This window comes from Amblyomma mixtum, chromosome 3 (assembly GCF_055824585.1).
Source record: "Amblyomma mixtum isolate Tamu chromosome 3, ASM5582458v1, whole genome shotgun sequence".
Classification (NCBI taxonomy): domain Eukaryota; kingdom Metazoa; phylum Arthropoda; class Arachnida; order Ixodida; family Ixodidae; genus Amblyomma; species Amblyomma mixtum.
In genome coordinates this window covers 78,896,514-79,040,345 of record NC_143014.1, presented here as the reverse complement: position 1 = coordinate 79,040,345, position 143,832 = coordinate 78,896,514, and the positions used below count along the sequence as shown (strand labels likewise).

General features: G+C 50.9%; 3 protein-coding genes across 4 annotated transcripts in view; 1 reads left to right on the top strand and 2 right to left on the bottom strand.

Moving 5' to 3' along the window:
- The window catches only part of LOC149350724 (uncharacterized), a 7,003-nt gene extending 2,564 nt beyond the window's left edge, over nucleotides 1-4,439 (bottom strand). The window contains exon 1 of the mRNA XM_089575560.1: nucleotides 3,118-4,439. Coding sequence (XP_089431686.1) covers nucleotides 3,118-4,404 — 1,287 coding nt within the window. The 5' untranslated portion in view covers nucleotides 4,405-4,439. The remainder of the gene's footprint in view (nucleotides 1-3,117) is intronic.
- A 3,854-nt stretch (nucleotides 4,440-8,293) lies between these two features.
- Nucleotides 8,294-13,609, top strand: LOC149350723 (uncharacterized). Its single transcript, XM_089579834.1, has 6 exons — nucleotides 8,294-8,806; nucleotides 8,888-9,027; nucleotides 9,145-9,247; nucleotides 10,061-10,137; nucleotides 11,667-11,886; nucleotides 13,471-13,609. Exons 1-6 carry the CDS (start codon nucleotides 8,617-8,619, stop codon nucleotides 13,554-13,556), a joined length of 816 nt encoding a protein of 271 aa, XP_089435960.1. The 5' UTR covers nucleotides 8,294-8,616; the 3' UTR covers nucleotides 13,557-13,609.
- Nucleotides 13,610-36,565: 22,956 nt separating this feature from the next.
- Nucleotides 36,566-116,356, bottom strand: twz (BTB/POZ domain-containing protein twz). 2 transcript variants are annotated; one of them, XM_089576924.1, is made up of 4 exons: nucleotides 116,138-116,356; nucleotides 69,336-69,422; nucleotides 54,338-54,502; nucleotides 36,566-37,577 (listed from the first exon to the last, which is right to left on the bottom strand). In XM_089576924.1, the coding sequence occupies exons 1-4, from the start codon at nucleotides 116,212-116,214 to the stop codon at nucleotides 36,842-36,844; spliced, it is 1,065 nt and encodes a 354-aa protein (XP_089433050.1). In that variant the 5' UTR covers nucleotides 116,215-116,356; the 3' UTR covers nucleotides 36,566-36,841. The 2 variants fall into 2 exon arrangements, with proteins under 2 accessions (XP_089433050.1, XP_089433051.1); XM_089576925.1 differs by lacking the exons at nucleotides 69,336-69,422; nucleotides 116,138-116,356 and adding an exon at nucleotides 55,741-56,032.
- Between the last annotated feature and the right edge of the window lie 27,476 nt (nucleotides 116,357-143,832).

Sequence of the window (143,832 nt, the reverse complement as noted above, 5' to 3'; positions counted from 1 at the left end):
ATTAGCCTTTATATCGCGTTTTTATGCCTGGCATGATTGCGGTCCGATTCAAAACGACTCCACAGTTTTCACACTCAACACAGTGTACGGCTGCTAGATGGCTTCCGCGTCACTTATTCTCTATACCTTTTTCGAGCTAACTTATTGGATCGCTATGCAGCATTCCGTCTCACCGATACAGAAGTAGCCGCGTGACGTCGAAATGCTATTTAGTACACCAACGCTACACCAAACTTCTTCTGATGCTTTCTACGACAATATTTTAGTGCACTACTTCACGAGCTCTGTAACCGCCCAGCGAGTTTGCGTGAAGCTTGACCTTGACGGCGATTGACCTGGCCCATGCAGAAATGAAATGAATATAAATAAATATTGCCGACAGTTGGTGTTGAACCAGCGGTGGCGCGCGGATAGATTCATGAGCATTGCTGGCCATTGCACGAGCGCCCTAAAGACATGCTTTGGCATGTATACTCGGTTTATAACTGTACGCTAAAAACCTTACTACTTTATTTTCTTCCTCATTCACTCGTTTGCTCACCTCCACCTATTTAAACCGGACCAAAGCGAAACCTCACGCCAGCTTCGCTCGTAGCCTTTACCAAGCTTTGTGGGACTTAGTGCACGTACTGGATGAACGCTAGGTGTTTTCTTTCTGACTGTTTGGTCAACATTGGTGCGCTTGTTCTTTTGGATTTGGCAAGCAAGCTTGTGGACTACGCTACGTTTAACAAAATCGGTATCCTGCCACGCGTATGCTCTTCACCTGTTCGTGGAGGCGGGTTTTGGTTAGCACACATAACCTCTGCAAAACGGCTTTTAATTACGCGTGCTTTTACGATCCCGCTCTTGACAATTCTTCGATTATGCACCTTAAAGTGCAAAATCAAGGATCTTCAGGGACGTAGAGTGTACACTCAATACGCATGCATGATCGTTAGCAACTACGACTTTTAAATTTCAAACCGTGAGATTTAGTGGCAAGCTCTTTAGTCAAATGCAAATCATTAAGTCTGGTATATACAGAGCACATCGAAATGAAAAAAAAACCAAAACAGGACACGCCATGAACTTTACTGAAGAATGAGCAACATTAGTTTATTAATAAATTCACAAGTCAAAAGACGTCCATCTCTTTCATCGAATCAAACTCATGGTGACGCCAGTTGAAATTTCTGTGAATGCGTGATCATTTCAAATAACGCGTGTGAGCCGATCATTGATGTAGTCGCCAGTGCATGGAGCAAGTAGCATTAAGAGCAAGAAAGCGAATGATGACATTTTTTTTTTTGCTCGGCGAGTTTTTTTCTATTCTAAATGAACACGAGGAAACATTATAGCGTTGTGTTGCTTCATTCAGTTAAGACTGCCTACATGTGGTAATGAGAAAACTCTACTGTCCCACATGTGCACATGACCGTACGCGCGCGCATGACGCCGTAACGCTGTACGGCGAACGGTAAAACACAATTTTAAACGTAAATTGTGGACACCTCAAGTGGACACCTCAAAATAACCGCGCCTTAGAGTTACAGCATTTATATATCTCCAACTTGACTAGAACATGTAAGGTATGTATGCAATAAGAAATCATATGGCACCCCCCGGAACGCTGCACGGTCATCGTACGATTGTGCGTCACAATCTTGGTAGGAATGTAACCGAGAAAACTGGTGCCGCATTGTGAACGGCCAGGGAGTGTATAGACAACCGACATGTATATGATTTCCTGAAATGGTGGTACTCGGCTTGCTGTACGTGTGCGTCATACGGCAGCTCGGTGTCGCAAGAGTGCGCAAAAGCGGAGACCACTGCTCCGGCAGAAGAAACGGCTGTGGAGTCGCACCGCGGCGCTGCTATCTAGCACCGCGACACCGCGTGCTCGCTGAGACCCGCGCTGCAAGATCTGTCGAAGCACGTGACAATATATATATATATATATATATATATATATATATATATATATATATATATATATATATATATATATATATATATATATATGTGTGTGTGTGTGTGTGTGTATAAAGCGTTAAGTTACATAAACAAACTTTCGAAAACCAAAATTTATTTATTTGAATGCAAATCGCTCTTCCCAAACTTAAAAAGCGCGGAAAGAAAAAAAGCAATCGAACATTTATACAACTGAAAAAAATACAGAAATTGAAAATTGCATCAATGCACACATTAAAATTCACTAATACCCTGATTACTTCAATGTTCACACTGCATGTGTAGGCTGGTATGTACAGATGTTACAGCACATTAGACATTTTCAAAACGATACAGAAGAAGAAACGAAAAAAAGAAAATTGTCATATATCCTTCGCAAATCAAGAAGATAGCATTATTACACTCCAGATGGTCTCCGTCAGATACACAGTTTAAGGCGTTTTACACCTTGCACTCACAAGATATCAGCAGTTGCAACTCAGACATATTTAAGTAAAACATACAACAAAGAGCACTACGCACATATGCTATATGAATAATTTTTTCTCTGCAAGGAGTCCTTATGAGGGAACTGAAAAATATACATCTACTTTCGCACTTTGAACCATCCAAGCTGTATTCAGAAGAAAGTTAACCTCTAGGTTTTTGGAGGAAAAAATGTAATGAAATTAAAAATAGCATAGTCGCATGCATGCATTTTCACAATACGTCGAGGGCAACATAAATCAAGGGCTGTATATCAGCAAAAACATCAGTGCTCATTATTATTGTGAACAGTAATGATGTTTGCCATTAAACAGGCATTTGGAGGTATGCCTGCTTTCTTAACATGAAACCAATGTGTATATTACCGATAAATTACCCGCGTATATCGGGTCAGCAGGGGAGCACCATCGGCCCTCAAAAGTGCGATTATCTGGGAAGTTCCACCAAATGACGCTCATTCAAGTGTTATTAATTGGATTCTAAAACGTAAGCCTCATGAACTGCTGACAAAATGGTCTTCTGAGGAACGCACTGCACCATGCACTTCTTTACATCTAATGCACGGACAAGACAATGTTCATTTGTTTCTTCAACACTCACACACTGAATTGAATTGCACCCAAGTACACACTCTAAAAAGAGGCTTAGTACACGAAGTTTTTTTATTTTGAACAGTACGTGATTGTTGGTAGTCAAAGGCTCATCAATGAATGCAACAATCTCTATTACCCGCCCGTATGTACTTCCATTAGCCAGAACATAAGAGTTCTTCCTTCGAGATTTGTCTGCGGAACTTACGCAGTACGTGAAAGCGCCAACAGAGGCTTTCTTGAACTTTGTTCCACCTGCATCGACATTCCCTTTTCCATAGAGCACCACCTTGCCATTATGGCAGCAGTTCTTCCTTAAATTATAGCCTTTAATCAAAGAACGCACAAAAACACTGACATCGTCATGTTTTGATTGTATCGCAGGCAAAACTTGTGGAAGGCTTTGAAGGATGCAGAATTTCTCAACAATTTGGGAGTGCGCATACCGCGTTCCATTCACAAAGCGCACCAGTCTACCATTCATTGATTCGAAAGGGAAAGCCGAGAAGCCCCACAGGGGTCCCCACTGCTTTACATGATCCACCATGTGTAAAAGAATGTGGGCATTGTACGACATGTATTGCTTTCCATACAAATCTTGGTACTCAGACAAGAATGCCACCATTTGTTTTTTCACATGTTCCATTTTGTCCATTGGAATCGAAGACTGCAAGCAAAAATGAATTATTTTAACAAACTTTATCCAATTCTTATAATATTTTCGCGGAAGGAACTCTCTTAAAACAACGGGAGAATAGAACAAGAGCCAATCTCTCCATTCCGATGCTTTCCAAAATTTGAATTCTGACAATGGTCGCGGAAGTCTACTCATTTCCCAAATCGGAGTGATCTGCCTTAGCCTGTCGTTTATCTGAGGTAGATGACGACGAAGAGAGTACTCGGAACGTGTTTTGTGAGTTATCCACATAGATGTCGTGGTTCTAACGAAGCCGTTGCACACAGCATGCATGTAATCCACGACAAAAAAACTGGGGAAGCTGAAGTATGCTAGAAAAAAAAGGATACTAGCCCCTTTTATGCCTCGACGAGGCTGCCCCGTCCTCTCGGCATCTGCAGCATGCTTAACAAAGCTATCCTGCGTCCTCAGCTTTGCCGCAGGCTCTTGATACGGGTACACCCTAGTGTGCCCTTTTCCTTTTTGCACCACTTCACCACTGTGCTCACACCATGCACATCCATACGCTCCATTAAACTGCCGCATGTTCATTAACATGCATCGTGCAACGCTGTCAACAGAGCACGGGCCTGGAAAGACGCGACACGTGTTAGCAACCCCATTCTCATTTGTCCAGGTAATGCCTTCTGAAGAAAGGGTGTTCATAGTTTTCGTGAACGGCTTCAAAAACGTATTCATGTTCGGTTTTCGTGTTCCGAACCACAAACCAGAAAGAATTAGATTTTGAAGCCTGTCTTTATATGGTAACTCATTAACTTGCAGCAACAAAGGCCACATACACTCCCCTGAGGATTCAAACAAAGGAACGCCATCTGTGTTCCATGTCACAGATACATCGTTCTCAGTTAGAGGCAAGCTTCTGTAAAATAGACTCTTTGTAATGTCGTCTACATCGTAGGAAGCCGGTGGACGGCGCTTGAGCAATTTTTTACTTAAGAGCAACTCCTTGATTTGTGATGCAATATCGAGAGTGTAAAAAAAAAATCCAGTTCGCAAAAGAAGTGGGACACTATGAGTAAGAGCACACTGCTGACATAGAACATCAGTATCTTCACACGGGAGTGTGAGAAGGTACTCGAAACACTCAGGACAATACACGTGTGTAGTGCGTTTGCACTCATACAACGATGAAAACTTCTTGAAAAACAAGTACTTCGTCTTCGGAATACTTGTATTTCGTGGCATGTGGGCATCAATCACATTAAGGAGGCTTTCTGTGGCTTCCTTCGAAGAATGATGTCTCAAGCTGTGGGCCATGACCATGACGAGGCTCTGGGCTTTAGAAAGTTTGGCCTCAGGATACAGCAGCTGCCCCTATATAAAACGATATTGAAGGAGACTTAATAAGTAAAAAGGCGGCTAGCGCTGCTAATAGACAGCCGGAGCACTGCCTGACGAAGAAAATCTGCACAAAATATTTAAATTGAAGCGCCAGCGGAAACTGCGCGCTAAAATACTACATTATAGTTGTGTTACGAAAAATAGAGGATTGATATTTTCATATCGCTCAGGCTAGCACGAGCACTTTAAAGGTACAAGTGGGGTACTCACCATATCGCCAGGCTCTGAGCTATCGACCTCTGCGTCTCTGTCGTCGTCATCAGAGGATGAGTCTAAGCTTTCTTCGGACGAGAAGATTTCCACGGTCTCGCTGTGAGGTGGCAAAACATCGATGCCACTGTCCTGTGAATTGGTTGCTCCTTCTTCCTCTCTCTGCTGGGTTTCTTTCCTGTGGTGCAATGACGGCGTGTCCGCAGCATTCTCCCCTTCGCTATTGCTGTCAAAGTCGTTCTGCTCTGGCGCCGAATCAAAATTACTCAGTTTTCGCCCAGCATTCTTTCGTAGTGACCGCTTTGTACGAGCGGGAACCTTGCAGGCGCTGTCATAGAGATATTGTTGATATTTTTTCGGCCTTAACATTTCTCCACCTGGCAGCAGCTGTTCAGTGCTGTCAAGTTCACGACTCGTGCAGACTGAACGCACACTCGCCACCAGCTGAAATATATTGAGTATGTCACGTGACAAAGGCGAGGAGGTAGTGCCTACCGCAGCAAGTCTCGTCATCTCGGTACATGGAATTTTCCCCATGTGGTTCTCGCTTCTGGGGAGTCACCGCAACGAGAAATCTAAAGCCGTTAGCGCGCACTCAGTTTTGTAGCAGACGACACTGCGAGTCTATGACGGCACAGCCTGGTTCAAAATGGCCGTCCCTTCAAGTGGCTTCGAATTACTATTCCTAGCTAAAATTTGCTCGTAGAGCCCTACTTCTGTTTTAAATGCGCATAATAAGGTCGTGGCTAGTAGCTTTAATTATTTTTCACGGCGATCCACCCCACGAGCCACATGGCGAGGTAGCACCCCGCTGACATCCTAAATGCTTTCAGGGTGTTAGCTCAAGCCATGTTGTAATCACCGAATTTGGGATCTGAGGCGTTTTTCAATCGGCGATCAGAAGCACGTTTTCCTGCTACACGAGCCGAAAGGCGTACTTCAGCGAGCGATTTTGACTCAAATTCTGAGCTCTAATTGGCCGAGACGGATTTGTGCTGGATTAGGCGTCTGCTACGGATCGCCTGAGCTGGAAATACTGAAGTTGTCGCTCAGTTTTCATCGCATGTCTCTTCTTGTATCTCGTTGCCCCACGCCGTGCACCTCTTACAAGGAGCGTTTATTCCGTCTTTTATTTTTTTTCATCTTTCATTATGTGCCATAAAACCTAGCAACATATCTTCCATCTTTTTCCTTATCTCTGGTTTTTTTTTTCGATGCTTTCGCTCCATCCCTGCCAGACCGACCCAGTCCTCTCCTCCTGCGTGGTTACCGCGACCATCCTACCTCTTCCTTCCTTTTCCTTCCCCCTTTCCCCCTTGAAGCGCATCATTCTGCGCTTCTTCAGCTCTTGCTTTTCTTGCTATCGCTGCCAGCTTTCGGCGTTCAGTTTCTTCCTGGTATGCATACAGGCGGTGCGCATATAGTTTGTACTGGACTGGCTGCGAACGCGGACCCGCTGAAGAACCGGGCGCGTCCCATCGACGCCGCCGAAATCCATGCGAGAAGCTTCCGTTCGGAGACGGTACGTTTTCGAAGCTCAAGTCTACTACCGCTCCTAGAGCCCCAACCCCCCTGCGCGGGAGGATCGATGTGACGATTCCCCAAGTCAGCGGACGCGAAGTACGCCGCAGGCGCCGTCTCCGCGGCACCCAGCTGCACGGGGAAGAAGGGAAAGGGAAATAAACGCTCCCTAGGAGAGGAGCCAGTTTGACTCCCGCCAGCAACGTGTACTGTCGCTTTACGGGCGCCCCTTCCCGCGCCCTCCTCAGGGCACGTCGGTGACCCGTTTCGGCATCGAACGGAGCAGCGGAACGCGTCGTGCAGACAATTAAGGGGAAGCTCAAGAAGGCAGCGCCTGGAGATTTCCAAACAAACATCGACAGGATCCTGCTTTCCTACAGAACAACGCCGCACGCGTTTACTGGGTCCCCTCCCGCTGAGCTCCTTATGGGCAGGCAACTGCAAACGCCCATTCAACGAGTGCACCCCGGCCTAAGGGCGCATGTGGACTTCAAGCAATTGAAGCAAAAGATGCGCTGCGACAACAACGCACGCAAAAGCTCTTTGCCTTCGTCCGGCGAGCCGGTCTTTGTTCGAAACTTCCGACCAGGCCCAGCTTGGATTGCCGGAACGGTTCGCCATCCCACAAGTTCTTCGTCGCTTCAAATACAGCTCGAAGACGGAACGCTGTGAAACAGACACGCGGACCATGTGCGACCGCGAAGGACCCCCGGCGTTCTCTCCGACGACGAGGAGCCTCTTCCTGCACTGGCAGCGACAACGGACACGGAACAGCTGTGCCCACCTCGCTGCTCATTAAGCACCGAGCCGTCTACAACAGCCTCGGCGCGGCAACAGCAGTCAAGTGCGGCCCCTTTGCACCCCCAGCTTCGTCGGTCTTCCCGGGTCCGGAAGCCTGTTATCTACTATGGCCTATAGAGGCGTAAACAAGCGCCGCTCGACACCAGTGCCGTGCAGCAGGCTTCATAACAAAGGGAGGAGTGTGACGATTCTCCAAGTCAGCGGACGCGAACTACACCGCAGGCGCCGTCTCAGCGGCGCCCAGCCGCTCGGGGAAGAAGGGAAAGGGAAATAAACGCTCCCTCGCTTTCCAAGGAGAGGAGCCAGTTTGACTCCCGCCAGCAACGTGTACTGTCGCTTTACGGGCGCCCCTTCCCGCGCCCTCCTCAGGGCACGTCGGTGACCCGTTTCGGCATTCGCTTCCATGCTCGCCCCTTTACAATACTATAACAATCGATAAGCCCCCCCCCCCCCCCCAATATCTCTTCCAAGAAACAGGAAAAATCACACTCTTCCTCGGCGGGACCGAACAGATGATAGCACTGCTCTTACAGCGGACAGCTTGAGAAGCTCACTCGCCTTCCAACCACCTCTTTTGAAATGAAAAAATAAAAAAAGCTCACTCTGCGCTCCCAGAACCGGTACTGCAGTGGTGGTGGTAGTGGTTTATTTTTAAAAGAAAATAGAAAAAAAGCTGAAGCAAAAGAGTGTTTCCGGCCGCGGCAATTGCTATCTAAGGGCAAGAGAAAGGGAGAGGATAGTGAGGAGAAGTATAGAGGGGAGCGACAGCAAGAAAGGACAGGGGAGAGCTTTGCACACTATTTACAAAATACAAAACTAGTAAAGTTCCCTGCATAGTTCTTGACATGGGACTGCGCATCACCCCCTCCCCACTTACGCACGCAGACACGGTACGTCACCATCGTCACGTGATTTTGTCTAACATTCTAAAAGTCCGCCGCATTTTCACGAGCCACTCTTCGGAAGGTAGAGTGAGAACGGTTTGGTTGCAATCCAGCTACCCTCGTTGTCCCCAAAATGACACATGTTCTAGTAAAATGGAACGAAGAGAAAAAATGGGACGTTTATGCGGTACGTGCCATAGACGCTGAGGCGGGTATGGCGCTTTTAACAAAGGAAAGCGCCATAGATGAGCTACGAGGAACAACAGTCATGGTGGAATGGGAAGCCGGCCAGCCACCAGCGCCGGCAACCCTTCTGGATTTCGGTAAGTGTCATCATTTACTTTTCGGCCACATTTATGAACGCCAGTACTCTGTCATGATTTGGTGCGTCGCATGAAATGCAGGCACGATGCGCGCAATGGAGCGCCAACGTACGAGACTCGTCCGGGAGTCTGAAGTAGGTGCCGTCCCGGACAACACAGAGACGCCACCAACAACAAGAGAGCCGCCGCCAACAACAGAGCCGCCACCGAAGAGGCAAAAAGTATGTGTGGTTCCCCGTTCTCCCATCTCCGGCTGCTGAGTAAAAAGAATTGCTGGCATTGCTTTTGAATTTCTTAATTCATTGATCTTCTAATCGTACTACATCGTATCGATGCAGGCATCAGCTGACTGCAGTTGTGGCGCGGCAGAGCGCATACCAAACCTGGAGCAGCAGATTGAATTGTTGGAAGAAAGGCTTGCCTCCGCTGAGAATAACTACAGTAAGTCACTTCACATGTCTTTTCTTTGTAAGCTTTTCTGCTGTGCCTTGAAATTTTGTGGCTTGTGGTTTTGTGTGTAGCTAACCAGAGTTCAAAATAAATTTAGAGCACAATGACATTTTAGAGATTTATTTTAGACGGCTAGCATATTTAAGCTTACTCTCTTCCCACCCTAGAGGATGCAGTGCCTACATCACTGCCGGCAACATCACCGAATGAACAATTTTTTTAGCAGCCTAGGAAACACTGTAGGGATCTCGTACATTCCGCGCATTCCTTTCCAACATGATTGCTGCCGTGATTTGCAGTAGCACTGATCAAGTGGCATAAACGTCTACTGTTGAGTACTTTATCGAAATCGTCTTCATTGGGCTGTAATAAATCTTGTGTGTTTAAGGCGCAAGCTAGTAATCCGCCGCAGCCTTTAGCCATTTCATGTCACCCTCTTTATAAGATTTCAATTTTGTACATGTTGGGTACACTTTTGACCATGAAGTATTTTGTATTGGCAATTTTCACACCGTGGGCGTGCCCCTGTGGATACAATATGGCGACGATGCAATAATCGAACTTCTTAACCAAGCAGTCTCTTCTTGTAGAATAAAGGAAATATGAGTCAAAAATCGCTGGTTGGCTTTTTAAACCATTTTGGTTGCATTTATTTACTTTTTCTTGCTTGTATTCATTGACCAGAAAACATTTTAGAACTCTGCAACTTATCGTGATCTAATGTGCGCTGCGTATTGAATGGCTTTATAGGCTGATTTATCAGACCTCCCAAAACATGTTTTATGATCGTTTCTCTTTTTGCAGAATCATACAAGATGGTCAAAAAACTAGAAAAAATTCTGACGCAAAGAAGTGAGCCAGATACTGTTGCGGTCCCAAAGGTAAATGGTTAATTTTTTTCTCGCATTGTGGATTCAAGTTTATTGGAATATGTATCGCAACATTTTTTGAGATAATTTCATACTGCTTTGAAGTTAGAAGGGCCTACTTTACATGCTGTGTACTGGGAAACTGCAATCCTTGTGGACGAACGAACCAGCAGTGGGAGTTTTAGTGAGTAGTAAATTTAATGGCATATGATACCTCGGGGTTTACCTAACAAAGCGACGTTTCCTATTAGGGACGTCGTAGTGGAGTACTCGGAATTAATTTCGACTACCGCTAGTCGGATAGACCTTAAAACGAACAGCAGTTCTTAACACTCGGCCACGGTGCACGGCATCTTGTATTCCAAAACTGGCCAATCACAACAGTAAAATAAATAAATGTTTTAATGTTTTAGTGAATTAAAAAAGCAAGGTATCAAAATCTTAGAGCACGCAATTTGTTTATTGTAATTACCTTCTTGCTTAAGTAAAAAAGAGCATTAAAGGGCTATAGACACCTAATTTTGGTGGCATGTTTTCTTCTTTGTAATGATGCGTACAACAGCCGAATGATGGCTGTGACGTCAAAGTGTGGTTAGAGGTCACCTGAGACTTGGAAAAACTGCGATATAATCACTGTTTCGTCACTTTAATTTACTACAGTACTGAAGCTAACCTTCTTCGAGCCTTGAAGACAACGTATGGAGAAGCACCGATTAAATTTTATCTTTTCATGCCTCACGTGACCTGTAACTTCTCTTTGAGGTCACAGCCATCGTTCAGCTGTTGAAACCGATACCGAAACAGCACGAGAAAGAAATTCGATTGCAAATTATTTATCGGTTGTGTTAGGATACCACGCGGTAATCCATGTATAATAATGCTTTACGCCTCATTACCAAGAAAAAACATCCACCAAAAGTCAGGTGTCTACATTCCTTTCTTTTTTGTCGTAGACAAATTTTGTGCGGCGGTCCTCAATCTGGTCGGAGCTCCACTGCGACTTAAGTTGTATCCTCTATCAAAACGCGGCCACCGCGGCCAGAACCCGACCCGAAGTCCTCGGGCTGACCAGTACGCGGGTTCGATCCCGACCGCGCTTCGATGAAAGCGAAGCCCAAGGCCCCACTGTTCTGTGCGGTGTCGTGCACGTTAAAGAATCCTATGTTAGTGAAATTTCGGAAACCTCCTCTACAACGTCTCTCATAGCGTGAAACGTCGAGAATTTCAGCAACGGCTGGCGACCTGCAAGTAATAAGCTACAGGTAGCGTGACTTCCGATACTGCCCACGCTGGGTTGTTGCCGTGTGCGTACAACATGGCTGCTCTGTCTCACTGGTGTTCTTGGTTACTCTCCTTAGTTTTTCTGTCATGAGAAGGAAGCACACATTTGCTCGTACCTCCACCTTGTTGAGCAAAGAAGAACCTTTAATGGTCGCTCTAAATAACGACCTAGCTGAAGGAGTAAGGTTCACATTTGATGTCCCTTTTTGCAAGTATGCTAACTTGCTTATCAAGGTATTGTTTGAAACTTTATTTCGCAGGTGGAAATCGGCAACGGGATTTGCGTGGACCAAACGGTCATCGACCGTTTGCTGGCTCACTGCCGAGGCCAACCCTGCAAGTTCGCCCGCCACCTCCTGCGTAGTGTATTCACAGTGGATGAACTCCGTGGCAAGTCGCTCACTGGCAAAGGCAGCAATGCCAACAAAGACGCAGAAAAAAAAGAAGCTCTTGATTCGGACCGAGTTGGCGCCATTATCGGTATGTCTGTGCATTTCATCATTTCAGCCTCGACTCGCGGCAGGAGCATTGCAAAGGAGTCTCAGAGTTTACTCTTACATAACGAAAATATGTATTTGGGCATTTTACTTACTTACCTCTTAAAGAAATCAATTTAAAGATTGTGAGTAAATGATACTCTAAGATTTCTTTGTATACAGAAGGTTCTCCAAAGCACGTGAAATGTTACAACCTGCAGCATATCGTGCTGTATTTAGTGATAACCGGAACGTCAGAAAATCTCTACTGTGGAGCATGCAATACGAAGACAATTAATTCTTTCCTTCTGGAAGGCTGGGAAAAGTCTTCAGGGAAGGATCCATATCGATCCACAAAAAGTACGCACAATTCGTTTTAGAAAGTTTAATTACGTTGAGAAAAAAGGTTTCAAGGAGAAAACAGGACCCTAAACAACGTTTTGTCCTTCTGAGATAAATTCAAATGTCATCTCTTTGATGCCGTGATTATAACGTGCAGTGAAATGCACTGTGACCAAATTCAGAATACTTAAAGGTGCAAGGGAAGAGCAATCTGAACTCGTCTTTTTGCCGCGGGAACTCGATATACACGTTCCGAGCATTCTTAGAAACTTCGGTTTATTGCCCTGCGTGGCCGATTTTCCTAATTAAATCGAATTAACGTCCGGCTCCCGCCTTTTTTTTTTAATTCTTCCGGTACGGTGGGCGGAGTCGGCCAACGCGGGGAGTGCCTTTCACCCAGTCCCGTGGCGGCTTGCCGCTCTGCCATCGGCGGAGTAATACGTAGTAATCCGTAGAAGCAAACAGCCCACTCGTATTTTTATTTCCGCGGGCTTATTTTGCGGCCATATCATCTGCGAATGAAACTATTTGTTCACGGAAACCTAAAAACAAAATAAAGCGAAAGCAAAGCCTCCACGGAGCTGGCTGAAAGGCACTCCACGCGTTGGTCGACTCCGCCCACCGTACGGGGAGAATTCAAAAAATAAAGGCGGGAGCCGCACGTCAATTCGATTTAATTAGGGGAATCGGCCGCACAGGGCAATAAGTCGAAGTTTCTAAGTATGCTCGGAACGTGTAGATTGAGTTCCCGCGGCAAAAAGACGAGTTCAGATTCCTCTTCACTGCACCTTTAATTTTTTTCTTGGAACGTACGGCTACGCTTCGAGCAATGCATGTTCTCTTACCCTCGCCGAACTAAGACTGTGGATGCACAGGTGCCAGAGATATTCCCTCCTCTATAGCAGCAGTGAGCATCTTAGCACTAAAGCTCTTATGAAGATGGGTCGATGCAGGTACTTAATATCCTATGCGGTTCTGCACTCGTCCTCCTCCAAGCGCTTTTTTATCAAATTAGGTTTTTATGTTTCCCTTGTGTTCCTCTTAAATGGATGAAATGGTAATGACGGGTAAAATGCGCATTTTGCTGCTTCCACTCTTTTTTTACGATTACCTCGTTCCATAAATGTTGCTTATGTTCTTGAACCACAATCAGAGTCCGATGCAAGGACCTGATCCCTTGAAATTGAATTCAGAGCATGCGCATGCTACAGGTGCTCTACACTTTGTTTTTCTTTTGTTTTTTTAGGCTACACATGCTCCAAATTTCCTGGGGTGGCGGTACAACAGATAAGGACAAGCCTTTCATCAATGGTGTCCAGGGAAATAAAATGACAAGGCAATTGATTGATGTAACCATTTTGAAATAAATTAATACTTAAAAGCTATACCTGATCAGTGTACTTGTTGCCAGCAGCATTCATCTATTCTTTGGGTGTTTACCACCGTTATGCGCTTCTTGCATGATAAAATCATATGGTGACAATGTTTCTAAAATTATTTCTGTCATCGCTAATCTCATCAAAAGTCAGACATTACATCCGCATTACAACATTTGACATCACATCCGCATCACAAAATCGGACATCACATCCAGATCAAAAACTCAGACATCACGTCCACATCAGGAAATCAGGCATCGCACCACATCACAAAATCTGACATCGCATCCACATCACAAAATCGGACATCACGTCCACATCAAGAAATCAGGCATCGAACCACATCAAAAAATCTGACATCACATCCACATCACAAAATCTGACATCACATCCACCTCAGGAAATCGGAAATCACATCCACATCAAGAAATCAAGCATCAAATCCACATCACAAAGTCAGACATCACATCCACACCACGAAATCGGACATCACATTCACATCACAAACTCCATAACATCCACATCACAAAATCGGCATCAAATTACCTTGAAACTTCCCACAAAACATCATCACCAGAAATCCCTTAAAAGGATTCATCATATCCTCATCAGATAATTAGTCATCACGCGCACATCAGACAATCGGCGGCAAATTTTCTGGAAACATTCCACAAAACATCATCACAAGTCTTCACCATAAATCCATCACAGGATACATCATATCCTCATCACACATTAATTCAACACATGCACATTAGACAATCGGCGGCGAATTTTCTGGAGGGCCTCGACAAGGGCTCCACACAAACATCATCACGAACACCACAGAATGTACGTTGTGTGTGATGCGATTGAGCAACAAAAATTCTGCAGAAGCACCATAAATTTTTTTGTAAGGGAAAGGAGCAGGAAAATATCTCCGCGAAATCATTCATCGGCTGGCCTCAACATTCCCGGAAACCGATGCGTTTGGGTTTTACCCGATTCCATATTTATTTTTTCTGGTGGGTGTTTATCTGTGTCTTTCGGTTAAAATCGGAGAGTACACGGCCTACTAATAGCTCATGTCACTTTGGGTCGTTAAAACCCATACACAGTATACCATATACCATTTTTTTTGTTGTTCTAGAAATATATTCTCAAAATAAGACGGCCCGCGACATCTTTTTTCGACATCGTGAGCCGGCTTGAATATAGTGTCTTTAGATTCGCCAGTTTCTGTAACTCGCCCTGCCTGCGATACAAACGTTGCTTGAAGGTCTACGAGGCACAATGGGCGCTGGCGTAGAGAGGGAGAGAGAAAGAGAGAGAGAGACGAAGGCCCTGCCTGCTTGTTGACTTTGAAGCCTAATCACGCATGGGCGCGCCCATGCGCAACGCTCGGGATCGAAACCGGGTGTCTCCTGCGGCATGCACATCAGCAACACTAAGGTGGGATTGGTCGACCAGTATTCCAAGGGCAATTACATGTGACTTGTTTTGGTTGTACAAAGAGACTTCTCTTGAACATTTGCCTGGTTTTTCCGTTTTTTCACCGCGCAGTTGAAAACAGCCGCACTCTAAAAAAAAAGGTAGTTGAGGTTACTACATTTTGGGGTAGCAACAACTGTCACATATATGACTACCTAGGTAGTAACTGTACGTAGTAACTGCAAGGTAGCGACATTTACTGCCTCTGGAGAGAAAACACCTTAAGAAAAAATGTAATGACTTTTGACATTTGGATCTTATGCCTTTCTCATGACTTTCTAGTGATTTTCCTAATGAATTCCTAATGGCTTTCAAAAACGAATTGGCCACCGTGGCTCTAGTGTGTTCTTAATGTATGCTTTTCTGATGATTTTTTCTTGACTCTCTCGTGTCCTACCTGCCGTTGCAAAACCTCATTCAAATATGGGGATCAGTAATGCGAAATAAGAGCCAAAATAAAAAAAGTGGAGCAGAAACGAAAAAAAAAGAAAAAATTGCCTGCTTTCACGAGGATTCGAACCACGGACCTTAGACTCCCTATCCCTTACATTAACTACTCAACTACTCAACTTATGTGGCGTGATATGTGCAGCCACAGTTGTTTCTTGTTCTTTCCATTGCGTGTAAATGTAGCAGCAGCATCTACATGCTCGCACGGGACAACAACGTTGTTGAGAAGGACCTTTCAGGCCTGTTGGGAGTGCCAACGTATTCTGAGCCTTGACATATACAGCGCATTGGCCGTATCAAACCGCTTGGGAAACTACAAGTCTCAGAGCGACAGCTGTCCGTTTTACTGTCTTAGTGCTCCTAATCCTTGGTACAGACCACAGCGTTGTGCAAAACTGCACTCCGGGGCACATATTACTGGAATAATGAGCTAGGTAGCTTCAAAACCTGCGAGCATACACATCTTTCTAATCCAGCTAAACGTTTGAATGTTGTAAACACACATGATGAGGTGGCTGAAGATCGAGAGACTGCGCTGTCTTCTTTTTTTATCTTGTACACTGGTACATCGCATGCTTGTCACTTGTTTTTTTTCTTGTTGCGTTCCTTCCTGCACTGTTCGGAGTTATATTGAAAACAGCGTGCGCTTACGCTTTCAACGTGACGCACTATATATGGAGCCTACGACTGAGCCAGCCTTTGATATTACGTTATTCGTTGCTGTATCAGTGTCTTGAGAGCCTATATTTTGCACTCTGCAGACAAAAAAAAAGTTCTTCCTTTCACCCTTGCTGGTAGCACGTTTTTTGGTCACTCGTATTAACGCCACCGCGCGATACGTTCATCGCATTGAATGATGATCACAGGTAACGACCACTAATTTGGACTCTAAAGAGCAAAAGCGGACGGGCTTTCGTATACCCCAAAAAAAGAAAAAAAATATAAACAACTTTTTATTACTATATTTGTACAACAATTTTTGTGCACTTTGAAAAACCAATGGCGAACGATAAGATGTTATGCCATATCTTATGCTTTGAATGCTGATGGTTACGTGAACAATATTCATATGTAATTCATATCTATTTAAGATTTACATGTGAATATTGCTCACGTAATCATTAACTTATATAATTCATATATATTTATGCGGCGGTCGAATTTCGATCGAGAAAAAATTCTAGCGGCCCGCGTACTGTACTGTGCGATGTCAGTGCACGTTAAGAGCCCCGGGTGGTCGTAATTTCCGGAGCCCTCCACTACGGCGTCCCTCATAGCCTGAGTCACTTTGGGACATTAAACCCCCATAAAACACACAAACAAAACAGATATATTTGTGACGACCCCACATAATGCGCAGGTCCACACGGGACGGAGAGGCAAGAAGACACCGTATGGCTCAGTTTAAACAAAATGATGTAATCAATAATTATACATGGTACATCAGAGGCTGGGGTGTCCGAGCTTACGTGGCGACGCCGTCATGGGGGCGATGGAGGGGCTCCGGAGTTGCGATCCGTCGGTTGCTGGCAGAAGCTGCGCGCCGTCCGGCTTCGGCGCTGAAGGACCCTTTTTGGTGTCCGATCTCGTCCTGAGCGTGCGTTTCGTCCGCACTCCCCAGCTATATCTGCTCCCGACCTCCCTCGTTGGAATGTCGTTTGTCTCCCGCCGGCAGCTTTCTTCTCTTGTCGGGTTGTCAGCCTCTCCTGTGTCCTTGTACGGCCAGGCAGCCTAATTGGGCTGGCTTTACCTCCCGCCGGCGCCTTTGTACCATTGTACCCCTTCAGTGGCTTGCCGCCGCTGGGGGCTCCGTCAACGCGGCGCCGCCGAACGCGGACCGTACCCCTTCAGTGGCTTTGCCGCCGCTGGGGGCTTCGTCTAGGCGGCGCCGCCGAACGCGGACCGTTTAAGGGGAGACAAGGGAGTAGGACGGTTGAGCACAGAGAAGATTCCGCCGAAGATATGGGCCCTGGTAGCTCACGCACGGAACGTCACACTCGCTCACCCTCCAGAAGAATGTTCTCCGAACATTTGAGTCCAGGCAGCTCCCCTTCTTTTTCTGAATCGCCTCGCACATTCCGTCGGACAAAACACTTTTCGCTGCACACAACACCACTGCACTGCACCATATGCCGCAGCTGTCATAACTGGCGTCTCCAGGGGCAGCACTGATCTTCTTTCACAGACAAACATGAAACTCAGCACCCAAGCCTCTCCTTGCTAGTCCAAACTGGACGAAATAAATTTACCACAGTTACAAAGGAGCTCCCACTTCCAGCACAATCACGGCACAGACAAAAAATATATAGATAACGAAAGGAAGTCGGGCATGTTCTGCATCCTGTGTAAAAGTGTTACTTAATGACAGAAAGGCTTAACTAGCAACTCCGATATTTTAACACATAAGCACATAGCAATGTTATGAGCTGCAGCATTACACAGTCTTAACCAGTCCCCAACTCCGCTCTGTTTACGCCATTAGTCCGACTTAGCTTTCCGATTTCGAAGCGGATATCGGCGTTCATGAGTCGTACCAAGTAATTCTGTGACCCCTTGTCTGCTTTGAGACTCGCGAGGGCTCGTGGCAGGAGCCTCTCTTGGCGTTATCTGCGCGGCAACCTCGCGCGCTCCTTCCTCCAGCAATGCATGAAGTAAATCCGGTGGCATTCCTGCCGTAACCTCTGGCGCTTGCGAACAAATGCAGGAGAGGGCGTTTCTTGCGAACAATCTGCGCGCTCCGCTTCACTTCGGTCCCCATCAAAATCTGCGCTTTCCCCCTCCTCATTTCGTGAATACTGAACCGGTGCCGACTTGAGGCGATTTGCGTGCATCCTTATCAAGCGGCGGTTCACGTCTCGGACCCTGAAGTTTACCGGAGAAAGCTTCTCGACAACCTCGCACGGTCCTCTCCACCTCGTCTGGAACTTACGAGCCAACCCAATCTGTCTTTGGCAGTTTTCGATGTACACGCTGTCCCCCACATCAAACGGCGCGTCTCTAGCTCCGCGATCGTGCACCTCCTTCCTGCGCTTCGCCGCTTTCTTTAAGGCCTCCTTTGCGATGTCCCTCGCCACTTGCAAGCGCGATTCTAGCTCAACCTTATAGTCGTCCAGTGAAGCGTATGCGACACGACGGGGGCCCTCTGGCACTTCACTAGGCTGGTCCGGGTCTCGGCCGTAGAGAAGAAAGAATGGCGATTCGCCCGGCTCTCGTGTGCTGCGGAATTGTAGGCAAACATTGCATACGGGAGCCACAAGTCCCAGTCCCGCTGGTCGCGCGAAACAAAATGCGACAGGAACCCGGCCACGGTTTGGTTCAGTCGCTCCACCGCGCCGTTGCAAGCCGGATGGTACGGTGTTGTCTGCTTCTTAGTGATCTTAAGCAGCTCGCAAACTCTCCGCATTAGCTGCGACACGAAGTTCCTTCCCCGATCTGTCAAGAGTTGCCTCGGAGATCCATGTCGGAGCACGATCTGTTCGACAAATGCTCTTGCAACCATGTCTGCTTTCTGATCTGGGAGTGCTACCGCTTCCGCGTATTTTGAAAGGTGATCGACAAATACTAAAATGTACCTGTTTCCAGAAGTGGTCGTGGGCAATGGGCCCATTATATCCATACCTGTCCGCTCGAAAGGAGCCGAAACCTCAGGGAACGGCTGAATTGGTGCTGGCCTGCGTCCCTTGGGTGTTTTTCTTTCGAGACAGGAATGACACTTCGCACAGTAGTCTCTAACATCCTGTCGCATGCCACTCCAAAAGTACAAACGCTCGACGCGCCTGCGTGTCTTCGCTACGCCAAAATGACCGGCGCACGGCGCATCGTGGAACGCGCGAAGAACCCTTTCTGTCCCCGACCGAGGTATGACGACTCTCTCCCAAGCGGTTTTCTCTGGTCTCCCTTTCCTGGTTGGCCTCGTGCGCCGACACAGGGTGCCCTCTTTGCCAATGAAATAACCTAGCTGTTCGGGGTGAGATGGTGCGCCCTCTAAGCTTTCGATTATTCGCTTCAGGTCAGGATCTTTGCACTGCTCTGTGCGCAATTCGGCGGGGTCGACTACGGGGACAAACTCATCTATAGCCGACACGGCAGCTGTACGGCTGAGCGCATCAGCATTCAGATGTGTCTTTCCTGACTTGTGCTCCACCTCAAAGCAGTATTCCTGCAGCTGTAGATTCCATCTAGCGAGTCGCGTGCTAGGGTCCCTGACACTCATCACCCATTTCAGAGGATGGCAGTCTGTGACTAGCTTGAATTGGCGGCCGTAAAGGTAGCATCTGAAGTGCTTTACTGCCCAGACAACGGCGAGGCACTCCCTTTCTGTAGCTCCGTAGTTCTGCTCTGTGGGGCTCAGCTGTCGGCTAGCAAAAGCCACGGGATGTTCTTTGCCCTCGATAACCTGAGATAACACAGCACCAACTGCGAACTTTGACGCATCTGTGGCCAAAACGAAGGGCAAATTAAAATCCGGGTGGCGCAACAGCGGTGCACTCATTAGCTTCCTCTTCAGGGCCCCAAAAGCATCCTCCTCGTTTTTGCACCAGCGAAAGGCGACATTTTTGGCTGTTAAGGCAGTGAGCGGCTTAGCGAGCTTGGCGAACTCCTCTATGTGCCTTCGGTAGTAACCGATCAGGCCGAGAAACTGCCGGACCTGGCGGACACTAGTCGGGGATGGAAAATCCGAGACACACCTTAGTTTCTCAGGGTCCGGTCGCACGCCGTCAGCTGAAACAACGTGCCCGAGGTATTTCACCTCGTTTTTGAGGAATTGGCACTTAGAAGGCTTCAGCTTGAGACCAGCTCCTCTTAGTCGCACCAAAACCTGCTCAATATCGCGCAAGTGTTTCTCAAAACTGTCACTGTATATGATTATGTCATCCATATACACGAAGCACAGCTTGCCCAGAAGACCCGCCAGGATAACATCAGCGGTTCTCTGCCAGACAGCAGGGCTGTTGACCAGACCCATCGGCATTCTTTTCCATTCATAGTGCCCTGAGGGCGTGTTGAATGCCGTTTTCTCAGCATCTGCCGGATCCATTGCTATCTGCCAGAATCCCGCCGCCATGTCCACTACCGTGAAGTACCTGGCAGAGCCCAGCTGAGAAAGCGTCTCCTGTATATTGGGAATGGGGTATGGATCGATGCGAGTTACGGCATTTAGTTTGCGGTAGTCCACCACCAATCGATACGAGCCATCTGGCTTTTCCACCAATAGTGCCGGTGCTCCCCATGGTGACTTTGAGTGTTCGACAATGCCGCGATCAATAAGGTCCTGCACCTGCCGCTCCATCTCCTCACGTTGGGAGTAAGGAATCCTGTACGCACGTTGGTAAACGGGCGATGAAGTGCCGGTTTCTATCCTGTGCTTTATAACGCCACAGCAGCCCAAATCCAGGTTGGACGCGGCGAATACCTCTGAGTAGTCGTTCAGCAAACCAGCTAGAGCCTCCTTCTCCCTGGATTTTACGTGGGAAAGATCGAACAACGCATTTGGAGGAGCCGAAGGACTAGCATGCTCTACAGTTGCGAGTACCGTATCGGTGGGCTCACGTTTCTCTATCGCAGAGGTGAAGAAAGTCAATGTTTTGTTCCCGGGAAGGCTCAGTGGCTGCTGGCTACAGTTAACCACCCGTAGAGGCACTCTGTGGGCGTCATTAACAGTCACGAGGCACGCGGCTGCCTTCAGGCCATTACTAAGAGAGTCGACCGGTTCAAGCACTCCCACGGCGCCGCTCTCTACATCTGCAGGCACCTAAGCGTACAAAATGTGCTCCGACCACGGAAGGACGACCGCCTCATCGACCAGCTTCACGGCAACCCGCGAATATACCTTCTCTAATGATCCCACTGTTGGACGTGTGTCGATATCGGTACTGCGAATCTCAGCCCTGCTCCTGTTCAAAAACGGAACTTTTGAGCCCCCCGCATTAACTTCTTCCTCAGAGAATGAGACTACTACCTTCCCTTTTCTCAAAAAATCCTGCCCTAATATACCTGACACTCCGTTTGGCAGAGACACCGTGTCCGGGCATACGTAGCAGGGGTGCTCCAATGCAATTCCGCCGAGAGTGAAGTGTAACCGGTAGAGCCCACTTATGCCAAGAGGATCCCCCGTTATGCCTACAAATTTGGTTGCCATACCACCAGACGCTTCCAACACCTCGCGATCCCCTTTCCTTCGAAGCGTGTTAAAGCTGCTTTCCTTAAGCAAGGTCACCTTTGACCCCGTGTCTATCAACAATTCCATGCAACAACCATTTAACTTGCAACGCACAACAGGGCATGCCTCGTCGGCCACACAAACCACCACCACCTCATTACCCACTGCTCCCTCCCCACACTCATCAGGATGGGGAGGACAACCTAGTTTTTTGTCCCTGTATCTGGAGCCTCGCTGTAGGCTTGCTTAGGGCGTGTCTCGCCTGCTTCTCTTTGTGGCTCCCCACGGCGCACGTTTGGGCAGAACCTTGCGATGTGTCCGCGACCCTGGCACGCGAAGCACGCGATTTCTTCGAAATCTCGCATACCGCGCCTGTAGCTTTGTGGCGGTCTCCGGTTTCCAGCGAATGGGCGCCGTTGAGCGCCCGCTTCAACCTGGCGTTCCACCTGCTGAGATAGCAGCTGCTCTAAGCGATCTAACCGCTCTGTCAAGAGAGCAACCTCAGGGTTGGGCACCGCTCTCTCTATGACGCGTACTCTCGCTGCGGCCGCCGTTAGCGCCTCATTTCGTTCCTCATCCAATGCGGCCGCCACGGCTTGGTCGAAATTGCTCGGCTTGCGCGAGAGCACGAACCGGCGCACGGGGTCTTGCAGACCAGCCACAAACAAAGCGGTCATTTCCTCGTTAAGTAGATCCTCCGCGTATTTCTTCTTTAGCTGGTCTCCTTCCTCCTCCCTACTCAGCGTATCGCGCGCTAGGCGCTGAAGCCGCGACGCAAACGTTCGCACGTCCTCCCCTACCATCTGTCCGGCGTCACGGAACCTCTGTACCCGCACATGACGTGGTTCAGTGTCGAAATGCTCGAACGCGAGCTTCTTAAATTCCGCAAATGATTTTGTGGATTTTACTTTTTCGTCTCGCCAAGCAAAATCATGAGCAGCTCCTGCCATCTTACACCTCGCCATTCCCAGCATTTGAGCATCGGACCATCCCCCCATTTTCCCAATCTCTTCTAGCATGGAAAAGAAATCGCAGATTGGAACCCCTGTCTTATCCCCCGTAAACGTCGGAATGACGCTTCCTAATGCCAGCATGCTTGCTCCGAGCGACGGCTGTGGAGTGGGAGCTCCGTCAGTTACAGACATTTTTTTTCCGCTCCAGCCCTCCGGTGCCTCAAGCCTCTCAAATGGGGGTCAAAGTCCCACAATCAGTCCCGTGATTCCCCTTTCATTACAATTTTGAAGTCATGAATGTCGCAGCATTCAGAGGACATTTGCTTTTGAGACCCCACTTCTGACACCAGTGTGACGACCCCACATAATGCGCAGGTCCACACGGGACGGAGAGGCAAGAAGACACCGTATGGCTCAGTTTAAACAAAATGATGTAATCAATAATTATACATGGTACATCAGAGGCTCGGGTGTCCGAGCTTACGTGGCGACGCCGTCATGGGGGCGATGGAGGGGCTCCGGAGTTGCGATCCGTCGGTTGCTGGCAGAAGCTGCGCGCCGTCCGGCTTCGGTGCTGAAGGACCCTTTTTTGTGTACGATGTCGTCCCGAGCGTCTTTCGTCCGCACTGGCCAGCTATATGTGCTCCGCCGGCCACGCCCGATCTCCTGTCTCCCAGGCTGGATGGTTTCTTTCTTCCTCCTTTCCACGGCGGCGCCGCGGCACCCCCGACCTCCCTCGTTGGAATGTCGTTTGTCTCCCGCTGGCAGCTTTCTTCTCTTGTCGGGTTGTCAGCCTCTCCTGTGTCCTTGTACGGCCAGGCAGCCTAATTGGGCTGGCTTTCCCTCCCGCCGGCGCCTTTGTACCATTGTACCCCTTCAGTGGCTTGCCGCCGCTGGGGGCTCCGTCAACGCGGCGCCGCCGAACGCGGACCGTACCCCTTCAGTGGCTTTGCCGCCGCTGGGGGCTCCGTCTAGGCGGCGCCGCCGAACGCGGACCGTTTAAGGGGAGACAAGGGAGTAGGACGGTTGAGCACAGAGAAGATTCCGCCGAAGATATGGGCCCTGGTAGCTCACGCACGGAACGTCACATATTTATCTCACAATATTTCATATTGACAGATAGTGCCAGTCATGAAACGCAAAAGTAACGTGAGGGCACGGCAGGACTACGATACCTCGACAGTCACGTACGAATTGCACTCGTATAACTACTAACCTGAGCAACTAATACTGTTGTGAGACAGTATCTTACAACGTGACTTACTAGCAATAGAAAACTATAGTGTGAAAAATGGCAAATGTCTTTCGATATCGATAAGTGTAAGGTCATGCATTTCCATAGACGCTCCAACTTAATACCATATAGCTACTTTATCTGCGGTTCTCGTTTGCATGCTACTAAAGCATACAAATATCTTGGATTGCACCTGCCTGACGATCTTATGTGGTCAACGCACATCAACCACATCACTGCAGCATCCAGCCGATCCCTTGGCTATCTTCAACGCTCAATGAAGTATGCCCCAGCACATGCAAAATTACTAGCCTACACCACATTAATGCGCCCAAAATTAGAATAGGCAGCCGCCATTTGGAACCCACATGAGGCATACCTTCCTGAGAGCATAGAAACTGTCAAAATCACGCCATTAGATTTGTTCATTTCGATTATTCATCGTATGCAAGTGTAACCGATCTGAAGAACCGATCCAGCTTGCCATTATTAAAGCACCGTCGACCCCCCCCCCCCCCCCCCCCTCCCTCCCCTCCCTTTAGGACTGCCACTGTCTCAAGCGACCGCCTGTTTTCCTGAGCCTCTACCGCGTATAGTCCGTCTATATCCGTGTTCGCCGAAGACATCTGCATATGAGCTTCCGCTGTGACGCGTCTCAGGGTGGGTGCGTGCAGTAATCTTGGCGTTTTCCTACAGCCGACCACAAGCTAGGTCTTAGCGAAAGTGCGTGATTGTGGCGTTTACGTGCAAGCTAACGACATCGTATGAGGTGTTTATCGACGGCTAATCAGTGTCCCAGCTCTCTAGAATATTCACTAAGCTTGATTCTATCCTTTACCTATACGAAAATGCTTTGGTGGAAAATCGAGGACTGTAAGGGGGGGGAGGAGGGGGGGGGGGGCGTGAGTGATGTCTATGCTGAAGTTATACATACTTATCTTGGGATTTCTGCGATATAGTGTGCCTGTATTCTGAAAAGATACGCGCGAGACCGACTTCCACGCTCTGTAGATCGTACAAGGCCAGGCTATTCGCACGTGCATGGGACCGGTGCGCAGTTCCATAGCTAAGGCACACCCGTTGTCGACGTACAAAGCCGTTGATGTGCTAAGGGTATATACGACGTATTTCCCGGATACCCAGGCGCTATCTGGCTTCCTTGCCGGAACTGAGACAGCATTGTGCTTTTCAAAGATTTAGCAGGCTGATGAGCGCCGCCGTCCCATCACAGTCCACGCCGGCGGCAAGACCTTTGTTTCTGCATTGGCGTCTGCGCGAGCCTCATATGTGTTTCACCACTCTGGTGACTACGAAGAAGGCCGACCTTTAATCTTTTGCCCTGAAGCAGATTACACTGCCCTTTTTTTTCATGCCGAGAACACTGATTGTACTCACATACTCATGAGTGGCTCGATTTCGCCCCCCGTGCACCTCGACAGGTGCCGTAACCTTACTGGCAAGAGAGATGACGGTTAAGCTTCAAATTTCACGCATGACGACGTCCACTGGGTTTGAACTCACCGCGCGTCGAGCAACTAGATTATACGAGAGAAGGCTTCCCAAAAATGGGTTGTATACTGTAATGCTAAACTTGCCCTGCAATCCACGCAATCAGCGTTCCTCCGTGGAGATCACGAAAAATTGGTCGCAGAGGTCAGACATATTCATTATCGTCCATTCGAAAAAGGCTGCAGCATCACTTCTCAGAGGCTGCCAGCTCACAATAGCATTATCTGTCATGACCTTACTGACACAGCGGCTCGATCTCCTCATGAGAAAGCACTAAGGTACATGTCTACATTTCCCTGGCAAGACCCGAATCTGCAAAGCAGCTTCGGTTACTTTCCCGTCATGCGGCTTTGACTTCATGGCGCGGTTCAGGAAACTGAGACCGTCCCCTGTACAACCTTTATCACTTACTGCACCTTCGGTTACCGCCCGCCTCTCCCTCTGCGAAGCAGCACAGTTGCGTCACTTGCAGTTGGGAGTGACCTTTACGAACGCGGGTTCTTAATTGGCACGGCTGGCTCTGCAGGGTGCGATCACTGCACGTGCGAGGAAACCATTGCACACCTTGAGTTGTGGTTTGGCTTGTTGGTCTTGTTGCATGGCTAGACGGAGCAACGCGAAAAGAGGGGGGGGATGAACATAGCAGCTAACAGGACAGGCGCCGACCTACATACAATTTATCGAGAGCGACAAGCAGGTCTTCTTTCGCCATTTTTTTCCACTGTTCCCGCTTTCACAATGAGGAGAGTCCCTCGGAGCTACACTGCGCCATTTGGACTCCCGTACCCTAGCGGAGGCGATGAATCTAGGACCGTGACCTCAACTTTCATCAGGACAGAACGCCATCAAAACGCTATTCAGTTGATCGAAACCCACAGGCTTGACCACCGCTCTATGGCGCACTGTGGACGGTGTTTATACTGACCACAACAAACCTGTAACAATGTTCACTCTGAGTGGACACCACGGAATCTAATTCGATCCTACTCTCTCTCCTTCCCTAAACGCCCTTTATCTGTCTCCCTATGCCTAGCCAAGCGATCACCGTGTCTGTCTAATATTGCTGTCTTTACTTTATTTTGTCTCTCTCTCCCTGAAAACATAGCGTAATGTGTGAGCGGCCTTACGCTACACCAAAGTACACGGGGCAGCAAATAAGCCTTGAAAACACGGACTCCGCAAGAAAGTTTTCGAGCGACCTTGGAGCGCAGCGCATAATGGGAAACTCTAATGCGCCCGGACACGCAAGTAGAGACTACATCTTATTATTCCACTTTGTGTATATTAGCTGCGTATAAATTGAGACTTTCGCAGTCTTTTTTTTCGTGATCGATAATACCAGTATGTGAAGGTCGAGGAAGCGTTCTTCACCTCCACCATGCAAATATGGTCGATGAAAGCTACGGCAAAATGAAGGAATGCAGCGAGGCTGGGAGGAAGAGGAGTGAAGAACAGACAAATCATATGAAAGGCAGCTCGCGCACGACTCCCATTTCTGATAGTCGCGAGAGCCTCGTGCTGGTCGTCGGCGATGGCACCATGGACAGACGCCGGCCCAGAGCGGCCTGCAGTGGCGGAGCGAACGCGGGCGCCCCCTTGGCCTGCGGCAGCGTGCCGCTGATTGAGGCTCGCTCACGCCCTCGAGGACTGCCTGGGGGTCCGCTGTGCCTTCGGCCGGGACCCCGGGCGTTAATTAGGCATCGGCCTCTTTGCCCGCCCGCGGGGTGCGAGCACAGACGGGGCCGGCAGGAGACGCCCCCGGCGGCGCTGCTACTCCACCGGGCTCGTCCGAGGGCTTGCGTTGGCGCACATGCCCGCCGGCAGCAGGAGTGAGAGAGCGCGGCGGTGGAGAGGGAACGCGATATTCAGTGCCGCCGCTCTGTGGCCCGCGCTGTATAGGCCTATTACGCGTGCTACCCTTAGTAATGAATGGTGGGGCTTCGACGCATCTCTTCGTTGCGCGCGTATTCCTGAAGAAAATACTGTTCCGCAACCAAACCGTGTCGATCGCTAACGCGTACACAGGCGTTATTGCCAATAGATTCTCCCCGCACGTTCCCTTGCTGCATGTATCTGCCTTCATAAAACTTTATGGCATGGCCGGAAAAATAATCGCAGGTGGGCCATATGGAACAGGAAGACACCGCCACCTTAATCCGCAAAACAGGCAGCCGTTTTTGTTCATATGAACCTGGAAATATATTTGTAGATGGATGATTGTAAGTGATTCTTTGTTTGCATTTTTTGAAACCTTTCTTAAATTCTATGAACTTGAAAATTTAGTCGTATACGAACAGGTGTTTGTGAGCTTTCAAAGCTTGCTCTGGTGCTATCGCTTCCTAAGCAGGGGTGTGTTGCTAATAAATGTGTACGCAATACCCTGAATGTGTATTGCTTCAGACTATTTATTCCGACGTAAACGTTCGTTAGGGTGGGAAATAAATACTGAAGAGGACACTTAAGCTCAGTCTTCAGGGTGTGGCGCGGTAGTATTAATGGGTTAATGGCCATATATGCGGAGCTGTTCATTCCCTACTTTACATTCATAGACCCCTGGGAGTCTTCATACCACTCCTGGCGCAGTGGTGCAGCGGTTACTAAGCGATGCACCACTGCCCTGCGATGACAGGTGCTGCCACCGGTGGGGCTTGTGAGACCCGTGTTGCTCTTCCCGAGGAACTTCTCGCGACGAATCATTAACTGCCACCTGCCACGGTGTGCAGTTTCCTCACAATTCGGTGGGCAGGTTGTTTGGTATACGTCGTCTATGGGGTTTAATGTCCCAAAGCGACTCAGCCTATGAGGGTCGCCGTAGTGGAGGACTTCATATAATTTCGACCACCTGGCGTTCTTTAACGTGCACTGACATTACACAGCACACGGGCCTCTAGCATTTCGCCTCCATCAAAATGCGACCGCCGTAGCCGGGATCGAACCCGCGTCTTTCGGGTCAGCAGCCGAGCACCATAACCACTGAGCCACCGCGGCGGGGAGGCAATGTATGTGCTTCGCATATAAGGCGTTTAATTTGGTTGGTTCCCAATCCAGATGTTGTGGTTTTGAATCCTGTTATTTTCATGTGTGTTTATTTCTGTTTCCTTTAATGCTATTATGTGTGTCAAGTGCTGTCGGAAACTATTCCGCTTTAAATTACGCTGGAAATCACGTTTCGTTTGCATTTTTTTTTAAACGGCTGCTACCGGGGACTAAGTGTTGCACCCTTTTCCAAGGGGACCAACAGTCAGACCCCTTGCAGTTACTTCCGAAAAGGACGAATGGCAGTGGCAGGTGTTAGTACCCCAAAAGACTAAGCGCGAACTTGATTACTTTTTTATTTTACAAATAGTGTTCAAAGCTCTCCCCTGTCCTTTCTTGCTAGCGCTCCCCTCTATGCTTCTCCCTATCCTCTCCCTTTCCCTTTTACTTCCGCCGGCTGCAGCTCGAGTGCTTAAGATATTAGATAGCAATTGCCGCAGCCGGCACCATTCTTTTCCTTCACCTGTTTTTTCTTTTTTTTTTAATATAAACCACTGCCACCACCACCACCATATGGCTATCGCTGAATGGGCAACTGTACTAGTCTCTACTTGAAACCATGGGCCTGCCTGTAACAGTTAGAAGGTTAACTAGTAGAATATAGGTTACTATAGTCGCATACAACTCAAATGCCCCTCAAAGGAGGCCTCCCAACCAATGGAGACGGCCGATTGTCATAACGTCGTGATTAATCCGCTTGTACTTGGCAGCCCAATGGGATAGTACGCTATAGCAAGTGCGAGGGGATAAACCACAGGTTAAACGTACAAATGGCAACGTCATGGTAATCGGTCGACGCCATTGGCTAGGGAGCCCCCTTTGAGGGGCAGTTGCCGCTTCGGTCTTGAGTTGCACCCGACTGTAGTTAACATTACACAGGTTTTTTTTTTTCTTTTCTGGCGTCCTTTAACAATAAAGTTACTACGCCGCAAACGCCGTCACTCTATCTCAAAAAGCCTATTTTTAAAGATCAGCAGCGGACTTCCTTGAAACAACTGGCATTATCTCACCGTTAGTGGTTCTGATTAGGGACGGCGCTCACTCAGAGGTCCCTGGAGTTCCGCAGTGATTCAACAGGGTGCAGTAGGTTGTAGTGCAGGAAGTATTGGCGATATTCAAGACCTAGAGGGGCCGCCGCGGTGGCTCAGTGGCTATGGTGCTCGGCTGCTGGCCCGAAAGACGCGGGTTCGATCCCGGCCGCGGCGGCTAGAATTTCTTTGGAGGAGAAATTCTAGAGGCCCGTGTGCTGTGCGATGTCAGTGCACGTTAAAGAACCCCAGGTGGTCGAAATTTCCGGAGCCCTTCACTACGGCGTCTCTCATAGCCTTAGTCGCTTTGGGACGTTAAACCCCACAAAACCAAACCAAACCAAGACCTAGAGGGACCTCAATTCATTCAATACGGCGGCGTTACGGAGGACTGCTTTTGGGACCAGCCTATAGGTACAATCATTGCACTTGTTTGTCTACGGTGTGAACCTCGTGTAAGCAAAAGTTTTCCGGTTCTAGAGGGCGTAAAGGAAACGAACGAGCACAAGAAAGAAATCGCTGTCTGGCGTCTGAAAACTACCGGCGTGAAGGTGGAGCTGTAGACGATCGAGGCATGCTTTGAAGTGAATTTAAAATATATGACGTCTACGATCAAGAGTCTTGTACATCACGTGTATGAAAAAAGTAGAAGAACATTTTTTTTTTTAAATTTAGCATGTATCGACCATCATCATCGCGGTACCCCGCCCCTCACGCGGGCGAGCTCGAGCTTGGAATGCTGACCTCTACAGCGAGCTCGAGCATCGAACACAGTGACCTGGAAGACGGCGAACAGCTCGGACGCTTTGCTGCTCTGCTGGGTAAGCCATGCCGCGCCAGTGCCCGCCGTCGAGTGCAATAAATGTGGCCGCGTCCAGCGCCCACAAGCACCTCTGGTACAAGTAAACAAGCTGGTAAAGTTCGCCAGTCGCTGTAGCTTACGTTTTATCTGACAAAGCTGCATCCATGTGCGTATTAAGGCGAAAGCCTTTAATGGCTCATACTGTCGTCCGTTACCAGAGGGTGTCACACCTTTGGCAGCGTTTAACTCGTGTTAACTCTGGAGCTAAAAAAGGTAGGAGAAAACGAATGATTACTTCAGATAGAGGAGGAAAAAATGAACCTAGAAGCTAGGTTTGATGACTGTAGATTAATTAGCTAATTACTTATAGTAAAAAAAGTCGAAATTGCGTCGAATAGCGCGGACGTCGATATAACCACGGGAACGGTGTGACGTCACATCCACCGGAAGTCGTCACGGCATAGTGAAAATTGTCACAGAATGGTCGGAAAAACGTCGGATTTGTGCCAAATTAGATGGAAAAATGCGTAATTAAGCGTAATTAGCACTTCAGATCACCGAAAGATGGATAATTTGGGTATCGATATATCCACGGGAACGGTGTGACGTCACATCCGCCGGAAGTAGTCACGGCATAGTGTCCTAGGCTTTCGCCTCTCAACACTTCAGTTCCCAAAGTGTTCTCGCAATTTTTTTCGTTCTCATGAACTTCATTGACCACGTGCTTCTTTCAATATCATTATAAGTTTCAAAGTGTATTTAAGATTACAAGGCGCGAAGACTTTGGTCGCCTTTTGCGGCGCGTCGTTTTCTAGGATCAATTAACCGTGCCTCCTCTCAGTTTGTTCATAAGCAGTGAATAGAAAACACGTGATGAATGTAAGACAGCTATGATAGAACTCTTTTCATCCCATTCTATTCGATTCTAACCATGAGCAGGTCTGATTAATCACAGTGAAACCGAGGAAACCGAGGCGAAGTGCAGTTGGCGGAGCTTTCGGTAAAGCTGAAATTCTGCAAGCCAATTCCGAAACAATGCTTTGACGTCTTCTGCAGGGGCCAAGGAGCGTCGCCAATATATCACCCAGCATTCCATGGAACAAGCTGTTCTCATATATATATATATATATATATTTTTTTTTTTGAATACTCAGTGCCATGCACGATGCAGAAAATGAGGTCAACAACTCAATCGAGGAGAACGTATGCAGGAGTTGTTTTGCACTGGCACTGATTTTGGTGGATCAATCTGCCTTTGCAGACTGATTCGCCGTCACTGTCGGATGACGGACACTTGCGTCTTGTGCGTGCTTGGCGTGATCGAGAAGGGCAGACAGCATCGGGACACGATGCATGGGAAATTGGAACCTCCGCTTGCAGGTGCCAAACAAGAGCGAATTTAGAGGGAAAGGGGGGGGGGGGGGGGAAGAGAGCTGGTTGTGTAAACACGAAAATAAAGCTTGGCAACATCACCGCCGCACTATCGGCTCTTTACCAACTTGCCCACATTTACGTGGGCCCTGGTCTGCATACACTGCCGCTTTGGAGTACGGCCATGCATAGCGAAGCACTGTTATGACCGTTTGAGCACAGTGAAATGTTAGCCCAGCGGCCTGCCGAGTAGGGCCGATCCGACCGTCCAAAACCCTCTCCTGACCTCCTTTCCTACTCTCCCCCGTCGGCTAGCCTTCGGGCCTGCTGTGCGTCTGTGGGGGAGAGTACCATCTGGGTGGCGCCAGACGACGGAAAGCGGACGAAAACAATTTTTTAAACGTCCTCTTTCTTCGTGAGTCGGCGCTCTGCATCTCGCGTGATCATCAGGCTGCCTGTCAGGTATGGACGCGTCATTGAGCGCGCTGTTCGTGGCGCTGGTCATCGTGGAGCGCTGGTTTTAAAAGGAGTCACAGAGAGTGCGGCGCAGCAGCGTCGGCATTGCGACGGAAGGCTGTGGTGGCTTGGTTGAATCATGTCGGTCTTTTAGCTAAGCTACAACGCTGAAACATTCCGGGAGAGGCACTGAAACTGCTTGGCAAAAATATGAAATCAGATGGCAAACGTACTTAGCAATAGGTTATGCTATGGATTCAATCATGTTCTGTAAGAAAATGGGAGAATGAAATGAAGAAGGCATGATAAATCTTCCCGATAAGGCATTTTCCGAAACTACCAGATGGCAATAGCTTTCAAGTCGTAGCTGCATACATTTGTCAGGATAAGCTGCCATCGTTACGACAACTAGATAAAGATTATTCTCTGTCCTTGGCAGCCTGCAGCTACGATTGTTTTGCGAAGCGAAAAATGAACTTCGTTCGCAAATACACGGCGCAGCAGCTGTTTGCCAAAGCAAGTCGGAAGTTCTGCCTATTCCTGACTACAACCAGGCGCTAATAAAACAATGCAAAAATAAAAAAAGCGCTTGAAGAAAAGGACGCAGATAAAACGGAAATCAAGACCGCTTCAGCGCGTGTTCAGGGGCAGTCACCGTAAAGCCCGGACCACAAGGCAGCGTTTCTCCGGCGCCGCGTCAGCGCCTCTTCTACCGGCGTTGTCGTTCTACACCGCAAAACAGGGCGACCAAACACATGAGGGCGTACGAACTGGCGTCTCCACCCGGGCGTTAGGTGTGTTTTGTTTCATTTGTAGTTGAGCTCAGCTCGCGCACGAGATGCTTTGTCCTCCTCGCGCATACAAAAGTGGTTGCGCTACAATGCAAACTTCTTAAGACTGTAAATACCTGCAAATACAAGCAAATAGACACGAATTCTATAACTGTAAATGGTTATAAATTCAAAGAGTTGTAATGTATATAGCCGCAGATAGATACTAATTATTGTGTATACCATTAGTCTAAATTGCTGGAAATATATGTGAATAGACGCACGTAAACGTCCCTTTCTTTTGTACTGTCTGTGCAACGAAGTTACTCAGCTTCACATCAACGAGCACAAAATCTCCCACACTTCCCAAAAAACTGAAAGCAGCAGCCGTACTGAACATAATTAACCAGTGCCATTTTGCTGCTGCTGCGAGGACACCTCGGCAGCGTCGCGGACAATACCATTTACCCGCGCAAAACAATTTTCGTTAACCATGGTGCCACGAAACGGACGAACCTTAAAACTTATTACACTCTACTCGCCTGCCAAGGAAGAGCAATAAGTGGCTCAAACACCTCAAGTAGCGCCTCAAGTATGCCAGCTGCCATCATCAAGTGATAAGCGGAGCGAACACCACAGCCCACGACTGCAAAAGGCGAGCAGAGCTGCCGCTCCCTCCAGCCGATTGTCGGTGGAAAAAGCGCCGCGCCGCGGTTAAAGAGAGAGCTACACGAGAAGGTGTAGGAAGCAAGAATCTGACAGACGCCAGGAGTAGGAGTAGGACAGCGCTATCACCACCGCGCGCTCATACGAAGCATGACGTAAGCAGTGCTACCATCTGGCTAGCGCCGCAGCGCGGCAACTAACTGAAGTGAGGCGTATCGACGGCTCCCATTGTGAAGCGGTCGATGCGGCTGGCATTGTAAAAATAGAGGAGGCGCTGTTTAGCCTCATAGCTTGCTCGTCGAAGGCATCATCAATTATAGCAACGCAAACAGAGCTGGAGATAATGTCGAGAGCTCTAGGGTAAAGCGTGCTTTCTGTACGCGAAAACTCGCCGCGCGCGAAACGCATGCGACCGTTCCGCCAAACTCGCACCATCACGGGCGTAACAAGCGGTGGGGATAAACGTCCATGATAGTGCAAGTGGCGGAACGGCCACATGCGTTTCACACGCGGCGAGTTTTCGCGTACAGAAAGCGCTCCAGGCGGGCCACGCTTGAGTGCAGCTATCACAGACAACGTGCCTACAAAATGAAGTCACAACCACATCGCGATCATGCGACATATAAAGCAGTGATTACAAGGAAAGTTAATGCTCACCGGGGAAGGAAGAAGTCGTCTAAAATGGTTTGGTTTATGGGGTTTAACGTCTCAAAGCGACTAAGGCTATGAGAGACGCCGTAGTGGAGGGCTCCGGAAATTTCGACCACCTGGTGTTCTTTAACGTGCACTGACATCGCACAGTACACGGGCCTCTAGAATTTCTCCTCCAAAGAAATTCCAGCCACCGCGGCCGGGATCGAACCCGCGTCTTTTGGGTCAGCAGCCGAGCACCATAACCGCTGAGCCACCGCGGCGGCTCGTCTAAAATGAAATGCTTCGAACGAACGACCATGGTCAGGGTCAATTTACTTCCAATACTCAGGATAACACTCTCGGAGGGGCGTCGTCCGATTCCCTCGAGAAGTGCGAAAATGACAAGTGTGCGTTTGTGCGCACCTTCCAACGAGAATAAACAAAAAATGAAACGCAGCAGATCTCTTCTGACGTTCGCTTTTACGTTTTTCTGCTTTCGCGCGGCGGCATCACGACAAGTCCAGAGCAGAGATGCTGTTTTTTCAGCGGACGAGTAACAGGAACCTAGCGCGCGTCGCTAGGGGGCGAGAAATGATCTGGAACTGCGCCCGTGCCCCACCGTCATTCAAACTGGCAACATGTGGGCTAATCACGAAGCACTTGATGCCTGTGTTCACCCGCCGCGGTGGCTCAGCGGTTATGGCGCTCGGCTGCTGACCCGAAAGACGCGGGTTCGATCCCGGCCGCGGCAGCCGAATTTCGATGGAGGCGAAATTCTAGATGCCCGTGTACTGTGCGATGTCAGTGCACGTTACAGAACTCCAGGTAGTCGAAATTTCCGGCGCCCTTCACTACGGCGTTCCTCATAGCCTGAATCACTTTGGGACGTTAAACCCCTATAGACCATAAACCAAATCACCTGAGCACAACAACGACAGTAACAAAAATGGTTGCCACCGGCTGCTTTTGTACATAACGGCACGAACAGATAAAGCCTGTCGTTCACCGCCTCTTAGCAACGCGCTTCCTCATGACGTAGTTTTCTAACGCGAGAAAGACGATAAAATAGCTACGCACCGACATTGATGGTTCATTACCTGTTGCGCTGCTTTCTCCAGTGGAGGGACCGAGGCTAGCTCCTCACGATGAATAGCAAGCATCAAACACCAAAAATTAACGCAGAAGAATGCGCCAACGCCTGCAGTTTACCACGTGCGAACGAGCCTATCAGCGATTCCTTATGCCAGTCCTCGCCAAAAGCCCCGGCACGCTCTCACATGCTGCGTGCTCGCGTTTGTACACATCACAGCGCATCCCATACTGGCGTACGTACCTCGGCCTTTCAGTATTTCTGGGCTTGTTGCGAACAGATTTCTATTGTGCTGCAGCACATGCATCATTACAGCCGTTACTATATTCGGACATAACTGAAGTCTGCAGTGAAGCTCCGCCCACATTTAGGACCGGCGCACAGAATTCCTCCGCGACAAAAAAGTAGCCCGTTAAAATTTTTCTTGTTACCTAAACAAGAATCTAGCCACAAGAAAAAAATTATATACACACTGGATTATTGATATCTGGCGCGTTTAATATAGTCTAACATTAAAAAGCTTATGTCGCTTACTGTTGCGACTGACCAGCGGAGTAATACAGGACGTCGCGGACCATGGGCCAGTGTTAGCAACTGCTGTTTCTTTTTTTTTTAAAGTTGTAACCTGCTATAGCAAGCGTTAATTATACCGTTACAGCCGTAGCCGAAACATGAATACGCTTTCCCGTTGGGGAATCACGAGCGTATCTGCATGCTGCACCTTGCAGCAGTGAAGCATATGCCTCGGGGTGTTAGAACAGAAAATCAATAGTAATTTGCAGCACACCACTATCATCGTCTCCGCTGCCACTCGGAAGCTTCGAATGTGACTACTGTACCACGACGCGTGCCCGCGCTGGCGTCTTGTATAGCGTCTGGAACAGTGCAGGCAGTTAAAAATAAACGAACAGGGCAGCAACGTTGTTTTGTACTTGGCCAAGTTTACAGTTCGCTTTTATTGTATTGTGCGCGCGATGTGTTATCGTGGATTCTATAGACAACGTCGCCTCAGGAAGCTTTTTCTTCAACCCTCGAAGAGGTCACTTGAATGTTACTCTACAGCGTCAAAGTTCATTTCGTAGCATGTTCAGTGCCCGTACGAGCCCTGTGCAGCGCGCATGCTGATTGGACGAAAGCGTGAGTCGCGTGCTCATGCAGGTAGACTTTTTTGTGCAGCCCGCAGTTGCTTATGTATAGTGCGCACGGTCCCAAGGCCGAATACGGGCGTATACCTCCACTGAGTGTACAAGTGCGGAGCATCGGGTCCATGCTCCGGAAGCTGTCCACGCGCTAGCTGCGCAGTCCGGCGGCGGCGAAGCGTGCAGTCCAAGCGGTGCGGTCTGAGATCTTTATTGCAGAGTGGCCCGCCATATGACAGCGAAGATACACAGGCTTGAGTTCCAGCGATGAAGCATGTATTACAGAGTGGGCGTCGGTGCCTTGTGTGTGCGTAACAGTAGTGTGGCACAAAGAGGCTGTCCGCTCCCACGAGGACCCCATTTCTTCCGGCGGGTAAAAGTAGAAGCCCCCCCCCCCCCCCCCCCCTCCCCGAGCATGCACCGTCCACGGGCGGGGCGCCGCAGCGTCCCCGCGCGCACTGACACCGGGCCTCAGGCGGGCAGGTTCTTGCGCACAAAGAGGTACTCGCTGAACTGCTGTCCCTCGACACCTCCCCCGCTGGAGGCCATCACGCGGAAGCCGGCGTTGAGCAGCCTCGTGATGGTCTGCAGCGAGTTGAGCTTGCAGTAGCCGTTGAGCGGGAACCGGATCACGTGCTTGGTGTCCTGGTTCCAGGCCACGCCACTGCGCACGTCCATGAGAGCCTGCGAGATCTCGGGGAAGACGTGCTCGACGAGCGACCGTTCGCCGCTGATGACGATGCGCTCGCCCATGTCCGGGCTGATGTTGAGTGCCAGGCACTGGAAGGCCGAGTCGTGGAAGCGCTCGGCGTCGGGCTCCGAGGGCGCCACTAGGCCGTCGCAGTGGTTGGCCTGGTCAGCGGTGGGCCGCTTGGCCGCCGCCGCTGACGGGCTCAGCTGGGACGACGTGCTCGACGCGCTGCTGGCCACGGCGCCTCCGGGCTGGTGCGCTCCGCGCCGCTGCCGCTGAGCGCGCAGGGCCTCCAGCTGCCGCGTCAGCGCCGGGATGTCGTAGTAGCGCGCCTCCTCGTACAGCAGCTCCAGCTCAGCAAAGTTGTCCGGCACAGCCAGCGTGTTGGTGCGCAAGAAGTTGAGCACGTGCCGGAACATCTTGCCGTCGCGGTCGATGAAGTAGTGCTGCTTCAGGCTGTCCAGCACGATCGGGATGCTGCCGTTGAACATGCGCGCCAGCCGCGACTCCGGGTGCCTGCGCAGAAAAAAGAAGGTTGCAAGCCTCGCACAGCAGGACCACAATGTGCACGTTCGCTATAGCCAATATTTCCCGCGGCCAGCAAAGAAACCCGAAAAACTGTTACACTGAGAAGCGTTCACTTTGGATGACAATGTCCCCGGCTCAGCGATTTCACCTGTATGGCGACTTTCTACACAATTTATCCCCGCAAGCAGCTGCAAAGAATGACAAAAAACGACTCGGCTATTTCGTCTCGGGCGGCAGTGTCACTGCGAGGCATTCTCGACAGAGACACCAGGGCGCGAGCAGGCTCCGCTGTTTCCCACGGGGTCTCTCTTTCCAGGCTGGCAGCGAATTCCGCTGGACAGGGCGGGACCAGCTAGTCGACGATCGCGTAATGAGCGGGTGCATGGGAACAGCCGCCCTTTTCCAGTGCCACCTGACCTGGCGTAGATCCAAATTAACAGGCTCGTATTAATGAGTCACGGCGGTGATTTATTAAAATAAAAGACGTTAAACTATGATGGTCTCCTGGCGAGAATTCGGTATGGCCCCTTTGAAGGCGCGCTCAGCCCGGCAGGGAGAGGCCCGGCATGCCACTCCTCCCCAAGTTGACGTCAAACGACCAGCGAAACGGTGGCTTATTAAGTGCGCCTACAGCTTAGCTCGGCAGACGCATAAAAGATGCAAGAACAGTTTCTCACAGACATCTTTCATTTCAAGCACACTAATATCTAAGAGGGAAATTTAAGCGCACAAGCTCACCACGAGGAGAAGCTGCCCTTGAGAAGATAAAAGAGAAGCGGCACACTGACACGCTCTAGAGCGAAGGAGCGTATGTGGATATTGGGAAGGCGACTCAAATAAAGAGTTATATTGCTGTGTTGTAAGCACACCCAGAAGGTCGTGTCTTTAAAAGTAATATAAATTTCGAAGATGAAGCCCAGGATTCTTGGACATCAATTTTAATTGTGAGGCATGAGAAATTTCGTAAGGTGCCCGTATGGAAATATTGAAGGTAATAATCCATTCTTCCAGGGTGTACGTAGCAAAATCTTTTTTTTTTTTGAAGTTTGTCCATCGCGCGCATCGAGTAGTTAATACTGCCATAGAAAACCACTGGGCAACGTTTTTGATGATAGCAAAAACATTAACAGCAAAAAAAAAATATGCAAGCATACCGAGGGGAGATTTGCGGATATATTAATTGTAATAGTCGGATCTTGCTATATGAAAAAATTGCGTTCATACGCAACTTCTTGTTGAAAAATGCGCTTGTCCTTAATTTCTGAGTATGCTGATAGGGTGAATTCTTAAACTTGAGAGACTTCCACTCAAGGCAACGACTAACAACAGCCGCATTTAGCATGGCACAGGAGTATTAGAATCCCTGTGGTAGCTATTTAAAAAAATATATGTACTATTAAATTTGTTAGTACCCCGCACTAAATACGGTGTGTTTCAGCGGATAATTTCAACAATTCCTAAAAATAGGGAGTTCGTAATAGAACGAAAATCTTTTCAGTAACAAACTGTTTGCTTTGGCGGACTTAAGGCAGTCTACAAATCATAATTATTATTGTCAGGTAATTACCTAAATTTTGCTAATTAATTTTTACTTAGCGAACTATGGTGGTTGGTGCCATTGTGGAACGCGAAGGCAAGGACGGAACAATGCCTGATCAGTTTTCGAAACAAAAAAAAAAGCCGTTCTGTAAATTCCTGCGGCGAGAGTAAATCCGGCGCTTTTTTCCGCACAAATACGAAACAAAGCTGCGCGGGAAGGTTGGCGCAAACGCAGCGTCCTTTGATGACGTGTGGCAGCCCCCATTCGAACAGGCTGCGCTATAGTACCACGTCATGCGCATTGTTTTGCTACGCCGGTTGGTGCAAGGAAAAGGACAGTCATAGCTAACTGCGTGGTCTTATTTTTCAGAGCGACGGAGTGGCACAAAGTCTCTGCCGTGGTACAATCAGGCAGTTCGAATTTGTAACTTCCGTCTCGCCGTGGCTGACTTTGTTCCTGAAAAGATTTGCCTTCTACGTGCTTGAACTCCTTATTTGTAGCAATTTTCGAAAAATGTTCGTCAAAACACCCGCTATAGTTTCAACTCATTTGTAGAAGTGCGGGTTGGCGAGACCATGACCTGAAGAGGCCAGAAATTCCCTATCACGCAGAGGTGGAGTTGGAGCATGCATGCGCTTCCCGTTCGGTGCTGCATGACAAGTTGAAGCCGCTATAGGTGCTGCTCTTTTTTTTTCTCTACGGACCATGCCGGCTAGTCTTACACCGCGGCACGGTTCAGGCCTTTCAGGGGCTTTCGTTGCCATGACAAATATTTATCGCGCGTACTGTAGAGCGGGCCGCATGTTGCGATGACCGGAAGAGAGGGTGCCGCGTCGTCACTCAGCTCACTATTTTCTCTTAATACCCGCCTGTGGGGATTTGGGGGGTTGGTGCGCCGGAAGGCAAAGTTGAGGTGCCCACCGAGGCGCGATTCGAGCTCTGTGAAAAATCAGTCTGAGCTCAAGCGAGGCCCAATTCGGACACGTGGCACCTGCGCCGTACCAGTACCAGGAGTCGAACAGCCGCGGCTCACTGCCCGGGTACAAAAATGAGGCGCGTGGGGCGGGTTGGTATTGCATAGTTATAGCTTAACTGCGCGAAAGACGTGGGACAATAACAAGAGAAAAACAACACTTTCCCTGTGAACTCCGAGGTTTGAGATGTCTTTAGCAAGCATGTCCTCTTATGTGTCAAGTGAACAGTTGCCACAAGAAAGGTTCGTTGGCTCTGTGTTCTGTGTGGAATTTTACGGGGCGCTTAATAAATCCTTCGTTGCTAACTCCTCATCTTGCTTGTCTCTTTATTGGTTTACTAACAGTGTCTATAATGATCTTCAAAAGTCTGATATTTGACTAATTTAGGGCACTTCCGGCGCCTTTAAGTCGAACTTCAAGTAAACTGGACAGATTTACAAAATCCCGCTGTCGTCTCTCGAGCTCCGGTTGGGACGCTCATCCAAGTGCCGACTCTGCGTACTCAGAACGCCGCCGCGATACCGGCTGCGTTCACTCTACGAACGACCAGTTGCTTGGAAATACCACCAGAGAACACCCCTGACAATCATCGCGCGCAGCTCGGGAAGCTCAGGAGGTATTCTGCGGATGACGCCGCTAAACTCATCTCGCAACTCCTGGGAGCGGAGGGGAGACCCACCGTCGCGCCTCGGGCGCGTCTCGGTCGGCGCGGCACGTGGGGGCTGAGTCCTGCCGACGCGCCGCCAACAGTTCGGCCGGCGGGGCCCGCCAATGGCCGCCATTAATCTCGCCGGGCTGCCGGCGCGCGAAATCCCCCTCTGCGGGCGCGCGCGCGCGCAATTGGACGCCTATTAAGTAATTACCTGGTGCAAACCGTTCACAGATGCGGCCGGCCGCTGTGGACTGAGTCTGCCCGGCTTCCGTGGCTGCATTTCGAGCTCTTTGGCGCCCAACGAGGGGCGCGTTACGAGTTCCCCGCGCAAACTCTCTGCCACACGCGCCAAAGTTCCCAGGCCCGCGTTCCAGCGAAGACCCCTCTGTGCGGGACACTCTTGTTAAGTGATTGAGCCCTTGCCATCGGCTTCCTTTTGGGCCCGAACTGCGCTAAGCAGAAGGTGCGAGGAGGAAAACGGCGATTAGCAGGAAAATGAGAAAGCGGATTCTAATCGGGACAAGCGGGTCCGCGGGATCTGACTTGGCACGGCAACCTCGAGGCACGGCAGGTGGTGCAAAACTTGATGGTTCACTTAGTGGCTACCCCCCAGCCCGGACGCTCGCAGCACACTGCGTAACGCACACTCTGCACCAGCAGCGTGATGCGCAGTCGACGCACCATTTTAACGGAAAACATTCTCCTTCTGACTCTCTAAATTACTTTTCAACGCACATGCTTTAGCTTAACCACAGGACGAGAAGTAGAGCCGAAACCAGCACACGATCCGGCCATGAGCAGGAATTTCCTCTCTGACCATTGCGTGATAACAACACTGCGGACAAGGGTCGAGTATACAATAGTGATGCAAAACTATCGGAAAATTGACTATCGATAGTATCGATAGTTTATTTGAAACTATCGATAGTCTACTATCGATTCTACAGGCGATAGCATCACTATCGATAGTGTTGCTATCGATAGTATTACTAGCGATAGTACCGCTATCGATAGCAAGACTATCGATAGTGAAACTGTCGATGGTAAGACTAAGGATAGTAACAATATTGATATTATGCATTGGCTGGCCAGCGATGCAACCAAAACATTTGCGATACCTGATTGGTTTCACGCTCTTATGAGGCTTAACGTCCCAAAGAGACTCAAACTATGAGGGATGCCGTAGTGGAGGTCTCCGGGTAAATATCGGCCATCTATGGTTTTTTAACGAGTACTGGGACAGTTCGGAAAAATACATGGAGCTGCATCCGATGAAAGAACAAATACCACAAGTTGCGCTGGCTTACACGACACTATCGTGCACTGCAGACGTCGTCTTGCTGACGTAACCACTGCAGAAATGCTTTTCACACACATGCTTCGCAACTAGGACATTCGCACGCTAACATTTTATCCAGCAACTCTACGTAGGGAACGTCTGCAGAGCTAGGTGACGCGTAGGCCGCGTAAACGGGCGAGTCCTGTCAGTCACTCATACCATCACTTCCATACCACACGCTCGGGAAACCAAGTTTAGAACGCAGTGGGTACGCGCGTGGTTGATTTTATAGAATCGATAGTACCATATATAACAAGTAGTATCGATACGGCTATCGATAGTGCTATCGATAGTACTTTCGATACTGCTATCGATAGTACTTTCGATACTCTATATCGAAATACTTTCGATACTACTATCGAAAGTATTAACTATCGATAGTACTATCGACAGCGCGCTATCGATAGTACTATCGATAGTCTTTTTTACCATCGATAGTTCGATAGTGACCAACTATAGTATCGATAGTACTATGGATAGTTTTGCGGGCGGCCGAATCGGCGCGAAAACGACAGCACACGGGCGAACGAGAAGCAAAGAAATGCAAGCCGCCCATCAGGCTACAGCCGAGCTCACTCGACGCGCGCCGAGAGGACAGACGACGGAACCGTGCCGGCAGCGACGGCGCCAGGTCGTGCGCGCGATGATCGGACAAAGATTGACCGCACCCGTGCAGCTTTGGCGAGCTGACGGCGGGGCCGGCGCCTTGTCGTCGATCATTTCAACTGCTCAATTGCCGCGCTAGCTGCCACGACGCCGCCGCAGGCGAACGGCTCAACTTGGAAGACGCCAAGGCTGTGGGCCATGGACGGCTGTGGGAAAGATCACTTCGCTTTACCATACTCCAGACGCCTCCTATACACGCCCGAGCGCACGGCCCGCGGCAATTAGGGCCAGGTCGGGTTGCAGAGAAAGAGATCACGAGTGAAAGCAAAACAGCGCGAAAGGCGATGCGGCCGAATAAAGACGAATAGCCGCAACTTCCATGATCGAAAACGGCCTCGGCGACGCCTGCCCCGGGGCGAGCTCGGACTGCTCGCCGCGAAAAGCCGCGGCGCGAGCCGTTTTACGAGAACAACCACGCAGGAGTTGAAGTAAACGGCTGGCTTCCGAACACTGTCTGGAAATAAAATTCCCGGCACTACAGAGGTGTTTGCGCCGAGGCTTTTCGATTTCCTCTTGGGACTTTTCATCTCTGCTGCAGTTGAGAGAAAGTTTGCTGACGCAACACACTTAACTGTCTTCCAATAAGCGAAGATGGGCCCTCGGGAAGGTGCAAGGGCAGTCACTCGCGGATCGCCCGCGGAACATTGTTCGTAATCGGTAAAACATGACAGATGGCAGCAGGAACGCTTTCGGCCGAGAAAAGCGCTTTCTCCCGGTTAGCCGGAAATTTACTGCAGGACGGCGCCCTCACCCGGTCCACGTTGGCAGCAACCGGTTCTTACCGTCATCGGGAGAGCCCTATATTGCAGAAACGTGAGAGTAATCGCTCCCTCGATTGTCCCGGATTATGCGTGCGAAACTCCCGTAAGTATTGCCGTGAGGAAGAATAAAAGATGCTTCTTGAATTGAACGCAATTTGGATCCACAGTGGCGCAGTTGACAAGAAAAAATCGCAGGACGGTTACGAGTTTGTAACGCGAATGATCCAGCTTTAGCTGCTTCTCATCGCGAAGGAATGGAGACACACGGGAGTGGATGCGCTAACGACCACGCCACCGCAGAGGTGGCTGTTAAGAGTGGACAACGTGGTCCTGAGAGCCGGGTGTGTCTCATCGCAAAGCAAGGGATATGACGAGGCCTGGCGCCGGCGGCAGAAGCATAGACGACGACGGCCGGGGCTGTTGCTCTCCAAATCACCTAACCGATCGAAGGACGCTGTCTGCCACGGGCCTGGGAGAAATTACTGTCAAACGAGTGTCGTCGTTAGGCAACGATGTGGCGAGAACTTGGGACAGCAGCAGCAACGCTGGAAGCAGAGATGCACATGAAGCACGGCGGACAGCGGTATACGTTGGCCGAGTCGGCCTTCGGCTCACCGAACGGGATGATGCTACGCAAGGTCACGCTGAGCGAGGCTGCTAATTGAAAGACGCTGTGTCGAAGGGGTCTCGTGCTTCGGCCATCCGGCGGGGGAGTTCGAGAAGGTTAAACCACCTGCGAGGAGACTGCGGGATTCTGCTTTCCCACGGAGGCAACGCACAGAACACTTGCGGCAGTGGTCAAGGTGACGCATCTGTGTTTGATGACTGTCTTCCCCTTCTCATCCCCCAAGCTGTGAGAGAGCGAGAGAGCTTCAGCACCGCCCCGTGCCGGGGGTGGTACCGCCAGCGTCATCAATGGCCCATCCGATTGGACAACGTTATTCGACCTAAGTTCCCTAGTCAGGGATTTGGGGAACGCGAACCGTATTTAACGGGATGTTGTGTGATCGGAGGATAGCATTGCATTGGCATTCGATTCTCATCTGTAAATATGTAGAATAAACCCTTCTGTACAGTTTCCTCGATAACGCAGTCCGACATCGTCATTCGGAGCCGGTACCTGTGAGGCTAAACGAGTTAGTCATCTCCAGGACCCCTCCGTCTTCAACTCTGGTTCCAGCGGTGGGATAGAAGCCCCATCTTTAACACTGGTTCCAGCGGTGGGCTGTGTGGCCCCGTTCTCCAACACTGGTTGGCAGCAGCTGGGATGGACCGTGCGACATCGTACTTTCTCCACGGGTGAGCGTTTTGGCTTTTGCTATGGGATTCGCCAGGCTTTAAGATTCAGAGAATAATCTTGACTGGGAATCAGGGCTTTGTCGTTTGAGAGGGGTTATTCTCAAGGCATTGTTGTGTTAGCAGAGCCAAAGCGGAGAAAGCGTTGTCATGGACCTAATGAGATTGTACAAGTCGGACTTGCTGTTGATATGCGAGGAACTGTCGGTTGAAGTGCCTAGCAAACTAACCAAAATTGAATTGGGCGAATTCATTCTTAAACAAGTCAAGCATAACGATCAGTTGCTGGTAGATACGTGGAATTTGGTACAAGGGGAAAAAGAAAAAGCCCGCAAAGTAAAAGCCGACCAGGAGGCTAAAGAGAAAGCCGATCGGGAGAAAAAAGCACGTAAGGAGCAAGCTGATCGAGAGTGGGAAAAAGAGAAGGAACGGCAACGGCAACAGTGGAAGGTTGAAATTGAAACAACGAAACTAAAGATATTAGAAGTTCAAAACGAAATACGAAGAAAGGGCGGTAGTGTGAGAGCCGGAAGTCCTGAAAGAGCAAGCGATGCTTATGAAATAGGTCCGCAGATAAGACCCGAAAAGTCTGTGACCGTAGCCGCGTTGGTAAATCGCGACACCACGAGGGAAGTGGCAGAGAACGCGTTCAACCGGTGCGGTGGTCCAAGAGACGCCGCAGAATCCGAGACCGTGTCCGGAGAAGTTGGACGTAATGCTAAGAGAGAGCATTCCGAGATAGCGTCTAAACTACACGAGTGCGAGGATTCTCCTCCAAGTGAGGTAGGAGTGGCAACGGACAACTTTGTCGGGACAGTTGCGAGCGCGACACTTTCAGTAGAGCTGATACAGGCGTCAAACCGGCAGGACCGCGAAAAGGGAGATTTTAATATCGGAAAAGGTTTCGAGGTAGAAACAGCGGAAACCCCCTTTGAGAGTAACAACCGCGGTAAGAGCGAGTTGGGATGTCACAGTGGCTTCAGTGACAAAGGCTCCGGAGAGGCTACCTTGGCAATGCTGGCGCAAGCAGAAGGCGAGGCTGCCGAGCAAAAGGACAGCCAGGCGGGCTCAGTTGTAGCTGAGCACTGCAGTAGAGAGAATGGCGCGCAGAGCGACAGCCAGGCGGGCTCAGTTGTAGCTGAGCACTGCAGAGTAGAGAATGGCGCGCAGAGCGACAGCCAGGCGGGCTCAGTTGTAGCTGAGCACTGCAATGTAGACAAAGACGCACAGAGCGACAGGCAAGCGGGCTCAGTAGTGGCTCAGCACTGCGATGTAGAGCATGACGCACAGAGCGACAGCCAGGCGGGCTCAGTTGTAGCTGAGCGCAGCAATGCAGAGAATGGCGCGCAGAGCGACAGGCAAGCTGGAGAGGACAACCCCCAAAGGAATGAGCTAGGGATCTCAGGGGCAGTTTCATGTCCGTCTGTCAGCTGCGTGGAGCTGGCACTCTGCTGCAAAGCCGGAGAGGCCAGTTTTGAATTCGAGGAAAATTTCCAAAGTGCGACGGAAAAACTAGAGATAGCTAGTTGTGATCAAGAAACGCACGCGGTACAGTCTAGGCGCAGAAAGAGAAAAAGGGCAAGAACCAAGAGGAAACGGATCAAATTCAAAGCCCTAAATTCGGATGCGCGGACAGGTGCGAAAGAAAGAAATGCGGTGGAAAGAAAGGCGAAGCCTTCCCGCGTTGCGCCTCGTAAACTTAGGCTTGCAGTTACTGGTCAGGCGGCACGCAAGTCAAAGGCTGACCGCAGTAATAAAAAGGGGAGAGCGCGTCTTCCAAGCAAAACAGGCGCGAAGTGCATCAAGGGGCATCGGCCTGCAGGAAAACCTAGACCGCGTCGTCCTGACAAAGGGCCCGTAAGAGAAAGGGCAAGGCGGCCCGACAAAACAGGAGGCGCCAGGTTGCACGGTACTCAGCGCATGCAAACGCAGGCGTCGAACAACCGAGACGACGCAGGCAGGCGGGTTCGGCGGGCGCACTTGAGGGGGATTCGTCCTTCACTTTTGGCACCCCATTCTAGGAATCGCGCAGGACGAAAGGGTGGCCGAGCTTCGTGCTTGTGGCGAGAACAGGGAGCAGCTTCTCGCGCTGGTCACTGCTTGTCGTCCAGAGTCGGTCATCGACATTGCATGCACTGCCAAGGCTTTCCGAGCACGTCGAGGGGGCGCGGATGCGAAAGCGGAAGTCAGGGACGTTTTTTTTCTGCAGCCTTTTGTCACGAGTTGACCGCAGTACAATCAGTCAAAGCGCGACCCCGGCGGGCGCGTCTGAAAGACTAATCCTTTCAACTCGGCGGCGGGGAGTCAGCTTTCCCCCCCGCGTGGCGATCTCGAAGTAGCTGTTTCGTTTTTTTTTTATTCCTTTTTTTTTCTGTGTGTGTTTATGAAATCAGGCAGGGAAAGGCTACTTTTGAGTTAAAACAAGTTGATCGGAGGTTACTGTTTTTTTTTCCCTTACCTTAGACAAGGGCTATGGCGTCACTGAGTTAGAAAGGCTATGGTGTCACTGAGTTAGAAATCACAGGTGTCGATTTCCCATGCTACCAAGAGATAAGGGCACTCACAGGAGTGCAGCTCGAGTAGAACTACGCTTAACGTCGCGTAGACGGAGCGTAGATCCCTTGATTGACTGACACCTTACGAAAGGGAGCCTCACTGACATACACTGAAATGACCGAAGAGAAAACTCGTCTGAAGGAAGCGCTCGTGTCCCAACCTTTGCTTCAGGCCTCTTATTTCAGTAAAGAAGTTCAGTGTGACGCCAGTGATAGAGGACTGGGTGCTATTTTAAGTCAAGTTGGCGACGGCCACGAAGAGCACCATGTTCAGTACGTCAGCCGCAGACTGACATGTAGAGAAGCGTTAAGCGCTTTAGACAAAGAGCGCGCGTTTGGTTTAGGCGGCACAGATGTTGTCGGGTTACCAGAGCTACTTGAACGGCGCAAAGTTCATATTTGAGACTGACCATCGTCTCAAACATGATTATGACAGTTTTGTCCCCCCAAAAATGGTCGCTTGCTTAGACGGAGTCCTGCTCTCCAAAAACAATTTCTCGATGCGTTTCAGGAACGGAAAACCGCACGGAAATGCTGATGGATTCAGCCGATTGTTGTAGACAGGAGTACTTGGTAGGACCACCTACTGTGTGTGGGTTTTTGCTTTTAACCTTGGTCCAAGCAGTCCGTCTTTGGCGATTTCAATCGGGATATTTCGCGCTTTCTTGGCACCAAAATTACGCCAAAATTCAGTAATGTTTTATTAAACATTTATTGTCATTGTGGGAAGCCTGGTGGGTCTTTGGCAAATTCCGAGCGCTTGCTTGTGGGTCAGTGCCCTGTCTCGTGGAACAGTCCCCTGATGCCATTCTTTGTTGAATGTTCGAGCTTGGATGCCATTTCTGGAAACCAGCCCTTCCACCCGACTCCGGCCTCATCTCTTCCTGCCCAGCGGTCGTGAACGCTGGCCATTCGAGATTTTTCGGGCCGCGGACGAGCTGTTAAGAGTGGACAACGTGGTCCTGAGAGCCGGGTGTGTCTCATCGCAAAGCAAGGGATATGACGAGGCCTGGCGCCGGCGGCAGAAGCATAGACGACGACGGCCGGGGCTGTTGCTCTCCAAATCACCTAACCGATCGAAGGACGCTGTCTGCCACGGGCCTGGGAGAAATTACTGTCAAACGAGTGTCGTCGTTAGGCAACGATGTGGCGAGAACTTGGGACAGCAGCAGCAACGCTGGAAGCAGAGATGCACATGAAGCACGGCGGACAGCGGTATACGTTGGCCGAGTCGGCCTTCGGCTCACCGAACGGGATGATGCTACGCAAGGTCACGCTGAGCGAGGCTGCTAATTGAAAGACGCTGTGTCGAAGGGGTCTCGTGCTTCGGCCATCCGGCGGGGGAGTTCGAGAAGGTTAAACCACCTGCGAGGAGACTGCGGGATTCTGCTTTCCCACGGAGGCAACGCACAGAACACTTGCGGCAGTGGTCAAGGTGACGCATCTGTGTTTGATGACTGTCTTCCCCTTCTCATCCCCCAAGCTGTGAGAGAGCGAGAGAGCTTCAGCACCGCCCCGTGCCGGGGGTGGTACCGCCAGCGTCATCAATGGCCCATCCGATTGGACAACGTTATTCGACCTAAGTTCCCTAGTCAGGGATTTGGGGAACGCGAACCGTATTTAACGGGATGTTGTGTGATCGGAGGATAGCATTGCATTGGCATTCGATTCTCATCTGTAAATATGTAGAATAAACCCTTCTGTACAGTTTCCTCGATAACGCAGTCCGACATCGTCATTCGGAGCCGGTACCTGTGAGGCTAAACGAGTTAGTCATCTCCAGGACCCCTCCGTCTTCAACTCTGGTTCCAGCGGTGGGATAGAAGCCCCATCTTTAACACTGGTTCCAGCGGTGGGCTGTGTGGCCCCGTTCCCAACACTGGTGGCAGCGGTGGGATTGTGGCCCCGTTCCCAACACTAGGTGGCCTAGTGGCTGCAGCGATGGCCTCCTGGTTACGGCATCTGCAGCGCATTCTGGAGGTGCTGGGCTCGTATGTCGGCGCATGTTTTACCGGTAAATGCCAGAAGGTGGGCTTGCGGACGCCGACGGCGCAAAATTGAGTATAAAGAGCTAAGAAAAGCTAACGCTTTAACCACCAGGCCAGCACAGCGGGGGCCTAGTGGTTACAGCATCCGCCTCGTATGCGGGAGGTGGGAGATACTTGGTGGGAGATGCTGGGCTCGTTGGGGGGAGATGTATTTTTACTGGTGGGTGCGCCAAGGCGTGCCCACAGGAGGATGCCCCCGCCAGGCCAGAGGGACATGCGGACGGCGCCGCCAACGCCACATTTTTGCGGAACGAGCTAAGAACAGCTAACGTCGTGCAAAAAAAAAAAAAAAAACGTGGGGGACTGTACAAAAGACGGCGGCAGCAGTAAAAACACGCGCTTAACCGTACATATATACAAGCACGCGTGGCGTGGCTGTTCGCTGTTGAAGGAGCTATTCAGGAAGGGTAATTCGCGGTGAACAAACACTTGCACCTATAAGAGGATACAGCATTAGTATACAACGAAGCTCCGCTCATGAGAAAATAAGCCGTTTCTAAAGCTTTTCTTGGTACCTAAATAAGACGCTCATCACAACACACAAGCGCAAGAGTTCTGATGTCGTGACTCGTGTAACGAATTCAAAACATGGAATTTTGATATCGTATACTGGTGCGATTCGTAGCAGTAGTAGTAACACTGGTTAGCGAAGTAATAAGTCCAGTGCAGACAATACGCTGTTGTCGTCAGAGTCATTTTTCTTACTTTTACCCCGCTACAATCCACAAATGCGATTCGCAACGGGCGGACACGTGCAGCACGGAATCGGAACGAGCGGCCATGCGACGACTGCGCCGGCGAGACGCGGCTGACACGCCGAAGAGCAAATTGCCCCGCCGTCTCGCCGGGCAGGGCGCACGGAGGGCGTGCGAGAGAGAGCGTCCAGCGACATAGGACGCGCGCCCAAGCCGTGCAACGAGTGATGACCGCTTTCGGAGCGCCGCTGATTGCAGCCTTTCAAAGGGGCCGTGATGGGCGGTCGCGCGCCGCCGCTCACGCGACTGCTCGCCCGGTGCTGGCGCACGTCGCGTCAACGCTGGGCGCCGCGCGAGCGACTAAATTGGACCGGCGTACAGACAAGTCGCGTTGGTCTCCAGTACGCTCGCGCCTCGTTTTGTTTTCTTTTTTTATCCTTTCTAGAGCTCTGTAAAGCCTTCTGCTCTGCAGGTTTGTTCCTTCGCGGGCAACTACCCTTCCACGCGCGTTCTTGTCATGGTTCAGCCGTATAACTTCACCGGAACTACACCTGCGAGCAGCACCTGAACTGGAGCAGTCTTTCTTCTTCGCGGTCACATGGCTTTGTAGTGCCTTTCGATCCGTCCGTGTTCTTTTTTTTTTTTTTTTTGCGCGCTGAGGTAAAGTCAAGCGCAGATTTTCATTGGACGAAAAAGTGAGCACGGGTGAATCCCGTACTTGACGCTGCGTCACTGACGCAGAAAGAATTCAGGAAACCACACGAAGAGCTAATTCTTGAACTACGCATAATTTTATTTCCTATTTGTGTCGGCTGCACACCTCATTTCCTAGCTTCAGTTAAGAATGTGATAAGGAGGACCGGAAACCGTTGTTTCGCAGCTCCGCAAGGGGAACAACTCTGCGGCCGAACAAAGCTGAGAGGATTTCGGGCACTGCTCCAGGACAGCTGGTGTGGCGTGGCGTCCAATGTGGCGAAATCACAGCGCGCACTAGACTAGTCAGCGGCGCTCAGAATGCGAGCAGCGGAGGCAGCCACTGCTGGGGAATAGAGCCGATAATTTAGGTCGCGCGCCAACGGATCTTTTTTGCATGCGAGTACGCTGAACGGACCAATCGTAGCAAATCAAGGTTTCAAAATCGCGGTGCCGGCTTCATGATGCTGGATGTGGACCGACTCCGGCACCGAGGACGGGTCGCGAGGCGGCGTCGAGGGAGAGAGCCTGCGGCCGGAAGCGAATGCGGGGCGCCTCGCGGTCCCAGCCTCAGGGATCAAAGCAGCGTCGAAGGACGCCCCGCGGAGACGTCTTCTAATCCGGTCCCCGCGACGACGGGCCCCGCCACCGCTCGCCGCCCGAGGCCATCGGGCTGCGCCGCTGTTAATGAATGCGGTCGGCGCCTGCCTCCGCGGCTGGCCCTCGGGGCTGCCGAGTTCGCGGGGCCCGTCTCTTCTTTATTGCTTTGTCTCGACGCGGGCATATACGAGGTATGCGGATTGCCCCGGGCCGACTAAACGCGGGCGTTGTCTCTCTCTTTCTATTTTGCGCGTGTGTTTCAACGGCAGCGGCGGCGGCGGCGTGGCTCTTCATTGATAATTCACGGACGGCCCTGAACTCTGCCCGATGATCGCTCGTTTGTCAAGCTGGCTCAAATGTTCTTTTCCTCGCGGCCCTAATCGAAGTCATCTGTCGAGACGAGGTGACCACGCAGAGACGGCGCGCCAGGCTTGGCCCCGCCGTTCCGGCCGGCCGTCGATTGCCTGCCATGACTAGAAAGCAAATTAGAAAAAAAATGAGTGCCATCTCCCTCTCCCCCTCTCAAACGGTGCCCTCTTTCTATGCGCAGCGCCTTTGTCCTCTTCTGGCACCATCGCGGTCGTCTTGGTGCCATCTTTACGCGCATACCCGACAGCTGCAGTGCGTCCACGGCTGTTACGACCATTTTGTTGCACTGATCCGCTAGTTGCGCCTGTGTTTCCTTCGACTGCTTCGTGAAATGCAGTTCACGCCAGAAGAGCGTGGGCGCTCGCACACGCACGCCTACGCAAAAGTTGAAGGAAAGAAATCACAGAAGGAGAAGATAGGAGGGAGGAATCTACTCCGAATGGCGCAATAACTATAGTCCTTATATCCAGGAGCATCAGATTTGCTTTCCTCGGCCAAGCAGAGGCTTTTATCAGAAAATCACAAAGAGCAAGTCGGAGAGAGCATGGATTGGCAAAAAGTGCTGTTATGAGTCTTAACCTCGTGTGCCTTGGCGCCAAAGGCCGCCGCGTAAATCGACGCGTGGCGAGGCGCGGGAGACAGCCGCTTGTGACACAATCCAAATGGGCACCCCGTACCAAGCGGGGTTCCAGCAATCATCCAGCAGCACATCGCCGCAACGCACAAGGCAGCGACACCCCCATCGGGAGCCCGAACGCCGCAGCCTGCTCCAATGCCGGTGGCTTCACCGGGAGACCCTTCAAACCGAGCCTACGGGACACTTCCGTGCCCGCCTTTCTGGAAAAAGTCCTGCTCTCGGGCCCGAGCGCCAGCCGATATGTGAGGAGGCGGTCTGAATGAGGGATGCTCGCAAAACATGGCGCAGCAAAAAAAAAAAAAGGAAAAGAAAAGAATAGATCACTTCCACAAGAGAGAAAGAAAGCTCATGGGCAAGCGAAAAGAGGGTCAGTCGGGTGAGACAACCCGAAGGCAGCGTCCAAGATAAAGCTGCTTATTGGAAGGAAAATGCGCGAAAAAGAGTGGAAACACAATTTAAGACCACCTGACCCCTTTGAACGTCGTATCCCCCTCGTTATGTCCACCCATTCTGAATCGACTCCTTCACCACTGAATGATATAAATAGTTTTGAATATAACCCAACTTGTATCTTCTCCTCAACATCCCTGTCTCCTCTCGTCTTTACTCCTGTGGGGAAACCAATCATGGAGCCGAGCCACATGCGCCAAGCTGCCTTCAAAATAAACCGTTCTGCCTTTCTTTTGTCTGATACAAACGCTGGTCATGTGCACACTCAAGAACAAAATGCCCCCCCCCCCCCCCCCAACCCCCCCACCCGCTTGCTTCTTCTTGTTTTGAAGCGCAATTTCTCCCCAAAATGACAAAGTTCTCACTGATCTCAGCTGCTTAGGGAACGCAGCGCAGCCTCAGATATATCAGCTGCACCGCTATTGGAGCTCGAAGTGGACGGGAGGGGGGTCTCTTGCTTTTACGCGAGGGTGTCGGTGCTCGTGCACCTAAGCAGAGAGTTTTAGAACAGGAGATCAAAGTTCAGGGCCCCTTATTCCAACTGCGAACGGCGGCTTTGCGGTGCGTACTCGCAAGACCTTCATATACAGGGGCTCGACACTTCTGTACTGCCATAGCCGCCCGCAGTGCAATTTGGGCAAAGAATTGAAGCGCTAAACTGTAAATATTGCATATTTAAGTTACTTTAAGCCTTTACTTACCTCGGCATAAACAAACGGCACTAACAAAAAACAAAAACTACTTTCCTTGAAAATAAATAGTATGTAACATCTTTCTTCAAGAGAAAATATGAACATGTTTGACCAACGCGAGCTTTCTTCGGATCTCCATGGCAGCCAAACGCCTACCCACTAAGCCTAACAGTTGTCCAAACCCAGATGCAATTAGTTTTATCGCTGGGATTTTGTAGCGAAAGCTACATTGGCCACGAACTTGCGATTTCGCTGTGGCGGTGCTCCGAGGAGGCACAAAGACCGACCTTGAGCCGTTGCCTAGCAACCGCCGCAGCTGGCGGACGCCGCGCGCTCGCCGAGCCATCTGGCATGACGTCACACCACGCGCCTCGCCGCGGAGCCGCCGCCGCCGTTTGGTATGACGTCACACCGCTTGTCTCGTCGTTGCGCTCGCCTCAGCTCGCTTCGCAAGCTGTGTGGCAGACTAACCGAGACTTGCAATCAAGATTAACCAAGGCTAACCAAGCTATGCCTTAGCTTCCGCTACTTATATCCTGGTATAGCCGAGCTAAGCCCCTGCCAATTATTTTGTGTTGCGGGCATCTGAAGACCGAATAACAGTTGGGGGGGGGGGGGGGGGGACACTTAAGCTCCGTCTTTAACGGTACGACGCGACAGCGGCTCCTCTTGCCCACGCAGCCACGGACACCGTTTCCTCTTTCACAATTATTATGTGAAAGACCACGCGGCATACATATAAACCCCCGCACACCACTGACACCGAAGTGCGGGAACGTACTTTGTGAGAGTCTCCAGGGATGAGGTGTAGATGGTGCCACCGACGTCGATGTGCACGGGCGCCGTGTAGCGGGAGGCAGCCGCAACGCAAGGTATGCCGGAGATCTTGGGGCTGAAGTTGGTGTCCGGCGAGGCGGACAGCATCAGCTTCGGGTCCATCCAACTCCTGCGTCAGGATCCAAGCACAGGTGCGCGAAAAAGGTGAGGGATCAGAGGGTCTTTCACTTTTCTTTAAGCGTTCCTATGCGGGGGTCTCAGCACTCTTGGCAGAGCCAAGCTTAGGTAGGCTGAGGACGAGAGTTCCTCTCCCGTTTGGGAGATTTGTGCACCGCAAGACGAGCTTGCGTGACCCAAGAGCAAAATCAAAGGGTTGTATATTTTCAACAAAGGCTTTACGCTGCGTTTATGTGGCTCCTCATGAGTGAATTAGACGGCCACATAGGGTCATCGTCGTAAGAAGACCCGGCTGTAAGCTGAAACGCTTCGGCATATCGCTATACCGTTAACGATGCCGCCTCTGGCTCTAACGGCGCATGCGCGTCGTGTACGCAAGGCTGGCGCCTGGCAAGTGATGTGCAAAAACATTCTATTGATAATTTTTTACCGAGAAAGTACGCTAAATTTTTGCTGCGGCGCAACATCATATGCAAGCCGGGCAGAAAAGGCCCGAGGGGGATTGATTTAGCCGCAAATTTTCTTACCTAAGCCTTCCGAATCGTTAACATTGCTTCCCACAAACAAAGGAACTTAATCCCAGATTGTGGACACGTGTAGTACCGCACACAGCCATACGCAACCGAAAAACAACTCGAGCTCGAGAACAGTTCGGACATCAAAAGAAACGGGCAAGAAAAGTCATAAGTTTTGCCAAAGGGTGAGGACGTGGAAATCACAGTCAAGCGCCGACTACCAATTGGTATTTTATTTTGGAGGACAAAAAAATGGCACTTGCGCTGTGTTGCGACCATGCCGTACTGAATAGACCATCAGCTCACTTTTATTCGAAGAGCCCCAGCACTAATAGTGCTCCGCAGAATTCATTCGGCATTAAGTCGGAAGGCGTGAAAAACTCCATAGTGTACATTCGCAACAATTTCCTCCACTTCGCTGCACCACCACAACCCGAGCGCAGACTGAAAATGCAGACAGAGCTATCCACGTCTCGAGGCGCATCTACTCGAGGTGCATGAGGAATCCGACCAATTTGGACACGTGTACACGCGCGCCATCCTTTCAGCGTATACCGATACAGCCTCCGAGAGGACACGGTGTTTCTTTTCCTGCGTCCGCGCGTTTTCCGCTTGCTGCGGGCGTGACAGGCGGCGCAAAAACACATACCGATCTTGACAATGCCATAATCTGCGTAAATGATTCATGGCGGTTCATCTCCGCGCGAAGGCTTACTGCGGCAGCAGCAAGAACGCCTCGCTCCTTCCGACCGGGGCGGATGCCAAGTCAGGCGTGAGCCCCAATCCCGGTTCACATGCGCGGAAGCCTTGTTTTCGATAGCGTATCGCTAATCATGACGAAGAGCACCGACGGGCCGACCGCCTTGACGAATGAGCCGGCCGACGAGGCCGTCGGGATTTCGCCCCCACAGACGCGCGCCCGGTGACGATCACTCGCAGTTTCCCTCCTAGTTTGCATAATGGCCCCAAGATGGATGCGGCTGACTGGAGGCGAGGACGAAGCAGCGGGCCCCCCTCTGTTTCGCCGCGAACGAACCGGGCGCCTGACCGATGTCGCCGTTTCGCCAAACCCACGGGGCGAAAGGTGGCGCTGCCGCCGCCTCAGCGAAGAAGACGCGGCAGCGAGCACCCCGTTCTCAGCGCTCTCGCCACGGACGGCCTCGCGCAACGGGGCAGGGCGCGCGCTCGTGCGAGCTGGCTTTCGTTCCGAGAAATGTCGCATTCGTCGTGCCCGGCATAAGCGCCGCGCTGCAAAGCGATAAGCACTCGTCGAAGGGGCTGCTGCGCGAGAGGCTTCGAAAAACAAAGTCCTTCCAGTCCCGCGCTGTACCGCTCCATTCAGCCAGCGCATAATCCGGCACGGAGGAATAGGGACGAGCGTGCGAAGCACCCGTAGTCGCGACGGCGGTGCCTCGGAAGAAATCGCCGCGAAACATTCTATTTGTGCGAGGCGCAGCTCTGCCGGTTGCCGTCGATCATGTAGCGTGCGGTTTTCAGGGAACAAAAGCGCGCACAAGCCCCTACACTGGCTGCTGCGACAGTGCAGGCTGCGACGGAATATCGCGTTTCCTGCTAACCGGCAGCTCTAATCCCTTGGCGGGATGCTCACGCTCTTCGTTGTTTCCAGCCTAAAAGCATTCCTCGGTGAGCACCGGTAGCGGGACCTCAGCGCGGTGCGAACATTTATTCCGCACGCACTTGAAATGGTCGGCCTCCCTCAATTTATTATTATTTTGCTTAGCACTAGCGACGACTTACGAGCCTCCAGCACGCGAGAAAGGATTGGCATGAGCTGCGTCTGGCCACGGGGGTCATCGCGACTCGTGCTGTAAAGTGGTCTCGATGGGTGTTAGTTCCAGCTATGGAGCCCACCTCGCGGCAAACGTTCACCACGCGCTGAACGGCCTCTGACCCTCTCGGGGAGACGAAAGCTTTGCGAAAACAAGAGTGTTTCTTTCTGCTGCGGGCGACAGCACAGGCCCTTCGGTGTTCAATTCCCCTGACATCATGCTGACTTGGTGCACGCAGTTGGTACACGCTCGAATATCGGTGCCGTCACTCAAGCGCGGTAGTTTTGATTTCCAGTCAAAGAGACAGGATGGCTGCCCGGGAAGGTCGGAGGGCGGCGCCGACCTTAAAGGGTCAGTCTACTGAATTTTATCGACCATATTTTCTTTGCGGCAACCGATAGCTCTTTACTCAAATTACCGTTTAGCCAGCTGTGGTGCCAAGGAGTGCGGTAGAACATTTTAAAATAGAATTTATTAATGTGGGAACACATCTGTATGAGATGGTAGTCTCATCTGGCAACCATCTGGATTTCCGCCGCGCGGCGACAAACATGGCGGCGCCCGTCGAAGCCGGACCTCTCGCTTCGGACTGAATTCTCGTTGTTGCTGCCTTTTTCAGTGCGTTCACTGGCCATAAATAGGGCGCCTGTCTTTCGCTTTGTCTCATCTCGCCTATAAGAAAACATATAAGAGATAAATTTGCTTTGTTTTAATAATTAGAGTGACGATTCTGCCGCTCCTAGGCTTAAGTGGAGAGTCGGTTTGTTTACAGCAATGGTTCCCGTCCTGACGACCAGATGGCGCCACTATAGGCTAAGTTTAATTTTGCGTCTCTGCTAGCATACGCTGAACTAAAAATGGGAATGTGCCTGCGTTTTGCGTACGTGTAACTATAAATATTCATGTGATTTAAAAAAGAGAGAGCGGTACGCCTTCTACAGTTTACTAGAACAAAACGTGCGTTTCTCTGACATTGGGGCATACAACGGGTACGTAGTATATTCACTTATGCTTCTACAAAAAAAGACTACCACTTTCTTGAACAAAATGAACGTTTGGGGTCGCCACCATGCTTTTTTACGCGACTTTTAACGCCGAAATAAAATATAAATTCCTGCCTAAACCGGGCGCAGACCCGTCGTTATTGATGTTATAGGGTGCCAACTACCAGAATATGCCATTATTTATACACTCATATCGGTGAGTAGACTGACCCTTTAATGAAGCCTAGAAGCGTTAGCCTCGCACTAAGTTTGCGACGAAAAAAAAAAAGAAGATACAGCAAATGGCGATTAGCTTGAACGCATAAGAGTAGAGATAAAACAGGCAATCATACGCTGTAATATGACAATTTTGTGTTGGCAGTATATTGGTTGTACAGTCGAAAACAAAAGTCTCTGGATCACATGTTCCGCGAACGAAGCCGATAGTTCTATTTGCCGCAGCTAGAGACGCACTTGTGGAAGTGAAAGGAAAATTTTTGTTCTTTAACCTCCACGCGTGTGATCGCCAGCCAGCTGTTAATAACAGAATTATGGGCTTCGTTTACGGAGAACTTTTGTCCCCGGCTGTACATTTCACTTTTACATTAGTCGAATTCCCACTGCGTCTCTAAATCTGATATCGCCGTCGCTTTTTCTTTCCGCTGCTGTTTGGGTTTCTGGTGGATGGAAGCTTTGTGGACGCCCGTAAAGGGAGAGATGCATTTCCGGACTCACTCACTCACTCACTCACTCACTCACTCACTCACTCACTCACTCACTCACTGACTCACTCACACACACTCTCACTCACTCACTCACTCACTCACTCACTCACTCACTCACTCACTCACTCACTCACTCACTCACTCACTCACTCACTCACTCACTCATGTTGAATTCCAATGGCAGATCGCGAGCGTTACGCAGGATCACAACGGAGCACGTAGCTCCGGCGGAGATCGCCCCCTCCCGTTCGGCGAATGAAATGCGTGCGCTCCCGTGGGGGCAAGAACAGCTCCACGTTCAGGCAACATGGCGGCGCCCGTCGAAGCGGGGCCTCTCGCTTCACCACCGATTCGTCCTTGCTGCCACTCTCACGTTCACGGCAAACGAAAGGCGCATGAAGCTTTCGCTTTGTCAGAAGATGCCCGCACCATAAAACTTCAGCGATGAAACGAGCCAAATATTCAGACTGCTTCCGTATTTACAGAGCTGCGGGGCTTAGCAAGTACGCGTCGTCTGACGTCAGAAAGCGCGGGAGGTTCAAACAGTTAACGATTTTGGTCTAAAAAGCAGATTTTTTATTTATGCAGACGCGAACAAAACAAACATAGTTACATTTGGGAGAGTTACAATGCGCGTTTCGGCTGAGATGGCGCTGCATGTGGCTAATAATCCAAAAAAAGGTCAAAAACGTTTCTTATATGTTGCAATGGGCGTCCGGAAGGGAGGGCAAGGGGGGGGGGGGGGCGCAACCGCCCCCCCCCCCCCCCCCCCCTTTTGGAATTACGGATATTATTTATGCACTAGTTCCTTTTTGGTGCTAACCTACCGCCGCCCCCATCCCCGGACATCGGGTGCCCCCCTCCCCTAGAAAAAGTTCTGCAGACGCCCTTGTATGTTGCCCGGATAAGGCGTAGTGATGAAGGGAAAGAAGCAGACGCGGGGAAAGGTAAACGTCACGCGGGGTTCCGGTCAAATCGGCCGATTTCGGCGGAACAAATATCGCTGCTCCATGAAGCGATCCGGGATCGACGCCTGATACCGATCAGCCATTGGAACAGACAACTCGCGCTCCCACTCTTCAAATGGAATACGATTGCTCCAAACAAAGCAGAAAAACTTGATTCGAAGCTGCCATTGGAATTCAAAATCACTTGCACAGACACACTTTTTCGGGGAAGAGGATTATGCTGCCAACGCAGTAAAAAAGAAAGAAAAACCACGTGCATAAAAGGGACATAAACTCCGAAAGGTGGCCGCAACAGCCTCTGTAGCGGCGGAAGACTCGTTGATACGAATGCTTCGGGCCCCGCGCGTGACTGTGCCGCAGGAATCACGAACCACGCGATCAAAGCAGGCAGCTTCGTTATTTGGTTATCCCGAGCGCAGGACTGGACATCCCGCTTGTCAGACCCGGCATACATTCTAACGCACATGCGTCTTTTATGGCATAAAAAAAAAATAAACTCATCAGTTCTGCAGCGTAAGTGTCATTAGAAGTCACCCCGTTAAGCACTGCTTGGCAGTGGGGGCGCAGCCTTCCAAATGGATTGCTCTGTCTGAATCAGCTCCGTGCTCCCCAGCGGCCAAACAACTCTCTCAAGTTTCTCAAGCTTTACCATGAGATTATTTGTATGCTGATTTAGATAAGTAGTACTAAATGTTCATCATAAGACGCTGTTGCATATCTCTGAAGACAAAGGTACTCGTACCCGAGAGCACACAGAACGGTCATAGTGCAACAACTTCTGAACCTACGGCTGCAAGCTTTTTTTGTCTGCGTTCATTGGACCCCCGACACGTGAGGAACATACAGGGTGCTTCACCTAAGACTTCACACAGATTTTAAAAATAGGCTTTTTGTGTTGGAAGAGCGGATTTTTCGTCATAGCATTGTCAGCGGTGTGGTACATCAGAATACAGTTAAGAAGTGCTAACTAGCAGGATGGTTAATATTGAACAGTTAACTTTTTAACTATTACTTTTAGGCTTCATAATTACTGAGAGGCGCGTAGCCTACCGTAAGTAATAGTCGTATCAGCCTTTAGGATTTCGAAAACGCGGTTACCCTCGGCGCTATGACCCAACAAATTTACCTGCAGTTACCGAGTTACCTGCACTGGAGAGGTTGCTTTGCCTGCAAGCGTCTGGAAAGCGCAAGCATTTTGGCGCGATGTAGCCAGAATTAGTTGGGCCATAGCGCCGAGGGTAACCGCGTTCTCGAAATTTTAGAGACTGGTATGGCTGTTACTCACGGTGTGCTACATGCCTCTTAATAATTATGGAGCCTAACATTGACAGTTAAAAGGTTTACTATTCAATATTAGTCAACCAGCCTGGTAGTTACCACGTTTCAGCTGTATTCTGATGCGCTACACTGCTGGTAATGCTAGGCTGAAAAAAGTAGTCTTCCAGCCCAAAGAGACTATTTTTTAAAAATTGCGCAAGACTGAGGTGTAACATGCAGTATCTTGGTTAACGCTCACAAATCGAAGTTTGCACAGGTCCGAAGGTTGCATACGCAGTTTCAGGCGTAAATTGCATTAGATACTGCTAATGAACGCAAGATCTCGCTAGGATAATTTACACGCGTATGTGTCCTTGCAGTTTAGTTGTAATACTTGTGGTACATACTTTGTCGTATGAGCTGTAAAATGCTGCACCACCGGGGGCGAAATGTAGCACGAAAACGTCGTGCACAAACCGGTGACGGCATGATCCCTCTGACATCCAACCAATGGCAATGGGTTCACTGACAAGGGATAAGTTGCCACCACGCAACAAGGCTGTAAACAGGGCGAAGAAACGAAGAACATGCATCGCAATTATTCGCCCTCGTTCGTACGAAAGCGGACAGCCGTAACTAGGGTGATAAAGCCGCCATTTCCGGAGCAACATTTCGGTGACGGCCCGCAGCCCAGGCAAGGATAAACAGGCGCTGTTTTGTTCACGCCTTTCCTCTTTTGTTTCCTCCTTTAAGGGCGGGAGCAGAGGGGGTGGGACGACGAGCGAGGCGCACCGAATCGAATGGGCCCCCACACTTGCCCACGTGCTGAGCGGCACCGGCAGGCGCGTTTGTAAACACGGATCCGATCGATAAAGCGCGCGGCGCTCAAATTAGGTGCCCGGAGGGCGCGTCGCCGTTGCGAAGCCGAGCGGGATATCTTCTTGCGTTGCGTCATTAGCTGGGTTCTCCGACCTTATAACTCACTTTTTATCGGACGGTTAAAAGTGCACAACGCGCGGCCGGAGTTAACCGGCCAAGTGCGATATGAGAGCTGCGCGCCTGTCTATAGTATATGGCCTGGGCGAGACGCGGCGCTAACGACGCTAGATTAGTTATAGAGCTCTTATTCCTGCTTTGCCTAGAGTGGGGAGAACCGTTTCCAAGGGCCGGTTCTGGTTAGGCGAGGCGCTCTCGCTGTTTCGAGTTCGCCCACGCTGCTAAAAGAGGATGCCGGAGCCACTCGGTACGCTGAGAGAATAGCCGGTGCCCCCCCACTCGCCAACAGTCTTTGTGGTCAATGACGCAGCTTCGGGGCAGAGTGGTTTGGAACCCCATCCGTCGGTCGGCCACTCCTCCCCCTTCCATTTCGTGGACGGGCGTAGCCCCCTGGGCGTGTGGGAGAAAGTGCGCCTCGGGGCCACGCTCAGAGGGCTCCCGCGGACATGAGGCTGCCGCTATCTGCGGGCCCGCAAATGAAACCCTTGCTCGGTGCAGCCGCCGGCTGGCACCGCCTCGGGGCGCGCATCGGCCGCGGCGCGTGTTTGTTCGCTTCTCCTCCGGCCGACTCGGAATGCGCCCGGTCGCCTCGGGCGGCCCGCCGGCGCGGAATGCAAGCGCGCACGTATGTCGCCGCCTGCGGGCAGATTCGCTTTTACGCGCCCGCGCGACCCGGCTCCGCGGTGGACGACGACGACCACGCAATCGCTCCTTCGAGTGGGCCGCGCCCGCCGCTTGCCCCCCCTCGTAAATTGTGCGCGCGCCGCCGAGATGGAACGAGAACAGCGCTCAAAGAAAGAAGAAGCAACGCCCGTCTCGCCAGCCAAGAGGAGGCTGTTCTCATGAACGGTCAGCATTAACCGAACCCGCGATGGATGCAGTGACTCGGGCATTATGAAGACTGAAGAAACGGCTGGCGGCTCAGGTGCGCGGAGAGAATGAAGCTTTAATTGTTAGAAAGGTCGCGGGGTGCGCCTGCGGCCTCCTCGTCTGGCTCGGTGGCTTTGGCGTTTGGCTCTTAAGCACGAGAACACGGAATCGAATTCCACGTTGCAAGGGAGGCGAAACGCGAGAGACGCCTGTGTGCCGTGCGATGTCAGTGCACGTTCGAGAACCCTGGGTGGCCGACAGACGCACCCCACAACGGCGTCCCTCACGTGAACTTTCGGGATTTCAAACGCGGCACAGCAACCATCATCGTTTATAGGCGTCAAAAAATGATCGTCGCGGCACTTACGTACAATACGCGAGCCTGCCTGCTTGCAGTTTCACCTCTCGCTGCCCACGGTCGCCTGCGAACGAACGTGCATGATGTCGCTGTCGTCGAATTAAGTAAAAACGCGTGAGTGTCGGCCGCATCTTCATTAGGGAAACTGAGTTAAGTAAATTGAGTTAAGCACACAAACACTAACGAGTGGGGTAATAGAAGCTAATGATACACGAGAACACGTCAGCAAGCGCCTAGTCGACAGTGTTTTCGGCTAAAGCAATAGCGCTCCTGTGGAACAGGATACGTGAGGACGCGGCGACAGTCGCAGAAACAGTGTTCAGCTTTGTTCACAGAATAGTGCTTTTCAAACACATTCGTAAATGACTCTGGCTGCGTTATCAACCCTGATACGGAAAGCTCACCGATAAATTAATCAATTGGAAAAAAAATATCGATCAATGAAACTGGTCAAATCGGCGATTAACCGATTAATGCGACCATCGACGATGGACCTACAGAACGACCGGTCGATCGACCAAGGGCCTTCCTGTGATCTCCGTGTCTTAAGCAAATTAAGCTAATCGTCACAAATTCGGGGAAAACCGGTTGAGCAGGGAGATGCGCATTTTCAGCTCGAAATTTCTCCCTTCAAGAGAGGAGCTTTCTACTCCTGAAAGGTGTCTGGAGCGGCAACAAGCACGATAACCTGTCTGGCGCATACATTTTACTGCGAATGCAGTGCTACTTAGTATCGCTGCACAGGATGTTTGTCTAGCTATACCCCAGCCCAGTTTCCTATTCACGGTTGAATCGCCGGTTATGTAATCAGCCAGGAAGATGCAGGGGACAGCAGTCATCTTCGATACACTGCAATTAGGCCGTTGCTTGCACAGACAGCATTCAGGAAAGAGCGAGGACTAACCGGAACCAGCTTCATGCATACGTGAGTTCCACGCCCTCTACGAATCGTTTTCGTGCTACGAAAAATAAAAAAAAAGCGCGCACATGTGCTTACATGCGGGAAAGTGCACACGCAAGCACTTGGATCACGTTACCTGGCCACCCTGTATACACGCGGAATGCGAACCAGGGCTACATGGGCGATACATGGAGACCACGTCGTCTCCAAAAAGAAAGCGTGACGCGGGGTCACATTAGGGCAGCGCAGTTTCCAAAGTTGGGTTGCCGGCGACCCGCAGAGCTACTTCCCGTTTCCACCGCTGTCACTGCTGTAAGAATGAGCTTGAATGAGAATAAATAAACATGACGCCATATTCGGGCTCCATTTCTGTGGGTAGTAAAAAATTTACTCTCTTATACTAAAAAATAAGTCCCTTATATAAGGCAGTAAATAAAAAAACACCATACATATGGAGTAAAAAAACCTCCTTTTGGTTGTGCGTTAGAGGACAAACCATTTACTCCCTTTTGGGTGTTCTTTTGCTAACAGTGTGCACCTCTTTCTTCCTTTCTTCCCTCACTCCCTCCTTTGTCCGTTCCCTTATGGCACGGTTCAGGTGTCCGCCGAGATATGCGAGACAGATACTGCACCATTTCCTGTCCTCAAAAGCCAATTTCAGATTAAGTGCGAAAAAACGAACGCGTCAGTGTTATGGTCCAGCCCCATTTGATAAAATGCCAGCGCACGTGGCAAACAAGAGACCGGATATTAGGAAAAAAAAAAAAAAAACTTCAGCGCATCTGAAATCTGAGATTACCTTTCTTTAATTTTTAATTTAAGATTCCGATAACAGTTATGGGCCCTTTTTCTGTGATCTGACTGCCAGGCGCTGCCAGTCAAGCCCTTTGAGACTTTGGCAGGCTCTGTATCTGCAGATCTTTACTCCCAGTAAAGACTGGAGTGCACTGTACAGTAAGAGAAAAATGGAGAATACCATGTCACAAAATTATAACGTCGTGTCGCAGCACTACAACGGCCATGAAAGGGTATCCCAGAGATTTTCGCCTCTTCCTTTTCCCACGACAGTGAGTGAGGAGTGGTAAAAGTCACTTTACCTTTCTGAGGCATCCCCCGTCTTCTGAATACTAGAAACGGCTTTTTAAAATCTAGTAATACCGTTGTTCAAGAAAAGCAAAAAGTGGGCTACGCGCTGTAATCGCGTCCAAGAAGGCCAGCGGCCGAAGATCGCGTGACGTTGTATATAAGCTGGCGTCGTCCGTCAACTGTCACAGCTGTTAATAAAAAAAGAATAAAGAAATTTGAAACTGGTGAGAAGCTGTTAGAAGAACGATCTCCCAACACCAACAAGCGGTTCGCGGCGACTTGGCTGCAGCCACTGCAGCGCAGCAGCGTGGGCGTCCGACGCATCGGAGAAGCCCGGTTCCGATTCTTCTTCCTGCGCAAGTCCAGTCCCAGCACCGGGTTATCGACGCCACGGACGCCTTTGTGGCGCCCGGACGACCCCCGCCCACCGCTGGGCGTTCCGCAGAAAGACAAAATAAGTACGCCGACATTCGGGTCTCCTCTCGAAGCGCACCAAGTGGCCGGGGATCGTGGATAAACCCTGCTGCGCTGCAGGTGCGCATGAAGACGGGCGAAGCCGCACCCCGTTCACGCCGCTGTCGGGGCAGCACAAGACTGGACGAAGCAGCGCCGCCGCAAGCATTTAGACCCATCACGCCTTCGCACATGCACCCTTCGTTTGAGCAAAGACGCGAGCAATAAAGGAGTACGCGACGAAGACGTCAAGCGACTATCGCGGCACCGGCGTGAGCGGAGGCGCTTCAAGTTGAATCGGCAGAGGCCGTAATTTCTCGCGGGGCAATCGCGCCGACACCCGCTCAGGCGGCCGCGGGCCGCATGCATATCAAGCAGCAGCGGCGCAAAGCCATCCCTCGCGCGTGGCCCTGATTAGAGCACAGAGTTGGTCTTCGCCCGCCGTACCGGTTGGCGGCACCCGGGTACGCATCTGTATTCGCGGCAGCACCCCTCGCCGCCCACACCCGCGATGGCTTACTCGCGGGCAACGGCCACGCGACGCCCACGCCACAAGGGTGAAGGGGCCACTGTCGGAACTGTTTACTAACAGCCCCTGCAGCGTCTGTGCGGCCGGCAGTCGTCGCAGCTCCGGCCCCGAGCGTTCGACGAGAAGCTGCATCGATCCGCCGGTCAGCCACGCGCGCTTACGGGGCAGGGCTCGCCGACCACCGGCTAGTCCACGCGAGTGTTTACTCTGTTTTGCGGCGGACCTGGCAGCGTGCCCCGAGGCGCAGCTGGAGGGCCCCGTGTGGTCAGTGACGAGCGACATCGCCCACGGGCACGTGCCAACAGCATTTTCTCGGACAGCGCAAGCTCCACTCGGGACAGGCCTTCCCTTTGCCGCTCCGGTGAAAGGAAGCCACAAATTTAGCAACTTGCGGCGCACCAGTCTCGCCGATCGGCGTTCGGAGACGTTGCGTCTCCTGTGCCCGTTTTCGGCCGGCCTCTAATGGACTGGATCTCCGGGATCCAGCGGCGGCCAGAGAATCGGCCCCCACCGCGGTCGATCACCGAGGCACCGACGCGCGGAGAAACCGCCTATTAGCCGCGCCCGGGCCGCCGCGGCAAGAGTTGCGCCGGCGGCGGAGGGCCCGGGCTCGGCTCGCGCCTCTGCTCGCTCTGGACGGGTCCTCCGTCAAGGGAAGGAGGTCTGCCCCGGCGCACCTCAGCCGGAGGGCCGAGCAGTGGGCGGCGCCTTTTCGCGCACCGGGTGACGGCGGGCCCTGCTATTTTCATCTAACTGTTCGCCGGCTTTATCAGACGCTACTGCCGACGCTTGTCCCTGCCGGCAAGGATGCCTGCGCGCTCTTGGGCAACGGCACTCGATGATGGAGCTGAGGGCGTGCTGGCGGCTGTCTGCAAATGGGCCCCGCCAAACGCTGCGGATCCAATCTTGGCATCGATAAGAAGTGCTCTTCACTATCGATTAGCGATAGCACAAACTCACCTTGTACACGGCGATGGAGATCTATATATGTGCGGGCGCACTGGATACTTTAACTAACTAGGGCCTGCGTTTAAAAATATACTAGTTTTTTTTTCGCCAGTATCTAGCTTTCTTGACGGTAACGTGGTGCAGAGAAGTATTTTAAGATTCTTAATTATTAGTGAGGACTGCTTAACGCTTGAGCCATTTGAAGCGCGTTATAATTACAATGATGCAGAGAGCTTCGCACCCCTTTTTAGGGTCATATTTCATCGCATGAAATCAGTAGAGGAGGTTCTTGCGTCCACTATAGACAAGTTCCTTTGGGGCGCATAGGCGTTTACTAAAAAAAAAAAATCTCTGCCTGTCCCGTAACCGAAAGTAGAGTAAGCATGAAATGTTTACGGGCATAACACATTGGTTGTAGATTAAAGCGATCGCTTTCCGCAAGACGCTTCCTACCTCTCCTTTCATCAGGCTCCATTGCTCGGCTTAAGCAGCTGTGACGGTGGCAGCATTGAAATGCAGGACGATGCAGAAGCGTACGCGGACATGACGAGACGCAGGCCTGACAAGAATGTATACGCAGCGCGTTCGAAACTGTCCAAGTGCGTAGAGGCGAAGGCGTTTTCCGCACCACTTTGCCTATGTGACACCGGTGACATCACCACTGGATTACGTCACACATAATTGATGACGAACTAATGAAAAATTACTAATTACTGAATAATTACTAAATAATAATTAACTCTTAATTAAATACGCTTAAGCTTCGCCTTTAGGAGTGGAATGCGACAGCGTGTTGTAGCGCTGCCAGGCAGTCCACGGAACGCCACCACCCGTTCGGCGCGATGCCTTGCCCTTTGAACGCGACGCTTTTTGAGGAAAGGAAATTACGCAGTAATTCGCTGTCATCTCGGTGGACACCCGAACCGCACCCTAAAGGAAGGGAGGAACGCCACCACTCGTTCGGTGCGATGCCTTGCCCTTTCAACGCAAGTCTTTTTGAGGAAAGGAAATGGCGCAGTAATTCTTTGTCATCTCGGTGGACACCCGAACCGCACAGTAAAGGAAGGAAGGAACGCCACCACCCGTTCGGCGCGATGCCTTGCCCTTTGAACGCAACGCTTTTTGAGGAAAAGAAATGGCGCACTAATTCTCTGTCATCTCGGTGGACACCCGAACCGCACCGTACAGGAAGGGAGGAACGCCACCACCCGTTCGGCGCGAAGCGACCGGCGCTTGTATGCCGGTCCTGTAGGAGGGCTTAGTCTCGTTAAATCTCGTACGGTGCCCGGATGCTCTCGTTTCAGCTCCCGGATGTGTGGAATTCAGTGCCCGGATGTTGGCTCTCGGTCTCGGCGTGACGTCACCACACTGCCGACAACGGGAGCTAAAAGCATTTCATTAATGGTGAAAACAGCGCGGGAGAAACGAACGGACGACGAAAGACAGAACACAATACAGCGCTTGTGTTGTGTCTTTCGTCGTCCGTTCGTTTTTCCCGCGCTGTTTTCATCATGAGGCATTACCAACTAGCCCAAATCGCAGCCTTAAAAAGCATTTCATGCTTAAAAAAAAAAGCGTTGTCCAACTCGTCACCGAAGGTGACAGTCAGCATGAAAGGCTTTGCAGGACCGGCGTAAAACCTTTTAGGCCGGGTCATAGTTGCCGACAGAACAAGCGCTTTGCTGGTCCTGCGTCAAACGCAGCCACTGCAGCGCCATCGGCTACCAGGGAGCCCGCCTAGACTTCAGTGACCGGCACGTCCAGTCATAAAATACTTGACGCAAATACTCGCGTGCACCGTTGTGGTGAAGGCCGAGGCGTCAGGCCCACGGCTTGCTTCGCGGCTATGCTGTACCGAATGGGTGCGACGCGAAGTTTTTCATCCCATATGTGAATACGTTTTTAGTGGAAATCTCGCTGTTTGCCCGTACACTGGACTGACGACAATGGGAGCTAAAAACATCATGACAGCGACTGCTGTTGTGCGAATTCGACCTCTGATGGACAGTGGCCAGTAAACGCGCACCGTGCGGCGCGCTGTTTTCAAAGCTGGAGCTCGGTCATATCGCGAAGTTATTATTATTGCGCCCATTGTGCTCAGCCGCTATCCGCGCGCCCTAATGAAAGTTGTCGCCACAAAAATTGCGCCTTTTGAGTTTTCTTGAGGCAGCGTATAGCCTTCAAGCTGAAAATTTCCGCGTATCTCCAACAGCTAAATGTATCTGCGACAGTTAAAACAGTAAATAAAGAAATACAAGCAATCCTATGTGAACCAGGTTAGCGCTAAGAATACAACCACAGTTTCATAAATTTACCTCCCACTTTTAGAACTTTTGCTGAAACCACATGAAGCACCTTGTATATATGAAAGTGCGCAAAAAAAGCCACAGTATACTAAGCGATCGGCAAACGTACACTGGACAGCGCATGTTGACAAAACACGTACCTTGGGCTTTCGTTTGCCACGCTTCTCCTCAGGCTCTTTTTGGGGATGAAGTCTGTGAGCCCGTCTTTAGGAACGTCCTGGAGAGGGCTGCAAGCAGAAAAAAAGACAGGGGAATTTAATGAAAGTCTTCTCCCGTACAGAATCTTCGCTGCAAGCGCTGTGCGAAAAAGTTGAAAATGGTGCCGAAAGTGCAGTAATTATTTAAATTCGTTACCAGTTTCATAGAAGATTTTCACATGTAAAATTGTATTTAACAAATAAAGAGGTCTTGTACAGGCGGGACCAAATGAAAAGCATCAAGCGCGGACGTTAAAATTTGAAAGTCAAAGGGCAAAGCGAGAGGTGAAAAAGACAGCCGAATGGGCCGTAGCAGCCGCTAAGTGACGGTCTTTTCTGTTCAGAACAAATTCGTGCTGACTCCGTTTTACTCCACATGACAGTACAGGGTATTGAAGCTGTGCCACCAAGTTTGCATCTTCAAGCAACAAAGTATTTCTTTTGACGCAAATAAAAAAAAATACATGCGCCACAGCCTGCGTCATTCATGGCATGTTATACAATCCGTTCGTCACGATTACATTAGGTACGATGCGGAAAGTGGTTGTACTAGTCATTCTGAGCGAACTGGACAAGCCGCCTGTAGCGGCAGCTGCAGATAGATTCCAACCTCGTGGCGATAGGACATTGCCTAGGATTAGTATGCCCTACGATTAGTTACTGTAAGTGCTTTTAAAATGTCAACAAATTTTTGAAAGAGGCTTGGCGACAAAAAAAAAATGTTAGCGCATCTCCGTCAACTTTTTCGTGCTTGTCGACTGTGTAGAGCTAAATTCTGCCAGACGTGAGATCTTCCCAGCATGCCTTGCGAGCGAATACTTTCATTTGGGATCCAGAGTCGGCAGCTGGCGAATGCGCGCGTCGTTTTCTGGCTACCTCGTGCCTGTACTCAGCGCAGAGGCAGATCGGCACACAGCCGAGGAGACATTTGTGCGCGAAGGCCAGGTGCCAGCGCGGATTTTCGCCGAGCTGTCACGGGGAGAGAGAGGCCTCCGATCGGCAACACGCGTCGAGTTGGGCCTTGAGGCAGGCCGCTGCGTAGCGCCCTTCGCCGCCCGTCCGTCACAGCCTGCGCCGGCACGATGACAACCTCCGCACTGTGACACGCTCGAAGGTGCGGGCATCACTCGCCCAGCAGGCGACGATTCTGCATGCGCCGCTGCACGGGAAGCCGCTTGAATGGCGAAGGAACGTCTTCTTGGAGACGGCAGAGAGGCCTGCTCCTACTGTGCTGGGGGAATTCTGCGGACACTGTAGAAACCCTGTGGAAACAGTGTTTCGAAATACTACGAAAATACAGCGCGCACAATGTCACCGCCTGCTGTTAGTGAGAAACAGGTGTCGGGTGCTGCTCCGGCAGTTTTATAGCGTTATCCACCCCACATGCTCCTCCAAGACACGCATTCCAGTGGGCCACTGCGACAATAGGAGCGCAACGACGTTGCAGCAATCGGCCAGGTGAACAGGGTGTATTACTGGCGCGTTGCTCTGCGGACCAGTGGTCGTGAGGACCAGTTGAAAAGACGCGAAAGAAGACTTGCGCACCGCCAATTTGCCCTCAGAAACCAGAGTTCAGAGCCTGTAGACCATGTTCACTGCGCTGCAAGCAAATGTGCGTGGGGTATCCTTCACAAGAAAAGCGCAATCATCGTGGCGATCTGAGTTTCCCGCGTCCTAACGCTATTTTTGGTGTGATCTGCGCGACTGCGATAGGAAGAACCATGGGGGACTTTTGGGGAGTATTTATCGAAATCGAAGTCGCCTGTTCAACTTGACTTGGCCTACTCGTTGAGCCGACATGTTTGAACTGTTAAGCGAGATATTACTTGAGGTGCGGTAGTTACGCCGGCATCGGTTGCGTAGGCGCAGGTTCTCTGGCTTCCTGCGTTTTATTAAAAAACAAACAAAACAAAAACAAGAAGGGTCCGTGACACCACCAATTGGGTTAATAGATAATTCTGCGAGATACAGCGAATTGCGAATGTCACTTTAGCGGTTGTTTAGATGGACCTTTAGGGCTCAAAACAGAGCGAGTCCTGATTGGCGAATTGTTAATTGCCACTGCCATCCCCCCCCCCCCCCCCCCCCAAAAAAAAATAACAACGTCGCCATATTTATCAACGACATGCTCTTGGTCCGATAACGAACAACGCAGAGTGCGAAGGTGTAGCGTAAATTGGCTTGAAGCGTTCGAACACCAGACTTCGTTGTGTGCATTCCTCTTCTCATCCTTGGTCACTTTTTGATTGGTTTTCCTCAAAAATATGTACCAACTTGCCAAATTTCGACTTTCCTGCATACTTTTAAAAGCGCACGGCGCGAAGACACTCACAGAACGACGTTGGTAAGTCGTTTGTAATGATGGTAAAAAGTAAAAAATGTATATATATATAAATATTATAAAGCAGATTACTTGAAATGGCTTCTTTCTTCCCTTTGCCTGCCGCTTCTGTACGCCTCCATGGCGTATTCGTGGATAGATGCTCAACATATCCACTCCTATCGATTTTTCATAAATTGAACAATTTCCTAAGTCAGCCGTCCTTTAGGCTACCGCGGGCGTTGTTAGGTTTTGCGCCGAGCAGAAGTTTCTGGAGACTTATTTTATGCACAACACTGGAGTCGCTAAGAGTTTCACACTCCTTATGAACAACGGCCAGGCTGAGTCTGAAACATGCAGCTATGTTTATCTTCTTTGTTCTCACTTTTTTCGTTTCTTTCTGCTTTTCATCCCGCAGTTTCTTTCCTCGTGGTCCTTTTCATCAGGGTGTCCTGGCTACAGCCTCGCTGCCTTCCCAATCCTCTTGATATTCGTAACTCTGTTTCTCTACCACCTGGGCATATCCAACAATCCTGGCAAAACCACTTTAGATCAGGGAAAAATTTACGAAAGCAATTTTTTCATATATTGTAAGATTTCGCTATGACAGTCAATATATTCGCCGATATCCCGTCAACAGGCTTGCATTTCTTTGCTATTAACATTTTCGCGATCGTCAAACGCTTTCCCTATTGGTTTTCTATGCCAGCCTTAACTGATGTAAGCGAGCGATGGAAAAACTTTAAAGATTTTGCTACATATCGGAAGAATGGCCATATACCTTTAACATTTCCATAACAGTACATTACAATTTTTCAATATTCAAATTTTTTGTCCACGAATGTTGACACATGAATGCGGATGTGTTGCATGATTTCTCGGAATAGCCGGTTCTGCGTTAGCCGACTTCACACCCAGTCGATGCTCGAAGCGAGCAACAAGAAAGGCGGCAGCGGAGCCACCTGTAGCAGCATTTCTAAACAGTACTCCAGGGGAGGCAATTAAAAAGGGAGCGGCTGAATGTACGATTCTCCTTATCGCGAGGCACCCTCTAACTGCAGAAGAGCCTGGATGTATAAAGCGCGGACGCACCCGCAGCGCCTCCGGTGTCGTCGTCTTCCGTTACCCGAGAGCGTTGATACACTATCGAGCAAGAGGCAAAGAGGTCGGGCCCAGCTTCTGGCCAGCTACTCTGGGTACAGCGGAGAAAGTAAGAGCGAGGCCAGAGGACTGGCGAGATGACGAAGGCGCCTGCGCACACGCTGACGAGGACACGCATCATTCGGACAGGCTGCGAAGGATCGGACCACGGCTCGCGGGTCCACGTCAACCGATTCGAAAAAAAAAAGGGGGGGGGGGGGGGGGGGGGGGGCTGGCCGGTGGTCGAACAGCGCCAGCGGGTCTACGGGCGTTAGCCCTTGTCTCGCGCACCGCAGAACAGCTAGAGTATTGAAGGCAGCTATGGCCCGTGGGCGCGCCCCGACACAGACCGCATACGGCAACAGAGTGCACCTCTGGGAGAATTCGATTGTATCAGACGACGCGGGGAAAGGATCGAAAACGCATCACCGAGAAACACGGGAGGGGGCGCTGCTGGAGAGGCAATGGCGGTTCGCCAGCCGGCACGCGCCCGTGCAGCGTCCGAGGCGCGGACGGGCCGGTCGCCGGTGCAACCCATATTTCATCGCAGTCCACTCCCGGGTCCCGTTCCGTCCCCTCGGCCGAAGAGGGGAGGCGGCCGTGTTTTACGGCTCCGCGCGGCCGCCGAGCGCCTGGCGCACCTTTCTTTGGCCACTTCGGGTCGGCCCAACGCCGCCGGCCAGCGGCGCGAGCACGCGTTTTCCTTTCACCGCCGCGCAAGTAATGACTGCAGCCCGCGGTGGCCGAACGCGGTGGTCGGAGTGCGCCAAGCCCGGCACGCAACGGCGCGACGTCCTCGCACAGCAGCGCCACGATGGGGCAGAGGTTATGCGAGCCCACCGTGCGCTCCAGGAAGACTGGCGAGGGCCGGGCATGACTGATGGAGTGCCGCAATGACCTGGTCCCTCCTCTCCTTGGCATCTCTTGCCGCAAAGGGACGAACGCCTCACCGCGATGATGAACAATATGGGTCTTAACTATGCAGCAAAGAAAGAAAGAGTTGCCTCACGAGCACTCTGGACGCGACCGACGCTCGGAAGCCACAGGAAAAATGTTGGCTAAGACAGCTCTTCTCCGCGGCTTCTGAAAATTGTTTACCAAGTCAGCTTGATTCCGGAATAAACGTGCAATGCGAGCGCGCGCGCAAAAAAAAAAAAAAAAAGATGTTGATCATCTAATACACACTGTATTTTCTTAGAAACTGAACGCTTCCATCCTCCTCGAACGCGTACATTTTCTAATATATATTGCTAGGCAGCATAGTTCTACGACAAGACATCCATGAAAGCGTGCGTTTCTAGTGCAGGAAGAGTTTCTCACAGAGAATCTGAGATTAACTGCAATGCACTGGATAGGTGTCAAGTAAAGGCAGGGCTCGCTAATCGGTCTGAAACTAATTCGCACCCTCCGTATACGAGGCCCCCATTCGAAGTTTGCGGACTGCACCTTCACTCTGAACTCGGAACGCCATTCAAATGGCCGAGAACTCCGAGGCAAACAAACACCTGACAGTCTGGCAAACTGTCACAGGAGAAAGAAATGAGCGCAGAAGCGTACCTGCGTACCTGCCAAATTCCGGCAGTACAGCGCAGCCAACAGCTTTCGACGAAGCGCGGCCCCTCAGCCGCTCGCAATACCGTCGACCGCCCTCCCCCCTTTGACGCCGTGATCTCGCGGATAGACTTTTCGAGGGCCGACCCAATAGCCGTCAACTTCTCACCCTGTCACGAAGCGACGCGATGAGTGAGCGGATAGGGGAAAAAAAAAAAAAAAGCCGAGGAAAAGAGACAACTGCGGCGGACGACGCGAGTGGCGAAGATTCGGCGGAGCCATTCCTTGGCGGCGGCTAATGAAAGTCCGGCGCGTGCAATCAGCGATCGTCGGCGGCGGCCCGAGGGGCGACGCTTTCATCAGCGCGCGCTCGTTTGCGCGCTTTGTCGCCCTGGGCGTCCATTATTCGCGTGAAAGTAGACCACGAGACAGCCGTGCACAAAGGAAGCGGCAGCCGATGACTGCGAAGAAGGTTTCCGCTTCGCAAACGAAGCGTCCCGCCGACGGCTGTAATTAAAAGGCCCGCCGCCGCCTCGCCTTCCGCCCCTCCTCCCGCTCCCTCCTTCTCGGGCACGCAGAGAGCGAAATAAAAGCAGAGAGACGAGAAAAAGAAAGAGAAAAGAGGAGGAGAGAAAGCACATAATGCGGTGCACCTATTACAAACAAGCTATCTCAGCACTACTCCTGACTTGAGCGTATTTGGCGCGTTCGACTCAGCTCCGTCTATACCAACGCTAATATACCGGCGTGTACAGACCTCGGCGCGAAGATTAGTAGCGCCCGCGGTGTCGCAGCAGGTGTTGCACGCAGGGTGAGTATTGCTGGTCTGAAGCAGGGGGCGCACCAAAGAGCGTCAGTGAACGAGAGAGAGAGAGAGGCCCACAAAGTAAGACGAGTGCCATCAATGTCACTTTTAGCAAGTGTAGGTCGCTTAGTCAACTGGCACCAAGGCGGCCCAGGGCTACATGGCGAAAAAGCTGTGCAAATGGACGTCGATGACACTCGGTAAAACAAATATATACTGCTCGTAATACTAACCGCTTTTGGAAAATTTTCTTTTATATTACATGACAACATTTACCACTACTTCGTTAACATTATCAGACGTTACAAGTCACGATAAGCATGAAGCACATCTATAACGCCATGAAAGCCAAAACGCCGAATTCTCTTGACACGCTTACCGAAGCCCGCTTTTTCGCAGTAATATTTAGCAACATATACGTTTTTCAGTACGTCGCTTAATCCTCGTCTTCGGGCAGCTTTAATTTAAATACCGAAATACAGGTATCGAGGCTCCTCACGTTGACGGAGTGAATAGAGTTCATGTGAACGGCTTCGCAGCGAGTGTTCTGTGGCGCTTGCCACTGAAAGTTGCCGTGCGAGAGCTTGCGAATGACACTGTTCTTCTTCTTTTTTTTTTTTTTTTGTCGCGCAGTGTGCCCCATGGCATAGCGCAGTTGAGACAGTGAACGGCGTCAGGAAGTCTTACAAGTAAGCATGCAGTCCTCTTGGACGCAAGTGAATACATGGACTGTACACGAGTGGCGTTGTCCGTCAACCACAAGCGAAAGTGGGAGTCATTAGACGTTTTTAGCATACCGGAGACGTATTAGCGTAGACGTATAACCGTTCACCGGAGACGCCAGCCGCATCTGGGCCACTGCGCGTAGCCTGGCGGGCACCAGTGGCACTTCGCACAGTGACTTGCTCAAAACAAAGTGCCCGTTACCGTGTCCCTCTGACAGCGGTATTGTAACGAAGCGTAACAAATGAGCCGACGCTGAGGCAGCGATCGAATATCGAGCATTAACACATCTAACATTGGTCGCCGGTTCAAATCCATAGAGCTATAGACTCTAACTATTAAGTTTATGCTGCACAAAACGCTGAATCGTATGACGCCACCCGGAACATTCTGCGGCAAACGGTTGGCCCCACAAATTTTACAGGAATGTCAGGACTAAGTGGCCCGACTTTGACGCCTGCCAGACAGGGATATATATATATATATATATATATATATATATATATATATATATATATATATATATATATATATATATATATATATATATATATCGGATATCGGATCAACATAGTTTAGCTTCGAGTTGTGGCGCCCAGGCATCACGCTGCTGCCTGTTGTTATTTTATTCCTTATGCAAACACCTCGGTTATCATGGCTACCAATGGGATACAATGTCGTTGCTATGGGGGCCGCCATCTTGGATTGTATCCGTGGAATCAGCATAACTCGGAGGCTCGAAACGCGACCAGTAGAGCTAATGCTCTACAAGAAAAAAAAAAGAATAAGAATTGAAAATGACTTCAAGGAGCGCAAGAACAAGACCAACTCATCAAAACCTTTGAGAGAAATTTGGAGTGTAATTTTCACTGCACTGTTTGTTTGTTTTTTTCATTCAGTGCTCTATAAAGTTGCCGTAGGCCACGGTATACCCGACACACTTGTTGACCTGAAAGAAAATAAATGGCGCATCGTAATGGAGATGCCATTTTATTCGACCGGTTATTCACATTCTGTTATTCACAGTTCGTAAATAAAAGAATTTTTTGTTTTTTTCTCTACTAGAGTTGAAAATGACTTTCGGAGAGTATAAACCAAGAGGAACTAGTTAGAAAACAAACTGCGATTAACAGCTTTTTCTCGGCCTCCTAGAAATCAATACAGTGACTTCTCACACATAATTATGCTGGAGTAATCATCAATTGAATGCTCAAACTGTGTTCCTTTTCATATTGGCGGCACCTGTACCTTGATAGTCGGGGATGTATTTTTCGTCTCGCGATCATCTGCGTGGAATAGACGGAACTTACCCATCTTTTTTTATTATTTCAAAAGTACCAACAACGTGCGCAAAACCTGTTCTCGCTAGAAACTGCGGCTTTCGGCATGAGAGGTCATAACTTATACGGTTTACCTAAAGAATCATAAGCGCATAACCCGGGCCAAGATACACTGATATCGCGGAAAACACTACCAGACTGAAGTGCTTTCAGAAAATTGCGAAAAAGAGCGGTTTCGTTTCTCCAATACAAAGGTAAGACCACTAAAAGTAAATGAAAAAGTAGCAGACCACCGTTAACACGAAGGCAACGACTTCAGCTACGGCCATGGCCACGCGGAATGCGTGGGGTCGTCGACTATTTTTTTATGCGAAGCATATTGCTAGAGCTACCACTCACGCCGTCGCCGTGGGACCCCCCGTGACACCGTGACGTCACACCACGTGACACCGTGACGTCATACCACGTGACGCCGTGACGTCATACCACGTGGCACCGTGACGTCACACCACGTGACATCGGATGAGAGAGCCGGCCTCCACCTTGCGCCGTCGCCGCGGGACCCCTAGCCGTCACACCACGTGACATCGGATGAGAGAGCCGGCCTCCACCTCGCGCCGTCGAACTGTGTTTCAACCAGTGCGGACAGTGGTGTATCGACTCTGGTGCAAGAGTTAAACTGTGCTTCAATCAGTGTGGACGGTAGTGAGTGTAGTAGTATGTCGACTCGTTTGGAGCGTCGGAATGCCTATAGACGACAAAGGCGCGCCATGGAATCCTCCGAAGAACGAGAGCACCGGCTGGAAGAGCGTTGTTTCTAATACAACCACTTGAATGTCCTTGTGTCTCATACTATAAAGAGAAGTTTATTGACTTCCAAACGATCAGGACAAAAATCTCTGCCTCTCCCGTAACCGAGAGTACAGTAAGCATGAAATGTTTACGGGCCTAATGTCATCTCGGAGGACACCCGAACCGCACCGTACAGGAACGGAGGAACGCCACCACCCGTTCAGCGCGATGCCTTGCCATTTGAACCCAAGGTTTCTTGAGGAAAGGAAATGACGCAGTAACTCTCTGCCATCTCGGTGGACACCCGAACCGCACCGTAAAGGAAGGGAGGAACGCCACCACCCGTTCGGCGCGATGCCTTGCCCTTTGAACGCAGGCTTCCGTGGCAATCCAGGCGCTCACCCAACGCGCGTCTCGGGGTTAGTCGGCGTTCCGCTGTAGCCATGCCGTTGTCTTCCCCCACGACGAAGGCTTCTAGTGGTTGTATTAAAATGACCAAGTATTCAACCAAGGAAAGCCATGTATTACCAAGCCTAGCCACATTCGCATTCCCCAGGCTTAGCCAAGCTGAGCCTCAGCAATTTTTTTTTCCTTTGCGTGCATGGATAAGTCCCGTTTAAGAGTGTTAACCAGCGCCACTCTCAAATAGCGGCAAAGATTGCGGAGCAGGTCCTGTCATACCGTTCTCTTCTAACGAGGCTTAACTAGTTTCCAGGCAAAAGTTTCTTTTCTGGGCATATAGGCATCTCGGTGAATATTCCCTCTTCCCATCTTGGGACGCTGCAACTCGCAGGGCTTTTCTGAAGTGCGGTTTCCAAATTGCGGGACGGCGTCTGCGCCGGCGCACTGCTCAGTATTCCGGTGGCGGAGTGGCCGCGAAGAACGCCCGAGTGGCGGATTCCATTAGCCGGCCTGCCTGCGCGAAGCAGCGCGGAAGCGAAAAGACAGCGCTCCCAGGAGCGGCGGCCGTAAACCAGCAGCAGAAGGCGGCGATCCTTATGAACAGATTATGCTAATACGCGGACGACGAACACTCGCCGGCCGACCGGAGTCACGAGAGCGCGACACCCGGGAGATGGGGCGCGCCGATAAGGGCGCTTTCTCAGGATCCGACCGTGGATCGGAGCCAGCGCGCGACGCACAAAGGACACACGCTCCCAATTAAAGCGCTCGGAGGCGTCCGCGCACCCTCTCTCCCCGGATGAGACGCGCGGGCCATTTCTCGCAATTAGCCGCGTCCGAAGGGGCAGCGCCTCTGGCGGCCATTAGCCGGGAAACGCACCCGGGGCCATCGGCGACGACGCCCGCGGCGGCCAGAAGCCTTTTCCAGGATTCTGCGGCGAGCCGCAGGCGATCGTTTCACGGAATAGTCAGCGCCAGACGACGCGGGATGGCGCGTCAGGTTAGCGAGCGGCGCCGCCGTGCCCGAGGCCTCTGCGGGGGGGATCGCCGCGACGACTGCCCCGGGGCACCGCGGCCGCGATAAGACTGCCCTGGCCCCGGGCGCCGTGTCAGGTTGGGCTAGTTTACGGGGCGGCCGTCGGAGGAGCGCACGTCCGCCCCGGGACAGCTGCCCGCGGGACACAATTTGGTGCGCTGGAAAGTTTTTCCTCTTCTCCGCCGCAGCGAACATGCACGCGTGCCCGCGGAACACACCGAGTCGATACAGCTAACCGCGCCGCGGGCGCTCCGGGTCATGCAGGCTCCTCCGCTTCCTCTCACGGAAACAAAGGCCCACGTGCTGGCACCTTTCCTCATCGGCTGCGTCTGCGCCGCGGACGCCGCAAAAGTGCGCAAGCGAAGACGGGCACTGCTTCTATGGGTCGAGAAAGCAGCCTTTGGAAGAACTGCGGTTATGAAACCACCTAATCAGGGAATCGCCGAGCCAGCGCTCCTGCAGTGAACTCAGGCCTGCACGAGGGAGCTCCTCTAGACTCCTCTAGGCGAAAGCTGAAGCGTCGCGAACCTCGCGAAGCCGAAGGAATGGCGGACTCGGGAGCGCAGTCGCGCGTTCGTTTGCTGGACACGGGCTCGTCTCGGGTCGCTAGGCGGTCGGGGCGCCGTAAATATAAGTTCCAAGGGCGCGCCGGCGTCACGGTGCCGACCTACGCGAGCGCAGATGACAATCTCGGCCGCGACCGTAAAGATGCCAGCGCGCGCCCGAGGCGGCCCCCGAGGCCCGGCGGGGAGCCCCGAGGCGGCGCCCACATCCGGGATAGGAGCGCTGAAATACGCGCTTCCCTGCGGCGCCGTTGGTGGTCGCGGGCAGGGCCGACACGCGCCCGGCCGACCGCTGGGCGTAGTGCACGGGCGTGCCCTCCCATGACAGCGCGGCCGTCCATCGAAAGCGCCCGCTTTGCCCAAAAGGTGCCCGGGACACAGGAAAGGACCGCTCCTGGCATGCGACGCGAGATAGGGCGATTTCGACGGGCAGCGAGAATACCGCGTCAGGAGACGTTGAATTTTTGAGGACCCGCGGATCCCGTTTCCCGGGATGTGTCAGGTGACGCACGTGATGGCCCCAGGCATAACCTGTTCGTACAGCTGTGCTCTGTCGCTCGTGACAGCTTCTCAGGCCAGATGACGCGGCACCCAGGGGAGCGCTCCGTGTCCTCGGAGACGGCTCCGGCCGGAGCCACGCAGGAGGCAGCGGCCCGCCCGCGGGCAGGCGCCACAGCCACTTCCTGGGAGGCGCAGCGGAGCCGTCCCACTACGTGCCCCGAAAATGTTTTTCCTGGTCGTCTGCCGAGCCCACAACCAGCCCCTGTTACCGCGCCGATCCTCATCTGAGACGATGCATCCATACTCTTGCCTGCTTCGTGGAATCGCGCGGTCAGTCATCATATAGGTTGGACTGCTCGGTTTACATTGAAAAAACAAAGAAAACGATAAAATTACACCGAATGTAACTTTAGAAATTCGGTTTTCACTGAAAAAAAAAAGTGAGTATATCTGATAACATGCACACCACAGCTAGCTGGTTACTGAGTAGGAGTCGCACTCAAAGCAGAAAAGTGACAAAGTACGGAAGCCAGACGCGTGGCAAGACTTCGGTACCGTTAAAGTAATGTAGTTGCGCGTTTTGACGACTTGCCGCGCTACCCTACACATTTTAGCAGAACGGGAGCCTGTATACCGCCAGACGTCGTCCGTTAGCGTGGCGCTATTCGTTCAGTCATCACCCGCTTAAGGCGGTTGCTTGGTTAAGTAGGCTTCTCCACTGACTGCAAGAACACTGACGCGAAACTACACGCGAGACCATGTATGAGCGTCACACGCAAAAAAATGTCGTATTCTGGCTACTGCGGTCGTTCAGCGACAGTTTCATCGCTGTCAACATGGGTAGCACGTGATGCATCGCCCTCCCGGTCAACACAACGCAACAACCAAATTGCCAATGCGACGGCATTAGAGCTGTCACATCAAAACCCCGCCAATTTCCGGTGTCACGAAATTCGCTGATCGGTCGAGAGATGTCATGCGATCTTGCGACGTCATCACAACCAGGCGTGATATGTCTCCCTGATTGGTCGAGATGTGTCACCTGACCTTGTGACGTCACCACAAGCTGTCCATGTGGCAGGCGGCAATTAAATTAATGATTGGTCAAGAGAAGTCACGTGACATTGTGACTTCATTACAACCTGCCTACCAGGTTATGAGCAACATAGTTTCTAAACAGCAGCCAAGGTAGAGAATTGAAATCAAAAATCAGAAAAAAACGCGATATACGCAAACGTCGGACAATTGCAAAGAAACTGACACAAACACACACAGAAGTTGCAACAGAAGCTGCGACAAATGCGAAATTTAATGCTATCACAGGGCACTCAAAGCCAACTTCGCAGCTGGAGAACAATTCGTCTCGGTCTCGAACTCACGTCAACCACCCGCACAAGGGCCGGTAATCTGGCAAGTAATCCAACCAGAAACCGGCTGAGAGAGCGACAGCGAATTATTGGGGCAGATCGAAGTAATAAAGCCCGTACAAGTATTCCCTGACATCACTATGGCTAACATTTTTTGTCGTACACGGAACAAGGCAAAATGCGCTCGTGTAATCGGCTAATCGCCGTCTCCCGCCTACACCGCTCAGGCTGCCCGCTGTACAACAAAATGGCGCACTGTACATCACGTGATAGCTTTTCTTCGTGGAACTATAGTATACTCTACAGGCATCACAGCGAAACTTCCTCCACCTCGTATCGGGTTTATTCGAAATGCTACCGCAGCGCAATGCGCCTGGTTTCAAAGGAATTTCAGCTTAATTTCTCTCGATATCCAAACGGCAAAGCTTTCAGCCTGAGAAAAAGCGGGCCTACAAGGGCTGCACGCCGAGTGGCAAGCACGCTCACGCAGGCAGTGTGAGGCTGATGTGAGATACTAGTCCAGGAACGTCGCGACGTAAATAGGCTGCGAATTAATAAGGTTGACCTACAGTAGTCAAGCTGTCAAGGTGCTAAAAATTGCGTATTTTTAGAACTAGGTCGCGCAACCAACGCCACACCGCAGATGCGAAGAACGCCGCTCATCGCCACTCGCACCACCAGCGCGAAACGCAGCGGCGAAAGAAAAGAAAACCCGGTAGGAACTCGCCTGCTGCTGCCCATGTGGTCTTCCGAAAGGGCCGCCGATCACGTCCAAAGGGCGCGGAAAACAAGCGCGGCCTGCGCCTAGTTTATGCGAACTGACGCGTCAACGTAAGTAATGTCGCCATTGCCTCCTTTCTTCTCGCGGTATAACCGTAAAGCAAGCCGGTGCGTGCCGCGCGTTGAGACGAGGTGCCAGCGGGGTGCGCGCTTTATGGATGCAGCCGCGGTGGGAGCAGCCTGTGCCCATCTTCCGCCGGGGCGCGTTTTTCAGCGCTGCCAGGCGGACCCGGGCGTGGCGGATGGGTGCGCGGCGCCGAGCGGTTCGCCGCCGCTGACCCGCCGCCATACATCAACTCGATCGCAGCCGCACAGGCGGCCGACGCAGCGGGGAAAGCAAAAAAAAAAAAAAAATGGAAGCGCCGCTGGGAGCGTCGCCGCGTCGCTTGCCTCGGAGCGCGGAGGGAAACTTTTCGCCGCGGCCACACCGTCCCGAAGACGGAGGAAAGGCGCGCGCAGAAGCGACACGCTCGCCGGCTTCTGCGGTGCCCCAAAGTGGCCGTCGCCGCTGGAAGGAGACCGGACTGAGTGAAGAGGAACGTCCCTGGCAGGTGCCATGCATCCGCATGCTCCGAATGCCGACATCACGCTCGCGTTCGTCGGCCTCTGCGCCGCCCTGTCACCGTAGTACACGTCATCGCCAGGACAGAGTGACATTGATCTTCACTCGGTGATGTGACGACGGGGCGAAGACAGTAACCAGCTAACACATTTTTGGCACAGCGTAGACGTACTATCGCGCTCAATATGAGTTGCAACGCGTGGTCATCGACCGGGGCTCGTTACGTGGTGTGCCTCCTCCAAACAGATGCTCGGAATTCAGGGAGAAACTGCTGTTCCAGGAAACAACAGCACCCCCGCTCAGGAAAAAGTTTCTCCCAGAATTCCGAGCAACTGTTTAGAGGAGGCACACCACGGAACGAGCCCCAGTCAATGACTGCATGTTGCAACTCATATTGAGCGCGATAGTACACCGTAGTAGCCGTGTGCCTGCTGCGCGTGCGCATTGAGAGGAGGAGGAGGAGCAACACTGGCGGGTCACTGCGCGTGCACATGACCATGGCTGGTCTCCTACTATATGCATACGCTGTTATGCTAAAACTGACTAGAGACTTTTAGAATAGGGTGACGCTACTGTTATAGGGCATAGGGGAATAGCAGGGGGCCAGTGCACAGGCGCAGGAAAGTAACCGGAGCGAGGGGAGTTATTGTCCGGCGCCTAACCACTGGGCCCCGCTATTCCCTTATGCCCTATAGCAGTAGCGTGTCAGACCATTCAAAAAGCCCCAACTAATAGAGAGATTTAGCATTACGGACATGTACTACCGTAGACGCATACCGGTGTACCGGACGCCTCCTGAACACGCGCAGGGACGGGGCCAGGCAAAAACACTGCTCATGCGCTCAGAGCTTCCGCTTAACCGGCACACGTCTGCGGTAGTACGTCTCCGTTATGCGCAATCTCTCTATTGAAAATCTCTCTAGTGAAAGGACGCGGTATCGATCCCCGGCCGCGGCCTTACTTTGATGCCGATGGAAACGAAATAGAAAAACGAGCGAGGGTTGTGCGAAGTCAGTAAATGGTAAAGAAATCCAGGTGGTCGAAATTAATATGAAACCTTCCCTCATAGCCCGCATGTGGAACTTTGAGACGTTAAACGCCACATATCATCTAAAACGAATTTCACTCTCCACTGCTACATTCGGCGCTATCAAACGTGTAGCAAAGTATAACAATGCGTTTTCTTAGCCCTCGCTCCGAGTCGTCCAGGCTAGCAAATAAAAAAAAATAGCAGACGGCTTAGCATAGCTAAGCGCGAAATATCGCGCAGTAGCACTAGTTATGCTGGGCACTTAAGGTCCTTACGTGATAAGGCCTTCAGCCCTGAAGGCCTTCTAACTAATGTTCTATACCCGGAAGGTATTTACCGTGAAGGTTTTCATCCTAAAGGTTTACCCTCAAGGCATTTGACCTAAAAGGCCTTTATCCTAAAGGAAGGCTTTCACCCAGGTGTATCCTTCACCCGAGTGAAGGCCTGCCATGTGTACACACCTGGCGGGTGGCCACAATCCGGTGGGCCGCCTACCACAAAGCAGGCTTTACAGGGGCGATGGAAAGAAACGCGAACAAAGCGGAGCCAAGGCGCTCCACTGTTCGCATTTCTTATCGTCACGCTCTTACTTCAGTGGCAGAAAAAAGACGCTGGAGTCGTCTTGATACATTCTAGGACGACTCTAAGATTTTTTTTTTTTTACCGCCCAGGTAAAACCGCGATGAAAAGATTTTGGAACAGAGGAGGGCGTACGCGCTGCATTGTTCGCGTTTCTTTGAATCGCCGATAGTACGTATACGTGAACATGCCCGAAATCAGAAAATGCACCTAGTAACGCTACTGCACTAAAAACAACAACAAAAAAAAAAATCTCCGCACCGAGGCACGACCGCGCGAGACTAGAAGCGCCCGTCATTCCCGCAAAACTTCACGCAGAGCCCGCTGGCGCTACTCGGCCATGCGCACAGCACTGACTTCGGGAAGCCATGCCACAACGCGTGGATCACCATCGAAGGCATTCGCGGACTTCGACGTCAGCTCCCGGAGAGCCCGCGCCTGGCCAGGTGGCGGCCCCATGGCGCGCCGTGCCACTCAAGCCGTCGCAGGCGCGCCGGCGAGCGCGCGGCGCTGTCATCTCGGCGAGACGGTCGCCGTGACCCGGCAAGCGCAGCGCGCGACCTGCGGCCAAGGTCGGCGCGCCTCGACGACACACACCTCTCGCTGCTCGAGCCGGGATGGAATAGCGATGACGCTGTCACCGCCTCCGCGGCTTTGAAACGCACCCCGGCGGTGCACGATGCCCATCGCGGTCCGCGGGACCCGCAACGTCGCCGCAGAGTTCGGCCGCGCTTCCTCAAAGCGGAATCGCTGCGCCGAGACAGCATTCATTCGAGAGAGCACAAGGCCGCTTTGCGCGCGCAAATAAGTGCCGCCAAGGCCTGCGCTGGTTATCTCTGGCACTCCGGGCGACCTGAGCCTGCCAACAGTGAACCAGACAGTTTGCCTTCGTCTTCAGTACACAGGCTACCAGTAGCGCTTCAACCCAGGGTACTGCACGGGCTTGGGCAGGCCCGAAAGCCCGCGCACGGCCCGGGGGTGGAGGGTGGGGAAATGCGCAGTTTCGCCGGACTTGTTGCGGGCCCGGGCCGGGCTAAGGCCCGTACATAGAGGGCCCGTGTCCGCCTTTTGACTCATTATCACGGGGTTAAGATATACATGGGGCGTCCTATACTCTAGCAGCGAAACGGATGAAACAAATTAATGGTGTCAGCTCAGAAAAAAAAAAAAATATTACTCAACGCCCATTTAATTATTTTTAGGGGTCTGCTATAGTTGAATTTTTCTAACGTGAGAAAAATTACAAACGATGCTGTTTGTTTTCCTTCATTTTCCTGGTGCCCGAACATCTCGAAAATGAAGCAATCCCGGCGCTCAAATCTTTTCAAGGCGCTCTTCGTTGACGCGGAATAAGAGAAAGGCCTAACTACTTGATTTGCAGGCGGAGTTTAATAAGCGTCACTCACAGTGCAATGGTCAAGTAGCTTCAGACGCGCACACTCAGCCGCGTTGCAGCTAATGACCGATCTCGCAGGAACGCAAAATCCAGCACTGCAGCGGCGTTGTGGCTTTTGCTTTTCGTGTCCATTGAAACGCGGCTAGTGCGGCCATTAATATTACACGTGAAATCGTGCTCATTACAAAAAAGAAAAACTGTCATTGCTATGGTTTCGAAGTACATTTAATATGTAGAGATCGCGGGCCGTAAAAAATCACTGATTAATATTTTGAGGTACCACAAAGTAGTTTACTGCACGTGTAGGCAAGCCTTTTCTTTAACTCTCGGAACTTCGGGGCTTCTCACAGATCAGATCACTTCAAACAGCGAGTGGGCGAGCCCACCTTATATTCTTTTTGTTTGGTTTGGTTTTAAGGGGTTTGACGTCCCAAAGCGACTCGGGCTACGAGGGACGCCGTATAGTGGAAGGCTCCGATGGTTTCGACCACCCGGGTTTGTGTCCGCTGTGGAGTAACGGGCGGAAATAAAAGAGGTCTAGACAGCTTGCCATTTCGAGTAATAGTGTCCATTCCTCTCTTAAGGTCGTAGTGTATATCCATGAAATATCACTATCGCTTGATGAAAGCACGTAATTAGCGCTCATTTAAGCAACATAAATCTCTAATGGTGAATTTCGCCTGTCCATCTGGAGCAGCTTTTATTGCTTCGCGGCGGCGATTGCTGCTCCAATGGTATTTTCGCGTTCGCGAGTTCCACTGGTCGTCTCGGAGCAAAACTCGCTACGCGGTGGAGCGCTCGCTCGTGATCCGCCGAGCAGAGGCGGAGATAGCCGGAACTGCGACAGTGTGCCGCCGTCACTACCCGAATGGCCGACCGAATCCGCTCTGTTTAAGCGCAACATCGTGGTGCGTCGGCAGATCGGGCAGTTACGCTTATATTCCCGATTTATCCGGATAGCGGTTCGAGGAGATTATAGAGCAGAACCAGCAACGATGGCGAAACACTAAGGGATGTTAATTGAAACAATGTGTCATGAATCACCTGAAAACGGTAGAAAATCTCCGTCTACGTCGAAGCCACTATGCGCCACTGTTCCGTCAATGAGGCATGCACAGATAGACGGGGCATGCTGGCATTGCTGGTGTTTAGCCTTCGTTTTCGCTGGCATGGCAAAATGCACCGGACCTCAAAAGCGAACTGCAGGGCACGACTGATATGTGTCACCTTAAACTGCTTGTGAAAAAGAAAATGTGCGGGCGGATGCTGGTAATACCAGGCCCCACTTCTGGAAGTGGTTGCGCTTGACAGTTTCCGGTGGGCTCCATGCGGGGACATTATTGTGTTTCGCTGTCGATCGGGACTGGGTCGCTCTGTGGCGGATTCTGTCGCTCTGCCGCGGAATTGACTCCCCGCTCCTAATCCAGCAGTGGAATTCGGTATAGCATACAGGGAACTGGTAGAGCTAGGTAAGAGCAGATTTCCCGACACGAAGACTGCCCGCGTGCGTCCGAGTGGGCTCCTGGTGAGTAGTGGCATTCACAAGTACTTTTAAGGCGAAAGCCTTTAATGTCTCATCATTGTAAGCAGCAGTTGTCGACAGAAATGTCACGCTTTTCAAGTGGGCGAAACGGTCGTGACGTCACAGTGCGCGAATTTCAAACGGGGCCAATTGTACTTCGGCTAGTAACAATGCAACCAATTGAAGCGATCGTATAGTGATGCTCTAAGTAAGTCGGACTGAGCTTAGTTAATTGCTTAATTAGCCAATTAGCCCAATTAACTTTTCTAGTTAGGCCATATAAATTAATAAAACCGAGTAGGAAATTGCTCGAGCTCGGGAATCGAACCCCGGTCTTCGGCGTGCGAGACGAGCATGCTATCCACTCCGCCATGCCAGCTCGATGGTTTGGAATGAACAAAGGCGCGTCTAGTGAATACGGTGTCTTCGCTCACTCCCATCCTCCTCCCTTCTCTTCCGGCGAGGTTTAGGTGTCCACCGAGATATGAGAGACAGATACATTTCCTTTCCTCAAAAACCAATTTACCGACGTGCGAGGCGTAGAACCGAATGGGCGATGGCGTTCTATGGACTCCCTGGCAGCGTTGCAAGACGTTGTCGCGTTCTACTCTTAGAGGCGAAGCTTAACATGTTAATTACACATCAGTGACCACAATTTAGGTCAAAAAAGTGCCCTCCTGAATATTGACGGCTGTCCATCGAGATATGTGAGACAGTTACTGCGGAATTTCCTTTCGTCAAATACAATTTTCATTTTCTTCATTACGGGCCATCTTTGTCTTCTTTCACTCCCACTTCCTCCCTTACTCTATGGTGCGGTTCAGGTGTCCACCGAGATGACACAGAATTACTGCGCCATTTCCTTTCCTCAAAAAGCGTTACGTTCAAAGGGCAAGGCATCGCGCCGAACAGGTGGTGGCGTTCCGTGGACTCCCTGGCAGCGCTACGACACGCTGTAGCGTTCCACTCCTAAAGGCGAAGTTTAAGCGTCATTAATTAGCAGTTAATTAGTATTCAGGCATTAATCAGTAATTAATCATTAATTAGTGATTTGTCATCACTTAGTAATTAGTACTCTATTATATGTGACGCCAACAGTGCCACAGAAGCAGCGAAAGTGGTGCGGAAAACGCTTTCGCCTCTACGCACTTTAGACAGTCAAAGTGCCCCCTGAATTTTGTGCTACCAAAGGAGCGACAGCGACATCTGCGGCGTGCCAGGCACCTTAGGAGCATACGCCATGGCACAGCCCGTACTACACTGAGTTACAGGAGCCATGCTGTACAAAATTACGACTGGCTGCAAAATTCCTCTTTGGAGCACATTTTCTCAAGTCACTGTTTCATGACGCGGTTCCCCCGTGAAAGAGAGTAGAAAAGCCTGTGAACGCCTCACCGGAAGGCACAGGCTGTGCCGCGTGACCACGCGGCCCAACGCCACACGAGGCGCAGCCTCTGCAGGCAACGCAGAGACACCCCGAGTTGACTAATTGCCTGGCGGCGTCAGCTGGCCGGTGTTCCCAGTGCAAACTGGGTCAGAGCGTAGCTCCGCACGCCTGACGCTGTTGGACACTCTGCCCCGCATGGCCGCCGCGTAGAAAATGATCCACTCGGGCAGCGGCGAGGCGTAGAGACTCGAGCGATGGGCTGCGTATTGTCGCCGAGGGCGCGACCCCGGAGCCGATCCGAATTAGACTGGGTCATCCCGACTCTCGTGACGTCGCCTGGGAAGAAACCGCGGCCTTCCAGGCCGACGACGTCATCGGGCAACGCGCGAGTCGTTAAGGCTCCAACAATAGGGGTCCGCTCCCGCCGGGTCATCATCCCGGGTACAAAATTGCCGGCACTGCTGTGGGCGCCATTAACGCGCGGCCGGTGGCAGCCAAACTGTTACTAATGGCCCAGACCGTCGGGTAAAAAGCGCAGATTCAATTTGTACGGTTTAGTGCGGCCCGCGATGAGTATGAAGGATAGGTAAAGGCAAGCGCGTGCAGAGCCAGCAACAATGCCCGGCAGCGAACTTTGGGCTTTTGTTGTGACAGCGGGGTGTTTATGTGCTGAGAACGACCTACAGCGCCGTGCGGTGACGAGCGCACCCTTTGCAGCAGCCGGCAAGCCAGCCTCGTCCAGCTGGGGGCTGGAAATGACTGAAGCGCCGAAGGGCCGGCCAGAGATGTTCTGGAGTGCCGGGCCAGCAGCGCCGGCGAACAAATAGCTCGGGGCGGCACTTGAGCCGTTTCCATGGAGACCTGCCAGGAGATGGGGCTGCGACGCCTCCGGGCTGAAAACCCCGGCCGACGCGGCGGAGAACCGCGCGGCCGCAGGCGTAGCGCCGGGGACTCGCGTCGCTTTCGCTGGGGTCTCGGCGCATTTCAATAACGCGTGCCCGCGAGCAGCAATGAAAAGGAGGGACCGTTACACACTGGGCCACCGGGCTTGACAGCGGCGACTCACGTCCGAGCGCCAGATATTTCCGGAACAAGATACGAATCGCCAGACATGAGATCCGCACGCTGTGCAGACTCCAGAAAGCCAAACTTCAGCCTCCTCCTTTCCGCACTGGTAAAACGAGACGACAGAAAACGGAATTTGTGTAAAGTGTGCGAGATATTTCCTGCCAGCGAAGAGAAGTCTACAAAGGCACCAATGTTACAGCAGGTATAAACGAAAAGCACCAGAGCGTACCGGTTTTCGTGGACATAAGCCGTTGTCTGGAAATAGTGATACGAATGCAAGCTCGAATTGCAACAATGAGCTTTCTCGTCTTACGCAAGTCTACGGTCGAGTACTTTAGGCAGCCGGAACGCGGGTTTTTACAGAAGATCTCATGCGCCTTATACCAATAGGGCGATTGCTAATCTCTCCGTTTTCTAGATGGATTTCGCAGACAAAATAATAATAGTAAAAAATAATAGTAATACGAAGAAGAGGCAGGACAAGAATTCTCATCTCTCGCGAAACAAACAAGCTCGGGAACATGGAGTAGCCTCGCCGTCCGCACCATTTAAGTACCATTAAAATGTTCGCCGGAGCACAGCCCAGGGCCATTTTTCTACTACGCCGCGACCAAAGCACCGACGGCGCGATGACACCACTGAGCAAAATTAATATTTCCCAGAAGAAAAACACTCCAAAGCCGGCATACAGGCGGGCTGTGCGCGTTGCGCAAGTTGCAGAGGGGAGTTTCGGTGACCACTCGAGGTTAGCCCGCTGATAATTGGCCGCTTAGTGCCGGTGAAACAGGAAAGTATTCGCTCTTGACGAGGTTGATCCAGGAGGAACCGGGCTTGCACAACGCCGGAATTTCGTCGAACCTGCCTGGTACTCGGCCGCCAAAAAGCTGGGGAGACCCGTCGAGTGGCTTCCACGACAGTGACTTGCATCGCACAGAACATCCGCTTCTTCTGACGGTCGATGAGGACATTCTTCGAAGTCTTCGTTTTCTTATCAGCCTCCTCGAGAAGCTCTAGCTTCCATATCAGAATCTGAAATGCCTACTTCCAAATTTCGCGACAACGATATCATTTCCAAGCATTCCCAGCCCGTTTTCTAGGGTGTACTTCTTGCAAGATCTGCTACTCAGAACACAGTAGCATATCGGCAGTTATAAATACGCTGGATAAGAATCTCTGATCTTTACTAAAGAGGGAAGGCACTGTGCCGCTCAAGAAATTGCGTCGCCTGTACAGGTGAACTGCAAGAGTGGACAAAAGAGAGAGAGGGCGTCGTTTTCCGGTCTTCTCATCGTACCCACAAGAAGAGGACGAAGTCACACCCAGGTGACCGAGAGCAGGCATCGGAATGCATCGGGGCCGGACTCGTGAGTGCCAGCCAGCCTTGAGCCTAGCGACGGTCGAGCGCCAGCACGCAACGGGTGGCTGTGTACACAAACGTGAATGCCGCCTTTCGGCGAGTCTTACACGCATTAAGGAGGCTCGTTCGTCGATAAAAGCTGCGGACATCCAAGAGGGAACAGAAACCGCTTATCGGACACGATCCACGCCTCAATGTCACCAGCTCCATGGACCGAATCCTTCCTGTTTTGATAAGGACGGCGGCACGATGGGATTATGCGAACGCAGTATACTGTGGCCCTTGGCAGTTAACGACAGGCGAGCGGAGGCGACTTCTGGATCCCACGGGTAACCGCCCGGCGGCCGAAAGCCGCGGAACGTACCGCACATGCTCAACACGTGCGCCGCACCAAAGCGAAACGCACGCGGCCGGCGAGCCCGAATGCCAGTGCTTTGGATCGAGCCCAGAAAAGCAAAGGTAGCAGCGTACAGGCTAGCAGCAGAATCGTGACAGAGCGGCGCTTACCTCCTGCTGGAGCCATTCGACGGCGCGTACATTGCTTCCTTCCAAGCGCTCACCGCAGAGGCCCTGTCGCGTGGACACTGGTCGCGGGCGTTGCAAGAGAAGGGGGAGCTCGCAATGCTGCCCCCGTCGAGACGCTCGCTCCGCGCGTCCGAGAAAAGCGCCGCAGGGCATTGCGGGGCCCGTCCGCCGGGCCGGAGGGGACACTTGTTTCCAGCCGCCCGGAAGCCGCATTCCGCCTTCTGAGGCACAATTTTCACTGGAAAGTTCTTTTCACCCAGCGGGAGCCAGGGTGAAGGAGGGAGTCGGACGGCGCGTCGAAGGTCAGCCCCGAGTCGTCTTCTGCCGATAGCCACTTTGGGGGCCATCTGGCTGGGGCAGCAGGGCGCCACCGCCGCGGGCCATGCACGTGCGGCGTGGCTGCATCGGGGGCGGGGAGCGCGCACGACGCTGCCGTGCAGACTGATCCGCAGGAGAATGACCGAGTAACGAAAAGAACGGAAAGGAAATACTGCGAACTTCACGAAGGCAGCGGGTTCGTTCCGCAGCTCCGCGGCCGCATGCAGAGGGGAGTGCACGCGCGGTGAAATCCTTGAATGATTCACCCCTAAAGAGCTATTCGACTTCCCCGGACGCAGCTTTGAAAGTGGCATCGTCTCGGATCGACACCTATAACCAAACGCCTACCCTGATGAAGATAAAGAAAGAGTTAACTGGAGGGTAATTGGCCGCCTTGAGTTCCTAATGCCATGTGGGCAGCTTCATCGGCCTCGTGCGCCGAAAAGCTCGACCCAGAGGATTCATTAATCTCCGGGCCAGCGCAAAAACAAACGCGTAGGAACACACCCGCCAAGGATCGGCAGGCCAGGTTCCTTCCTCCTGGCGCAGTCACGCTCGAGATCGTATTCATGGGAGCGCGCGCACCCCATCCTCTTGCGGCGCGCGTGTGCTTTGACGCGTTCGTTACTCCTCCTGTCTTGAGCAGGCTCCGGCCCTGCATGGCTCAGCTCGCCTTCTCAACGGCGCCCCCCCCCCCCCCCCCCCCTCTCGCAACAGCATCGCAGCGGTGTCTGCTGTTCGAACGAGAGACGAAGGCCGCCGCCTCAGAACACGCTGTTCTAAACAGATCTGTACGTCGTGAAATATATAGTTTTCGCTTACGTGCCGTCCTGAATATCAGTCGCTCTCTTATGCCGAATGATTAAGTTGCCATCGTATATCGGCAACTTCGCATATAGTCGTCAAGCGAGCTGTTGACGGGGCGCCATACATGTATCTGCGCTTGGCCCGAAAGCAGCGCATAGATGACAAATTTGATCTCACTATAGCAAATCATGCACACAGTAAAGTACGAAAGCTTAATAGCCGTAGAGTAAAGCGGGCGTCTGTAACTGGATTCTATCCAGTTCTTCATCCCCCAGAGAGGGTGAAAAGATACATGGACGGGCGAAGTAATTGACTGGCAGTCTCCGCAGAAGTGCCCCTATTCTTTCTCGTGTTTCCTTATCTCCGGCTTCAGCCGCCGCTGGGGCCCGTTTTGCTTGTCCCCGCTCTGGCGAGAGTACAATGCACCCGAGGCGGGCGGCGAAACGGCGCACATCGCGCTGCTTTGACCAGCATCTGCCGACAGCCGCACCGAGCGCTGCGCGGAAGCTTCTGGGTCAAGGGGAGAGACGCGGCGGCCTTTGCAGTGCCCCCAACGAATGAGATCCTGGCATCGAGCTACACGGCGCGATAAGCATGGCGCTCATCTCGCCCCTCGGGCTCACCGGAGAAGGCTAGGGCGCGCTCAAAAGAACGCCGACCGCCTATCTGCGAGGGCCTCGCCCGCCGCGTTCGAGGTTCTCTTCTTCGTTGCGTGCCCCTTTGTTTCGGATTCCAAGCGGTGCTGTCCGACGGTCCGCACGACCCTTCTGCAGCTCCTCATTTTCTGCTCCGGTTTCCGAGCTGTTAAGATCTTTCGCCCCATGCACGAGTGTATTCCGCTTCTTTTTGCGTGTTTGCTCGGGTGTTCACATTGCTTTTCGATAACGGTACGAAGAGCCTGCGTTAATACAGTAGCCGTGCACTCTGATATAACGAAACACGACATGAGTCTCACGTCATGGCGCTATTGCTAAAGAGTATCCCAAGACGATGGGACAGGAAGCTGGCTTTCGCATATAGCTACGCGCGGTGCCACTCACCGAGTCGGTGCCAACCGCGTTATCAGATCTCCTAATGCAGTGATTTGGCCTCTAACGCGGACGCGCGCGGACTGAAGGGCATTGCGCACCGGCCTATGCGAAGCGTGGAAGGGCTTCACTGCTGTGCTCCCGTTGAAAAGGAAACGTGCGCTGCTGCTAATGTCTTGTAACAAGCCCAGTTACACCGATCGCTCTACTATCAGTTCAGCGATGGCGAGGGCTCCCTTGCGCCGCCGCGTCCAAGTAAATCGAAGCGTATACACATATCGCGCGGGATCAGAGAGCACAAATCTAGCATTGAGCTGTTCTCCTCTTCTCTTGCTTAGCTTTTACGATACAGGCCGGCCGGCCGCAGCAGACGAACCGATAGGGGGAGAACCTTTATCGGCACTTGTGCAACCACAGTCTCTTTCAAAGAGAGCGAGCCAATCAATTCCAGATGCGTGACTGAAATCTGGATCGAGCGGTCCATGCACGACCTCCGTCGGGAATCAATCCATTTTGGGAATTAGCGAGGAAAAAGCTGGGGCAGGCCTGTTCTGCGCGGGCACTGCTTTCGGCCACGATGAGTGATTGGGTAGGCGGGAATAAATCGAGACGGAATCGCCGGTTCCGTGCCCGTGGCTCCAGAGTCGTTCTCGCCTGCGTCTACGATAGAAAACGCGCCGCACGCTCGCTTTCTTTTGCAAAGGTCGCGCTAGCTTCTCGGCTCCTTTCTTTGTTGTTTTTCGTCGGATGCATTTTGGCGATTAGGAAAAAGTAAGAGACGGCCACCGCGCTGCGCTGATGCATACCGATTTGTTCAGACTCGGCTTGGTACTGCGAGATGGCGAGCCGCCAGCCAACGCGAAGCTGATCGATGTCCACGAGGAGGTCCGATCGTATCGGGGGAGCGCGCCCAGTTGCAGCGAACCCCCGTGTGCACGCGGCTACGAGAGAAGCTCACGCGAAGTAGTATTGCCAGACACGGGGCCACACCGAGCGTTCCTGGCAGGAATGGTCAGCGTTAGCGTTTGCCGTGCTGTTTCCCTCCGCGTGGTCCACGCATGGACGCCGGACTGATCCCTCGCTGAATACGACCTGCTCCTGGACTTCTCCTTTAACTGGGCCCAGACGGACATCACTTGTGACCAGTGATAGGTTTGGGACTGGAAAGCATTTTAATGACTTAGAGTCCTGTAAATTTAACACGCGAACAGGCGGAAACTCGTGAGTTCGTTGGAACTTTCTTTCAAGGAAACAGGATTAAACAGGACTCGCACTGTTACAGCAGCTGCTACTCTAAAACCAAGCAGCAGCTGTCATTCATCTGTAAACTGCTTCCCGCCGTTCATGGGGCGGACAGATGGCGTCCTCCATGCGGGCACTGCGAGATCCTACAGGCTGAAGTGCCGGTCGTGCTGGTATGAGGGCAAAGCGTGTGTGGCGCGCAGCATCCGCGCCCGTTAAGCGGTTTTAAACGCTGACGCCCGGCGGGCCCCCGGGCAGGTGATTTATGCCGAAGCGTGACAAAAGCGCGATGGCACAGGAGCGGCGTCCACAAGGCCGGGGTCCGCGTGACCTCGACGCTGCATTGCTGCTCCCGAGGCCTGTGCCGCGTGATGGCGACTTGAGCGCGCGCAGAGCGTGGGCCGATGCGCGTCCATCCACTCTCACTGTCCGCACTGACGCAATTAGCGGGATCGATGCGTATGAAACGGCGGCCATCGCGTGTCGCGCCATAAATCAGAGGGCCTCCGGTACCGCGCCGCTCACGGCGTCCACGATCGGGTCGGATGCCGTGGCCCATTTCACGCACGCCGCCTCCGTCGGAGAGGAACAGGAAGATGGGAAAGGTGCCCGCCGTGGCGCCGGCGGCGAGGATCGCGCGTCGGACACCGCAATCAAGGGGAGCGCCAGAAGGCGCAGGTGGCGCCCGTAGCCCCCTCTGGCTGTCCGCACCGGGCTGTCGTTATTCGCTGCGGGCAGGAACTAGCGCGCGGCACACGCTGGCCCGCAGCTGCGGAGATGCAAAGCACTCCAGGTGAAGCCCCGACTGGAGAGGGCCGCGCAGGAAACGAAAACTTGGCGCGTAGTGCGGGAGAGATGACGGGCACGGCCCATATCGACGCGGATTCGATCCTGCCTGTGTGTAATGCCGCATAAGTGAAAGGGATGAGGTCGAAAATGGCCCGCTTGGACGATGGCTGACTGCGACACGCCCAGGTCGGTCTGAGAGCTGCCATCGAGGCCATATAAGCTGTAACAATGAGCCGCGCATTCTCGGCTTTGGTCAGATGAAGCCGTACCGGTGCTCCCTGGCCACAGTGAGCCGCACTTCCGTTGTATATATGCCGGCCGCGTTTCTAAGGAGGTGAAACACACACGGTGCTTGCGTGCTGTGCGACGTCAGTTTGCGTTAAATAATCGCAGATGGTCGAAATTAATCCCGAGCCCCCGGGCCCACTGTACGGCGTCCCTCATAGCCTATATGCGGACGTTAAACCTCACAGAATAACCGATTTCTGCAGTAGAAACAGACTGTCAGTACGTGTCTCTTGATTGTTTCCTCTCAACAACCACTGTGCCGCGTTCGCATTTCTTCAGTCCGGTCGCGTGTGCATCCGGTCTCTATCGGGCTGGCGAATTCACTGTGGCGAATTCACAAGCGCCTGTTTTCGCGTCGACAAAAACGGGAGAAAACTGCAAGCAGCAGCGCGTGCGACGCTGGACGCAGTGCCGCACTGAGGAGCGGCGAAGAGCTCCCGCGGCCGGCCGCCCTGCCCCGGCAGCGGGCGAGGTAATACCGCGGGAGCACACCGCAATGAGGATCGCGGCCGCAAATGAGTCTCGTTTCTCTGATTGCCGCGGCACGTTTCGCTCGGAGCGTCGGCGGCAGGCGGGCTCGGAACTGCCGGGCCGCTGCTGCCGAGCGAGGAGCTCATGCCGCCACGAGCGGATGCGCCGTGGGGAAGGCCCATGCGTCGCCGTCGCATACAGCGCACGCTCGCGAGGTGGCGTGGGGAAATACCCGCTCAGTTTCTGCGTGCCTGCCGCCGTTGTGCTCAGGTTGGCTAAGGAGACGCTCCGCGATGGCTTCGTGTCTCGCTCTGTGACACAGGTGACAGTTGCACGCTCTAGCGAGTGACATCACGGAGCGCCTGTAAACTTCTACAGGATGCATCGAAAGTTCCCAGGCCACACATCCTGCTTTCAAGCCGTTTAGTAGTGCGTTTACGACACCTCGAACTTCAATGTGTCTGTAGGAGGTAAGATAAGTATTATTCTCACCTCCGAGATCTTTAGTCGCTTAATAGGTGTCATAAGTGCCAGAATATACCGCTGGAAAGCAGATCCTATGGCCCAGGAACTTTTGACGCACCTTCTATATAGAGGAGCGGTTTTTGTAACCTGTACAGCCTTATTAAAATAGTTAGCGAATGATCAGCTTGTTAACTATTACAGTTAGGTGCCTGGTTCGCCTGGTTGTAATTTGAGATTTGTAACCATCTGTTAGTAACAGCTATAACATTCTTTTAGAATTTCGAAAATGCGACTGCGCTCGGTGCTGTGGTCCAAAAAAATCCCGCGCGCCATTAAAAAAGTGCGCCCCTGTGGAGCGCTCTCAGGAACGCCCACCAGTAGTCCTCACTCGGCGGTGCATATGTCGCGTGAGCTTCAATGTCCCGCCCGGATTCAACGTTAATAGCCCAGCCCGGCGGGTTCCAGCACCGGCGAGAAGCGGCAGACGAACGTAGCTCCACCTATCAAACCTGTCCGAGACCATTTCACAGAGTTTGGCTAGCAGCACCTATAGTACTAACAAAATAAGCGTGCTGCGTTGCTGTTGAAAAACATTTCATGCTGACACCTACTCTCGGCGACCACAGAGAGCGCAGTTTTGCAGTGCTGCACCACTTATACGGGGCATTACCCGCATGTAGCCGTTGTATGCTTGTTTGAAGCCTCCTTGTGGCAGGCTACCCATCTGCCAACCGGGTTGTGGACAACCTGCCACACACACGCGATCTATTAATCTATGGAAGAGAAGGAATACCTGCCCGGGAGGGATCTCTATAATGCTTTTTTTTTTTTTTTTGCGTTGTACGCACATCGAAATGCGATCATCCCGGCCGGGGTTCGATCCCGCCAACTCGTGTTCAGCAGTCGAGCGCCATAGCCTCTCAGCCACCGTGGCATTGAAATGGCATCATCTGTCCTCACCATGGTGGTCCACACGTAAAAGTGCGCAAGTGCCGAACCGCTCGAGCAGCGAGGCGCCTGCGGAGTCGAAATGGCCAGCACTAATTGAAAACAGAATGCTCGACGAATTTCGTGTCCCAGCCACGGACGACGCTCGAAGGCAGCGAATGACTAATCTTGCGCGCGTTGGACGCTGGGGCGGAAACGAGCCCAGCTGCGTCTCAATGGCACCGGTGCAGCCGCAGCCAATTAGGCGGAGGACATTGTGCAAACAGCTGGAATTGGCGTGCCTGGCGCATGGCCGCGCGTACGCGACTACGTCGGCGCATCCTTGGCTTGGCTTGACTTGTTAGCAAGCGGTCCCACCTGCGCATGGCTTCCTTTGCCCACCGCTGGCAACACTCGTTGGTCGCGCTCTGATCGCGCAAGCGCTTCGCGTGCATACGGGCATACTGACCGCAAAATTGTGGGATGATAGCTTAACTGCATTGCTATCCTATTTCAGATGCTGCACGCAACGAGCAGCCGGACTGCAGCGATCGTGGTCGTACGTGAGACGAGGAAAGTGGCTTGCAGATCTCAAAAACACTTTTGGGGGCCACCGTAGAGTTTAGGCTGCTTGAGACCCGCGGTGAAAGTTGCACTGAAGGAACGTTTTCGCACTTACTTCAACGCGTTAAAAACGCGATTTGCTAGCTATATATGATAGTGAACTGGTGGCACGTACTTAAGCATTTACTTCTGGACCTCATTAGCATAAGATCTTCCGCTGTGAGTAGTCGGTAAAATACTAACACTTCAGGTGACGGAGCATAGTTAAAACCCAGTGTGCCGAGCCCATTCGCATATTAGGACGGTGCGATGCTGAGGAATTTTGGCAAAATGAAACCATGCAGTAGATTGGCGACGTATACCATAACGCGACGCACGTTATTTGCACCATTTCATAGAGCGCTCCGTTAATGTAGAGCGCAGCTTTAAAAAAGAAACCGAACTAGGTTTGGGCATTTGAAATAAACAAGCGCTGAGCGCACATCAAGGGGCTTTGTTCGTCTTCGCAAAATGTTCCCAGCCATGCGCTCCGCGAAAGACGGTGAAAGTTGAGATCAAAGCCCTTCCTTGCTCTCTCTCGACAAAGCCGATTTTATCGCCCACCGTCCAAGGCGAAACCGTGACTCGAAAGGCCCAAAGCGGTACAATGTGTGAGTCGCGTTCTGAGAGGAGTGCGAATGGCAGACCTGGCAACGATATTACGTAACTTCCTGCGACACCTTTTCGTCTGCTCATTTTCGCCCAGCTTCTTTTTTTTTTTTTTTTTGCTTACGCTGATCGGCCACTCTTTTTCGTACAGATAAAGAAAAAAATAAGCTATTCTGGTTTCTTGTCTCAGTAAATTTATGCTGCGCGTGTTCAGTGTGCTGTGCCGTTCGTTTTTTATATCGTTCACTGCGTTCATGTCTTTTCATTTCAGCGCGCTCGAAGGCGCTCTGTCTTTACAGAAAGAGAAGGCAAAAATCTCAAGACCTCTGTACCCTCCTCTCCCCCTCTCCATCCTGCGATTTTGATGATTTTGTTTCGCACACTGCGCGAGGGACAATATCTGTCTCCGACTGCTGCTACATACCGACAAGTGCCGGATGCATTAGGCGCACCTGGCCAGTGATGTGCCACGCCGTAACCGAAAATTCCCTGAGTTGGGCCCAGAAATCCCTATTTAAGGCCCTTTTTATCCGCAGCAGCTTGAACAATCCAGCAATTTGGAAAAAGTGAGACAATTTCGGTTCTTAAAATGGTTTGGTTTATTGGCTTATTGGGGTTTAACGTCCCGAAGCCGCTCAGGCTACGAGGGACGCCGTAGTGAAGGGCTCCAGAAATTTCGACCACCTGGGGTTCTTTAAGGTGCACTGACATCGCACAGTACACGCGCCTCTAGAATTTCGCCTGCATCGAAATTCCAACTGAAACCCTGCGAATGTTCTCTCTGCACCAAAATTTACTCCTCAAATTCCCTGGAAAAGGGAACATTCTCCGATGGAACGTCACTGCAGTGGTGGCTCAATGGCTTTGGCGTTAGGCGATCCCAAGGTAGCGGGTTCGATCCTGGCCGCAGTGGCCTTATTTAGATGGAGGCAAAATATAAAAAAAAATACCGTGTGCCGTGCTATGTCGGGGCATGTTAAATAACCCCTGGTGGTATGAATGAATCCTAAGCCCTCCACTATGGCGTCCCTGCCCATGTGCCGCTTCGGGACGCTAAGTCCCACAATTTACAATTAGGCGCAGCTGTACTCCGCGGTAGTAGACCGCAGTGAAGCTCACCGCACCAGGCTCCCCAACACAGGCCGTGTTCATTGAGCGCGCAGTGAACATGTTTAAGAAAGAAAAAGAAACTAATTCCTTAAAAAGGCGGGGCTACGACGCAGGCAGCTGAGCCCCTAAAATTGGAAAGAGTGTTGTGTTGTGTTGGGTTTAGTTGCGCATAAGCGGCTAAGGCTATTATAAAATTGGAAAGAAAGCTAAATTTCTTTTGCGGAGGCTATATTACTTCCGGCGTAGGAAAGAAGCCACCTCAGAGAGGCCAGGGCAGCGAGAAGCATGGAAAAATCACTTGATTGGTATACGGCTTTTAATTCCGCTGTTTATGAGTCTTTTCGATGGTTTTTACCACTACGCCTCGGAACGTAGACGGGGATAGTTGATCAGACCGCAAGCATATACCGCTAGGAGCCACCCCGATTCGAATCCCTGAACTTCGAGAATGGAGCGAGACAGAACGGGCAGTTGACGAAGTCCAGCGCACAGGCCGTCACGAAATCGAACTCAGACAACTGCGGGGCGACCGAGCCAACGACCAAGCCAGCGCAAGCGTCGAAGCCTGATCAGCGACCTTCTACGAGGTCTGTTAGAAAAGTATCCGACCTTTGGCCGTAGAAAAAAAACTCGCATAACTGGAGCGCTGCAAACCTAGTCACCTTCAAAGTAGTCTACTTGTGACTCCACACACTTCTCCCAGCGGTGCTGCCATTGTGCGAAGTATTCCGAAAAGGCCCCCTTCGGAATGGAGTTTAGCTCAGTTGTCGTTGCAGCCATAATGCTCTTCCTTGTCTGAAATCGCGCTCCTTTCAATGGCCTTTTAATTTTGGGAACCAGCCAGAAGTCCCAGGGGCCATATCAGGACAGTAAAGAGTCTGTTGAACTACAGGAATCTGGTTTTTCGCCAAAAAATCTGAATCGAGTGCGAGGAATGTGCAGGAGCATTGTCGCGATGGGTGCGCCAATTTCCTGTTGACCTCAGCTCCCGGTTCTTGCGCCCCACCGCATCACGTAGGCAACGGAGGACATCCCTGTAGTACTCTTTGGTCATTGTTTGACCCTGTGGAGTGCGTACTCGTGGTCTGCCACACAGAGGGTGTCAAAGAAAGCAGTCAGCATCACTTTCACATTGCTGCGCACTTGGCGGGCCTTCTTAAGTCTTGGTGACGTGGAATGTTTCCCCTGTTACGACTGGGATCTGGTTTCCGGGTCGTACCTGTACACCCAAGACTCGTCACCAGTGATTATGATGTTGATTAAGTCGGGGTCACTGCTTGCGGAATCCAGCATGTCCTGTGAGACTTCAACACGAAGCTGATTTTGCTCCACCGTGAGCAGCTTCGGCACGAATTTCGCCGCAACTCTCTCCATGGCCAAATCTTCGGTGATAATGGAATGCCCGAAGAAAATGCTCATGTCCACCTCTTCCTCAATTTCTCGGATAGTCACGCGACGGTCCCGCATCACCATAGCGTTCAGTTCGGCAATGACCTGGTCATTTTGGCATGTTGATGGCCGATTGGAGCGTGGCTCGTTCTCCATCGATGTGCGGCCATCTTTAAATCAATTGTACCACTGCTTAATCTGTGTGCTGCTCATAGCATCGTCGCCGAAAGCCGTCTGAATATTTCGAATGGTTTCCACTTGGCTGTCGCCCAGTTTATGGCAATATTTGATGCAGTAGCGCTGCTCCTTTCACTCCGCCATTTTCCTTGCAATAAAAAACCGACGAGAGCACTGCCCCCTGCCTCACTCAAATGCTGCGTCCCAGCGACTGACGCTATCGGCAGGCGGGAAAAAATTCGTGCATGCGCATGAAGGTTCAAGGTCGCCTGATAGAAGCGCGCTTGTTTCATGTCCATCAGGTGTTCGCAAAAAAAAAAAAAATATAAAGTCGGATACTTTTCTAACAGACCTCGTATAAGCACGCCCCCTCGCTGCACATGCCAGCGGACACAGGTTCAGTGTGAGCCTCTGAGTACATCATCGAGTCGCACTAGTTAAAGGCTAAATGCGCTTAATTGGTTGTCCCCTTTGCGCTTTGAGTTTCTTGCGCGCAGTCAGGGCCTAACTATTCAGAAACACTAACACCACTGAGGTTACGGCTTCTGCGTCGAAACATATTTCGAATTGCTTATCTATAAGCTATTTCTTCCTTCAAATGACACTGTTAGAGTAACGAATACTCCTGGGGCCGGTTCATCAATAAATCCCAAAAAGCGTATCTCACTTGAGTATTCATCTAATTGCAGAATGCGCGAACTTGCATGCGTCAATTGTGTCCGTCGCTACGAGTATACCAACAGCGCGCACCCAGTGACGGGCCGCACTTGTCATGCACCCGACCACTTGAAAAATCCAGTGGAACGAAAAGAAAAAAAAAAAACTACACAGACGGCGGCCAATGCTGCTCGTGCACCATTTATACACGGTGTGAACCGCAGACGCTACCACCACTGCCCCTTTTTCCCTTCTCTAACGGCCCGTCTAAACTGATCGAAGATGTGCGCTGCATGCGTCCAAGCTCACACTATACACGCGCGTCTGGAACGCGACATCTCGCAATGAAAAGACTCCGCGGGCGGGCGAAACGTTATACCAGCGCGCGCTTTGTGCAGCTAATGGCGCGTAGAACGGCTGCACGCGCGCGCGCGCGCGGATTGAAAAAAAAAAGAAAAAAAATTCACGCCATGCGCCGATGATTTCTCGCTTCCGTTCGCGTGTGCAATTCGCGTTCCTTTCTCGTCGCAAATTGCGCGGCGCACCCGAAAAAAAAAAAAATAGAGAGAAGGAGAAGACGCAACAAGCGGCGTGCCACGAGAAACACGCGAATAAAAAAAAAACGGAGAGGGAAGAAACCCGCGAAAGGGTAGCTGTGTGTGCGGCGCGCGACGCGGGAGACGGCTCTCTTCTCCCAGCGTTTAATCCATTTCCAGATCGATGGCGGTTTAATCACCCGCGCGCGGAGCCTCGCAAAACACGCTTTGCAGTTTTGCGAGGCGTCCCCGGCGATGCCGCAACCCTCCGCCCATTTCTTTCTTCTTTTGGGAGCGTGTACCGCCCGGCTTCTTCCATTTCCGCGCTCGATCTTGTTGTGCGCACCCGACGCAGATGAAAACCGCCGCCGCTGCTCGGACAGGCAGAAATCGGTGCGTGGGAATGCGGCGCCATGCACTGGGAAGCGAAGCAAGCGCCTCGCAAGGACCACCGCCGCTCGCTCTGTCTCCTCCCCCTCCTCCCTATCCGCATGCGTGGACGCTCGTATTTCTTCCTTGCTTTTATCTTCTCCCGACATGCGCGCGTATGCAGCCAGGGTGGAGTTGGCGCAGCTCACCTCCGTGTTGAAGGTCGATTGCAGTGTCGCCTCAAAAACGATCGCTTGAACGAACAGGAAAACGCATATTTTTGGCCTCGTAAAACTGAAGAGCGGCCGGGTAGCTCTGAAGTCCGACCGTCGTAAACATGTGATATAGAGAAACTGCAACTCTTCCCCTTTTTTTTTTCCACCACTAAACCACATCGGAACGTGGCCTGCATGTGAATACGACAGTCGATGGAGAATGTACCAGGTGCCCGAGCTAAATGTGATCAAGTTTTTAGAGAAGACGGACTCTCCTAGAAGAGTGAAACAACTGGGTGCTGTTGGGAGTCGTCTGGCCTATAATATGCAGTCATTTTTTTTCGTTCCCCAGAGTTAACTAATTAGTAAAGGCGAATGAACTATCTTTTTAAATACTGCAGCTTCACGAAGAAGTGTCAATTGTAGATCGAAGGTTGTAGATCAGGTTTAAAAATGGCAGAATGAAATGATTACAACTAGGTAACATTTACGAATATTTATTTACGGCCTAAGAAAAAATCCCGGTAGCTGGTTAGCCGCAGCTGGAACATATCTTGCGGCCACTGCAAACGCAGAGTTGCGTCGGGAACAGCCCTCCGGAGACGAGCGTATTTTGATCCCAAAGCGTTAGTCATGGGGCACCGACCTATGATACCATTAAAAGCCCCTGTTACAGTTACATTGCTTAGTGTACAGTCAGGCCGGAATGAAACGCGAACACGCATATGTCATGCATTTCTACTTTGCAGCGAAATATTCCTTTACAACCTATTTACGAATATGCCCTTCGGCAGACACTTTATCTAGACACATGAATAAGGCTAGCTGCACACTACAGCTGAAAGTAGGCAGGTAAAATATTTTGTTTTCTTGACATGCGCTGTTCGCGTTTCATTCCAGCCTGACTGTACATGTCGCTGTCTTGCGAAGAAGTCTCTGAAAAAATTATCCTGCGTAGATGAACGAAAGTGCTTTCAAGAACTCCTTGCATTTGTGCATAGATGCCCGATTTAACCGAGTCCTATATTTAATCTATTACGTTCGTACAAGAAATGTGACGTGATTTTCTCCAAAAACAAAACAAAAACTCACAGGATGGTAGTCGCTTTGTAACTCGAGATTCAGCGATAGCTGTTTGCGGTGGGGAATGCAATATTGTTCATTCATTATTGTTTGCCTTCTCAGGTATAGAGCGCTCGTGATGCCATTAGCTGTCATTCGCGAAGGCACTCTATTCGGATCTTTAAGCATGACGCATTGCAGTGACATCACTGTAGGCTGAACAATCAGTGTGGTGCGCCACACGTTGCCATGACGCCATGCGCGACGTCACGCCACAATCACCAATCAGCGTGGCGCGGTGCTACACCGACGCCAACGGCGCCGTAGAATCGGGAAACGTGCTGTTAACAGCTGTCTCTGTAAAATCACTGCACCGCGAGTTCTCTACGCACTGAAGTGTGTAGCATGCGTTATGAAAGCACACAAACACCCCCTCACAGACAATGCTACGCAGACCCAGCCATACATGGCAAAATTGCTTTTGAAAAACAATTCAATTACACGGCTAATCACTTTCATATAAACCGCGACAGTTGAATTAAATTAAATTGCCAATTACTGCTCACAAAAAGTAATGACATTAAATTGCAATCACTTGCGAAAATTAATTCAATTACGTTTAATTTACTTTTTATAGTTTTCCCAATACAAAGAAATATACTGGTCTTGGCCCTCAAAAAATTTCACATTTATTAATTTATAGCATTGCAGAAGCGAATCAGCTTCGTAGTGGGCGTCGAAATTTTGTCCTGCTTGATGAAAGGGTATCTTGGGCCATGCTGAATAGTTTTGCTGCTTGGGCAACCCACTTTTGAACACGATGAAAAGTTTTTACAGCCTTGAATACAACTCAGAAATCCTAAAATCACGTGACTGTGTGTGTGTGCGTGTGTGTGTGTGTGTGTGTGTGCGTGCGTGCGCGTGCGCGCGCGTGTGTGTGTGTGTGTGTGTGTGTGTGTGTGCGTGCGTGCGCGTGCGCGTGCGTGCGTGTGTGTGTGTGTGCGTGCGTGCGTGCGCGCGCGCGCGTGTGTGTGTGTGTGTGTGTGTGTGTGTGTGTGTGTGTGTGTGTAAGAGAGCAGTTACAACGTTGCCGTTCAGACAAAACAGGAACGAGCGGCATTATTCCCCGTGAACGGATGTGCCACGCAGTCTTGCCAGTAGCCAGGCGCAACAGTACGTATATATTGCCAGAAGCTAAGTAGCCTGACCATCGTCCTACTCGGCACCAACATGGCTGCCCATCGCCACTCGTCAGTGCGTGTGCAGATTCGCTGGCCCAGGATTTCCGCGCGTCGCTCCTGCTTCCGAGGCGCCCGATCCGGAAAGCGAGGGATGAAAGCTTTGCCTATGCAAAGACGGGCGGTGCCTTTTTTAATGAAAGCAATCTCGAAAGTAAATAATTACTCTCGGTGCCAAATTACAGCCCCAAAGGAGTTCATTACATTACCAAATTAAAAGGCCAGGAAAGTAATTTTTTATATCACAAATTACAAAAAAAGTAAGTAAATTACTGTGATTACATTCACCGTCTGCGAACAGCTCCTTTGCCCGGATTGAGGATTTCAAACGGATTGAGGATTTCATACGCATGGTCACATATATGCCAAGAGTGACACGCGTCAACGATCCTGATTTCACTTTTCGTCCTCTCCTCCAGAGCAATGCATTCGAGGCAAAAACCCGACGAATGCTGCGCATCCAGTTCCTACATAGCAGCAAGAAACGATAATTGCAACGAGGTGGAGCGCCCACGCCCCGGCGTCATCTCCACGAGCACGCATCGGCGGGCCATTCAAAGAGTGCGGTTGGGGCACCTAAGTTTTCCATTCCAGAAATAGACCGCAACGTACAGACGCTGTCCAGGGCAGCGGCGATCGCGCGGCAGCGCTCGACGCTAGTCCGAGACCCGGGCCGGTACGCGGGCTAACGAGGCTGCGGGCAGAGCCCGCTCGGAGCGGTCGCATGCACTGCGGCGTGATGGATGAGCGCAATTACGCGGCCGACGCTGGTCAGCCTTTTCACACCTCGCGCGGAGAGGCCATCAGGGCCGGGGCTGTCGGGTGGGCGTCCCCGGGCCGGCTTATAGGCGCTCGTCCCCCGTTTCCGGGCGGCGTCAGCGCTTGACACGGAGATGAGGGGGATCCAGTTCATTCGCTCCCCGAACAGCGTGTGTGCGAGGTCAACTATACGCTGACCGAGAGAGCAGCGAGTTTGTCATCAACAAATTTATGCGAGAAGCGCGTGATGAGACGCTTGCTCTGGGACGAACGTGGCCCGGTAGAACTGCCGCCGACCTCTGGTTCGATATAAGCGGCCGCACTGCAACACCGATCGTCGTGCAGTCACCCGAGACTTCACGCTCTATCTGGCCTCAACGGTCTAACAAATTCATCCAGATTTTTGCGCATGCTCTCTCCACCGGAGATACCACCGAAACCGGCCGTGCACGGGACAGGTACTGAATATCACTATAGCCTCACAACAGTGTTTGTGCGGGCACACCGCAAGCAATGAGGGCACGGAATCCAGAAACCTCTCAACAAGCTGAGGCGGCGAACGGTACCCGTCCTCACCAGGGTCACGGCCCACGGGAATGATGGCATACATGAACTATGGGAGCTCATGCAGGTGCGTCAGAAACACCCTGAGAACAAGTGCGGGACCTCGTGTGGGGCCTAAAACGCAGTTTCGGATCCGACTCGAGCAATGCATGCGCGGTCAACTCTGAGCGAGCCTTTCTTATCGCACGGACGCCTTCCACAGGCCATCAGTCGCAGAACTTGAATAAAACTTGCTACAGGCACGTGCTCGCGTGAACAAAGAAAAGAATGCGGAGCAGTTTATATCCGGGTGCATTGTTTTCGGCCACCGGGGAATCCGCGTCTCAAAATAGAGCGTGTCCTTGTCGGCCTTCCAAGGCGTGAGCAGCCGCGGACGATCGCGCGGCCATTTGGCGCCATAGTGAATGAACGTCCGCAGGGGCCAAGGGGGGTGGCCGCTTTTGGGGCGAAAAGTGGTCCGAACAATGGGACAAATTGCCGCCGCGCTCGTATCAAGGCGCCGGGTGCACCATCCCTCGGCTCCGCGGTTAGCAGAACGGCGGTGGTGGCTCCCCCCCCCCCAGCCGCCCTGATTGCGCTCATTGTCTTCGGTGGGCTCGTTATACGCGGTCGGCGCAGAACGCGATAGCGCGCGGGCCGCTCGCTCCGATCAGGCGCGAGTTTGTCGTGCTCTGAAAAGCACCATTACTGAAGACGTTCCGCGGCGAGCGCCACGGGAAGGCGTGCGCTCATTTTTCACCGGAGGGGTAGAAACTCGTCGTCACGCTTTTCAGCGAAATCGCCGCTAATTACGTCGACGATAGCCCACACACCGGAGCCGTCCTCCTCATCTCGCAGGGAGAAAGGGGGGGGGGGGGGGGGGGCAGGCCGTCATGCATGTCATGAAACTAACATACGACCACAAGCAGCGACGGCGAACACAATTTGCTCTGCGTGGCTGCTGCTGACGTCGGGGCGGACTACAGTCAAATAAAGAGGTATACGATATAGCGTCACCTTTTAGTAGGCGCGCGTCATTTTCAGATCGCTGGAAAACTGCTTCAACTTTTACTTTCTTACCGCGGGACACCGTATAAAAGTCTTGATGAAGAAAACAACAGGTCATATAGCAAGTAATTAAAACGTTCGAGAATCGCAAGTATTAGAGAGGTTTAGAATCGCGTGATCCCCTATCGGTTAGGGGATAGGGAACAGCGGCGCGCCAGTGCGCAGAACAATACCGCCCCTCGGGTTATTGTTCTGCGCATGCACACTATTCCCTTATCCCCCTGACCGATAAGGACCTATTTCCATGTTCTGAAATCGTGGACTCGTGTTGGAGGGCACATGCGTACTTTGCTCTTCGTTCAGCGCCCTCTGAGGAAAGCACATGGGTGCTATACGGGAAATATCTTCACACTAAATCCACGCGATGATGACGAATCGCAGCGAATACATTAACCTAGGCGCCCGAAAACCTAGAGTATACGTTAAAGTCTCATTTAGTTTGGTTAGTTGCGATCATATATGGTCACATAATTTATGAATCGTAACCAAAGCAGCTGCTTGAAGTCTACTAGTATAGTCGTAATGTCACCACTTTTTACACAGCCAAAAGAGCGGTGCAGCTCTGATGCCGTTATTGGAAAAAATAACGCAATCTCTGTCAAAAATGGACAGGTCAACAGCCATGCTGTATGGTGCGTTGTGCATCGCAAGCGTTCAAAATATCTCGAAGGTGAAGGCTACTCACGTGCGCAGCCCTCCGAAACCTCCACGGATGCTACAAGAGCCCCACTACACAGCGTAAAGGAAACCCCTTGGGCTCCTTACTTTTGACAAAGGCTGTACATGTCAAGCGCACTTCTTGTTTCCTTACTATTTCTTCTCTCGCGTCTGTCATTCTTTTTTTTTTCTTTTCTGGCGTTTCCTTCTTCCTGCAGTTTTGCTTCTACGCCTAGCGAGGTACTACATTCGTGCCGTCTATGCGGCCGCACTCTGTGCCTTGCGAAGGAATGACCGTGAGACACTCAGCGGGCGAGCCCTCACAAGTAACAAGCATTAGAACTACACAAAGGCTAAAAATATCGGCACAAAGAGCCTGGACATAGGGTGAAAGGTCTTGTTCTTAAACGACTTTCATCGAAGCTATCTCATTACTTTGTATTCTGTATTCAGTGCTGTCCCTGCCATCAAAGAATCCACCGCGCTGGAAGGTAACACGGTAGATCCAGTAACCTTCACGACTTTCTTATATTTATCTTTTTTTTTCGATAGTATGCAAAGGAAAACAATTTCCTTTCTTCTCGTAGTGCAAATAAAGAGGACAGTAATGACAGTTCATTTTCGTTGACGCGACTATACCTGCACAGCAGCAGCCAGGAAAGGCAACCGGAAGGAGCGACAGAATTGCATCAAAGCCTCTTTAAAATTTGTGACACTACGCCGTGAATGGAAAACCTTGCGCCATGCTTACAGGCATTTTCATTCCTTCTCCGGACTTCAGTTACAAGTGATTTCTACGGATGCATTGTCGGACACGAACGTTGACCGAACGCCTTGGAACTGAGGATCGCAAGCCTCCATCCTATAGTAACCATGCTCTCCGGTTAGCCCTCGCGGCCTGGGTCTCCATGGTGGGCAGCACCAGCCACGCTGCGGGGGACGGCATAGCCGGAGAGAACGGTTCCTCAAAGGGAACCGCTTACAAGATCCTCGGTGGCTCAGTGAAACGACCATCAGGCTCCTCGAGCTCTTGATAGGCGTTGATGCGCCCTCCGCCTCTCGGCCCGAAGGGCTCTTTAATGCGCGCTGCCGACTTCCGACAGAATCGCCAAAAGCACGAAGAGGAAGTAAGGCGCCGCTCGTCGTCGGCGCTTCAGCCCTCAAGACTGGCGCTCGGCCCTTCGACTTTGCCCGCGGCGTTTCACCTCGGACACGTGTGAAGATGACGGCCTCTTGTCGGAAAAACTCATCGCTGAGACCGTGGGCTGGGCGTCCGAAGGACACTAAATAAGCGGAGCATAATTAGAACTGTCAATCATGCTTAAATAGAGTCACGGCTAACAAGAAATAAAGCAAGGGAGAAGAGAAAAGAAAAATCGTCGCGTCTATTTTACGCTGCGTCCGTGAATAACGAGGCTCTCCACAGGAACTCAGCGGCGAGCACCCTGGGGAGTATTTCTAATGAAGTTGCGGCTAGAAACTTATCGCCACATTCTTTTTGTTTCTAATGAAGCTAATTGCACCTCCGTGCAACCACGACCTGCCTAGAGTGGCGTACGGCTTTGCAAAGAGCGCTCTTTCTGACGCTTTACTTTTGAACCTTTCGCGGTGCTTCGTGCGAGGGTCAGAATGGGCTCAGCAAGGCTTCCAGTTCACCTTTTCACCTTTAGAAACGCGCCAGGGCGCTTTTAGCAACTAATATGCAGAATGGAAACAGCAGACAGTCTCGTTGACTTCATACTGTTTATTCTAAAAGATATATAAGCGCAGTTTTTTTGGAAATAAATTTTCACAGAAAGACGCACCACCACGCTGACGTAACAAGAGGTTCAAGGCATCCTTCGAACGGGTGTCTTTCGTATGCGCTTTTTTCGTGCGCATTTTTAGCAAGAAGAAAAGGGACCTCCACTGTCGAACGCCACGGCGAAACGGCTCCGTGCTGCAGCCGTCGGCCGGGGCCTTGCTCGTTTTGAGCACGCGGTTTCAGCGGTTAGGAGACGAAACTACACGTCTGTTTATTTGCAAGCATGCAGCGATACCTACTACAGAAGAAACTGTCCCCCCTCTTTCGGCGGAAAGAAGTGCAGGATTGCTTGCGACATGGTTAGTTGGTTGAAGCTGTCTCGGGGAGCCAGCTCGAACGTCTTCTTGAAAGGCAAGAGGAGGAGGACAGGAATATGTTTTTCTTCCCGTCTCCAAGAGCACATTCGAGCCGGTTCCCAGAGACAGCGAACAAGTGACCCCATACGCGCGCGATGCGAGCATCCACTGTAAAGCCCGCATGGATTACATTGCCGCAAAGTTCACATCTTCGCGAGTGCCTATTTCGTCTTCAGGCCGCTGTGCATGAGAAGCACCCGTCACACCCAGTAAGCCCTTCTGTGTTTAGCGCGTGCACGTAGGCGGCGCTGATGGAGCGTACACGCAGTGGATTTGCGTGCCAAGCCCACAGTGGGCGCCGGAGACGAATGACGCAGGAAGCCCTGCAGCCTAGCGCAGTTTATTCAAGTTTGCCCGGTTATAGCGTGGAAGATGGCGGCAAACATGGAGAAGGACGGGCGCCGTTTTCAGAGTGGATACATCGTAACCTTCGCAGCACGTTCACTTTGCGTGTGGACAACAATGCTGTTTATTTGAAGCCATCCGAGGCCAAACGATAGACGTGATCTTCTACCATCATGCAAATGGTTCTGAAAGAGTTGATGTCAAGCTGTGCGGAATCTTTCACGCTGCCTTTTCTTTTTCTTCATACTCTAGTTGTCCTTTTCCGAGACAACCCCGCGAGAGAACTGTCGCTGGTAAACGAGGCTAGCTGCCTGTGTTCGGTTCGTTTTTGTGTGTGTGTGTTTTTAGTGTAAATGATAGCCGCAGACTATCGAGTTTGGCGACACGCAACGCCATACTAAAATTCTCGTCAAGCAGGTTCGCGTTGTGGGCCACCGCGTGTTCGCGTGCAGTCACGCAAGGCTCCGCAACGCAATACCAAACCTACTTAGTGTTCGCACTAACGCAAACCCATGTTTCCGTCTCTTGATTAGTGTAAGACGGTTCAGCTACCGCGCGCTTTTGTGCTAGTTGCGAAGCACGCTATGCAGCCTCTCAACTTATTATGAGTGCAAGCTTTAAGGCGCAGAGCGTCCCGAGAGTGATTTAAAATGTTAAAAGTTTCACAGCGTAAAAATTTTTGATGGCACGCTAGGCAGTAAAGATAGTGCATATAACGCGAACTTCGGCTAAACTGCAATGTGTCGCCACGTAACGGCAGCGCCTGGTGTCGAGTGAACCGCGGAGAGGATAGTTATAGATCCACAGGCATTTCGGTTTTCTCGTTTCAATTCCTTGAACTCCTGCTTATCAAAAAAGCCAGAATCTTGGCGCTGCGATGTAGTTCAGTCGAAGATCCCGTGGTATGCACCATTATTAGTCCCGACAGCCCGTGAAGAGGATGTGGCACTTCACGGCTTGCGTGTCATAAGAGTCGTTCACCTTTTAGAAGAAATCCCTTACTACATGAAGTTTATGAAAATGACGCTTCATCCACCACTGACGACAGCCCTGAAAGCACAACATGCTGACACTGATTGCTCTTTCCGCTACAAAGGAGTGGGAACAATATATCAGACATCAATCACGCTGACACGCAAGACGAGTGTTAGCTACACTCCCGCTAGCGACCTGTTGCCGGGCCAGCGCTTCTTGCGAATGGCACTGTTGTTTTGCGTCGAACTTAACGCGCTGTGAACTCAAAGTTTGGAGGCACGCCTGCGCGAGCTGGGCTGCAGGCTTTCTTTAAAAACAGCAGAAATCTATTCGTTGAGAGTTCTGTTTGTTGGGGGCACTGTTGTCTGCCGTTTATTGTGAAGGCCTTGGTATTGCGATTGAATATGTACCAGATTTTAATCGCGACAGCGTTACAAAGTGCTTACCACATAGTTTAGCCGTTTTTTTTTTGTTCTCTGTGGTCTAAAATAGACGCGACCAACGAGCCATACTTTTCATACGTAGGCGCCGAACGCAATCAGGCGAAGTGAGCGGATACAAAAACGTTTTAGCTTCGCATTAACGTTTGCAGCTTCTTGCAGACGCTATAGCTTGACACATGTTCTGACTGCTACTCTCTACCGCTTGGACTCGCGTCCTCTAACAGAGCCCAAGGTTCTGGGGCCTTAGACACAACCTTCCACACAAAGGAAAGTGGTGACAGCACTTCTAAGATTCTTAAAGGACTCGGGGTTGTATTCCCGTCTATAATCTTTAAGTTTTTAGTGCGCGCCTTCTATCCCTTGACATAGTGGTCGCTGGACACTTGGAAAACTAATTTCATTGCTGCTATTTTTCCTTTTTTCCCCTCCCCAAGTGTAGGGTAACCTGCTGGGCATCTCCTGGTTAACCTCCCTGCCTTTCCGTCTATTTCTCTCTCTCTGTAAGAATGCCCATACAGTAAAACGTTTGTTTGTTTTTTTTACCCCGCTATGGGTGCCGTTACCACTCCCGAATATGACTGCGCATGCGCACGATACATGTCCGCAGCCGGCACATGACTGCAGCAGTACAACGTTTTACCATAGCGTTACCGTGTACCGCTAGTACCGGGTTCGAATCCGGCCGCGTTTCGATGGAGGCGAAACGCAAAAGGCACCATTGTACTGTACGATGTCAGTGCACGTAAAAGATCCCCAGGTGGCCGAAATTATTCCGGAGCCCTCCACTACGGCACTTCATTCTCCCTTTCTTCTTTCCCTCCCTCCTTTATCCCTTCCATTACGGCGCGGTTAAGGTGTCCACCGACAAGGTGACATAGTTACTGCGCTCTTTCCTTCCTGAGAAACCACGAATTATTAAATTTTATTAAACCCCAGCAGCGAACGCGCAGATGGCTACGAGGGGCCAGGTGCAGGCGCACCTGACCTCTCGAGCAGATCTTCGCGTGCGCTGTATGGGTATAATAAAATTTAATAATTCGTGGTTTCTCAAGAAGGAAAGGGCGCAGCAACTGTCTCCTCGGGGCGATCTGCGCACGCGCTGTTGGCGGTCGCAGTATACCGCACATGGTAGCAACAACGCTATGGTAAGGCATTCTAACAACAGCTGTCGCTGTGGGACATTTTGAATGAGGTATTACGCGGTTACATGACTATGTTTTTAAGACACAGAGGGCCGAAATAGGGTTTCATCTTTGTAGATCATTCCGGCTGAAAATTTGCATTTGGGCTATATATAGTGTATTAGATTAGGCACTTTACCCGAACGGCGATTAGTTTGGTGTTTTAGGGCGCCGAAGCCGGATGTGAATGCAAAGCGCCAAACGCGCGAAGTGCTCACAGCCATTTACTCTGAACTTATCTGAAGAATATTACAAAGGATAGCCTCGTTGCTTAGTTACATTTAGTTTTGTAGCCAAAGTTCCGTGTTTTGCAAGTTAACGGCTAGACAAAGCAAAATGGGACTTTTTAAAATTTGGATTTGCAACAATTAATTACATGCTTATTTCGCAAACAACCAACCGAATCAACGCTGTTCACGACAAAGCTTTGCAGCAAATACAGACGCGTGTCATTCTGTGGATTGGTGCACTTTCCCGCTGCACGTGGAGAGCTCGTATGTGTACTTATCTGTGGGGAATATTTTTGCCAGTGGACAATACCACTGACGGCAACATGAATGGCTCGGTAAGCACGCTGCCAGGGAAGTTTACGAGTCCCTGATGGGTAACCTGTATAAAGGAACGACTTAACATTTTTACTCAAAGCTCTCCAAGATCGATTGACTTCAGACATCCACGACATGGTTGCGTCACGGACAGCTGGTTCATGGACAGTTGTTGGCAACTGTCGATTCTCCAGCCACTATGTTGCTATGACACCTACCGCACACGGCCTGAGCAGCGTTCTCGATAAGTAAATATGTGAAGTTCTTTAAACTAAGGAGGTCGAAGCGCATCACGCAGTAACCCTATTCTCGACGTGACGTCTCACTGAGAAGGCAATGCATACATGTTCGTTGAAATCAACTAATCGCCCAAAACCGCATGGTGGGATTAGTACATTGCTTAACATTAGAGTGAAAACAGTTGGTAGCAGCCAATTTTTTGTTAACGCATGCTCAGAGGCAAATACAAAAACAGGCCCATTCGCTGCAGTTGATTGCAGTGCTGACGAACAGCACATGCCTTCATCACATGGTTCTGTCCCGGAAAGGCAGTTCATAACCTTGATACGATGCCAACGCGGGCTCGGTTTTCCGCGAAATTTCTGGATTTCGTTTGCTGTGCGTTGTTCCATCTTCTAAAGGGGGCGTGTCGCCCCAGTAACGGTGTCGTAAATGCGCGCATCTTCTTTAAGTTTTTTGTTGTTCTTCACGGTAAACTTACTTGACACCTTCTCTTCCTTGTGCAACTTGCACTTTTCCTCTCTCTTCGATATAGCTACTGCGAAAACGTGCACCATCTGCTGCTTCCATCTGCATTTTTTATTGACTATACGTCAGCGGCCCCGGGAAAGGGGCATTTCTGAGAGAGGTAACAGTATTTCTACCGAATAACATAGTGCCGCCAGTGCCATGCGGACACGACGGAACAGCGTACGTGAGCAGGTCCCAAGAGCTGTCAGTTGATCCTGTACGCGCATCATGACACGCGGTTGTCCGGTGCGGTGACGTCAGACGCGCGGGCGACACGTGACCGAGCGGGAGCAAAGCGGCTTTGCTCCGACTCGGTGTCGGCGGGAGTCTCACCTGGCGACGGAGAAGCGTCCCGCGTAGACGGGGCTCGACGCCGGTGGCGGCTGTCCGGCGGCGCGGGCCACGGCCATGGCGCCGTTCACGTCGCGCTTGCGGCCGGCCCCGCTGGCGGCAGGCGACAGGTCGAGCGTCTCGGCGCCGTGCTCACCGGCGCTCGCCGTGGCGCTGGGCGAAGTACGGCGGCGCTCGGCGCGCACCGCGCTGCCGCTCCGGGGCCGCTCGGCGGCGCCGTCGCGGCCCGCGGCCGCCAACGGCAGTTCGGCCCGCCGGGGAAACAGCACAGCTTCCCACGGTGTCCAGCGGCCCTCGTTGCACACTTGTACGCTGAGGGGCTCGCGCACGCGCTCCGGCAAGGTCCACGGCGCCGCCGGGGCGAAGCAAAGCGCGGGCTCCACCGTTAAGGCCGACGGACACGAAGCTTGTCGGTCACACGCCGGCGGAGGGCCGGGGCTCGCGCGCTCCTCCGCTAATCCGCTGGGCCACCACACCGGGAGCGACTGGACCGCACTGCCGGCCGTCCGAGCTGGACTGGCGCGCGGGCGGTGCCGCCGCTCCCCCTCGGGAGACTCCTCCCCCGACGCCCACCGCTGCGCGCACCACCTCGCGGACACGTGGCGCGCCGCCACGTGCGTCCTTCCGGGGTACGGCCTTCGCGGGCCTCCTCTTCGGAGCGGGCAGGGCTCTCCGACCTCTTTGTCCCTGCCTTGCGCTTCTCCCCTCCTTTTTTATCTTCACGTGCGCACCAGAGGTCACATGGTGTACTTGCAGCCAATGTGGTCATCATACATGCGGGTACAGTCGTATTTTGACAGTAGCTGTTTGAGAAGGATACACATACCCGTAGTGGTACCTACTACCGTATAACCTCGATGTAGTAAGCCTCCTGCGCTTAGTGAAGAGACTGGTACACTCTGAAAAAACCAAGGCTCCGACCTGGTTCCCATAAACACGCATTTTTTCTCCATTGTAGTGAAGTTGGACATAGCGAAGCAATGGATGTCGCAAAAGAAAACGCGCTGCTGCTCACTTTATTCTGATCAGAAAACAGACGAATCTCTCAAGCTAAAGTCGCAAATGTCGACCTTTTGAAGGCCATTCAGGTACGTAGCAGAGTTCTGGGATTCTGTTTCTCCTCAAACAACTGGTTCGTTCTATTCGAAGCTCGGCGTTATCGCAAACGGGGGTACACCCACGCTTCGAGCACCATGGGTAAAGCTGCCTGCAAGACTGAAGCTGTAGGTGTTAGAAGGTGCAGAGAATTTAATCGTTCTGTGTAGTTGGGAATTTTAATTAGTGCTGTAGCGCGGTCCTGACGCCTGGCAGGCTAAGAAATGTTGAAATATGCAGTAAAAGCTACGTTCCACATGGCTCGGCTGTTGAAAAGCAAGCCTTCAACGGTGACAAAGTGATGGTGTCACAGTCGAAAGCTGAAAGTTGGAAGTTCGTGATAGCCGCACGCATGAAGGCACTAATAACGACGACACACAAACGAAAAACGCGGCTATATTTCCGACCCCAGGGTTTCTAAGACTTTCTAGCCCCGGGGAACTCGAACCGCCTTCAAAAGGTGATGAGGGACCCCGCATCTCTTGGCTAACGTTTCTTAATGTCTGACCTGCATGCAGCAAAGAGCATACAGACGCGCGGCCCCTAAAAAAAGAAAGATGGCAAAGTTCATTCAGTAATGACTGGCTGTAAATTTGGACAGTCTGCTATAAGCTATAAGGGATGCTTAGTCCGAAAATAAAGTAGGTAAACAAAAGGTGGTGGTTGAGGCATGCATAAATTAAGGTGCTCGGGGAACCCGAAAAGCCCAGCGAGGAACCTCACGGCTCCAAATACCATTTGAAAACCCTTGAATTAGGTATTTATTTACCATGCATTGACTTTTATAGCCTTCGCCCAGCTGCCATGTCGATACAAGTATCTACGCTTTTTGTTATCCTCCACGGCAAACTTACATGCCACCTTCTCCTTCTTGCGTAACTTTCCCTTTGCCTCTACCTTCGTTGTAGCTACGAAAGCGTACACCAACTGCTGCTTCACAGTCATGATGGGCAGTTTCATGTTTCATGCAGAATTCATGCAAATTCGACCAACGATACAGCTCACGTCAGTATCGTCCTAAACGCTAGGGCTGTCTCGGCCCTCGACATTATTAGGGTCACACTTAACACACGACAGATGGACACGGAGAAGCTGAATGTCGCTGGTTTGGGCTGCTTGCCCTTTCAATCGAAATGAAATCCCTGGGCTTCTAAATCGCTCCGTGACTGTGAATGTAACAGAAACTTGGTCCTGATATTCCGAATTTACTGAGGCTGTGAAGCTTTTTCGGGGTCCAGATGGTTTCACTTATCGAGGGTTTACTGCAAAACGAATTTCAAGAGACTAAGGCTCTCCATAATGAAATATGCAGACCGGACGCCGTGTTCACAAGCCAGATATTTTATATCATGCCCTTTGTGCTGCGTGATTCATCGTATCAGTTCAATTCCTTCATTATCACGGCTCAAGGCGTATAGCTACCGTGATCGTAATGAACCTCTGCTATAGTTCGACAAACGCGGTACCCAGCACGGAATTATTAATCAGCGATATATGCTGACGAGTAACTCGAGTAGGCCTCAACGGACTACTCTGCCAGCAGCAACGAGTTCAAATCCAATTATGTGCTCAAAAACCGCGAACAGTATACGCGGTGAGCAAATCCCACACTTCTTATACAGCCAAGGCCGACCAACTCCGAAGATCGATATGTGTGGCACCACTTGCCAGCTGCTGCATGCAATAATGACTTATTGATATGCTCGTTAACGAGAACACACACTTGCGCGCGCACACTCACACAGCATATATTGAAGACTGCGATTACCAATGTCGCAGTAACATTTTCAACGATGAAGACAGCAACAGCCAACTTCGTTGAAGCGAAACGTGAATGACAGAGAAACGCAACACACCCGTGATTCACACGCACGCAGCAAGGAATACGGGCATCAGAACGACAGTGAAAGGGGTCCCCTGTATTGCTTAGCATCAGATCTGCACGAAGACAGCCAGGAGCGCTGACGTCGATAGCGAGCTAGGAGCTATTTTGTTGCGCGCGTCTCTGTCGGCAACAGCGGGGGACTCAGGAGATAGGGACAATGCCGCCCCGCTTTCCCAAGGAGGCTTGCTGCTTTGTGTGCTCGTGGACGGTGCGAGTGATAGTTATCTTACCACTGAAGGGAGTGCTGCCGCTGCGATCTTCCGAGGTGTCGGTCATCGCCGAGTCATCGCGCCATCCTTGTTTTGTTTTCCTTGTTCTCGGCAGACAGAGCCATCATCAGGTCGGCGACCCGGCCTGCGGTATGCGTGTCATATCCCAAAATTGTACGGAAAAGAGATTTCATTGGGTGCCGACCCGCAGGGGGCTCTTTGATAGGCAGGCGGAATAGACAACGGACAGGCCCAAGCTTGGTGCTGGTCTGGTCTGAAGAACGAGAAAGAGCTAAGCTTAGCGCCATATGGCGCCGATCAGGCTGACATAGTTCTGTCAAGTGCCAGCTCTGGACTGACGTTCTTAATCGTTCTGAGTTTTCAGCGGCCATCGTGGTCGATTTGTAAATATTTTTGTTAATAAAATAGATATTATTGTCAAAAAGAACGCCTCCTCTCCTTCTGCAACGTGTTGCACCTTACACCGAAACATCTGCCAACGAACACTTTGAGGAACAGCATCGCCCACAAATGAACTTATTTGGCACAATAATACGCCAAAAACAAGAAGATTACAAGCGACTGCCATGTGTGCACTCAACGGCACAAGGCTCTCACATAGGGTTAACTGACCGTGCCCATGCAGTGTGTTTTGTCGACGGGGGGCTACAACACAACTGACAAATTGAGGTGGGAGAGTCTGCTCTTCGTGTAAGAAAACGATCAGGAATGTCGTGCGGATTCAAACCCGCATATCGTGTGATATCGATACCTTCTTTTCTCAAAAGTCACTACAATGTCCTGACGTAACAGTAGCAGGAAATAATTTAGACTCGCGCTTCCCTAGGTGAATTCATTATCGCTTCCCCCTTTACTGGTTTGAAAGGTAGAGAGCTGACATGCCTGCACCCAAGCGTTTACGCTTTGTTGTCAAGTGCTTCCTTTGTTATTCAGTTATCATTAGTTATTAGTTCATCATTATTATACAGTCGGTCGCTTGTCGTGAAGAAAAGCATGCAGATAAATATGCATCTCGTCGGTATTATACAACATATCTTTAATGGTTCTGAATATTCATACAAAGTTAAGCACAATGCCTTCTTTTTATTGGAGAAGCGTGCCTGCTGGCATGAAGTATTATTTACACATAGAGATACAATAATACTTTATGCCAACAGGCAAGCTGCCGCAATAAAAAAAAATCTCTATTTGCACATAGATACAGCCTCCGCGTTCGCTGAGTGGTTATGGCACTCGGCTGCTGACCCGAAAGGCGCGGGTTCGATCCCGGCCGTGGCAGCTGAATTTCGATGGAGGCGAAATGGCTTCCTCTTTGCGATCGAATTTTTTTCAACATGCACGGTTGTTTCTTTCTAGGCGAAAACTAATTATTATCCTTTAATTATATTCATCAAGCAATGACATGGATTTGTTGCGTGAATCCGCTCAACGTACCTTCTAAGAAAATGTACCGGATCCTTCCGACCCACCTGCCTTTTCTAAATTCAGGGAAGATATCATAGAACTAAAGTGGCTGTTTGGGCTTGTTGGTCAGTGATCATGGTTAAATAATGCAGCGCGAAAAGACAAGGACAAACGAAGAAGAAGCAGCGCCAGTCCTGACCACTTCATCTTTTGTCCTTGTCTTTTAGCGCTGCATTCTTTAACCAAGATATCATAACCCTTTCCCGCGAATCTTCCGTATAGCCGCGGCGCATATGTCACTCCCGTAGAAAGAAAATCCACGAGTGATGTCTACTACCCCAAGACATGTTAAAGAAAGTGTTCCTACTGGGGCCTATTGCTTTCAGGCCTTCTTATACAGCCTCACCCTAGTAATTGTTACTGTTTAGTTGGTTTATTGGGGTTTAACGTCCCAAAGCAACTGAGGCTATGAGGGACGCCGTAGTGGAGGGCTCCGGAAATTTCGACCACCTGGGGTTCTTTGACGTGCACTGACATCGCACAGTACACGGGCCTCTAGAATTTCGCCTCCATCGAAATTCAGCCGCCGCAGCCGGGATCGAACCCGCGTCTTTCGGGCCAGCAGCCGAGTGCCGTAACCACTGTACCACCGCGGAGGGGCACAGTGTATCCAGCGCTAGGTCACGAACTTTCAATCACAAGAATGTCTATATCTAACTTGTAACCATGCTGAGATGAGGAGAAAACGAGCCAGCACCACAATTCAAGAACAACCATTCATTTCGCGCACTGTGGTTGCTTTAAAGGGATGGAGGTCCGCTTACCATTCTAGGATTTTTTGGCGTCGAGCCTTGGCCACGGGAAGCCGCTTAAGTTCCTTGAGCGATTAGAGGCTGCAAGTTGATCCTCGTCGTTGGTCTGAAAGCGAACGATACCATACAAGGCCCGGAGGAGGTCCTTGGCCTTTGTATCCTACGCTGCTCGGAGCTAAACTTTCCTAAGGTTTTACTAACCCTGGGACTACTAGTGCTGCGATCTCTCCCGGTTACCTCTGTCTGTCTTCTTCGTAAGTAACAGAAGACGCATACGGTATAATACATAGATCAACTGTCTATAGTCAGATACAACTTAAATCTGCAGTGGAGCTCCGCCCAACATTCAGGACCGCCGCGCAGAATTCCTCCACGAGAAAAAAGTAGTCCGTTGTTAAAAAACTTTTCTTGTTGTCTAAACAAGAAGCTAATCACAAGAAAAAAATTATAAGCTCTGGGATTTTTACACCTGGCCTGTTTAATAAAGCCAAACATTAAAAAGCTGATTTCGTTTAGTGTTGCGATCAGGTAGCGGAGTAATACAAAATGCCGCGGACCGTAGCCCAGTGTTAACTGCTCTCTTTTTTTTTTTTTCAAGTTGTACCCTACCATAGCAGAGTGCATCCTCGTGGACCCAGTCGTCCTCAGGACCAGTCTCGGGACTGATCTGGGGTTCCTACCCCCAAAGTCACTGAGTCCAATCCCGACCGAACAAACCGCCATTCCCGTCCCCCCTACGTGCCCGGTCATCCTCCCCAACCTTAGGCATTGTCTCCGCCGCTTTGAAATTTAGCTCCATCCTTGGGGAAGATAACGCGTGCTTCTAAAAGCTCCGAAGAAAACCGAATGCCGGGATCGTTGCACTCAGTCCCTGCGCCACTTGAGGAAAGTCGCACAGCATGCGCTTTCACTCGAAAGGGCCGTGAAGAATTGGAGGTATACGTCGGAGCGGAATCCACTGCACGTATGGAAAGGAAACGCGGGTGGGCAAAGGAAAAAGCCTCGGCAGGCCGCCGGTTGGAGTGGCCGAAAGCCGGCCGCTGCATGCGCTCACATGATCACATCACACCGCGGAGAAGCGTCACGAAGCGCGCATACGCGAAGACGGTATAGAAAAGCGGCCATATTAGTGCACCGCAGGTCGCGCATGAACGAAGATGGAGTGGCGCGCTTGAGCACGGTTAATTTTGCGGAGTTATAAGGCCAGGGCCTTCTGGGACTGTTCGTAAGATTTTTTTCGCGTGAGAAACCCGCAAAGCGGCAACACCAGTGCATGGTGAGCCCTTAAAGACGACTATGTACTCAAACAAGCTTCGATTACTTTTTCATTTCCTTCGAGTTCTAAACAGTACCTTGGATTTTTAGAATGTGAACAGGGTGAGCCGCTGCGTCTAGCATTAGCACTGCAGCGTAGAGGTAATCCTGGTGCCGAACTGCCAGGCGAATTGGTGCAGGAGTATAGAGAACACTGCGCTACACATGGGAAGAACACACGTGGGTTCTTTTCTCGCTCCGTGTGTTGCACTGCGTTTTCTATTCTCAAACATCAACCAACTTGCCCAAGTGTCTGCCTCACAGAGAGTCCTGACAAAATAAGCCGCTGAGCCCGCCAAAACCACCGCTTTTTTAATCGCAATCTCCCCGCCCTAGAACATCCGATAAATAATTAGCTCATTTCTATCCGATGCGGTTTTGCGGTTTGGAAGTAAGCCAATGGATGGTATTAGAAAGGAAAACACTTTTTCCAAACCAGTACGCTGCTATTTCACATCGCCACTTTGTTTCCGTTGAGACACGCTCTCGATCCTTGCCAAAAATGCTCTCGTTTCCCTACGCGGCCAGAACGGTTAGTCTCCACGGCCTTCCATTGTGATCACGCATATTCGCGGAAAATCAATTCCGACCTAAGCTCAGAAACTCCGAGGCGAACAGAAATTAAGCAACGTAGCAACACCTTTTGACGTATTCGCACACCGAAAAAAATAAGACGCCGAGCATCAACAATAAGCCTCGGCAGCATAGCCCACTCTGATACCGAGAAAGTGCAACTCGTCGCCTCAGCAACAAAGCGTTGAAACACGCGTACACATAATCGGTACCGGCCGTGACAGACGTGCAGCCAGGGCCCCTCCTTTGGCAGCGTCGTTGCATTCGTCTGGACTAACGAGGGGAGTCGGCACGGCTGCCTTCTCCGCTTTCGAGGAATCATCCGTTTGGTGCCCCGAGACGCCGGCTTGCCCTTCGAGAGTCGTTGTTCAAGGCAGTTATTCTCATTCCCTTTACTCCTGCAAGCAAGAAAGGCGAAGAAAAAACTGACAGACAATTACGATAATCGGTAATGCGAAGTTTGAGCGAAGTTTGAGGCGTTTCTCGCCGCTACTACCTGTAACCTGCCAGGTGACAGGGTGACCTGTGACCTGTCAGGTGGCGTTTTACGCTGACTACGTCGACTACACCGACGTGTAGTGGCAGGTGGCGTCTTCTAGCCACCCTCCGGGACCTTCCCGTGGCAAACAATTAATCCTACATCAAAATTCTTCTGGTCACAACCATGTATACAGTGCGCAACCAGGGCATCGTATTCATCTATTTACAAACAAACGGTAAGGGACTACCATCTGTCGGGTCCTTGTAACGTAATCCTGCGACCTGTACGAGGTATATAGGAACTCCGAAATAATCGCTAAGCTTTCCTGCGCTAAAAAAGAAAAAAAAAAAAACAGGACTGAGCAGTAGGCGCCTGCGCACAGCGGACTGCACGAGCAAACGCGCCTTTGAGAGAAGAATATATTATGGCAGCATTACACTGCCATCCGTTCATATAAAGCCTAGGCCGCACGTTTAATCGTATGTCGTACCACTTCCGCTTGGTGGAGTTAAATTTTGAGTAAGGACGGGCAAAAGACACCGGTCGAAAAACAACACTCCGAGGATGGTCACTGCTCACTCGCGCATGCCATTTCCACCGTGTACACCGCAATAAAAGCGATCGCAGTACTAAAAGTTCCGATAAAGCAGTGCAACATGGTTCGGGGCAGTTGTCTGGGCAACTATGATTTTTTTTTAATCTCCCATGCCATGATTTCATTGCTGCTGGATCGAAGGCAGACAAAGCAAATAATTTATTCGAGCGCGCGTTCCACTGGGCACCAAAGCACGAGCGTTGGGAAACAACACTCTGAGGATATTTCCAGCCGCGCACGTCACCGCCACCGCGTGCACTGCAGTCAAATCGATCTCAGTACAAAAAGTTTCGATAAAGGAGTGCAACGTTGCTCGGGCAGTTATTTGAGTAACTAATTTCTTAATCTCGAATGCCACGATCTCATTTCGAGCGAAGCCGAGGCAGAAAACGCACGCGCGGTCTACTGCGCGCCAAAGGGCGAGCGTTGGGAGCGTCTGCTAGCTTTCCCCGCCTAGGTGCTGCCACCGTCGGCGCCGAGAGAAGGAGCGCCGGCATAGGAAGAGGAGAGGGGAGATGTCGTTAGATTTAGTTCATTGAGGGGCTTTAGTTACACCGACCACGCCGACGACGACGCAGAACGCAGGAACTGGCGCTTAAGAGCTGCGCTGTAAAAAAAAAAAAAAAAAAAAAAAACGATTGAATGCACCAAGTGCACCCAGTGGGCCTAAGAACACGCACGGCAGACTTAAACTGGTATTCGGTTGTGCGACATCTCCAAAACGGGGGAAGCCCTCTTCACCCCATTTCCCCGGATCCGCCACTGAGTGAAGCGCGGCAAACCTCTGAGAGAAAGGGCGGACCGCTACCAGCGTTACCATTACTTGTTCTGCAGTACACCGTCTTCTTTATTTCATGTTGCAAATGGCCATTTTGGGCACTAACCCCCCCCCCCCCCCCCCCCCCCCCTAAAACGCAGAATAAAGCGAAACTAAACTTACCAATGATCTTGGTTAAAGCTGTAGACACACCTTTAGCATTTCAAAGATCGAAAATACTCCCAACCATATGCTTTTTTCAATGCAAGCAGAAAGGAGACGACAGATCGGGCCGAGAGGGATACACTCTCTACCCCGCGCGTCCGCGTCTCCGTGAAATGTTCGTAGCGCACTGCTTTGAGGTTATTGGTCAAAATGGAGGCCGGATGGTAGCGCCTCGGCGCTGGCCGCATATTTCTTGGCGATATCAGTTTAATGACGATGATTCGCTCTACCTAAAGAAAGACGATTTTAGCGGCAGAGAAACTAGATCTAAAGATCAAGGCCTGCACAAGCAGCTGTGTAAAGGTGGTTTGAAAATGAAGTGACGGCGCACAGCTGCAGCGCTGCACGTGGGAGCAAGTGAAGCGGATCCGGGCTCTGTTTCACCAACACGGTAGTGAAAGGTCCGCTGTCCGACCCCAGAAAAAAAATCATCTGGCTTGTCGCGTGCCCACTGTGCGTTTCTTTCTTTTCATGTGATGCCTGGTCCGTGGGCCAAATCCTCTGCGTGATCTGTCGTCCCGATGTACCTTCAAGCGGACTCCGGATAGCGCTATGCTAAAACTGCGTACTGGTCAGGAAATAAAACACGAACACCTCTCAAAAAACTCGATTCAACTGGAGTTTTGTTTCCGCGGTATGCGGGGCCTGAAGCGTCGGGTGGGTCAAACCTTTCCTGCTCGGCGTTTATGCCTTATTTGTTATACGCTGCGTTGAAGCGGTAACTACCGTTCCAGACGTCGAAAGGCACGAGATTGTGTGTGGGATTCGCGCGCGATCTTTGTACTACCTCATGCCCTCTTGTCTTCGCGCAAAGCACGGTTGCATAAATGATCAGCGCGAAAGTACGATTGACTGCATTGACCTTCATGAAATGACTACACGGAACATGCCACGGAGGTGTGCCATGCAGGCTTCGTTTAATTTCTGAACTTTGCCGTTTTTATTGACTTTTTGAGAACTAACTAAGATGAAGGGGTCCTAGCGACCGAACGTGGGCGAAGCTTGCCTATGCTTTTATGGATGGCAACGATATAAACAGCCGGAATGCCCTCACGGTATACATGCTGCATGTGCACGAGCTTGTAGTCCCGAATTAATTGAGCATTCGAGGTGATCATACCAGGGTTGAGCGGCGGTAAATATGGCTTGTGAGAAACGAATCAGTATGACCGGCAGTCAGACGTATTGGTTTGTTATGGTCTAATATATGCTTCTACAGCACAGTGGGTTTGCATGCGGCTCCACATCGATTCTCCCGAAGCTATCCGCATGGAAGACTTCTAACTTCAGTTCATCGCGACCGCGCGCTGCTTGGAATCCGAAAAAAAGAAATGCACCCGTTGTTTACACCTGTTACTTATACTTGCTTTGATGTTCACGTTTTTGTGCACTATGGACGCTTTTCTTAATCCCTGAAGGAAACGACGATGTGCTTAAGCAAACGAAATGATAAATTAATGAACTAATACAAAATTCACAGGGCCACCTAATTCAATTATGTATTGTCAATGCGATGGCGTTAGCAGCTGTTGGTCCCTTTACCCCACCACTTTCGGTCTGGTGACGTCCCTTTCCTCCGGCGAATGGGGGAATTTCACGACCCGACGATGCATTTTGACCCCATGGTGTTTATATGCTATCGCATTAATAAATTAATAAATAATGCGTTCCATTACAATCAAACACAACGAACGAAACCACAAAGAATTGAAAGTCAGTCTCGTCGTCGAAAGTATAAGTAAGCATGAAATGCATTGCTGGAGACGTTTAGAGCATCCTGTCACGGTTCATAGGCGGTAGTAGCCACACTCGAGTCTTGAAGAGCCTTCGTCATCAGCCCCTTTCCTTACCTGTACAGAGTGCATGATTTCCTTCGGCACTTTTGTTGCGTAGTGAACCACGTGTCCAGCGCTGGCCACGTGCCAAGAAGAGGTGGCGCTGGCATGCGCTACACAGAACGCTAGGGCCTTAGCCACGTCGGCGCCGCCGCTGCTCCTTCGACTGCCACATCGACGCAGCTGCAGTAAATATAGTCGCGGTCGAGCCATCCACCGCTACCATGACCTGTAGCGCGTGCTGGCGCCACCTCCTCTCCGGCATGTGGCCGGCGCTGGCCAAGCGGGCCGCTTTTCTTCCACAGCGGGAGCTGTTCCTCGGAGATCATCCACGGGAGATACACGCGTGGTTTGTGAGATATGTTCACGGTGGGCCTGATAGGTGGCACTGTGCCCATACGGGTTCCCAACGCACCCGAGGTACGGCGCTGGTGTTGGGTGCTCAACTACCACCAAAGTTGAGCTGGGTGCTCAACTAAACGACGACAACCGCTACTGCAACATGGTCAACGTATCGGATCTCTACGCGTACCTTGCATGTGGTACAACTAGCAAGGCTGCTGCATCGATAGAAGACACAACGTTGAAGCTGAGCGTGCGCAGGCACGAAGGGATGCGCGACAGGGAACTCACGGTCGTTTCAATTTGCTATGCGAAACTTGAAGTGTTTGATCGTCGATGAAGTTTGCAGGATGTCGCCGGACATACTTCGAGTCGACGGCTCCTACGTCACGTTTACAGCACACCATTCGGTGGACTGGACGTGTTCATCTAATGAGCGATACATGTAAAATATTAGGCGGAACCTCAAGATGCACAACATCGCAAAATGCGCGTCACACGCATAACACGCCAAAAAAACTCCCCCTGAGCTCCGAGATTTATGCCGAATAGTGCAATGCGCAATTTTTTCCTGGACAGCGCGTTCAACATCTGTTGCCGCATTTCTAAGGTCCCATAGCGATCGTCCGCTCTTCGGCGGGTGCACCGTGCAAGAGTCTGAGAGCCAGTGCATTCTGTATTCAACTGCCTGACGAGTGCTAAAATGATGATCCGTGCTCTGCAAGTATGGCTCTGAAGCGGTATAGGTGTGCGTCACAAAGTGTTGGGTCCTCTGAGGATACGGAGGACGTTCTTTTTCTCCTGACAGCGGCAACCAAGAACGAAGCGTCATGGCGCTCCAGATCAAGGAATGCGGGTGCTGTGTCAAGGGAGGTCTCGCCCTCTGGCTCTTTGCCTGACCTCACGGATGCGCGGTTTCACCGCCAGATGAATTAGAGGGGAAAATAGCGCCAAACCATGCAAACCACAAGAAAGGAACGAGGACGAGACACAAGCGCTTGTGTCACATAGCGCTTGTGTCTCGTCCTCGTTCCTTTCTTGTGGTGTGCATGGTTTTGCGCTATTTTTCCCTCTAATTCAAGTATGCACCAACTAGCCCAAAAAGAGGTGTTAATTCATCGCCAGATGTCCATCACAGCGACCACCCAGCAACTGAAGCTCACAACGGACTCCGTACTCGACAAAGACAGATAGAACTGCGTCAGCTGTTTTCGGGCAGTCGGCTGGACTTTGTTGCTATACAGGAGTCTCAAATAAAGAGACGACAGATAGGGCCCTTTGGTTTTTTCTGCAGATTAGGATGTTTGCGTGGCACACTGTGTGGCTCTTTCGGCGGGCTGTCTTCTATTCCTGATAATGAGCATCCCCTATTCTGATTTTGTGTACCGAGTAGACACGGAGGGACGGTTCTTATGTCGTGACTTTAGGAGGTATGGCGAATTATGCCTGTTGATTGCATTTTATTTTGTGGGGCAAACCGAGCAGAGTTATTTAAGAACCTACGTTCTTTATGTTGTTTTGATGTGGCAACTTTAACTGCGTGTGTAACCCAAATTATCGTACTGAAGTGAGCCAAAGTAGCGATAGCAGTTGTACAGTGCTATCTTGCACCATTGAGAACGGACACTGGACCCCGGACCAGGACGAATTTTTCTTTAACTACGAAGTTTCTGAGAAAGCTGTATAGCTTTCCTTTGTGGCCGTGTGGCTGCGCTCGGGTGGATGCCAATGAGTAATTACTCCCTTATTACAAATCTACTCCACCTTGGGGGATTCCCCTAAACATTTGACCAACGACCGACCACCAGAACGGACACTGTCTGGGCCAACATCTTGCTCCTAGCTACACGCATATCCGAGAAAATTCGCAAGCCTGTTTTGACCGGATCTCCATTTATTCGACTGTCTTTGGCCGACGAATCTTGCACAACGTAAAACCAGTTTCTCTGATCACAGCTTGGTTACGTGTCCATTGCTGAATACACCCGCCCTAAGTTTCAATCAGGCTGGGCTTGATGGGCGCTGACTGCTAATATGATGAGCGATGATGATTTCAGAGTACGTATAAATCAAGATTTCCGCTCTTACTTTTATAGGAGCAGGCAGGACATGCAGCTTGGGAGATGTATCAGGAAGTCTGAGGCATAGCTATAGAAGTCGGTGCGTTAAGAAGCAGTTACTCAAGAGGCTTTATAACCTTCATGAGCTTAATTTTGAGACTCCTGGCTCATACTTAGAGGAAGCCGCTGATGTGAAGTGGCAGCTTCAACTGTTTGACGCGTACGCTAGAGGGCTCCTCGTGTTCGGTCTCGCAACAATTTCCCTTTGATCAACCGACTCAGCAGGCCTTGACTGGTGAGCGCCACCACGCGGTTGTCAAGGGAATACCAGCAATTTACTGCTGTGGTCCCTTGCTCACAAGTACGGATGAAATGATGTTGGTATTCGAGAAATACTACGCGGCTCTGTTTACCTCTACCCCCCACGCCATCGTTGCTTATGGTGTAGCGGGCTTCGTCTGCCTTATGAAGCCCTTTTAAAAGGATGACTGCACGGCAATAAACCAGCCTTTAACTTAAGCATAACTATATGATGTCATTTATCAGCTACCGCTTTCAAAATACTCATGGGCTTGACGGCCTGTGCGAAGAATTTACAACGCCTTCAAGAGTTCTGCCACAGTCGTTCACGAAAAGTCACATTGCATTGGTACCAAAAGAGCATTGATAAAAAAATTGCAGTATGTTGAGGAGGCCCATTATATTATCTAATGTCGGCTGTAAGATTTTCGCAAAAGTCTTGGCGACTCGGCTACAGTTTGCAATGTCAGCAGTCATTGGATCTCATCAGACAAGTGGCTTGAGGGACCGTTGTATTCACACCAACCTACATGCTGCCCGAATAGTCTTACAGTTTTGCCACAACTCTCAGGAGCCCTGGAAAAGCTTCAAATCGGCCTTGCAAATGCCTTTGATCGTGCACATCACCCTATCCTCATCTCACTTTTATGACACGTCAGTGTTGGCTCAGTTGTCCGCACAGGTACAGTCGGGGACAAAAGTCTGCGAACCACATGTTCCTCAAACGAAGCTTATAACTCTACTATCAGACAGCGGCTAGAGACCGCACTTGTGGAGATGAAAGAACAAAAATTTAACTTTTACCTCCACAAGTGTGGTCTCCAGCCGCCGGCTAATAGCAGAGCTATCGGCTTCGTTAGAGGAACAGGTGGTCCGGAGGCTTTTGTTCCCGACTGTACGTCTTTGCTACAATTACTGCTCTAGCCGTTAAATTGTCAAAGGTTGTTTTTCACAATCGGTGTCTATCTTCTCCGCTGTCAAACAAGGATGTTCGTTAGAGCACTCTTGTTTGTAGTTTGCTTAGAGCCACTCTGTGTGAGCATTCTACAGAGTAGTGCCATCCGAGATTTTCGTATCGTGGAAAACGGCACAAAGTACTAGCTTGTGCAGATTATCTAGCGTCTTTCTGAGGTGACAAGTCGAATGTGGCTGAAGTGCGCACCTAACTGAAGAGCTTGGCTCAGTTCCTGGTGCCTTCTTCAAAGAGTCACGGTCTATGGTTCGGATTGGGAGGGGGTCTGCCCCAGCTGAATATGCCGGTGTGACATGGACATGTGTGCCGCCCAAGGATCTCGGTATCCCATCAAACATCTACAAGCATAGTTAAAAGTGGTGGAAAAATCGCATATTGATTCTACAGCGCCATGCTCAGATGTTTGCCCCACAGGGTCTGTCAGTATATTGCAAGGCTTCCGCCTGAAACATGTTTCTACTATTTATACCAGTTGTTTCCGGGGAGTCTTTCAATAATTCTCAAAAAAAGGTTTTTTGAGGTAAAAATATGGCGTTTTCAGCATAGCATTACCGGTATTGGCGGACATCATAAAACCGGTGAATCATCTTGAGTAGTAAGCTGGCCAACTATTTTTTAACAATCAACTTTTTAATTAGGAGAGTTAGGAGCCTAGCTGCAAATAAAGATTTGTAGTCGGTCGTTAGTAATAGCTTTACCAATTTTTAGAATTTCGAAAACACGATTACCCTTGGCGCTGTGGCTCAACAAAATTTGTTTTGTTTTTTTTTTTATTAGTTACGTGCGCTGGAAAGGTTGCTTTGCCTGCATGCTGTTAGAAAGCTCATGTATTTTGGCTCAATGTAGCCAAATTTTGTCGAGCCGCAGCGCCGAGGATAACTGCGTTTTCGAAATTCTAAAAACATTGCCTGTGAAGACATGGCTTCAGAAGAAAGGCATCTTTGTCTCGCCGGTGTACTGCCGTGTAATTTCGGACGTTATGCAGCAGACCTTGAAAAGCGAATTTGGCTTCTCATACTGTACGATACCTTACTGTTTTGCATTAAATTAATTAACTTCTTGACGTGTTCTTTCTGATTGGACTACGTAGCTTACGGAAAACATGTATGATGGACCGGCATTGTGAATATGTTGTTTCAACAAAATTTTATTTCAGCCAAATGATTGTTTATCAAATAAAGTGTATGACCATGCAGTCTTTGAATCGGATCGAGTGTAATCCCTCTTGATCACGTGCTCAGCCTTACTCCCCTTCTAGTACTCTACTGCCCTCATTGTTTTAGATATCTTTGACGCTGCTTCCTAATTACTTTTTAAATAGGTCATGTACATAGAACATTATTTAATTGTAATAAATATGTTGAAAGTAAGCAAAAAATCTGCAGAGATCATAGAGTTTCTTACTTTTCACTACAGGGCAAGCTGGCGGCTCTGCATTTCATCCGCCATGGACGCCCGAGGCATGCCGGGAAGACAGCGGTTTCGGATTGACATCTGGTGACTTGTTGACTGTGTTATGGATTGGCTTTTTTTGGTCGTTCACTTTCGTTTTCACCACTGATGTTTTGTACGCTTTGCGTTGGTGCAGTTATCCAGCTAGCACGCAGTTCATTTGTGATCCGAAGCATCCGGAGGCGCTCAAAGTGAGCTGAGCGCAGTGTCTGGTGCCTGCTAGGCCTGAAGTTTGTTTGCCCCATCGCTTGGAGCCATTTACACAGCAATCTGCGTTTGCTCAGCTGGAACCTGTACTACCTGTGCACTGAAAGGTGAAAGAACGGAACAAGGTTTTTTTTTTTTTTTGTAAATTGAGAACTCAACAGCCTGCTGCTGTGACCACTCTGCACATTTCTCGTAGGTGTCTCGGAGACACTTTTCTTTTAAAAGCGCAAAATATTTCTACAATCGCAACTTATGTTAAATGTACTCGCCGAGGATTGCGTTCGCTTCATTTCGAAGACTGACGGTGGCCGCGGATTGCATACAGGAACGACTTCCCCTTCATGAATTAATTCACGCAAATACCCTCATGTTGCACATGTCAGCATGAACACGGCCATGACTTACGAGTAGGACAGGTTCCAGCTTCCTAATTCACGTTTTTCTTGACAACATCTGTAAGCGCAGCACCAGGACATGGAGAGAGCCGGCACTTAACACATGCAAACTAGTTTCTCATGGAAAAGTGAGGGCGCGGGCAAGTTTATCATGGCACGAACCTTAGTCTATGCACGGAAATGGGGCGCGATCCCGCAATATCAGGCACCAATGAAACGTTCCCGTTTTTCACAGTGCGAAAACGGAAGTTTCTATAGTGTATTATTTTAAGCGCTAACAATTCTTTTGAAACAATATTTGGTCTGGAAAGTGCGTAATTTAAACACATAAAAATTGTTCTCCACGGTTATTTATATCTGGCGGCATGAAGAGAGAACCCTCTCTCGCCATGGGCAAATTCGATGCTCGCTTACGCTTGCCTGCTTTCCTGCTCATTTATTGCAATGTACAGTAAGTATATTTTATTACAGGACATACTGATTGTAAAACAACACTTCCTTGCGACATACATAACTTGCGATAATTTGTATTTCGGCAGTCGTAGTTATGTTTTAGGGCCAAGCCAAGTACGATACGCTGTCTTCCCGGCATCCCCACGGCGTATGAAATTCCCTTTAAAGGCTCGCATAGAGGGTGGCGCAAGCTTTTCCTCTAGGTGATATTTAGAAACCCTTTGGCAGAGAGTGTACAGTGGTATAAGGCTGTTCTGTTTGCGCCGTCGGTGGTTCGAATGCCACTTTTTTTTTTAGTTGATTGCGATCAGCATTTTTAGATGGCATTACATTGTTTACAGTCCCTTCTATTATTATGATAACAAACTAGCTCGCGACAAACCGGGAAGAGCAATTTTAAAACAGCAAAAACTGCCATTTGAAGTTGAAACTCAGCTGTGTGGCCGGAGGCGGTGCTTCCCGCTATGCAAAGATGGGGACACAAGATATTCGAAAAACTCGTACTCGGGCTGAATGCCTAAAACAGCAAATAAATGCCTGAAATGACTGAATGCAAGCCTGAAAAGGTTTGCTCAGCAGGCTTAGAGCGAGTGTCAAAGAGCTTAGCCCGGTAAGGGTTCTGACATCAACATGGCATTGTTAGGTACCCGTAATAATCTGCGGAGCAGAGCGAGGTCAACGTTGGTTGAGACCACGGAAACGGCAGAGTTTAATGCATTTCATAGCAGAAACGAAAAGTTATACAGCTGCCAAACTTGACGCAGATGCTCAGGACGGAGAGAAAAAATTTACACTAAAAGTATCATTGGACTATGTGAGCCTCGAAAAGCCCCTGGAGTCGCTCTTTATAAAGCCTCCTGCCGTAACCGGCTACTCGATAAACGACTCAATAAAGAGCGGCACTAGCGAACCTCGGCTGCTGCAATGAAACAAAATACTCTTTCCTGTTTCAAAACGTGACCCTGGTGACTTCAGCCTTTTGCCGCCTCCGAACGAGTCCAAAGCTGACGTGTCTGGGGCGGGCTCTGGGACCGCCTTACGACTGCTCGCGGCGCCAGAGAGCAGTATAAGCTGCATCTGCGGGCAGCCGCTGGGAGAGGCAGAGGGGACGTCTGCCAAGGCCAAATGACTGCCGGCGCCGTGCCACAGGCGATGAGAGAAGATCGCAAGAAGGCGAGCAACCGACGTCTGGCTTTATTTTTGCAGCGCTCAAGGCTGCGCGGATATAGCCTACTTATGCCGGACAACTTCGTCCATGTTCGAGGAATTCGTTTTCTAAGTATGCTCCAGCTACGTGGCCGACTGGAGCGCCGTTCCGCCTCCGCAATACGTGCCACACGCTGCACTGCGGGAATAGGTATCGCCGGGAAGAAGCACAGGAATATTCGGGAAAGAAATTATTACAAACAAATATGGCAATGAAGAGTTAGCCACGCAGCGTATCTTAGTGAGTTGCAATGTCTATTCGTCAAGTGGGAACAGCGTGAGTGCGGCTCAGTCGGGGGAGTGGTTACAATCAACCGGTGCCAACCGGTGCGTGCAGAAATATGAGGAGGAGATGCTTACGAGGTATGGTTAGAGCGCATTCCATGGGAAAGTTGTGTTACTCGCATTGGCTACTTATCGGCTATGTCATAGAGTGGGAGCAAGGAGCGGAAAAATTAAAACGCGTGAGGGCCTCTTCATGTTCACACAAATATTAAAAAAAAATCGGAGACCGTGTTATTTAGAGCATTAACTCCTGCCGCAAACGCTTAACCAGTCAGCTGATGCGACTGCCGCTGGAAGAGAGGCAGGGAAGCTCACAGTTAAGCCGGTCATGTCTCGTTGCACAGATGTCGGACACGTCCAGTGAATTTTTTGTTTCAGTTTTGTCTTTGCATCATACAAGTTCGTAGTTCTCACGTTGGCGTGCCAGCGCCAATTAACAGTCCGGTAAGGGATCTCTGACGTGCAACTAATAAAGTAGTGGATTAGCGTGTTGAAAGTGTCTTATGTCAAGCGCGAACAGTCGACAAGGAACCGCTCGAGGCGTTGTCTGACGCTCGGCTTTGTTTTAGATTTAGAATAAATGATCACACAGCTTGATAACGCCACATGTACTGTCACTGCCGAGAACGTTCCGCGGCGCTGTGGTAGTGACACGTCGCGAATCTGTGACTTCAGAATTGTAGCCCAACACAAGACAGGTGCTCGCTTGTCTCCTGTCCTTCTCATTCTCTTGTCTTGCATTGCGTTATAATTTTGAAATCATGCCGCGTTTAGCTCGCCCAAACAGCCATATTAGTGAAGCTGTGATCAACCAAAAATAATTTATAAATGTCAAAGATTCGCACCAGGAGGCAGGCAGAACACACCTGCCCCGTAGCGGCAACAGAAGAGTTAGACAAGAAAGAAAGAACAGCGATGAACTTGCTGGTCACGGTAACAGAAAATCAGGTGCAGGTATGCAATGTTTTTTTTTTGTTTAACAATACTTATTTTGTTGCTGTTTCTAGTGTTCAAATATATTATGCCATATACTTGCCGCTTTCAAATGCCATCCTCTTTGAGAGCATACCTTCAAGGCACATCCACCTTTGATGTCCTATCCTGCGTATCTGACTTCTCTCTCTGCAAGCTTTCCGCGACGGAGAACATTTTTTTTTCCACGAGCGCATTTATGAGTGGTGCAGGAAAAGCAAACTCAAGTTCGAGGTCTACGTCGTTGCAGCGTTTGAAGAACTTGCAAGAAACTTTGTAAGGAAAAGATTCTTCTAGAATATCCTCGAAGGCCCGCGCTGCTGGCAGTGCATCCCATGCGCACGGCCCTGGGCCCCCCTGTCCCGGCGGCGTTGGCGAGGCGGTGTGCGCGGACTGAGGGTGTGAAGTGGTTCGAGGTCTATCGAGAAGACAGGGAGAGGGAGACGCAGCTCAGCGGTGCTACGACGCCTACTCCTTTTAACAGCGCCGCCGCCCGCTTCCAGAAATTCCGTGCTTGGTTATTGAAGAGCGCGTTGCGTAGTGTTATGCGGTTGTAAATCCGGCTTTCAGGGAAAGTCGAGGCTCGGGGCGTCTTATATATGGTCGTGACCCCCAGAAAATCTGGGACGGTTGGGGAGCCCTAACACACGTACAATCATGGATGAAAGTTTGCCGGATGCGGATTCACGAAAAAAATATAACTTCATTTCCGTATTGACTCGCTAGCCCGTCAACTGGAATTGTTCCAGTGGATACAGTACGTATGTGCCCTCGTGATTCAATGCTTTTTATTAAACTGTTTTGCCCTACCGCACAGAAATAATTTTGTTTTCTCTCGAACTTGCATCTCGGGAACCTTTGTACATGACGTACGCCCAGCTAAACGTGCATGTTATCGCATCCGCCCAGGCAAAAAATATTGCGCCATTTATTTCTGTTCAAAGCGTTCTTACACTTTTTACAGAAGCTAATGATTTTTAAGGGTCATACTTGACCGAAATTCTACGTTACTTGCAATAGCTGCTCCAAAGTAGTACATGCTAGTGAAAAAGCTCGGTGGGAAGTATTACGCTCGAAATACAGGCAAGAGTGCAAGGAATTACACGTAAAAATCGTCTTTTCTGACATCCAAAACCGGAAAGCGGCAGCCATTGCTGGTCGCGGCAAGTGACGTATAAGCTGAGAATCAATCCGGCCTTGTGAAGCGCCTCTGCTAGGCAACTGCGATGTTTTACCCATATTAACACGAGCAAGTGCCGAATATTAGCACAAAATGGGCCATGTACGCACGTTAGATATATAGGCGTGTCTCACAAAAGGCGCTGTACCGTACTTTCGCTCGCGTTTGTGTGACTCGATCACATTTCGTCCCTGCCTCCCAATGCCAGTATCGGAGGATGAGGTGCGCCGTTCTGCTCAGTAGCGTTGCACATTCATCGTCTGAAAATAATCTGACGTAAGGATTATGCACATGTGCCCGTTGTTGAGTTGCGGATGCATCTTGCTGAAGCACCATTCATTCGGGTCGAGGCTTTTCCTTCATTTGGTCACGTCTGCATACCGCGAGCTTACCTATTAGAGTGGCTACGTCGAAGCCATCGCCAATGCATTTTCAGTAGTATCGCAGATTCCAACCGCGCTGGAGTGCGAAGCGCCCGCGCACGGATAGATCGACAGTTTTATATGCCGAAGCGCGCGACGCCAGTCAGGATATCTGAGCAGAAATCCACGTCGAAAGCCAGTGGCGGGAGTCAGAGTGTCACTCATGATTATCAGTTTAGTGTGAATATGGGTACCAGGAGTTGGATGCCGAGGAATTCGGCATGAAAACCACCTCCCTAAGAAGGGAATGCCGAATGGACATTAAAAATAAAAATGACAGGTGGGACGATTGTAAGGCAAAAATAATAATAAAACGGAAAAGAAAGGAAGCTCAAGTGGCATCTCCAACAGAGGGAAAACAAAAAAACAATTCCTGTCAGTTCGAACCCAGTAAGCTTCCCAGAACAGCAGCTCACCCTCTTGCCTCTACATCACACTGCCAGTGTTTTCTGCTGCTTTGTTTGCACCGCTCAACTTCTTGGCGTTCACAAAATTGTCGACGCCGTCAGTGCTGCGATTTCCCACTCGATAGCAGCGATGTAATGAGGCTGTCGACGTGTTTTGTGCACTGATGCCCTTTTGCAATGCCTGGAAGCGCAACGGGCATTCAGAGCATTGGTCACAGTGTTACAAGAAAAACAGACCCTTTAATACCTCCTCCAGCTTGGTGCAGTATTACAGTGCCCCATGCCTGCCTGTCGCGCTGTGTCAGGGCAGTTGTGTTGTGTGCATACCTGTTTTGGGCACAAAGCTATGGAACTGAAAATGCAGGAAAGGTGCAGGCAGTTCCATGAACTGCCTCTGAGGAGAACGTCAACAAAGTTTCTTAGCTTGCACGGTTTCCTTAGCTCAAATGAGGAGCTCTCCATGCTCCCTTTAATTCAAGGAAGTGTTGAACAGAGGCATCTATAATTTCAGAACCATCCTTACATCTCCAACGTCCTCCAAAAAAATTTTGAAAATTAAAAAATTTTAAGATAATGTTATGGAAATACTGAAGGTATTGTTCTGACATGTAAAAAATTTTTTCTTTTAAAGTGTTTCCGTTTCCGTTTTTTTTTTTAAAGCGTTTTCGAACGATAGCTTGAACGTTGCAAGAAAAAAAAATGCAAGCCTGCCTTCGGGAAATCTGCGGATATATTTATTGCTATAGAGAAATCTTACATTATACGAAAAAGCTGCGTTCATAAAAGGTTTCCTGCTCAAAAATGCTTTTGTCCAGAACTGTCGGGTATGAGAACGACGAGGAGGCGCTTGTACGCGTCTTGTGTCCAGAATGTGTCAAATAATAGAAATATATTTGTCCAAACTGAAAAACAAAAACAAACACTAATCTATGATTTTTTTTTTGGACCGTACGCCGCGCATTTGTGCGCTAATTTCTCATTTTATGCGTCTTGTTCCAACGCTCCAGATGAGTTCACAGGAAAGCACCGTTTTCCTGGCAACGTCTACTTGTTTACGGTCCAGTGACAGCGGTAAATGTTCGCTCTGTTCTCGCACTTTCTATCCGTCCATCATGACTACCGAAGAGTTTTTTTTTTTTTTTTTTCACGAAAGAGGAAACATCTCTGCCATGCGAGCTTGATCCGCAAACACCGATTCCTTCGTTGAAAACAACAAAACGGACGCTGTGGCAGTGAGACAGACAGCAGCTTGGGAGATAATGTGCGCCGAATTTTATAGCCTGTACAATGTACGGCCCCGTGATGTGAGACAACTGAGAAAGCTATGACCGTAAATAGACTGTCTGTGTCACTTCCCATGGCTCGCAAGTTACACATGACTGGCTGGAACACATTCACGAAACTTCGAAAAACTGTATTCATTGCGTCCGTACAATACAGCAACGGCGGATGACGGTGCCCTCGGATTTGAGTGTTGTAGTGAAGCTGCGTATCCGTCTTTATCACCATTACCAGTCTCGTAAGCGTTACAGAAAGCAAGTAGCCGATTACGGTTACAATTACTTCACCTCTAAGTTAACTGATTTATATTTTAAATTACAACCCATAAAAAGTAATTGAACAATTAGAAGCAATCGGTTACTATTGAGCAAACAAGCGAAGGGAAAAGCAGGGCTCGTTATATATGACGTCATGGCGGTTATTGGCGTCATGGCGGCTTCCGTCAGAGCGGTTACTATTACGTTATTTTTCATTCATCTTTTATTAGCCTAGCACAGATGTACATCGACGAAAATGAGGTGGTGCGGCTTCCTTGATCTATAGTTTGTTGCAATGCATACGTTGGTAATTTCGTCGGCAGTCGTTTTCCCAACCTTTCTGCGGAATTTCTTCCACGTTTCTTTGTAAACACATCAGCACTGATTCCTTTGAGAATCGAAGTCGGAATGAAATATCTTGGCCGCTCCATCGGAGTTCCATCGGATTCCCATTTTCCCGCAAGCACGTAACTGTCGGAGATGGTTTACCAAACGCAAAAACTGAGCCGCGCGGAAAAGAAATCTGGCGAAGTCGTCGAACCTGTCGGCTGCGGATACAAATTCTAGCATGTACGATGCCGCCATTTCGAACTCGGCGTCTCCGCAGTCACCCTGGTGCGCACGCGCGGAACGAGAGGTTCTGTAGTGAAACATGCGTTCAGGGCAAGGAGCGAGGTAAGGAAGCACGAGATTGTGTAGTATACCTACCTCAACAAAAGGACGCTCCAAGGTAGGTCTCACCAAGGGCTCCTTAGGCGTGTTTGAGAACTAATCGGAGGAAGGTGAACCGCCCTTAAGGCATTTTCAGTGATGCAAGAAGTGTTCTAAAATTTAACCCTTAGAAAACATCACTACGCGAAGCGCACGCGAAGTGGAAACGCGTTCCGTAGGTGCGCCAAAGAATTGAGCCTAGCGTTGTCTATCGTCACCGCTTACGGCGCCCACTCATGCGAATTGGCGGCTGATAAGTTATGACGGAAGACTGCATAGCGTATGCAGCCTTCCGTGATAACTAACTGTACCATTTGGGTAAAGTTTTCAGAAAGTTCGTCACATGTTCGCCCTCAGGTACGCTGTAGTTCAACGAAAAAAATAATTAATCTCCGATTTACTTCTTTAAACTAAACTCGACGAAGGTGCGCTAGCACAATATATATGGCCTCTTCGCATAGGTTACTTGTGATGGCAGTGCAAGCGGAAGCTGGCGCGACACGGTTTCTGCCTTTCCACTTGGCTGCAGCAGGCGCGCTACCCTCCGTTCTATTTGGCTGTAGCTGGCGGGTTTCGCACTTGCCATGTGGCCGCAGCGAAACCTGTTTTCCTCCTTCACAAGGGCATGTAACGGCTTTTTCGCTGGTGAACCACCTAGTGCTAGTGAACCATTCCACCTGACAACCGTGGCATGTGGTGGCTTCATCCACAGACAGGACGGCTTTTTTACTAGCGAGGCAGCTAGTGCTAGCGCACTGAAAAACAAGCCAGATAGTACTTTCAAACAGGACACCCAAATAAGGGGCACGCAGTGAATGTCGGCTGAGCGGCTTGCGACGAGCCAATGCTGGATCCGATGTCGCATCCGTTTTTGCGGCAACTGTGCCACCCGCCGCCAGGGGCGCACGTCGTCTGATATGGTGCATTTTTAGACGCATATAAATAAATAAAAAAAGCTACACGTTTAACGCTCGTGCGACTTTGCCGCGATTACTTCTTTTGAACGTTCTGCGTACCTACGCAGACTTACACCAAATTAAGCCTGAGTAAAATTTTGGTCAAGTAGGCGTTTAGGTTGGTTTCACCACACTGCACTTTCCCCCCTATAATTGCATCACTGTTCGTAACCAAGTAAAGCAAGTGCTGAACTCTTGTGATAGGGCTTGACAAGTGTGCATGCTGTTGCCACGAGAACCACGTTGACACGCATGCTTCGCAAAGCGCACTAAGTGCGGCTATACGAGGTCTGTTAGGAAAGTATCCGACTTTATTTTTTTTTACGAACACCTGATGGATTTGCAACAAGCACGCTTGCACCAGCCTACCTTGAACCTTCGTGCGCATGCACAAATTTTTTCTCGCCTGCCGATAGCGTCAGTCACTGGAACGCAGCGTTTGAGTGAGGCAGTGCGCAGTGCTCTCGTCGGTTTTTTATTGCAAGGAAAATGGCGGAGCGACAGGAGCAACGCTACTGCATCAAATTTTGCCAGAAACTAGGCGACAGCCAAGTGGAAACCATTCTGAATATTCAGACGGCTTTCGGTGACAATGCTATGAGCAGCACACAAATTAAGCAGCGGTACAATTGGTTTAAAGACGGCCGAACATCGGTGCAGAGAGAGCCATGGTCCGGTCGGCCATCAACATGCCGAAATGACCAGGTCATTGCCGAAGTGAACGCTGTGGTGACGCGGGACCATCGTGTTACTATCCGAGAAATTGTGGAAGAGGTGGACATCACCAATTTTTCTGCACATTCCACTATCACCGAAAATTTGGCCATGGAGAATGATGCGGCGAAATTCGCGCCGAAGCTGCTCACGGTGGAGCAAAAGCAGCTTCGTGTTGAAGTCTCACAGGATATGCTGGATTCCACAAACAGTGACACCGACTTCACCGACGCCGTAATCACTAGTGACGAGTCTTGGGTGTACGGGTACGACCCGGAAACCAAATCCCAGTCGTCACAGAGGACGCATTTCACGTCACCAAGACCAAAGAAGGCCCGACAAGTGCGCAGCAATGTCAAAGTGATGCTGACTGCTTTCTTTGACACCCTCTGTGTGGCAGACCACGAGTACGCACTCCACAGGGTCAAACAATGACCAAAGAGTACTACAGGGATGTCCTCCGTTGCCTACGTGATGCGGTGGGGCGCAAGAACCCGGAGCTGAGGTCGGCAGGAAATTGGCGCAGCCATCAGATAATGCTCCTGCACATTCCTCGCACTAAATTCACACTTTTTTCGCGAAAAACCAGACTGCTGTAGTTCAACAGACTACTTACTCTCCTGATATGGCCTCCTGTGACTTCTGGCTGTTTCCCAAAATCAAGAGGCCATTGAAAGGAGCGCGATTTCAGACAAGAGAGGACATTATGGCTGCAACGACAGCTGAGCTAAACTCCATTCCGAAAGGGGCCTTTTCGGAATACTTCCAACAATGGCAGCACCACTGGGAGAAGTATGTGGAGTCCCAAGGAGACTACTTTGAAGGTGATTAGGTTTCCAAAGCTCCAGTGGTGCCAGTTTTTTTTTCTTCGGCAAAAGGTCGGATACTTTTCTAACAGACCTCGTATATTCTGCTCTAAGATTTGCGCTTCCGATGTTAGAAGGGCACGCTGCATTGAGGTGAAGCCAACTTTACAATCAGGAAAAGGGTTGATTGAAGTCGACCAATAGTTTTCGGCTCAAGGCGACCGAGAAGTGATTAAGCGACGAGGCCCACTGACGAGTTGATTGAAATGTGTCACCGATCAGTTCGCGAAAGCGGCGCTGATGCACTGGCTAACGACTGCCGACTGTAGCTCTGAGCGCGATCTCGTGTGGTCGGGCACTTACTCCGCATGTTGGTTACTGCGGCATGTTGCCTTTGCACTGGCTATGAGGGAGGAGCAAGAGCAACACAAGTGGCGCAGTTCTTTTCGGTAAGTTATCTCCATAGGGTATTAAAATGAGCACTATGGATGTGAAGCTGTTAACCCCCCATCTTCAAATGACATTCCTCGTGATTCTTTCTACTCTTGAATATACCGGGGTGTGCATGCTGGCAGTCGTTTTGTCGTCGGTCAGCGGTAATTCTATATCTGGCAGCGAAAATGTCATGTGCTTCGATTTATTCCTCTTCCCTCGCACTTGTAACAACGTATATACACTGCTCCCTATTTCCTGTTGTCGGTATTACCTGTATATGGTTTTTGACACCTCGAAGCTGCACCTGAGTTTAGAGAGGGCCGTAGTGGAGAACTCCATAACAAGATCGCAGCCACCAAGTGCTTATCAAACTTCGCCGAAAATGTCAGCAGTCATCTTTTGCCGTGTTAAATACTTGCTACCCATGCTATTTGTACCCACCCTTACATAACACCCCTCACCGGATCTTTAAGGTATTAAAATGAAATGAAATTTCGACCACCTGATGATCTTTAACGTGCACCGACATCGCACAGCCCACAGGCGTCTTAAAATTACGCCTCAATCGAAATGCGGCCTCAGCTGCTGCATGGGATTCGATCCTGCGACCTCGAGCTCAGTAGCCGAACGCCCTGTATACCCACTGGGCCACCGTGG

Excerpts from the sequence above, each read along its gene's own strand:
- LOC149350723 (XM_089579834.1), top strand. The coding sequence starts at position 8,617 with ATGACACATGTTCTAGTAAAATGGAACGAAGAGAAAAAATGGGACGTT. Across the intron at positions 8,807-8,887 it reads GGCAACCCTTCTGGATTTCG|GCACGATGCGCGCAATGGAG; the intron begins GTAAGTGTCATC and ends CATGAAATGCAG. Across the intron at positions 9,028-9,144 it reads CGCCACCGAAGAGGCAAAAA|GCATCAGCTGACTGCAGTTG; the intron begins GTATGTGTGGTT and ends GTATCGATGCAG.
- twz (XM_089576924.1), bottom strand. The coding sequence starts at position 116,214 with ATGGCCGTGGCCCGCGCCGCCGGACAGCCGCCACCGGCGTCGAGCCCC. Across the intron at positions 69,423-116,137 it reads GGACGCTTCTCCGTCGCCAG|CCCTCTCCAGGACGTTCCTA; the intron begins GTGAGACTCCCG and ends TTCTGCTTGCAG. Across the intron at positions 37,578-54,337 it reads TCCCTGGAGACTCTCACAAA|GCACCCGGAGTCGCGGCTGG; the intron begins GTACGTTCCCGC and ends TTTTCTGCGCAG.